At 40.9% G+C, this 144,179-nt stretch overlaps 2 protein-coding genes and 1 pseudogene across 4 annotated transcripts; 1 reads left to right on the top strand and 2 right to left on the bottom strand.

Moving 5' to 3' along the window:
* Positions 1 to 46,385: 46,385 nt before the first annotated feature.
* Positions 46,386 to 54,858, bottom strand: PLEKHO1 (pleckstrin homology domain containing O1). Its single transcript, XM_030325245.1, has 6 exons — positions 54,648 to 54,858; positions 53,930 to 54,076; positions 49,615 to 49,755; positions 48,770 to 48,874; positions 48,297 to 48,398; positions 46,386 to 47,206 (listed from the first exon to the last, which is right to left on the bottom strand). Exons 1-6 carry the CDS (start codon positions 54,672 to 54,674, stop codon positions 46,502 to 46,504), a joined length of 1,227 nt encoding a protein of 408 aa, XP_030181105.1. The 5' UTR covers positions 54,675 to 54,858; the 3' UTR covers positions 46,386 to 46,501.
* Positions 54,859 to 60,018: 5,160 nt separating this feature from the next.
* Positions 60,019 to 127,382, bottom strand: VPS45 (vacuolar protein sorting 45 homolog). 3 transcript variants are annotated; one of them, XM_030324953.1, is made up of 15 exons: positions 127,163 to 127,382; positions 126,392 to 126,526; positions 123,197 to 123,257; positions 120,172 to 120,251; positions 118,816 to 118,884; positions 118,560 to 118,697; positions 118,017 to 118,127; positions 115,618 to 115,752; positions 114,930 to 115,043; positions 114,366 to 114,533; positions 104,909 to 105,067; positions 104,598 to 104,705; positions 103,658 to 103,779; positions 86,254 to 86,385; positions 60,019 to 60,694 (listed from the first exon to the last, which is right to left on the bottom strand). In XM_030324953.1, the coding sequence occupies exons 1-15, from the start codon at positions 127,253 to 127,255 to the stop codon at positions 60,415 to 60,417; spliced, it is 1,905 nt and encodes a 634-aa protein (XP_030180813.1). In that variant the 5' UTR covers positions 127,256 to 127,382; the 3' UTR covers positions 60,019 to 60,414. The 3 variants fall into 3 exon arrangements, with proteins under 3 accessions (XP_030180813.1, XP_030180814.1, XP_030180815.1); XM_030324954.2 differs by having other exon boundaries at positions 60,019 to 60,672; XM_030324955.1 differs by lacking the exon at positions 60,019 to 60,694 and adding an exon at positions 70,717 to 71,633.
* Positions 117,115 to 117,612, top strand: LOC115520515 (annotated as a pseudogene).
* Positions 127,383 to 144,179: the final 16,797 nt, after the last annotated feature.

The raw sequence follows: 144,179 nt of genomic DNA, 5'->3' as shown, positions 1-144,179 counted from the left end.
CAGTTGGCTAAGTGTCCCACTCTTGATTTCAGCTCAGGTCATGATCACATGGTTCGTGAGTTCAAGACCTGCGTTGGGCTCTGTGCTGATGGTGCAGAGCCTGCTTGGGATTCTCTCTCTCTCCCTCTCTCTGCCCCTTTCCCTCTTGTGCACTCTCTCTCTCTCTCAAAATAAATAAACATTAAAAAAAATCTTCTCTAAAAAAATAATTATTAACAGGGGAAGTTGGCAATGAAGTTTTTTTTTTTTTTTTTTTTTTTTTTTTTTTTTTTTACAACCAGTAGAACACTGAGAAACTACTTGCTGAGAAAGAGGTTATAGCCATCTGGTCTATATTAAGAGGCCAAAGCATTACACCGATGTGATGATAAATCTTTTCTTTTTGTGTCCTTTATTTTTCCCTTCCACCACTATTCTGTATCAGCCATGATGTTGCTGTTGGAGTTCAGGGCATATAATGTAGGTCATTGCATAATGATGAAATGTCAATTCTGTGGTCTGTCTGTAAGGCTCTGTCCTTCATAGTAAGATACACTGTGCTGTGATGGTTGTGAAGCTATCACTCCATGTTAGAGATTCATTATTTTTAGTTCACATGCTTGTGATTTACTTTCTTTCAGGTTGTCGTGTTCAATCTTCACAAGTTATTTCCAATTTACCTGGTGAGGAAAAAACCAATGGAGAGGTTATGTCCACATGTTTTTTTAAGGTAAGGAGGTCTAGAGCTATGATCAAAGGCATAAGATGTGGAAAATTGTTCATTTAACAAACGTTTTAAAGATTTTATTTATTGGGGCGCCTGGGTGGCTCAGTCGGTTAAGCGTCCGACTTCAGCTCAGGTCACGATCTCACGGTTCGTGAGTTTGAGCCCTGCGTCGGGCTCTGGGCTGATGGCTCAGAGCCTGGAGCCTGCTTCCGATTCTGTGTCTCCCTCTCTGCCCCTCCCCCGTTCATGCTCTGTCTCTCTCTGTCCCAAAAATAAATAAACGTTAAAAAAAAAATTAAAAAAAAAAAGATTTTATTTATTTATTCATTATTATTTTTTAGAGAGGGAGGGGCAGAGAGAGACTGTGAGAGAGGATCTTAAGCAGCCTTCACACTCAGCCTGACTTGGGGCTTTATCTTAGGACCCTGAGATCATGACCTGAGCTGAAATCAGAGGAGTTGGACGCTTCATGGACTAAGCCAGCCAGATGCCACCTAAAGATTTTATTTTTAAGTAATCTCTACCCCCAACATGGGGCTTGAATTCATAACCCAGAGGTCAAGAGTTGTGTGCTCTACTGACTGAGGCAGCCAGGTGTCCCTAATGAACTTTTTAATACCTTTGTTTAAGGCATTGAAGTGCTAGGAAAACAAAAATGAATAATATACAACCCTATCCCTTGAAGAACACAGTCTTTTTTTTTTAATATAATTTATTGTCAAATTGGCTTCCATACAATACCCAGTGCTCATCCCAACAAGTGCCCTCCTCAATGCCCATCACCCACTTTCCCCTCTCCCTCACCCCCCATCAACCCTCAGTTTGAAGAACACAGACTTAACACAAGATTATGAGCCAAGAGAAAAATGATAGAAGGTAGACAAATAGCAGAGCTGACAACTTGTGCCCAGGAAGTGCGGAGGCTGTCAGAACCTTGTTTTACTCACCTCAGTGAAGATCTGATTTTGGCAATGCAGATGTGAGGGATAGACTCGTGAGGGATAGACCTGTGCCATGAAAGCTCACAGAGACTGATGCCTAAACCTGAGGGTCAACATAATTGGTTTTCAAGGATATTGTACATTTATATTAACTGCAGTATTCTTGTTCAATGCTCTAGATAAGTGTTCTCCAATAAAAATATAATACTATCCACAAATGTGGGCCACAGAAGTGATTTAAAATTTTCTAGTATCCATATTAAAAAAGTAAAAAGAAACAGATAACATTAATTTTAATAATATATTTTATTTAACCCAGTATATCTAAAATGTTATTGTTTTAACATATAATCAATATATACTTATTGCTGAGATATTTTACATTCTTTTTTTCATACTAAGCCTTTGCAAGCTGGGGTGGATTTTACACTTAAGCACAACTCAGTTAGGAGTAGCAACATTTCAAGTACTCCTGTGCCCTGTGGAGATCTAGGATATCCCCTTCCTAGAAAAAGAAAAACTGGGAGGCCAGTTAATTACAGCATGGAATTAGAACTGAAGGTGCTAGATGGTTGGGGGATAAGTTGTTGGTCTGGCAAGCTGGATGAACTTACTTTGATCCCCATTAGAATATACCTTTTTCATTGTTTTAGTATTTATTCAAAAATTTTAAACATTTTATTTATTTTTGAGAGAGTGAGACAGATCAGAGTTGGGGAGGGGGAGAGAGAGGGGAGTACACAGAATACAAAGTAGGCTCCAGGCCCTGAGCTGTCAGCACAGAGGCCGACGCGGGGCTTGAACCCATGGACTGCAAGACCACGACCTGAGCTAAAGTTGGCTGCTTAACCAACTGAGCCACCCAGGCGCCCCCATTGGTTTAGTATTTATTGTATTAAGCATGTCTTGCCTCAGGAGTATGAGACTACTATGGCCAAATTCTTCTGATTTTATGTAAACTGCTTTCTTCTACTAACATACTTTGTATTCAAACAGGTTTTTAAATTTCTTTACCTCTTTTATATTTGGCCATGTTTGAGTACAGAGAAGTTAATCTGATTTATATGTATCTAATCTCTTCACCCACGCAGTTATTTTCTTTCATGGGGGTTAATACCACAGTTGGCTAACTTTATCCATGATGTTTTTTTTTTTTTAATTTTTTTTTCAACGTTTTTATTTATTTTTGGGACAGAGAGAGACAGAGCATGAACGGGGGAGGGGCAGAGAGAGAGGGAGACACAGAATCGGAAACAGGCTCCAGGCTCTGAGCCATCAGCCCAGAGCCCGACGCGGGGCTCGAACCCACGGACCGTGAGATCGTGACCTGGCTGAAGTCGGACGCTTAACCGACTGCGCCACCCAGGCGCCCCTATCCATGATGTATTTTTAAAAATAAATATTTTTAATTAGAAATGTATTTTAAGATTGTAAATTATAATCATATTACTAAAATTTTGGAAAATAGAGAAAAACAAATAAAAGCTACCATAATACAATAATTGTTTATTATAGTGCATATTTTTATTTAGTTGGAATCATAGACTATAAATTCATATTGTTAATTTTATCCCTTAATATAATAAGACATAAAAACTTTCCCCCATATTATTAGAATTTCAAATGAAATGGTTTTTGAAACAAATGGAATTTCAAATGAAATAGAATTTTACTCTGTGCATATGCCTAATTTATCCAATGTTTTTTTTCTATTTCTCTCTGTCTCTCCTCTCTCTTTGTATAAAAAACACTGTAGTGAACAGCTTAATACTGTGATTGCATTCCCATATTTTAGGATAGTTCCTTAGAATGAATTCCAAGAAGTAGAATTTCTAGATTAAAGGGCATTAATATTTTTATGATTCTTAATTGCCTATTTTCCCAAAGGACTTTTTTTTGGGTAATGTTTATTTATATTAGAGAGAGAAAGTGAAGGAGGGGCAGAGAGAGGAGACAGAATCTGAAGCAGGTTCTGAGCTGTCAGTGCAGAGCCCGATGCCAGGCTCCAACTCACGAACCGTGAGATCATGACCTGAGCCAAAGTCAGATGCTCAACCAACTGAGCCACCCAGGCACTGCCTCCCCCCCCCCCAACAAAGGACGTCTAACAAGCTATCATTGATTATGAGAGTAACAGTTTTACTTCACTCATAATGGTTATTATCTGTCGTAAAACATTTACTTATTTAATAGGCTTATACATTCATTTATTCATTAAATATTTATTGAATACTTATTATGCTCCAGGCAATGTCCTCCCAACACAGCAGTGAATAAAACAGACAAAAGTTCCTGCCCTCACAGATCCTCTTGGGAGAAAAAAATCACCTGGATAAATAAATAAAACATATGTGCTAACAGATAAAAATAAAGCATGAAGGACAATTGGGTGTCATCGGGGTGAGCATTTTAGTTAGAGTGGCTTTTAAAGGTCTCATTGAGTAACTGACAAAATTTGAAAATATATTTTAAATCACAGGCCAAAGGAAACTTGCAAGTATAGAAGCAAGAACTTTTTTTTTCCTGAACATTTGAGAATTACTCATGTAATGTTCTACCTCCCCAAATACTTTGATGTGTTTTTACTGCAGAAATATTTCTCCTACACAACCAAAATGTAACCATCAAAATAAGAGTATTAACACTGAGACATTAATACTATCTTATTCTCATACCCCAGTCAGATTTTGCCAATTGTCTCAATAATGCCTTTTATAGAAAAAGGATCCAATTTTGCATCAAATTGTTGCTTTTAGTTATCATGTCTCTTTAATATCTTTCAGGCTGAAACAGTTTCTCAGTGTTTCTTCAACTCTTGTGACCTTGATACTTTTGAAAATTCCAGGCCACTTATTTTGTAGAACATCCCCTAATTTAGATTTGTCTGCTGTTTCCTCGTGATCAGACTTAGGGTTATTCATTTCTGGTGGGACTATGACAGAGACAATGCTATGTTCTTATTGTATCTTATCAGGTGACACATAATATCCGTTTGCTCTATTAGGGATAATGTTTACTTTGATCACTACAATTGTAGTATCAAAGATAGTATCTTGGGGCGCCTGGGTGGCGCAGTCGGTTAAGCGTCCGACTTCAGCCAGGTCACGATCTCACGGTCCGTGGGTTCGAGCCCCGCGTCGGGCTCTGGGCTGATGGCTCAGAGCCTGGAGCCTATTTCCGATTCTGTGTCTCCCTCTCTCTCTGCCCCTCCCCCGTTCATGCTCTATCTCTCTCTGTCCCAAAAATAAATAAACGTTGAAAAAAAAATTTTAAAAGATAGTGTCTTTCAATCTTGTCCACTGTGTTTTATTTTATTTTTTTAACGTTTATTTTTGACAGAGAACGCAAGCGGGGGAGGGGCAGAGAGAGCGGGAGCCCGATGATCCCAGGTGCGCCCTGTGCTGTCAGAATAGAGCCGGATGTGGGGCTTGATCTCATGTACTGTGAGATCAGGACCTGAGCTGAAATCAGAAGTTGGACACTTAAACTGACTGAGCCACCCAGGTGCCCCTCAATCTTGTCCACTGTAAAATTGTTCCTCTTCTCTTTGTAATTAAGTGTTTTGTGGGGAAAAACTTGATCACATTCCTCATCAGACTTTCAGTTTGTTTGTTTCTATGTATGTGAGCTCATAGTTTCCTATTTTAGTCAGTGAGTGAGTGTCATTTCTTCGGTGTTTTGTTTTTAGATTTTCCCATTGGAACCCCTTCAAGCTTAGCTTCTGTGTCCTTTTGACATGCCCCCATCATTCTTTGAGCACTTCCTTGTTTTCAGGCATGCCAGCAAGTTCCAGGCTTATCTTGTACTTTCCTGGCCCAGCCCTGGAATCAGCTGTTTCTCTGAGGAGCCCTTAAGAATGCTGTTTTGAAGCCATTCCCTGGGGACTAGGTGTGCTCATTGCTACAAGGATTGAATGGAGTTGCTCCTCCCAGGCCCTTTTTTTTTTTTTTTTAAGAGAGAGAGAGAGAGCGCGCAAGTGAACCAAGTGAGAGAGAGAGAGAGAGAGAGAGAGAGAAAGGGAGAGAGAGAGGGGGCAGGTGAGTGCAGCTCACCTGAAGTGAGGCACGAGTTTACCCAAAGCGGGACTTGGGCTCACCTGAAGCAGGACTTGAACTCATGAACCGTGAGATCATGACCTGAGCTGAAGTCAGATGCTTAACTGACTGAGCCACCCGGGTGCCCCTCCCAGGCCCTCTTAACGGACAGTGAATATATGTGTATGTGTTTGTCACTTTTGCATATATACACACACAATATATATACATATCTATCTATCTCTGTATATCTATATTGAAAACCATGGTTCACTCCCAATTTCAATCCAACACCTCAGTGTTCACTCTAGTTTTATCCCCTTTGCATCTTTATACCTCTATAATCTAACAGAAATTAGCTCCCCTTATCCTCAATTTATTTACTTACTTGATCAAACCCTCTGTGTATTATCAATCTCTTCCTCTGCTGCCACACCTTTCCCTGACTCAATGCCTTTTTTAAATTTTTTTTATTTTTTATTTTTTATTTATTTTTTTTTTTGAAAAAAAATTTTTTTTTCAACGTTTATTTATTTTTGGGACAGAGAGAGACAGAGCATGAACGGGGGAGGGGCAGAGAGAGAGGGAGACACAGAATCGGAAACAGGCTCCAGGCTCCGAGCCATCAGCCCAGAGCCTGACGCGGGGCTCGAACTCACGGACCGCGAGATCGTGACCTGGCTGAAGTCGGACGCTTAACCGACTGCGCCACGCAGGCGCCCCAATGCCTTTTTTTTTAAAATTTTTTTCAATGTTTATTTTTCAGAGAGACAGACAGACAGAACACGAGGGAGGGAGGGGCAGAGAGAGAGGGAGACACAGAATCCAAAGCAGGCTCCAAGGTCTGAGCTGTCAGCACAGAGCCTGACGTGGGGCTCGAACTGGTGAACTGTGAGATCATGACCTGAGCCAAAGTTGGACACTTAACCAACTGAGCCACCCACGTGCCCCTCCATGCCTTTTCTAACCTCATTCAGCATGCCCCCACCTCGCTCAGGTCTGACATCGCATGCCAGGCCATCCCTCTGCAAGGGTGCCCTCCTTACCCTTCTTGACTCTGACACACCACTGTGGGCTAGTCTGCCTTGTTCTGCCCCATCCTAATGTCTTTAAGACTGAATTGCTTAGGAAAGGAAGGGAATGGGAAGAGGAAAAGTGAAGGAAAATTTTTAGTGAAGACCCAAAGGAAATGGAAAAGCTAACTCTTTGATTCCTTGGTAAGACCACTCCAGATAAGGAATAGCAGGTGTAAAGGCTGGGTAATAGGAGCATGGCTGGTGTGGTGGAGGGATACCAAGGCCATGCGGCTGGAACAGTGTAAACAAGAAGGATGGAAACATTAGATAAGCTTATGGAGATAAGGGGTAGAGAAGGGTAAGAAGGGGATAGATCAGGTAGGGCTCCTAAGGTCTTTGGATTGTACCCTCAATGAGAATGAGAAGTTATGGGAGAGCTGAGCAAAGGAGTGAGGCATCTATCTTAGGTTTTAAGAGGTTCACTCTGGCTATTCTGAAAACAGGAAGAGGGGCAAGGACAGAAGCCAGAACACCAGTTAGGAGGCTATGGCAATAATCCAAGAGAAAGATGATGGTAGCTTGCGTCCTGGTGGTGATGGGGGAGGTCAATTGAATTCTGAATGTGTTTTGGAGATGGAGCTGACAGGAATTGCCGACCGATGAGATGTGGCATATGAAGGAAAAAGTGGAGTCAGGGTGGTACCAAGAATGGAATTGCCATTACTTGAGAAGGGGAAGACTGCAGGAGAAACTGGTTTGGGAGAGAGAGGGGGGCTCAGTAGTTCAGACTGAGATACATTTTCATTAAGTTTGAGTCACTTGTTAAAAATCCGAGTAGAGATGTTAAGTGGGCAGCTGACATTCCAGTCCAAGCTGGAGATATAAATTTGGGGAATCATTGATAAATAGATGCTATTTAAAACCATGAGACCGGATGAGATCATTAGGGAATGAGTAGAGATTGAAAAAAAGAGAAGTCTCAGTACTGAGTTCTGGGAGCACTTCAACACACAGAAGTTGGGGAGACAGGAGCAAACGAGACTAAGAAGAACCTACCAGGAAAGTAGGAGGAAAAGTAGGTAAATAGGTTACCTCATTGTTGCTTTCATTTACATTTCTTTCATGACTGGTTGCAAGTTCCATTGTAGATTGTTTATAACATTTATCAGGTGGGCTTTTACTGTTTGATTTAAAATAAAATTGTATTAATTTGTTCACGTAATAGGGACTTTAATCCTTTGTCATACTACATAAAACTATTTCTTCCATTCTTTTAAAAAAATATTCATTTGAGAGACAGTGAGAGAGCAAGTGCAAGCTGGAGAGGGGCAGAAGAGACGGGATAGCACAGAGCCTGATGCGGGGCTTGAACCCATGAACCCAGAGATTATGACCTGAGCCGAAGTTGGGTGCTCAACTGACTGAGCCGCCCAGGTGCCCCGTCTTTTTATTTTGGTTGTATGAATGTTCAAAATATTTATGTAGTAAGTCAATTAGTATTTTTGTTTGTGATTCATCTTATCCTTATGAAGCCTGGAAATTCATCTCATCTTCCGGAGATTTGATGATCATTTAATTCTACTTTATTCTAACTTTTCCGTACCTTGATTTATTTTGATTGACTTGTTGACTGCCTAGAATTAGTTTTTGTGCATAATGTGAGGTCAGAATTTAAACACATTTCCTCAAGCAGTGGGCTCAGGCAAATACCAGAAAGCATTATTTGGTTCAAGCAGGAATTCAAAAATAGAAAGGTCAGCGGGATTCATGGGGTCCTGTGCTCACTAAGCAGGAGAGTAGTGTGTTTGCTTGAGTGTACCAGGTGTGCAGGGTCAAACATGGGAGTGGCCTTGAGATTGGAGCTGAATTTCGGTGTCAAATGGCCTGAGCTTGGGTGCTAGCTCTTTAGAGAGGAGCTGGGAATGTTAGCTGCCCAGTGCTTGGATATTTTGGGGGAAGGTGAGATCAGGTACCTCCAGATACCAGCCAGCTCATTCTGGATGATTCTTTGGACAATCTTTGTTGTCTCTCCACACCCTCAAATTGTTAGTTATTCCAACACTACTTATTATTGAATGATCTATCCATTTGCCAGTGATTTGTGATACCTTTTTAAGCATATATTAAATCTTATATTTTGTATTTTACTTATGTCTAATTATTTGAAAATGTTAGTACCATTAACATCAGGATATTAACTTCATGAAGTTAAAATTTAAACATATATTAATCTAATCTGTAAAATGTACTATCATTTAATACAGGGTATGTTAGAGTTAAAAAGAAGCATTACTATATGTATTTACTATTCCTATTTCTGAGAAGTCTTAAGTTCTATCTCTAGTATCAGTAGGATTTTCTCTCTACCTTGAATGCTTCAACAGTAGAGAATATTCAAATAAAGACAGTGCTTAAAATAATGGTTTTCTACTTGATTAAAGCAGAAATTTGCAAGTAGGTTTATTTTCATTTCACTTCAAAAAATTTTTTTTAATGTTTACTTATATTGAGAGAGAGAGAGAGACAGAGTGTGAGCAGGGGAGGGGCAGAGAGACAGAATCCGAAGCAGGCTTCAGGCTCTGAGCTGTGAGCTGTGAGCTGACATGGGGCTCGAACCCACAAACAGTGAGATCACGCATGACCTGAGCTAAGTCAGAAGGTCAACTGAATGAGCCCCTAGGTGCCCCTCATTTCACTTTTGAATACGTTTGATTGTTGTTACATTCTTGAAGATGAGGCATTTATTTATTATTCTTTGTAATTATAAGTGGCTACTAATGTTCTGGTTTATCTTTTTTAGTTACCTAAAAGATGCCCTCCTAATCTGAAAATAAAATTATCCATTGGAAAAAAAAAACACAAGTAAGATTAATACTGACTACTGAAAATGAGTCTTACCAACAATATATAGAAAGAATAATTCAATAACTGAGAAATGCTTATCTCAGAAATTTGAGGATGATTCAATAATAAATCTAATCTTAAAACATTAAATATTAAGTTGCGCCTGGGTGGGGGTTCAGTCCATTAAGCATCTGACTTTGGCTCAGGTCGTGATCTTGCGATTCGTGAGTTTGAGCCCCAGATCAGGCTCTGTGCTTACAGTGTGGAGCCTACTTGGGATTCTCTATCTCCTCCTCTCTCTGTCCCTCCCCGCTCATGCACGCTCTCTTTCTCTCTCTCTCTTTCTCTCTCAAGAACAAACAAACAAACATTTTTAAAAAATACAAGATATGGGTCGTTTGGGTGGCTCAGTTGGTTAAGCATTGGATTTCGGATCAGGTCATGATCTCTTGGTTCCTGAGTCTAAACCCCGCACAGAGCTCTCTGCCCTCAGCATGGAGCCCACCTGGGATCCCGTGTCTTCTCTCTCTGTGCCCCTCTCACAGGTTCATGCTCTTTTTCTCTCTCTCAAAAATAAACATTTATATCTATCTATCTATCTATCTATCTATCTAAAATGCTGAAAAGATATCTGATAAAAATGAACATTCTATCTTAAGTAGTTATTACAATGAAATAAAAGGACAACTCAACATGATAAAATCTTTTTCAAAATAAGAATACTATTCTTAGTGGCAAAATAATTAAGAATGTTTCCATTAAAATGAAAGACCTAAATGTAAGACAGGAAGCCATCAAACTCCTCCAGAAGAAAGCAGACAAAAGCCTCTTTGACCCTGGCTGCAGCACTTCTTACTCAACACATCTCCAGAGGCAAGGGAAACAAAAGCAAAAATGAACTATTGGAACCTTATCAAAATAAAAAGCTTCTGCACAGCGAATGAACAATCAGCAAAACTAAAAGGCAACTTACAGAATGGGAGAAGATATTTGCAAATGACATATCAGATAAAGGGTTAGAGTCCAAAATCTATAAAGAACTTATCAAACTCAACACGCAAAAAACAATAATCCAGTGAAGAAATGGGTGAAGAAATAGGTGAATCCAGTGAAGACATGAACAGATACTTCTCCGAAGAAGACATCCAGAATGGCCAACCAACACATGAAAAAATGCTCAGCATCACTCATCATCAGGGAAATACAAATCAAAATCACAATGAGATACCACCACACATCTGTCAGAATGGCTAACATTAACAACTCAGGCAACAACAGATGTTGGCGAGGATGCAGAGAAAGAGATCTGTTTTGCATTGCTGGTGGGAATGCAAACTGGTGCAGCCACTCTGGAAAACAGTATGGAGGTTCCTCAAAAAATTAAAAATAGAACAACCCTGCAATCCAGCAATTGCACTAGTAGGTATTTATCCAAGGGATACAGGTGTGCTGTTTTGAGGGGACACATGCACCCCAATGTTTTAGCAGCACTATTGACAATAGCCAAAGTATGGAAAGAGCCCAAATGTCCATCAATGAATGAATGGATAAAGAAGATGTCGGGGCGCCTGGGTGGCGCAGTCGGTTAAGCGTCCGACTTCAGCCAGGTCACGATCTCGCGGTCCGTGAGTTCGAGCCCCGCGTCGGGCTCTGGGCTGATGGCTCGGAGCCTGGAGCCTGTTTCCGATTCTGTGTCTCCCTCTCTCTCTGCCCCTCCCCCGTTCATGCTCTGTCTCTCTCTGTCCCAAAAATAAATAAACGTTGAAAAAAAAAAAAAAAAGAAGATGTGTATACACACACGCGCGCGCGCACGCACACACACTGGAGTATTACTCGGCAATCAAAAGGAATGAAATCTTGCCATTTGCAACTACGTGGATGGAACTAGAGGGCATTATGCTAAGTGAAATAAGTCAGAGAAAGACAAGTATCATACGATTTCACTCATATGAGGACTTTAAGATACAAAACAGATGAACATAAGGGAAGCAAAAATAATATAAAAACAAAGAGGGGGACAAAACATAAGAGACTCTTAAATGTGGAGAACAAACAGAGGGTTACTGGAGGGGCTGTGGGAGGGGAGATGGGCCAAATGGGTAAGGGGCATTAACGAATCTGCTCCTGAAATCATTGTTGCACTATATCCTAACTAACTTGGATGTAATTTAAAATAATAATAATTAAAAAGAATGTTTCCATTAAAAGGAGCAAAATTAAGGATGCCTGCTGTTGCCTGTGCAAATAAATGAAGACCAACCAAATGAGAAAAACAAAGACTATTCTGAGTTTGATATAGCAAGGAAATCCTACTGTCACTGGAGTTTTGTCAGTTACTCAAAGGCAGGCAGAAGATTGGGGAAGCTTTATAGTGGAGAAAAGGGAAGGTTTCATGTGTGGCCTGCCTGTCTAGAGACTGTTGGCATGGGGAAGTTTGTAGACTGGCTAACTAGAAGTGGGGCATCCTTCTGTGGTTGGTCCCACATGGGGAGTTGGGACCAAAATTAGGGAGGCTGTCAGTTATTAATGAAGTCCTGGCCATTTGGGGCAGATTGTTACAGAAGTGATTGTTCAGCTTCTTGGATTGTCAGTATAGATAGCAACCTGGCTTCCTGTAAGTCTGACTTGTAATAGGCTGGCTTCTTGGGTTGTTTATTGTAGATAAGGGTTTGGTTTCCTGGGCAGGTGGCTGAAGCTTGTGGGCCAAGTTTATATTTTCTATATGGTCTGGCCATTGTCCATTTGTCCATTTAGTCTCTCAGCCACTATTATTAAAAATCGTAATGGGGCTCCTGGGTGGCTCAGTAGGTTCGGTGTCCGACTTCAGCTCAGGTCATGATCTCACGGACTGTGGGTTTGAGCCCCACGTTGGGCTCTGTGCTGACAGCTTGGGCCTGGAGGCTGCCTCGGATTCTGTGTCTCCCTCTCTCTACCGTCCTCCACTCACATTCTGTCTCTCTGTCTCTCAAAAATAAACATTAAAAAAATAATAAAAATGAATACAAATAAAATTGTCTGGAAATTTTTGACTAATGCAAAATATAGTAAACAAGTGTTTTAATCTAGGGGTTGCAGAAAGTAGATGATGGAGTTTTTATGTTAGACTAAATGTTTGAATTAAAAAAGTTGTTCAGGAAAAAGCACTTTACTGTTCTGACAATATTTAGGTAGGGAATGTAATGAAAAATGATTTCATTTACCATATCAAAAAATGCAATTTATAGTTATGCTCTTAATGAAGAGTGTGTTTGATCTATATAATCCAAATTATCAAATTATTACCAGAGAAGAAAACATTGGAAACACCCTCTAATAGAAACACCCTTAATTTTTCAAAATGCTAAGTTTTGGATTCAAAGCCTAAACATTGTAAAGATTTCAGGCTATCTTAAATCAGCTTAAAAATTTAATACAGTTTCCATTTAAATTCTCACTGGAATGTTTTGAGGGGCAACTGAAATTATTTCTAAAGTTGATCTAAAAGAATAAACAAAAAGTAAGACATATTTATTCATTCAATAGGTATTTATTGATTTCTGTGTTCCAAGCTCTAGGGATACATTAGTGAGTAATAAGATGTAAGTAAAATGTGGTATCATCTTTTCTTATGGGTTGTTATCATTAACAAATTTAATTTTATGAGGAAGATGTAGACCTGATGTAAAAAAATTAGTTATAAAATTTGTTTAAACAAATCAAATAAAAATGTGTTACATTTTTTTCTCACTAAATTCTTGTTCTAAGCATCACCAAAGGGAAAACTCCTGGAGGGCAGGTATTTGCATTTTCTACCTTTTGTAGCAGTATCTTGTTTATAATCCTTGTTTATGATGCTAGGTTAAAAATGGCTAGAATTTACTTTTCTTGAAATATTTCCCCATGACCTCACACTGTTCTTATTGTTTAGACATAAAGCATAAAGTTGTCTAGAGACATTTTTCCATATCAAAGGAGAAAAAATAAGTTGTGTAAAGAGAGAAATACAGTTAAATCCCTACAGTACTATACATATTTAATCGATATATTAACAATTCAGGTTAAATTGCTTAGTACAAGGAGCATCTTGATGTTTGCATTGATGCCAGCTGAAAATAAAGAAATGTTTTGTAATGAATTAATTTACTCTGTGGACACTAAGAAGCAATGAACCCATGTTCTAATTGAAAGGCCAGGTGAGGGGCGCCTGGGTGGCGCAGTCGGTTGAGCGTCCGACTTCAGCCAGGTCACGATCTCGCGGTCCATGAGTTCGAGCCCCGCGTCAGGCTCTGGGCTGATGGCTCGGAGCCTGGAGCCTGTTTCCGATTCTGTGTCTCCCTCTCTCTCTGCCCCTCCCCCGTTCATGCTCTGTCTCTCTCTGTCCCAAAAATAAATAAACGTTGGAAAAAAAAAAAAAAAAAAAAAGGCCAGGTGATATTCAAACAGGACAAGAGAAGATGAAGCAAGATAATTTCTGAAGCTTACTTTCTTAAACTGTAAGTGCTAAGCTAAACTAATTTCTTACATTTCAAATCACGGAAGAACACATTTTGGCCAATTTAGGAAACAGCATCTGGATTAAATATTCTTGTTTTTCATAAGTACTTTGGAAAAGATGTGTACAGAATTTTCTTCACAAAGTTTCAAAAGTCAAAATCATAAGCAATAATGAACATTATGTTTGGAGTTGGATCTTTCTAAATTTGTCAGTGGGTGGCAAAGGAAGGAAAGTTTTCTTTAGGGAGTATATGCCATCATTTTAATTATTTGAAGGTAGATTTTAATTATAATTCCATAAAGCGTGTCTGAATAATACCTCTAGTTGAGAAGGAGTGTTGTATGGATGCTTCTCATTGGAAGGACTCTCCGGAGCTGCATCACAATGAGGCTCTGAGGCACCGTGGAGGGAGCCTTCACAATGGCTGCTTTCACCGTGAAAATACCAGTGAAATGAGATGAGAATACATTGACAGCCAGTTCCCTCTGTCCACATGAAGGGGGTAGGCCTATTTTTCACGAGTTATCAAGCTTAATTCTCTCCTACAGTAACCTAACATGTTTCTAACATCTACTGAAAAGGTCAGCTTTCTGCTAAAGGGTCACACCAAAGTAGCATTGTTGACTCTGTCATTTTGTCTTCTGAAGTCAGCTTCTATTTTCTGAATCAAATTTCAACTTTTTTGGCTGTGCTACTGGATTTACTTTATCTCTTGAGATTTCATGGGTAGCTACTGCCACGTGTTTAAATGCACGTGTCATGTCCACTAAATTTGTCTTGCGGTGGTTAGTATGGGTGCTCCTCATTGAATGTGTTTGTCTCCAGGTTTGGCTCTTGGGAATGTTATTTAACTTAAGGTAGATAGCAAGTATATTTTAGTGAAAACATAGTTACTAGCAGCCAGCGAAAGAGAACACACATTTTAAAAACACAAACATGATGAAATGTGATTGTTCAAATGGTGAAATGCCAACTTAATGGGATATTAAAAATACTAAAAGGTTCATGAAATGTTTCTGTATTCGTTTCCTATTGCTGCTATATATAACAAATGACCATAAACTTAGTCATATTATACAAATTAATTTTCTTACAGTCCTGGAGGTCAGAAGTCTGAAATGGGTCTAATGGGGCTAAATCAAGGTGTCAGCAAAGCTGTAGTAGAGAACCCCATCCTTGTCTTTTCCAGCCCCCATTCCTAAGCTCATGTCCCTTTCATCTTCACAGGTGGCCACTGCACTACTCTGACCTCTGCTTCCATGATCATATCTCCTCTGCCTTTCCTGTCCCCTTCTTTCATAAGGACACTTGTGATGATACTCTGGTTTCTCTTCGGATTGAAGACAGAGACTTGTGATTGCCTTGGGCCCAGCCAGATAATCCAGCCTAATGTCCCCGTCTCAAAATCCTTAGCTTAAGCATACCTGCAAAACCTCATTTGCCATGTTAGGTAATACATTCACAGGTTCTGGGAATCAGGACATAGACTTCTGGGGAGCAGTGGGTGATTATCCTGTTCCTTTAAATGAAAACCTAAGGAAATATTTCCTTCACAGGGTTTAGAGTGCTGTGAAATTAGCAATGAATACATAAACTAATTTCTAGAATAATTTGCTTAAAAAATGTTTATTTATTTTGAAAGAGGGGAGCGAGGGGCAGAGAGAGAGAGGGAGAGAGAGAATTTCGAGCAGGCTCCAAGCTGTCAGTGCAGAGCCAGGCGTGGGGTTCAATCTCAAAGTGTAAGATTATGACCTGAGCCAAAATCAAGAGTCCAGGCACCCCTGTGTTATCATTTTAAATACACATTCTAAGCCATTTGGCTGCCCTTTAAAAAGATCAAAGGCTAAAATCTATCTTACCTTGCTTTATTATATGACTAGAAGACTTTCTAGGGGTGCCTGGGTTGAGGCTTTCTAGGGGTGCCTAGGGGAGCCCCGTGTTGGGCTCTGCACTAAGCGTGGAGTCTGCTTGGGATTTTCTCTCTCCCTTACTACCCCTCCTTCACACATATACACTCTCTCTCTCTCTCAAAGAAAAATAAATACATTTTTTTAAAAAGGTGAATTTCTTTTTTGAAAAAAATTTTAATATTTATTTTTGAGATAGAGACAGAGCACAAGTGGGGGAGGGCAGAGACACACACACACACACACAGAATCTGAAGCAGGCTCCAGGTTCTGAGCTGTCAGCACAGAGCCCAACATCAGGCCCAGACCCATGAACCGTGAGATCATGACCCAAAGTCTGATGCTTAACTGACTGAGCCACCCAGGTGCCCCAAAAAGACAAATTTCTAATCGAATTTAATTAGAGAGGATAGAATGAAACCAGTATAAACAGAGTTAGGAAAGCAGTAGCTTCTAAGAGGAGGCTGGGGAGTGATCACATACTACTCTGTGTAGCTAAAATAGATTTCCATTCCAAAGTTCTGCTTATAGAGCTATAATATTTCCAATTTAAGTCATAAATATAATAGTAGATCTGAATACATTAATAAAAAGTGATATATTCTTTTTTTTAATTTTTAAAAAATGTATTTATTTTTGAGACAGAGAGAGAACATGAGCAGGGGAGGGGCAGAGAGAGAGGGAGACACAGAATCCAAAGCAGGCTCCAGGCTCCGAGCTGTCAGCACAGAGCCTGATGTCTGGCTCAAGCTCACAGACTGTAAGATCATGACCTGAGCTGAAGTCAGACATTTAACTGACTGAGACACCCAGGTGTCCCAAAAGTGATATATTCTTTTTTTTTTTTTTTTTAACGTTTATTCATTTTTGAGAGAGAGAGAGCATGAGTGGGGAAGGGGCAGAGAGAGAGGCAGACACAGAATCTGAAGCAGGTTCCAGGCTCTGAGCTGTCAACACAGAGCCTGACGTGAGGCTTGAACTCACGAACTGCGAGATCATGACCTAAACGGAAGTTGGACGCTCAACCAACTGAGCCACCCAGGCGCCCTGTAAAAGTGATATATTCTTAACCAAATAATAATTATTTATTGATTCTTATTTCTTTATTTTCTTTAGTAAAACCAATTTAAGTCAGTGAGAAATCTGATGAAGGGGGTAAGTTACATTCAGGGCCAGTCCAAACTCCTTTTTCTTTTTTTCTTTTTTTTTTCTTTTTTTTTTAATTTTTTTTTTCAACGTTTATTTATTTTTGGGACAGAGAGAGACAGAGCATGAACGGGGGAGGGGCAGAGAGAGAGGGAGACACAGAATCGGAAACAGGCTCCAGGCTCTGAGCCATCAGCCCAGAGCCTGACGCGGGGCTCGAACTCACGGACCGCGAGATCGTGACCTGGCTGAAGTCGGACGCTTAACCGACTGCGCCACCCAGGCGCCCCCAAACTCCTTTTTCATTTTTAAAGTATCTAGTTTGTAGGTTTTAAAATTCATTTGTAGTCATTTGTAGGTTTTAAAATTCACAGAATCAGGATTTATAAGCATAATGTACTTACATGAGGAATAATCATTCACAGCAGGCAGATCTGAATAAACCCTCTTACTGTAACTTTCTAAAATCCAGATTTAAAATTTTGATAATTTATAAGAATTTTCATGTTATGTGTACAATTATTATGTTTCATATTATGTTAGAACACAGAACAGACCATACCTCCCCTACCCTTTTCCCTACCATCTTCCCTACATTCAGCTAGAAGTACAAGCTTTGTTTTCTAAGCACTTTGAAAGGAAGTGAAAAGATCTAAGAAGTAAAACTGGGGTATAAAGTTAAAGGTGTAAAGAATTTCCCACTAGCCAGAACTTAGGGGGGTAGGGAGGGAGACCTGATAACCTTAATTCTCTATTTTTTTTGTTTTTATTTAATGCAGAAATGAAATTCTCCTTTATCTCACTTAGAGTAATTAGAGGAGACCCTTTTCTGCTTATAATTTTCAGGACTAATGTGAACATTTTGGACAACTTTTTAGTATAATACAGTGGTTTTCAACCAGAGGTGATTTTGCTCCCCAGGTGACATTTAGCAAAGTCTGGAGACCTTTTTGTTTGTCACAACTGGGGTTGGGGATGCTGCTGCATCTGGTGGTCAGAGGCCAGGGATGCTGCTAACACCCAGGATACGCCAGGACAAAGACTTATTGACCCAAAATGTCAACAGTGTGAAGTTGAAAAATCCTGGGTTAATAGGATGTTATTTAAGTTTTGACAGACTTTTTTGTGGTATGATGTTAGTGTTTAATTTTATTATACATTTTATTATAAAATTTTATTATAAAAGTATAAGCACTAGAGGGCAGTACGCGCCCAACAGTTGCGGCTAATGTCACTTTACTCTGGAGGGGTGGGTAAAAGTGGAAGGAAAAAAGGAGCTTGTGATTGAGGTAACTTGAAGATAAGGGACTGTAAAAGATCCTTAAAGAACTACTTAAGTCATTCTAGATCAAAAGACAGTTTTAACAATTACTGTTTCTGAAGTCAGTAAAAGCAGAGCAAGAAGGGTTTTTTTCTTCTTTTTATAATACCTTGTGAACTGTTGCCAGAGAAAGGGGAAAATTCACACTAGGTTTTCACACACTGAAACACTAACGTCATTGCCACTTACACTTCTATTTGCTCTCTTGAAGCAGATTGATGCCAAGTCACTATTCCTAGGGCATGTGGATCTGTCATGCTGTTGAAGCTGTGTCTTGGGCAAGGGACTTAGAAAGGCAAAGCTGATTGAACCTATTAGACAACTCAGAGTCTGACTCAACTCTGATTCTGTGAAACAGAAAAATAATTCCCAGTTTGTTGCTGGAAGATTTACATAAGCTATCTATGCGAGAATGCGATACAATTTTCTATTTTTTTCCCTAAGGGTCAGTCTAGTTTTTAAAAATGAAACAACTTTTTTCTTTTTAGTATGAGACATCCAGGCTTAAACCTGAGTTTTCAAGCATTTTAATAAAGATTGACCCCACTTCCCCAAAACAGGGTACACCATTTGGTAAACTCATGTTAAACTCACATTTTTATTTATTATTAAACATTCAAGGTATACAACTTGATATAAAGAATGGACATCCATGAACCAACCATTCAACTTAAAAAAAAAAAGTAATAATCCAACTTAAACCCACTGTGCACCCTTCTCCAGTTATGTCCTTCTCTCCCTGCCTCCTGCCTGCCCTCAGGCCCTGGTAGAGGAGTTTGATGTTTACCATTCCCCTATATTTCTTTGTACTTTTATTCTGCGTGTTAAATATGCACAGTAATACATAGCTTTTGCATATTTAAAACTTGATATACCTGGCGTGTTAAGTGTTCTGTAATTTGTGTTTTTCCTTCAACATTCTGTCCATGTTGATACAAATAGCTCTAGTTATATCAACATTTATTCATCATCTTTACCATTATAGATTTTTTATTGTTTCCAGATATTTGCTACTACAAATAATGACGTTGTGTATGATCTCATATATAGTCGTTTTGGTGCACATACTTCGTGTTTTGCTATCTTATCAATTAAATCTAATGTTGAAAAATGCAAAACCCTATAATCTGTTGCATCAGATTGCATATTTTCTGAAAGTCTTGAACAAATATGAAGAGAATTCTCTGAATCTTATGCTTTCATTTGGTTTAAGTAATGAGTTTAAACACATCTTTGTTGTTGCCTCTGGGGCTAGGGAGAAGGTACTAATTAGTGTAGTGCTATAGAATACTGAATAGATTAATCTTTCTTTTGAGAGGGTGCTAGGAATGGATAAAAGACTAGGAAAATAATGGGCTCATGTAATTTTTGAACTTACTTTTTTTTAAGTAAATTTTTTTAATGTTTATTTATTTTTGAGAGAGACAGACAGCACGAGTGGAGGAGGGGGAGAGAGAGAGGCAGACACAGAATCTGAAGCAGGCTCCAGGCTCTGAGCTATCAGCACAAAGCCAGAGGCTGGGCTCAAACTCATGAACTGTGAGGTCATGACCTGAGCCAAAGTTGGATGCTTACCAACTGAGCCACCCAGGTGCCCTTTATTTTTTTTGTTTTTAATGTTTATTTTTGAGAGAGAGAGAGTGAGAGTGAGGGAGGGGCACAGAGAATGGGAAACACAGAATCCAAAGCAGGCTCCAGGCTCTGAGCCACCCAGGCACCTCTTGAGCTTACTTTTAAGATCTCTTTTAAATATCCAAGAATAGGGGCGCCTGGGTGGCGCAGTCGGTTAAGCGTCCGACTTCAGCCAGGTCACGATCTCGCGGTCTGTGAGTTCGAGCCCCGCGTCAGGCTCTGGGCTGATGGCTCAGAGCCTGGAGCCTGTTTCCGATTCTGTGTCTCCCTCTCTCTCTGCCTCTCCCCCGTTCATGCTCTGTCTCTCTCTGTCCCAAAAATAAATAAACGTTGAAAAAAAAATTAAAAAAAAAAAATAAATAAATATCCAAGAATAAGTCATATTAAAAGATGGAAATAGTTCAGATTGACTTTATTCATCTGGACAGGCTTTATTGCCTTCTACTAGAATATAAACTCCATGAAGACAGCAATTTTTGTGTTTTTGTTTATACTTGTAAAAATGCCTAGCTTGTAGTAAATGTTCAAGGAATATTTAATCATTGAATGAATGAATATATAGAACACAATGAATGAAAGCTTGAAATTCATTGAACCACTTGGATAGTTATAATACAGCATTTAATACTAAGTAACACTGTTTGGAATTATCAAGATATTTCTTGTTTTTCATCTAGGTATTTTACACAGTAAAGACATAGTTGTGACTTTGCTCTCCACGGTGAATAATAATGATAATGAAAATAGCCAACCCTGGTGAGTAAGTGCTAGGCACAGTACATACTCATGTACATGTACATACTCCTGTAACAACTCTATGAGGTAGGTATTATAATTATCATCATCTCTATTTTTATCAGTGAAGAAACTAAACACAAAGCTAGTAAGTGGCAGAGCAGAGATTTGAAATCAAACAGTTTGGAAGAATTTTACTGTTTAAACCTGGGAGTAGGGATCTTTTTTTAAATTAAATTTTATTATTATTGTTATTACTTTTAAAGTTTATTTATTTGCTTTGAGAGAGAGCAAGTGAGCTGGGGAGAGGCAGACAGAATCCCAAGTAGGTTGCCAAGGCAGAGCCTGATGTGGGGCTCAAACTCAGGAACTGCGAGACCATGACCTGAGCCAAAATCCAGAGTTGAATGCTTAACTGACTGAGCCACCCAGGTGTCCCTGGGAGTAGGGATCTTTGAAGTCCTGGAGTCCAATCCTTTTAAGTCAAGCTTTATATAGAAAGATAACACAAGCCACTTATTTTAAATTAACATTTTTCTAGTTAGCACATTAAAAAAAGTAAAAAAAAAATTGGTGAAATTCATGTTTTTTTGGAATCAAAATCTTTATTACCAGTACCCTCCAAGAGCACAGGAATATAACTGCATATAAAAACGTCCTTCTGGGGTGCCTGGGTGACTCAGTCAGTTAAGTGTCCGACTTTGGCTCAGGTCATGATCTCCAGTTCATGAATTCGAGCCCCGCATTGGGCTCTGTGCTGACAGCTCAGAGCCTGGAGCCTGCTTCAGATTCTGTCTGTCTCTCTCTCTCTCTCTCTCTCTCTCTCTGCCCCTCTCCCACTCGTGCATGCACATGCACTCTCTCTTTCTCTCTCTCAAAAATAAATAAATGTTAAAAAAAGTTTTAAAAGTCCTCTGAGCAGTTCATCATTCATCTATGAGGATACAGATTGTAAGAGATTTTTGAAGAACGTTCAACAGAGAAATAAGGCATAAATTTTCCTGTAAATATATCAGTGAATGTATACAAATATGACCTGCTAGTCAAATTATAAAATGAATCCTCTCCCAACTTATAGTCCAGAAAGATACCATTTCACTTGACTTGTACTGTATGCCATGGTCCGCGTATGTTAGTGGACTGCTGATATTGCCAGCAGCTGTTGTTGTTTGGAGATGGTGATGTACGAGCGTTTCTGGGGAAAGATGCCTTATACACATCTGAGAACCATGGCGAAGTTAAATTTTTTTTAAGTTAATTTTATTTTATTTATTTATTTATTTAAAAAAATTTTTTTTAACGTTTATTTATTTTTGAGACAGAGCATGAACAGGGGAGGGGCAGAAAGAGAGGAAGACACAGAATCTGAAACAGGCTCCAGGCTCTGAGCTGTCAGCACAGAGCCCGACGCGGGGCTCAAACTCACGGACCGTGAGATCATGACCTGAGCTGAAGTTGGACGCTCAACCGACTGAGCCACCCAGGTGCCCCAAGTTAATTTTAATAGTATATTTTCTTGGGGCGCCTGGGTGGCTCAGTCAGTTAAGCATTCGACTTCAACTCAGGTCATGATCTCGTGGTTTGTGAGTTAGAGCCCTGTGATCCTGGAGCGAGATCCTGACAGCTCAGATCCTGGAGCCCACTTCAGATTCTGTGTCTCCCTCTCTCTCTACCCCTCTCCCACTCATGCTCTGTCTGTCTCTCAAAAATAAACTTAAAAAATAATGAATTTTATTTAACCTAATATATCAAAATATTATCATTTAAAAATGTAATCAATATAAAAATTATTAAGATGTCTTACATTAGTTTTTATATTAAGTATTTTTATTTTATTAAAAATTTTTTTTTATGTTTATTCATTTATTTTGTGAGAAATAGAGCACAAATGCACGTGTGAATGGGGGAGGGGCAGTGGGCAAGGGAGAGAGAGAATCCCAAGCAGGCTCCCAGCTGTCAGCGCAGGGCCCAATGAGGGGCTCAATCCCACAAACCTGTGAGATCGTGACTTGAACCAAAATCAAGAGTCGGACGCTTAACCAACTGAGCCACCCAGCTGCCCCTATACTAAGTCTTTAAAATGCAGTGTGTATTTGACACTTGCAGCATATCTGAATTTGCAGAAGGCACATTTCCAGGGCTCAAAAGGCACCTGTGGCCGGTAGCTACTGTGACTGAATGGGATAGCTATAAATTATAGGGAAAGCACATAAATTGTCCAAAGTCATGCAATTAGTTGGGTGATTCACAGGTATAGGTAAAAATCTTACCATTTTTAGAGGTGGGGGGAGTGGTGCCAGGTGATGGCAGACGAGGGTTTCTAAAACTCTGAGAGAGACTGGGACCAGGACAGACCCTTGGAAATACAGGAGTAATATGGAGTCCCCTGGAACCACTAGGTAGGTATAAAATGGATTGATTTAAATGGCTACAAACTTGTTCCCATTCTGAATTAAGGTTCATTTAGTTATTGGGCATTTAGCTGCCAAATGCGGCAAGAATAGTTATGTAATTACTACATACAGTAAATACAGGTATCTTTGTCACATATCCCAGGGCATTAAAAGATCCTGGGATCCATTATGTCTGATTATTTCACCAGCCGCTCTACTTAGTGACTTAGCTCTTTATCAATGAGAGAAACAGTCATTGAGAAGTTCTGATTATATGCAGAAGGGATGGGGGATGGGGAAGTAGTTTTACTACAAAAAAAACCCCAAATGATCTTGTTTCTCAGTAAGCTTGAAATCTACTGGGAAAGTTAGTATAGAGATTTAGTATAAACTTTATAATCCTAAAATGTTATGCTGTCAAAGTACTAAATTCGTAGTTCCAGAAATGCAGAAGGAGGGAGAGAGAGTTCATGGATCCCAACTTAAAATGAAATATCTAATTATTTCAGAAACAACTTGTTAATCATAGCTGTCATACTGTCATTTGTACATTATTGAGACAGTAGGTTTTTAATTTAAGTTTAATCTGTTTTTTTCCCATTGTGAAAAGCACCCTTTGAAAATTTGGAAAGTATGAAAAAAAAAATTAATGCATAATGTTCAACACAGCAGTTTCTGTATATTTCCCTCCAAGTCTTTTAAATGTATTTTAAAAATATTTGGGATCATGAAATATAATTGCTTCTTTTGCTTTTTTCTTAAAATTATGAGCATTTTTAAAAAAGATTTTTTATTTTTAAGCAATCTCTACACCCAATGTGGGGCTTGAACTTAAAACCCTGGGCTCAAGAGTCTCATGCTCTATTGACTGAGTCAGCCAGGCAAACCCCAAATTATGAACATTAAAAAAAATGTTCACAAATATAAAATGCCTACAGGCCAATAGTCTAATATATCATAATTTGTTCAGCCTTCCTCCATTGCTAGACATTTATTCTACTTTTCCATACAGGTATCATTTGGAGGTATTGTAGGTTTGATTCCAGATCACCACAATAAAGCAAGTCAAATGAATTTTTTGGTTTGCCAGTGCATATAAATGTTTATAATATACTGTCGTCTAATCCGTATGCAATAGCATTATCTCTAAAAAAACAATGTACGTACCTTAATTAAAAAATACTTTATTGCTCAGAAATGCTAACCATCATCTGAGCTTTTAGTAAGTCAACTTTTTTTTCTGGTGGAGGGTCTTGCTGCAGTGTTGACAGCCACTGACCGACGATCAGGGTGGTGGTTGCTGAAGCCTGGGGTGGCTGAGGCAATTTTTAAAAATAAGACAGCAGGGGCGCCTGGGTGGCTCAGTTGGTTATGCGTCTGACTTCGGCTCAGGTCATGATCTCGTGGTTCGTGAGTTCGAGCCCCACATTGGACTCTCCAATGTCTCTCCTCTCTGTCTCTCCTCATTGGATTCTGTGTCTCCTCTCTGCCCCTCACCTGCTTGTGCTCTATCTCAAAATACATAAAGCGAAGCACAATAAAACGAGGTCTGCCTGGGTTCGATGCTTCAGTGACCATCTTTGTACGCAAACTCTTCTTCATATTCAGCATTAATGTCTTTAGGTCCATTTCCTGGAAATGGAACTGCCATTCTGAAGAATGTAAACATTTGTAAGGTTCCTGATGTATCTTGACAACTTACGTGCTGGAAGGGTTGTCCTGTTTGCACCTCATTGTGGGTGAAAGGGCCCATTTCATGGCAGTCACCAGCGCTGAGGTAGTCTCATTTGCGTTTTAGTTGCTAACTTGGGAGACAAAAAATGTTATTTTGGTGCTTTAATATCAATTGCTTGGTCGCTATTGTTCACTATGAACAGTTCCTTATATTGATGGAGATTTTCTATTTATATTATAATTTACTTTGCCATTTTTCTCAGATTTTTCTTATCAGTTCATTTGAGTTCTTGATGTATTAAGACCTTGTTAGTTTTTTAAGTGAATAGTGTTGATTGTTCTTTTAAGTTAATATTCCTTTAAATAGCAATTTCCAACATGTAGGGTTTTTGCTTTTTAAAATATTATTTGAAGAAAACACTCAGTTTCTGTTCTTTTTAGGTGCTCTTTTGAACTGGTTTCTTATACTGTCAATGGATGTGGCCTCAACTGGTATAATACCTATACTTAAGCCATATTTTAAGAAAAAGAAAATTACAAATTTTCTGTAAAATGTACACAAGGTATATATACTAAAGCGTAGAAGAAAATGCTTTTGGAGAAAAGTGTCTTTGGCAATGTTTACTTTGGATTATCTGCACCAGCTCTTCTATCGTAGTGCCAACAGAATTGGTTGATTGCACACGAAGATCTTTAAAAAACTAATTTATTGAAAGGCAATTCAGCATGAAAAAGTTTTTACATTCAAATTTTGGAAAGCTGTATGGTTTGATTTGGAAAGGATGGATGGGCTCTGCATTTGTTTTGTTTTGTTTTGTTTTTTGGGGTTTTTTTTGCTATTGCAAAACCTGAAGAGTGTCTCCTTGTTGATTCCTGGTGCTCAGGACTGACTTTCTTTTCTTTTCTTTTTTCTTTAATTAGTGCTGGTTTCTATAGGTTGCAAACTTTTCTCCAGGAGCTGAAAGCAGAGACTTCTGGGTACTTTTTTTATTTCTTCTTTCTTTCCAGTTTTAAAAGAGCCCCTTTGCCTGCACTGTTTGTCATTATGTGTACTGAAGTATGGAATAGAAAATGCAAAACAAGACAGCTGTACAGGAGGTTTTTCTTTTTAAAGAAGTTGATAGACAAATGGCACAAGGTTCACTGTTCTCACCAGCTGAGAGCTGAGCTTCCAGAAAGCACTACTTTAGGAGAACAAGTGAAGTAGTGTGGAAGGTCTGAAAGGCTTCATTGACACAACAGCCGGGAGCCTCTTGTACCGCATTGTCTGGTATGCACTGCCTTTCCGAAACCAGATCTTGAGACCGAAGTCTCAACATCCCCCAAAGCTTAAAAAATTGTTTTTGTTTTTGTGTTTTGTGTGTGTGGGTTTTTTTTTTTTTGGTTCCCCCCCGCCTCCCCCATTATACTTCGTTTTCTAAGTGAAATTCCTGAAAAGGTGTTTGTTTTTGTTTATCTTTGACCTTTGGGTGTTAGTCAATGATTCCCATAATCACATGGCTTACCTAAAGGGAACAGTGGGGGTCTAGGCAGTAAGGCTGTGTTGCTGACAAATTAGTGGTCTAGCAGGTGTTTGTTTCCTGAACTAGAATCTAAGTGCTGTAGCAAAAAGGAGTACTGGAATGGGGGAAATAAGGCAAATCTGAAGCTGATGATTTAAACCATTATTGATAGTTTCTCAGTGTTCTTGAAGGTTGATGTGGAGAGACTTAAGTTTATTATAAGGAATAACTCTCCAATGGAAGAAGATATTCAAAGTTACTAGGTTTGTGAGTTGTAGACTCACTTGTAGATGTAGAGCGGAGAGCTCTTCAAGGAAGACACAGTCATCTGTTGGTTTGGTATAGAAGGGTTGGGGCCAGGCAACCTCTTTATCAATGGCTTTCATTCAAGTCTTAATAGAGCTCCCATTATGTGTCTTGAGAAAGGATGTGGCCTGTGCTCCTGAACTTTAAGGAGCTCAGAGTCATAGGCCCGTAGACTGGAGGATCCTTTGAGATCAGTACTCTACCCTTCTTCTGCAGGGGACACTGAGGCCCAGAAAGGTGACTTCCTCAAGATTACACAGAGGGTTAGTGGCAGACTCTTGACTTTCTTGAAGCTAGATCTTTTTACTCCCAGCGGTATTTTTCCATTCCCCTGTTGTTGAAAGTGCTTTGTAGCTGTTAGAGAACAATTCAAGATATTATATAATTAAGTGTAAAAAACCGAATAATCAGTTGCCATTGTATATCGATAGAGTTCACTGTTAACTGGAATTATCCGGATGTGTGACAGATTTTGAGGAATGGGTATGGTGTGGACATTACAAAAGAACCAGAAAAATCTGGTCTCTGTTCTGTGTTGTTGGGGGACATGAATGAAGAAATTTATATCTTTCAGTCCAAGTACAAAGCCTTTAAAGGTGCTATCTGATGGTGCACATAACCCAGGAAATTGCCCTGGTGAGGATCCAAATGAAAACTGGGCTGGATTGGGAGGTCACATTTCAGAGTAAACTTGGAAAGACCATCACACCTTTGAGGATGAACCTAGATTATTAGAACATTGAGTCTATGGCAGCCTTGTGGAAGGCTGGATGTGAAGAACTTGAGTCGTTTCCTCATTAGGTAACTTCTGCCTGGCTGCTAGAAAAGTTATTTCTTGGCTTTAATATTTGCTCTCTTCTTACCTCTATGCCATATAGGTTTCCTTTCCATTTTTGGAGCACTGCTGAAAGCCAAAGTAACAATCTGAACGATCTGCCACTTAAGCAGAGATTTATTGCTTTTAATGGAAATGATACTTGTTCCAACAGGAGAAAGGTATGCATCAGAGAGGAAAGCCTGTGGCAACACACATTTTGGTCACTGCTCTGCAGTCAAGTTGGTAAGGTGCGGGTCCCCAGAGAGCATACAGCAGATGCAGAGTGTTAGAGGCCAGAGAGTGTACACTGCTGGTTCAAGGAACAGGAAGTTCAGCTCTAAACTGGAGTTTAGAGCAGGGTGCAGGCCCCGAGGCATTAGTAAGGGTTTGGGAGGGGGAGACTGAGGCTGAAGAATCCAGATCTGGAGGGCCCAGTAAGCCCCATTAAAGAAGTAGGTTTTCCCTCAAGGACAATGGGGAATCTTCCTGTCATTTAAATTTTAGATGTAGTTCTGATTGCAGTATGCGGATGGCTTCTGGGAGAGAGAGGAAGAGAAACAATGGAATCAGTGAGACTAATTACAAACCTGTTCCACAGTACCGGAGAGGGGGCCTCAACCTGTAGGGGCAGAACCATGAATAGCAATTTTGGTTCTCAGGGCAAACATCCCCAGATTGACCTTCAAGCAACTCTGTCATTCAAGATATGCCTTGCAAATGGGTGTGACTGGTAATGTGCCTTTCAGTAGCTTTCAATTTGACTAAATATTCTGGGTATTTAGTGCTGTTCTGAGAGTGATATTCTTTTAAATAATTATGTAAAAAATATCTACCTCCTGTAGCTTTTTGTCTCCAGGAACAAAGCATAGTCAACCCCTGGCAGTTAGTCTAGAGAAGAGGTGGGTGAGGGAGGGAGGTAATCAGATTTAGGAGATATTTAGGAAGTAGGATGGACAAGGAAAGCTTTTGAGGGATAAAGAATTTGAGTTCATTTTTTAAGTTGTTTTTTAATTGAAAGAGTAATACATGCTATGATAAAATTCAAACAGTACTAAAGACATAACAATGAAGATATGTCTCCTTAACGAAAGTCAACCACTATGAATAGTTCTTGCGTACTCTTCTAGACATTTTTGGTGCCAGTATAAGCTTATACAGGTGTTGCCAGGTGAACTGGGGAGACCCTGGGCCCTGGGGCCTTGACCCAGCCAGAGTAGAAGGAGTGGCTTCTGAAGGTTCTTGGTCTGGTCACAAGAAGGAATTCAAGAACAGACACAAAGCACAGCAGATGAGTAACACCAGCAGAAAGTTTATTAAAATGACAAGTACACTGGAGATATGAGGGCCGCAAGCTTTTAGAGAGAGAGCTATGTACCCTGGGGTCGGGTTTCTGTTGTTTATTGACAGTCGGTTAACTAGGGGATAGAACGCTTACTACTTGGGGCTGTAAGCAGGGCTTCCCAGTTTGTTTGTTTTTTCCTAATTTGGTCAGGGGTTTCCCCATCTTGGCTCCCACCATCTGGGGCCTGTCTGGTTTGATCCGGCTTCTTGTGTGGACTGCCTCCGCCAGGACAGGCCTCTGACCTTGCCAATAGCTGGCCAGCACTTCCTCTTTGCTGACCTCCAGGTGTCCTGTTAGAACCTAACTAACTGCCTGCTCTAACATAGCAGAGATATTGTGGGTTTGGTTATAGATCAATGCAATAGCACTAGTTCAATGAATTTTTGGTTTCCCAGTGCATCTAAAAGTTATGTCTCTACTATACTGTAGCCTATTAGGTGTGTAATAACATTGTGTCAAAAAAAAATTGTACATGCCTATGAAAATCCCTTTGGAAACTTCCACTTGACTTTACCTCCCCCAACTCCCAAGTATATAATCAATCTTTCCTCATGGTCCCAGGGCAGCTCTTCCTGCCCACGGGTCCTGTCCCCATGCTCTAATGAAATCACCTTTTTTGCACCACCCCCTCCAAAAAAATTATGCATGCCTTAATTAAAAAAAAAAATATTGCTAAAAAATACTATCATCTGAGCTTTCAGCAAGTTGTAATCACTGGTCACAGATCACCATAACAAATAATAATGAAAAGTTTGAAATATTGTGAGGATTACCAAAATGTGATAAAGACAGGAAATGAGCAAACACTGTTGGTAAAATGGCACCAACAGACTTGCTTGATGTAGGGTCGCCACAAACCTTTAGTCTACAGACTGAAGGCAATGTTTGTGAAGCATGATGAAATGAGGTTTGCCTATTATTTTTAACATTTTGTGAAAATAATATTTATTTGTATTAAGAGAAATATTAAAATATTTTTCTTTTTATAAAATGGGAACATACTATGCATGCTGCTCTCCCTGTACTAAGTCACTTAAACATTATATTGTGGTCCATTGAGTGCATGTGTTACCATAATTTATTTATATTGGTCTCCAAACTGATGGACTTTGGGGCTGTTTCCAATTTTCGATATTTGAATTAGATTTTATCTATTTATTTTTTTTTTTTTATTTTTAAAAATTTCTTTATTTTGAGAGAATGTGTGCATGAGCAGGGCAGAGGCATGGGGGGGAGAGAGAGAGAGAGAGAGAGAGAGAGAGAGAGAGAATCTCAAGCAGGCTCTGTGCTGTCACCACAGAGCCCTACAAAGAGGCTCAAGGCAGGGCTGGATTCCATGAACCGTGAGATCACAACTTGAGAGCAAACACCAAGAGTTGGATGCTTAACTGATTGAGCCACCCAGGTACCACTAAAATTAGATTTTAAATAAGAACAGCCACATGAATTAACAAAGGAAGAATTCTAGGTGGTGAAAAAAGGTTTATACATAAGTGGGGATCCTAACATTTTTGTGACTGAGGAACTATTCTTGACTTGCCTAAGCCTTAAGGTGCCCTATTTATGAGGGTGGAGGTGGGAGAGCAGAGGGCGTTTATGCAGACCTTCAAGTCTATGTGTAGAATTGGAATGTGACTTAAGAGCTGGGCATTTCTTTTTTAACTTAGTTATTTTTATTTTGGAGAGAGAGTGCAAGTGGGGGAGAGGGGCAGAGGGAGAGAGAGGATCTCAAGCAGGCTCCATGCTGTCAGCACGGAGCCCAATGTGGGGCTTGATCCCATGACTCTGGGATCATGACCTGAGCAGAAACCAAGAGTCGGATGCTCAACTGACTGAGCCACCCAGGTGCCCCAAGAGCTGGGCGTTTCTAACAGGCAGTAGTCATTTCTTCACCAACTAAAGATCTTTCAGGGTAGGAGGTGTGAGCGCTGTGGGAACACTGCCCATACTCCCCTGTGGTTAGAAGTGCGTTCTTACCCATCCATAGCTGTCACCCTATTGCACCCTAAATCTGCCTGCTAGCATAATTGTTTCTCTGGGCACCCCAGCCCTCGTGAGAAACAGGAAGGATTTGTAAAAGAAAATAGGTGTGATAACCTGGATAGAAAGCTGTGTCAGGGAGGAAAGAGAAATGGGCCATTTGTGGAAGGCCGCCTCTTTCATTTAAGCACATTTGACTTCTCCCACTGCTGCTGGAAGGGTTTGTTCCCCAAGCACCTAGTTACCACTTGCGTGATTCTGGGAAAGTGTCAACATCTGCAAGCGTCAGTACCCCCATCAGGAAAGTGGGCATAATAATTCCTGGTTGGCACAAGCATTGGGAAGGTTGAATAAGCCAATGGGTATCAAAGGGCCTATTGTACTTTTTTCCAAAGACTTGACAGAATGGAGTTTGTAAGGCAATATGTGATCCATTCCAAGACAGTGAAGCATAATCTATTCTTTCCTGGGATGTGCCTGCTGGTGGCCAGTGTAAGCCTCTCATACTCTCAGCCTGTGTGTGTGTTTTAAAGTGTATTTATTTATTTTGAGGGAGAGAAGGAAAGAGAGAGAGAGAGAGAGTGTGTGTGTGTGCATGAGTTGGGGATGGGCAAAGAGAGAGGGCAGAGAGAGAGAATCCCATTGGGCTCCATGGTGAGCCCAATGGGCTCGATCTCACAACCATGAGATCATGGCCTGAGCTGAAATCAAGAGTCGGACACTTAACCGACTGAGCCACCCAAGAGTCCTCAGCCTGTGTGTTTCATTTAAACCATGCTTGAAAGTTCATCACCTTAGGAAAATACTACCAGATTTCTTTATATTTGTATATCGCTTTGTGGCTGGCAAAGAGACCTTAGCAACAGTGACCTAATGTGAACCTCCCAGCAAACCATCCGGTGTAAGAAAGGCATGTCTTATTCCCATGTAGCAGGTGGTGTAACTGAGGCTCAGAGAGACTGATATAATGAAACTGAGACTCAGGGAAGACACATAAATAATAAACACTGGAGACCAGGAATAGGTCCCCTCTAGGCTACTTACAGGACTCAGAAGGTGAGAGGTAGCTACCCTGCTCTTTATCAACCTAGGCTTGGAATTCCTGAGTCTGTTTTCCCAATTTTACCCAATCATATTTTATATCCTAGTAAAATGTATGCAACTTTAAAAATAGTTTTTACCCCAAATAGCCAAAACAATCTTAAAAAAAGCAAAGCAAAGCTGGAGGCATCACAATCCCGGACATCAAGTTGTATTACAAAACTGTAGTCATCAAGACAGTATGGCACTGACACAAAAACAGACACATAGATCAATGGAACAGAATAGAAACCCCAGAAATGGTTCCACAACTATATGGTCAACTAATCTTCGACAAAGCAGGAAAGAACATCCAGTGGAAGAAAGACAGCAAATCGTGCTGGGAAAACTGGACAGTGACATGCAGAAGAATGAACCTGGACCACTTTCTTACACCATACACAAAAATAAATTCAAAATGGATGAAGGACCCAAATGTGAGAAGGGAAACCATCAAAATCCTAGAGGAGAACACAGGTAGCAACCTCTTTGACCTCAGCCAGGGCAACTTTGTACTAGATCTGTCTCTAGAGACAAGGGAAACTAAGGCAAAAATGAACTATTGGGACCTCATCAAGATAAAACGCTTCTGCACAGAGAAAAACAATCAAGAAAACTAAAGGGCAACCTACAGAATGGGAGAAGATATTTCCAAATGAAGTGTCTGATAAAGGGTTAGTATCTAAAAATCTATAAAGAATTTATCAAACTCAACACCCAAGAAACAAATAATCCAGTTAAGAAATGGGCAGAAGACATGAACAGACATTTTTCCAAAGATATCCAAATGGCCAACAGACACATAAAAAGATGCTCAACATCACTCATCATCAGGGAGATGCAAATCAAAACCGTGATGAGATACCAATTCACACCTGTCAGAATGGCTAACATTAACAACACAGGAAACAACAGATGTTGGTGAGGATGTGGAAAAAAGGGAACCCTCTTACATTGCTGGTGGGAGTGCAAACTGGTGCAGCCACCCTGGAAAATAGTATGGAGATTCCTCAGAAAGTTTAAAAATAGACTACCCTATGACCCAGCAATTGCACCACTAGATATTTACCCAAAGGATACAAAAATACTGATTTGAAGGAGCACATGCATTCCAATGTTTATAGCAGCGTTATCAACAATAGCCAACTTATGGAAAGAGCCCAACTGTCTATCGACTGATGAGTGGATAAAGAAGATGTATATATACAATGGAATATTACTCAGCCATCAAAAAGAATGAAATCTTGCCATTTGCAATGACATGGATGGAACTAGAGTGTATTATGCTAAGCAAAATAAGTCAGAGAAAGACAAATAACATATGATTTCACTCACATGTGGAATTTAAGAATAAAACAGATGACATAGGGGAAGGAAGAAAAAAAAAAGAGAAAGAGGCAAACCATAAGACACTCTTATGTTTATAGACTCTTAGGTTCTCTGATAGAAAACAAACTGAGGATTGCTGGAGGGGTGGTGATTGGGGGGTGGGCTAATTGGGTGACAGGCATTAAGGAGAACACTTGTTGGGATGAGCACTGGGTGTTATATGTAAGTGATGAATCACTAAATTCTTCTGAAACCAATATTGCACTGTATATTAACTAATTAGAATTTAAATATAAACTTGAAACACAAAAAATACTTTTTCATTGAAAAAAATAAATACCATTGGCAAGATATTTTAGTTTACACCTTAAACACCTTAAAATCCATGGACTCATTTGATTCTTACAGTAACCCTATAGGTAAGCAGAACAAACATGAATAATTCCACTTTGCAGATGAGGAAATAGATTTAGGAATTGAGATCTGTCCAAGGTCAAAAACCCAGTAAGGAGCAGAGCCAGAATGGGAACCTGGGTTTTTGGTCAACAACTTCAATGCCTTTTTATACTTTCATTATTGTTATTAGGCTTTTATTATGCTTTTAAAATCAAATAACCTTGTGTAGACATTCATTACAAAACATTTATTGAGTACCTTTGTAAACTGCTCAGCATCTAGTTGGGAGAAAAGTAAATAAACAAAGAGTTGCAATAAAAGACAAAACAAAGTTTGCAATTTGGAGATTTCACAAATGGTTTTTAATGACAGCATGATGACAGCTTTTACTCAAAAGGTAATAATCACAGCTGACTTTTGTGAAAAGTGGGAGAAAGAAGCCACACACACATACCTGTGTGTAACTACCCAACCCACCCCAACCCCATCAGTGAAAATCCGAATCTTACATTCCAGGAAGTAAGTGGCATTTTCTTGGCATGTTAATCTGTAGGAAATTACAGGCCGAGGTGTTGTGGTGTATCGACAGAGAATGTCGAGTAGATTACTGGGTTATGTTAACTTTGATGTCGCTGCCCAGCATTGTTTTGGTCTTTTCCTTGCTAACAGATACATTTACTAGATGTTAGCTTGACAACATCATGTGAAAAAGGGGAATTTATAATAATTTCCTTTGTAAACAGCTTATTTCTTGCTTGATAATAAAGACTTTGCTTATAGAAGTCCCTTTGCTATTTTTAGGGGTAGCTCAGGTGGTTAAGCGCCGGCTCTTGATTTTGGCTTAGCTCATGTCTCACAGTTTGTGCGTTCAAGACCTGTGTCGTGCTCCGTACTGACAGTGCAGAGCCTGCTTGGGATTCTCTTTCTCTCTCTCTCTGCCCCTTGCCCACTCATGCTCTCTCTCAAAATAAAGAAATAGACTTAAAAGAAGGGGGCACCTGAGTGGCTAGGTCGGTTGAGCGTCTGACTTCGGCTCAGGTCATGATCTCATGGCTTGTGGGTTCGAGCCCTGGATCGGGCTCTGTGCTGATGGCTCAGAGCCTGGAGCCTCTTCACATTCTGTGTCTTTCTCTCTCTCTCTGCCCCGCTCCCGCTCACACTCTCTCTCTGTCTCTCAAAAATAAACAAACATTAAAAAAAAAAAAAAAGGCCTCTTGCTATTTTGGGGCCTCAGTTGCTTGTTGGTCTGCTCACCTTCTTAGTTCTCCAGGGTAAATGTGACCTGGAGCAGATTCTAAGAGAGGAGGGGTGGAGCAAGGCTTTGAGATCAAAGATTAGATAGAATAGTATCTTTGGAATTAAAAAAAAAAAGCAAAACAATCCTGTATAGTGAAGAATTAACTTTTTTAAAATTTATTTGTTTGAGGGAGAGAGAGAGAGAGAGAGAGAGCAAGCAGGAGAGGGGCAGAGAGAGAGGGGGAGAGAGAATCCCAAGCAGGCTCCATGCTGTCAGCGCAGAGCCCAATGCAGAGCTCGAACTCAGGAAGTGTGAAATCATGACTTGAGCTGAAATCAAGAGCCAGATGCTTAACTGACTGAGTCACCCAGGCACCCCAAGAATTGACTTTACCCAAAGAGAGGCATGGCTTTTGCCTTCTGCTACTGGGAGGTGATCTCTAGGCACCTAGAATGTCCTGCTTGATAGGAGTGTCTTTGCCCTGGGGGTGGGGGCTGGCTACTGGGCAGTCTGACAATGTGATTTGTGATGGCTTTGAAACAAGCTGTATCAGTTCCAACCTCCAGAGAAGCTGGAGACTATGGGTCAGCAGTGTAGGTGGTGTCTGATAGAGCCCCGATAAAAACTCTGGACACCAAAGACTTGGGTAAGTGCCCCTGGTTGGCAACACTCAAGTATTGTTGCACACTGTAGGTGAGAGGAGTATATGCCATCCAGGACTCCACAGGAGATGACCAGAAGCATTATGTTTGGGCCCTTCCCAGATTTCACCCCATCTGTCTGTTTTTTTTTTTTTTTTTTGGCTGGTTCTGGTTTGTATCCTTGTAATAAAACTTCAATTGTAAGTACAGTGCTTTCCTGGTTCTGTGAGTAGTTCTAGCAAATTATCAAACTTGAGGAGGTAGTGGGACCCTTGAACTTGTGATGAGTGTCTGAAGTGAGGGCACTATGAATTTTGGCCTACCTGTGGTTGACAGCTGGTGTCAGACATCATTGCATTTCCCAAAACCTGATTTTAGATTCAGATTTTGGCACTTTCTAGTTTGGTTACTTCTGTCAGCTTCAGTTGTGTGTGTGTGTGTGTGTGTGTGTGTGTGTGTGTGTGTGTTTATCCTTAATTTGGGTATCATCTCTGTTCTATTTCCCACACAGGGTTAATTCTTAAGATCAATAAATAAATAAAGTATGTAAAAGAATATGCTATTTATTTTTTTTTTTAATTTTTTTTTCCCAACGTTTATTTATTTTTAAGACAGAGAGAGACAGAGCATGAACGGGGGAGGGGCAGAGAGAGAGGGAGACACAGAATCGGAAACAGGCTCCAGGCTCTGAGCCATCAGCCCAGAGCCTGACGCGGGGCTCGAACTCCCGGACCGCGAGATCGTGACCTGGCTGAAGTCGGACGCTTAACCGACTGCGCCACCCAGGCGCCCCAAGAATATGCTATTTAAAAACTGATGGGCTGTCAAGATATAGCAATATCATTACAATGGAAGTAAATGGTGTGGATGAATGTAGCAGAGGTTTGTGTGGGACTCTAATCATTCATTAGTTGCACAAATGTTGCATTAAATATTGTGTGCAGCGCACTGGGAGAGAACAGTGAACAAGTCAAGATCCTAGGCAAAAGAGGCAAATAATTAGACTGTGGTAATTGTTGAAGGAATTGAAGGGAGCAAATAGTAATGTGACATGGAGCAAGTCATCTGAAGGGGTGCTCCCCCTGGAAGAGACAGAGTGACCAGTAAAGAGCTCTCAGGGGAGCTGACATTTGAATAAAGATTTTAAGGAAGAGAACTAAAATGTTTTCTAAGTAGAAGGAATAGCAGGGGCAAAGGGCCTGAGGTGGGAAGAAGATTGGTGTGTTTGATGAATAGGAAGGAGCTCTGTGCGGCTGGATCAGGATAACATAAGGTGGGAGGTGTGCATGGGTCAGATGACAAAGGGCTTTATTTTCCAGGGAAAGGAGTTTGGATTCTTATTGGATTTTCATTTTAAGAGTGTTGTGAAGCTTGGACGATTTTAAGTAGGCAAATTACAAGAATTGCAGGGGCGCCTGGGTGGCTTAGCCGGTTAAACATCTGACTTTGGCTCAGGTCACGATCTCACAGTTTCGTGAGTTCCAGCCCGGCATTTGGCTCACTGCTGTCAGTGCAGAGTCTGCTTCGGATCCTCTCTCTCCCCCTCTCTCTGTCCCTGCCCTGCTTGTTCTCTCCCTCTCTCAAAAACAAATAAATAAACATTTAAAAATAAGTAAGTAAATAAAAGCCTTCCTTTAAAAAAAAGTTACAAGGGTTGCTTCCCCAGTTTCTGAATGGGGACGAGTCGAAGCAGAGACAGAGGTCATCAGGAGACCATGCAGTTATTTGGACGATGACGGCCTGGCAGGGGAGAGATAGAGAAATGGTCAAATACTAGATATGCTTTTAAGGTAGAGCCAAAAGACTTGCACATAGATTGTTGCACATGTTGCACATGTTGGCGCTGGGGAGGTCAAGAGGAAGAAAGGTATGTTGGTTGGGTCCTCTAGGAAGTAGATGCTGAGGAGTGGGGAGTGTAAGAGCTGTAAGGAGGGGGTGTGCCTATGATAGGAAAGGGGAGAGGAAGCAGGCTTGGGCAGGGAGAGCCTTGGTCTGAAATGCAGATGAAACCTTGGGCAACCCACTGGGAACCCCAGAGCAAAGATTCTCAAGAGAGGAGTTCCCACTGGGCAGAAATGTTCAGGCCCTCACCACCCCTCACTCTGCTGTTAGTCATGGGCAGGGGGCCCCGGGGGGCGGGGGGGGTGCCAGGAGGGGCGTGCCTTGGCTTGAAAACTGAGACCAAGCCTGAAGCTTCCAGCAGCCGAGGGCTGATAGCTGACTGCCCTTCCTGCAGCTGCTCAGCAAGCTCTTTCCTGAAGGCACATCTAAGCAGGGCACCTCCATGGCCACCACAGTCCATCCCTTGTACTGTGTGGACCCACTTTCCAGACACATACGAGGGGTAGTCCTTCATCCTAGTGAGCTCTCTTCCTAAAGGGACCTAGAAAAGGATGGCTTAACCAGAGGCTGTTGCTGTGGCGGGTCTTGGGCTGCAGCTGGTAATTTATTATCTTTCTCCTCCATTATCCACCGTCATCTTGGCTGGTGTTGATGGCTTACCTGGTGGAGTCACCCTAACCCTGATTCTCGAGGCGGTCTGAGCCCCTGATAACCTCACCCTTCGTGGGCTGTGCTGTGCTTGCCATTCACATCACAATTAGACAACAGAGCGCCAAGAGGTGCCCATGTGGATCACCTGAGTTCCATAGGTATTCCCGCCCCAGGTGTTGCAGCATTCCACCTCCTTCTGCTGATCAGTCTCGATATCCCTGTCTCAGTTCCCACTCAAAGCCACAACCTTGTGTGTCACCCAGGATATAGACTGGAGCAGTATTCCTAAGTGTCGAACATGTTGTTTCCAGAACGAAGAGGTCCACCAGGTACCAGGCATGTAAGATGCAGCAGTTTCTTTATAGGGGATGTCCTAGCATGCCTCTGACCACCGGATCCCCCAAAGTACTGATTGGGGAGACCCCTAGAATCCTCACAGAGTTTATACCCCACCCTCTTGAGTGAATGTGTCTTACCAAGGCCTCCAGGTGTTAACCACCTGTTGCCCGTTCTCTACAATCAGCACAATGTTATTGATGCAGTGGATCAATGTGATGTTCTCTAGGATGTCCACGTGGTCCAGATCTTTCCTGAATAGATCATGACATAGATTGGGAAAGTTGTTACAGCCTGGGGGAAAAACTAAATGTTGTTGTTCAGTCTGTGCGAGGGCTGTTTCTGGTCCTCTTTCCTGAGTGAGATGAAGAAGAACGCAGATGTTAAATCTCTGGCCACATGTCTTGTGCTTTGAAGCCATGTTTATATGCTCTAGCAATGAGACCACATCCAGCACAGTGGCTGCAATCAGGGCTTGAATTGAGTTGGCTGTAGTCTACTGTCACTCTCCAGGATCCATTTCTTTTCTGCAGGAGCCAGACTGGCAAATTAACCAGAGGTATGATAAAGACCACTATCCTTTGAGATCCTTAAGGGTGGTGCTGATCTGTCTTTCCTCTCTAACGGGATATATATTTTTTAAATTGAAGTATAGTTGACACACAATGTTATATTAGTTCCAGTGTACGACATGGTGATTTGAATGTATGCTATGCTTACTACAAGTGTAGCTACCATCTGTTACCATACAACACTATTATAATACATACCATTGACTACATTCCCTATGCATACCTTTCATCCTTGTGAGCTATTCATTCATAATTGGAAGCCTGTACCCACCCACCCCCACTCCCCTTCACCCATTTTGCCCATCTCCCCCACTCTCTTCCTCTGTGGTAACCACCAGTTTGTTCTGGGATATTGTTTTTTATTTGCCATCGTGCTTTGAAAGTACGTGAGTTGGGAGAGAGGCACAATTTCAGAAGCTTCCCCACTGTGATAGCTCTTACAGTTTATTTTGAGAGAGAGAGTGTGCATGAGCTGGGGAGGGGCAAGGAGAGAGAGAGAGAATCCCAAGCAGGCTCTGCACTGCCAGCGTGGATCCTGATGCAGGGCTGATGTAGGGCTTGAACCCATGGACTGTGGGATCCTGCTCTGAGCCAGATCATGGCCTGAGCTGAAATCGAGAGTTGGATGCTTAATGGACTGAGCCACCCAGGCCTCCTCCTCATCCCACCCCCCGTGACAGCTCTTACAGAAACCAATGACCCAATAATGTAGGGGCTTTCCTAACAGCCAAATATATCAATTGCAGTTACACATTCAGAAACTGGGGCAATGACCACCAGGTGGGGCCATGGGCCCACGGAGCACCTTGAGATGGATGTCAGCCAGGACTCCATTTTGACTGGGCCCATAGTCCATCACTCTTGTGAGGGTCCACAATGACATTTCAGGTCTCGAAATACCAATATCATTTCAGACCTTATGTTGTACTGGATATTCCCTCTCCCCTAGTTTACAGTCACCGAAGTAAATGCCTGTAAGTCCCTTTGAGAGAAGGACTGGTGGAATTAGCACAATACATACTTGCTGTAGGGTCCTTCCTCCTGGGGCGGGGGCTGTGTGTTCAGCCACTTTTTCATTCAATAGATTTCAGGTCTGAAAACTATTTCAGGTGTAGGAACTGGGCAAGAGATCATGGCATTTTTAAAGTGTCTTTAAAAATTTTTTATATTTAACTGAGGTTAACATATATAATAAATATATAATAAAATTTATCATCTTATCCATTTTTAAGCGTGCAGTTCAGTAGTGTTAAGCATATTCACAATGTTGTGCAACCCAGCTCTAGAACTTTTTCTTCTTGCAATACTGAAACTCTGTCCCCATCAAACAACTCCCCATTTCCCCCTTCCCCCAGCCCCTGGAAACCACCAGTCTACTTTCTGTTTCTATGAATTTGACTACTTTAGATACCTCGTGTAAGGGGAATCATACGGTATTTTTTTTTGTCTGACTTAGCTCATGTAGCATAATGTCCTCGAGGTTCATTCATGTAAGTATATGACAGATTTCCTTCCATTTTAAGGCGGAATACTATTTCATTATATGTATATAGCACATTTTGCTTAGCCATCCATCCTTTGATGGACACTTGAGTTACTTCTATCTCTGACCCATTGTGAATAATGCTACTATAAATGTGGGTGAGCAGATATCTCTTCAATATCTAGCTTCAGTTCTTTTTGATATATATCAGGAGTGGGATTGCTGGATCATGTGATAATTCTTTTTTTTTTTTTTTTTTAAGGAACCGCCATATTGTTTTCTATAGTTGGACACACCATTTTACATTCTTACCAACAGTGCACAAGGGTTTCAATTCCTCCAGTTTCTTCTGGCTGGAGACTGTTCCTGTCTCTTTATGATTTCCCCCTCAAATTTTGCTTGAAAACTGGTTCCTTTGTTAGTTCCTTTCTCTTTCAATACCTTATCATTTACAGCTAAGAAAAGCATATTGGTATTGTCAACATTCTCCTTGGAAATCCCCTTAGCCACCTCCAACAACTTCATTAGGTACATTTTCTATTTTCCAAGTACCACAGATGATGGTTTCATAAATTATTCCACCACTACATAACACAGGTGACCCTTTCTCAGAGCATCCAACAACAATTTCATCCCTGTTCATCCAGCCTCTACTAATAGTCTTTTTGCTGCCTGCCCTTATAGCCTCTGTCTGTTCCCTGGTCCCAATGCCAATGCCATGTGTTTTAGGTTTTAATTATGATGGTATCCCACTTCCGCATACCAATTTCTGTTTCCATATCTACTGCTGAATAACAAACCACTTCCAAACTTAGTGGCTTCAGACAACAATGATTTATCAACTTCTCACAATTCTGTGGATTGACTGGAAGGTTGGCCGTCTGGTTTTGCATCGTGTGCTACATTTAGCCAGTGTTTGTGTGGAGGCTTGGATGTTGGGATGATTCCATGTGGTTTCAGGACCTCTTTCCCCATGTGGTCTCACATCCTTGAGCTAGCCCAAGCTTCTTGCATGCAGCTGAATTTTAAGAAGCCCAGGCTTCTTACATGCAGTGAGGGAACTGCAAGACCTCTTAGGGTCTAAGCTCTGGAACTTACACAATGGTACATTCCATCGGTGAGATCAAGGCAAACCCAGATTCAAATGGCAGTTGGAGAAATCTTGAGCGGAGGATGGTAAACTCACATTGCAAAAGAGCATGGAGGAAGGCTGATTCACCAAGAACCATTGTTTAAAGATCTTCCACATTTATGTTAAGTTTAAGATGCCTGTAGACACTGAAGTAGAGATGTCAGATGGGCACGTGGCTGTAAGTGCCTTTATCTCAGAGGCGGGTTCAGGCCCGGAAGGTAAATCTGAGAGTCCTCCACATATAGACATGCTGCTTCTGTGGGTTGTCCTGCCCACCAAGTACCTGGTTCCTGCGTAAATCTGGACTGTAGATGAGGCGGGGTGTGAGCCGAGTGCAGCCCACTGCAGTCAGAGCTGGGTGGAGGCTGGGGGAAGAGACACCTGTTCTTGAAGTGACTCCAAGTCCCCTTACCACTTGGGCAGAGCCTTGTCCTTCCCTTCCCATCTCAACAGAGCCACAAGTGCCAGGGATGGGGTTGGGACAACTGGCCTGCACGCAGAGGACATAGGACAGGGAACCTTCCTACTGCCCTGTTTTGCCACCTAAAGAAAGGAACCCAGGGAACGAGGGCCACATTGCCCTCCATTTTTTTTCCTGTGGTGCTGAGGTTGCTGCCAGGTCGGAAAACTGCAAAAGCAACCGGATTCTACCACTTCTATTTCTTCTCATTCTTCCTCTAGAAGACAGTAAGTTGGGCATCATCACCATACTTCGTTAACCCAAACCTGATCGCCTTTGTTTTACCCTATTCCGTGTTTCTTGGGAGGAAGGAACTGTTTGCTCTCATTGTTTTCATATCTAGAAGGAGGAGCAAGAGTGAGGTGGAATCTAGCCTTTCTGAAAGAAAGAGGGGATTTCAGAGTTACTGCAAACCAGCAGGAAAGATAGGGGAGACAACCCCAACTTGTCCGAAGTAAAGAGGAAGAGGGATGATGAGTTGGAGATGGGTGCAGGCCCAAGATTCCAGTGCTACCCGCCCTTCTGAGTTCCTGGGCTCCGTACTGTCTTTCAGAGAAAGAAAACTGCCAACTGCCTGCCGTATGGCCCTGCACCAACCTCCACCCTACTGATCACTTAAGAGGAGATGGGAATCTGTATTCTTCCCAACTTCAATGCAGTTTTCTGCACGTTTGTCAACTCTCCAAGATCCTATTTTTAAACTGGTCCTGCTAATCTTTGCCGTCTCCCCTGCCTGCTTCCAAGGCCAGGGTTGAGTTGGGGTGGGGGTGAGGCGCCTACAAGAGTTTCTGGCTCCACCCCTCATTTCCTGGGCTGAGCTGGGTTGCACTAATTGACCTCAAGGGTCTCAGCTGTGCTAAGCTGGGTGTTTGTTATATCTCGTTAGGCTTGTAATTAGTGCAGAAAATCTAGGTCAGAGGCAACTGGTTGGAGTGATGGTCTCAGGGGGGCGTGAATAAAGGCGGGGAATAGCAAACAGGTTCCTCCTTCTGTGTGTGTGGGGGGGGTGGGTGAGCCGGGGACAGGGAGCGGTAGGGCTGGTGTCATCCACACGGAAGAAGGGACACAGGGTCTTGTGCAGAAAGGTGCTCAAACTCTAGGGTGTGTGCGTGTGCTGGTGTGTGTGTGTGTGTGTGTGTGTGTGTGTGTGTTTGCTCCCGCATTTACTTGGGTTTCTTTCCAACCTCTCCTTATATGGTGTGGCTCCAGAGCAGGCTGGAGATTGGCTGTCGCGGTTAGGAGCCTGGGAGCTGGGAAGAAAGGAGGAAGAGAAGCGAGCCGAGGGAATGGAGTGAGAAGGGGAGGAGGCTGGAGCCAAGCTTGGGGGTTACAGACTGGGGCTAGGTCTGCTTGCCTGAGAGGTGTAGAAAAGGGAGAGATCTGGGGTGGGGGGACTGATTTTTAGGGGAGGCTGAGGGGTAACATACTGTTGACACAGGGGCTGGGAGAGAGGGCAAGAGCTGTTTCCCTGGGGTCAGAGCTCCAGGCTGGGCATGGCATGGTTTCCAAAGGCTTGGAGTAGGAGTTAGAGAAACTCATGGGGTGGTCTCTTCTCACCCTAAACATCCTATAGCTATGCGAAAGAGCATGCACAGGAACCCATCAACTCTTCAGGTGGACACCTCAGACGTTTTCCTCCTGTTCCCCAAATCCCTACTTAAGTGAATGGAGAAGAACAGGCAGAGTTGAGGGGAATGTCACCGAAATATGAAATGGCATTTGGTTCTTCGCCTGTCTTTACTCCTTACTCGGCTTTGACTCTGTCCTGGATTTCCTCACCACCCCATCCTAGGACATCCCAAAAGATTCTCCCTTTTCCAGTTCATTTGTGCAAGAAAAGATGTAGCACACTTGATGGAGGAGAGAAGGGGAGGAACAAGAAATACACATCCTGGAGAATGTTGGCGACCGTGTAACGAGCAAGTTGGCTCACATCCCCTACTCCGTCTACCCAGTTACCCCAGAACCCAGCAATTGGGAGGGAATGGGAGCAATTCGGCAGGCAAAGAAGTTGGGATGATGGAATGAATGAGGGGAGAGAGGTCCTAGGAGAGGGGGAGCTAGGGTCCCAGCTGTTGTCCTCCTGTCCTGCCTGTGCTCGCTCTGGGTTAAGAGACCTTGCTAGTGCCCACCTTCAGGGTGTGCTTTAAGCTGGTTTTCTAATGGGAAGGCCAGCTTGATGCCAATCTCTGCAGTTCCTGAAGACAGGAGGTCTAGCTTTCCCCCTCTTATCTCCAGCCTTACACAGTCCCTGGCACTCTCCCCTTGAAGAAAGGGTGTGGGCACCGTGTGTGGACTCAGCTGATTTACTAGAACAAAGTGACAGTGATCCACCCCATGCCCCAGGCCTCGTTCCAACTGTCTTCTAGCCCTCGTGTGCATAGCCCGAGGAGTCGTTTCACTAATAGCAGCAGCTGCAGCCACAGTGGCCATTTGCTCAGGGCCAGTAGCCTTTCATTGGCCTACAGGCATTTTCCACGTAATGTACGGTCTTTGCCTGTCCCACAATAACTCTCCATTTTGCAGATGAGGAAACTGACCCTCAGAAAGTTTAATGCCTTGCCCAGGGCATCATGACTGAAAAGACAGAATTGGAACCCCAGATCTGTCTGGTTCCAAAGCTGGGCTTGATTTTACTACCTTGTGGCCTGGAGACAGCAGGAGCCCAGTGTCTGGCTCTTAGTCTCCTGGGGGCCCTGATCTTTCTTTTCTGCTCTCCTCACCTGTCATTCTCCTCCCAGTGTCCCCCTCTGTGCTCTAGCCCCCCTGGGAGCCACAGGTAATTGGCATGTTGGGATATACATGTCCTTCTCGCTCTTGTCTTTTTCTTCATTATGAGGGAGCAATAAGGAAGAAAAAGAGGAAAAATACTGGTAAGATAAAATACAAAGGTGGGACCTACACAAAGAAAGTAAATTTTCCTGATTTGACAATCGGTAGGTCTGCTGAGTTTAGGAGAGGAAGGCCTGTTTGGAGGAAGGCAGGTCCGCAGACGGATTTCCTCCCATGCTATCCCGGGAGATCTTGGGGACGACATTCAGGTGGTGCTCTGGTGCACTGTCCCTCACTCAAGTAGGATACACGTTCCTCAGGGAAGAGACTGGTTGAGAGATGTACAGGCTAGATCTAGGGAAAATCTTCAGGATCACATGGTGCAGGGCTAGAAGCAAGAACTTCTCTTCCACAGAGACCATTTAACTTGGAGACAGTCCCCCATCATGCTTACTTGGGATACAGGAGGAACAAATCCCAGAGCAGAAGAATGGGAATTGAAGGGTCTGTGTTCCACCCAGAGGATTCTCCTTTTCTCCTTCCTACCCCATTTTCCTGAACGTCCCAACGGGGCAGACTCATCGCCAAGACCGACAGGCAGTCTGTCCCCGTGTTACCCCGTCTTCCTTCTCACCCCCAGAGAGGCTCTAGGTCTTGGAGGCCAGAGGAGATGTAGGGAAGAGGGGCTAGCAAGGGGCACATATACCTCAAAGTGGTTTCTAACCCCTCTACTTGATTCATGAAGCTCTGTCCCCTTCTTGTCAAAAACCACTCTTGCCTTCCCAAGTCTTCTCTGGACCCAGTCACTGTTGCTAACTTGATCTTAGGGACTTCAAAGGAAAGAAGCAAAATACAAGGAGCGTGTGGAATCTATCATTAAGAATGCAGGGGGGCCTGGCCAGGAGGGTGGTGGCATGAGCATAAAGATGTTTTGCCGAAGTTGGGGCTTGATGAGTGTTGGAAGACAGGTTTGAGGAAGGAGAGGGAGAGGCTACAGAAGCCCTAGCTTGGCCAAAAAGAGGAACACGGGCATGCTTTTGGTTTTCCCCTCAATCCTGCCCAGCTCGCATTGCAAATCAGTTTCATTCTTAGTGGGGTTCTTCTGTGGGGTCAGCTGTCCCTAGTTCCCCTGAACTGGGCCCCCCTCACCAAAAGGCCAAACCAATGCCATCTGCCCAGCATTGGATCTTTGAGTCAGTAGTGGGAAGGCTGTGGGAGATTAAAAGGAGAAACCCGGCAAGAGATCCAGACAGCTCAGTGTCATTCAGAGGCTATGAGGCAAGAAGCTGGTGTCTGGCGGGATCCCCCACACCCTGATCAGGGCTGGGGCAGATGTCACTTCTGTGTGCACACACAGGTGGCAATGGCTTCCCTATCCCTAGGGCTAGAGCTGGGTAGCTGACATGCCACCCTCCGATAGAAAACTGGGAATGGGACATAGGAGAAAAACCCTTCCCCCAAACTCAGGAGCTTACACATGTCCTCGGGAGCAGGCATTCCCCTCCATGCCTCAGAGGGGTGGTGTGTGTGGATGGCCAGACTATGCCCGTATCCCCCTCTATCTCTCCTCTAGGTGAAAGCTTTTTAACATTGCTGTAGGGGTCACCTCCTCAAACCTGAGGCAATTTAGGTGTCAGAGAGACAGGGACAGGGAAGGAAAGGAGGGTGGGAAGAGGACTGGGCATCAGCATGCGCAACGAGTTTCTTTTTTTCAACTGAGGTAAATAAAAAAGCTTTATCCTGCAACACTCGGAGATGAGTCTGTGCACCCCCCAAGTCCCAGCCACCGTCCCCCTGCCTTCACATCAGGCTCTTGCGGTACTGACTGTGCTGAGTGGCTGGTGTGAGGTGGGGGCCGGGGGCCTGAAGGTCCATCTGTCTGTACAGGTCCCTCAGCTCCCTGACCTCCTGCAGCACCCTCTTCGCCTGGCTCCAATTGGACGAGGCCTCTCCAAGCAGCCGCTCGGTCTCCAGCAGCCTCTGCTCGGACTCCGAATCGGGAGAGGACCGAGGGGGGTCCTTGGCCTTTCGCTTTCCATCTCCCAGTCCCTGAACCTCTGCCAGCAGCTCCTGAGTCTTCTCCAGTTTCCTGGCTACCAGGTCCTGGATCCGGGACAGCTGCCCCGGATGGGGTGGAATGAAGGCCGGGGGGTCCTCGGCCCGCAGCTGGGGGGTGCGGGCGGGGGCGGCGTCCCGCTGAGACAGGATCTCCTCCAAAGAAGCGCAGCGGCCTTTCTCCGTGGGGGTCAACTTCTTGGGTGCCTGGGGGGTGTAGGTGGCCCCTCTGTCTGGCTTGTCCCAAGCTCGGGGTAGGCCGCTTGCTCGGTCTGAGGAGGGCTGGATACGGTCAGAGTCTGCTCTCCGCCGGCTGCCTGCCAGCGGGGCCACAGACTTGTCCAGGTCAACCCGGAAGCTCTCGGCACAAGAGGTGGGTTCCTCGGGAGAAGGGTCTTCCTCCTGGATCAGGTCCAAGGTCAGCATCCCATCCGAGGTAGAGGTGGAAGCCTGGAGAGGAGAGGGCGGGAATGAAGGGGAAGAATTGCCAGCAGTGGGCCCTTCGGGACTGACTGGGAGAGAGATGCAAACTGGTCACTTCCCTCCTCGACGTGCCTTCCCTGAATGAGAAGCACGCCATCCTCACCAAGCCCTTGGGCTTTTTTACTTTTTCTTACTCCTTTCATGGTGGTTTGAACCTTTCTCTCATTTTTCTGTGATCTAAAGTAGCTTCTGGTTTCCCCTATTCTCCGCTTTACTATGAGTTTCCTGAAGAGTGTCTTTCTCCTCTGTCTAGTGGACTCTAAGCATCGAACTGGGTCTGACACACTCAGGATACTCCACACAGCAAGTTAACTGTCCTCCTCCACCTGTACCCTCAGAGCCACGCACCTCAACTGCTTCTACTCCTGACAACTCTGAGCCCCTTGCCTTAAAACAAAACTTGTTCTATTTCCAGAATACTGTAATAAAAAAACTGACAGGGGTGTTCGGTACCTCACGTGGATTGATACATAAATTGCTTCAATCCTTCCTCACAGCGACCCTTCAAGGGGGGCACGATTACCGTCCCGCTTTACCGGCGGTGACGTGCAGCTTCAGGGAATCACACAGAGAGAGCAAAGCACAAAGCTAGGCCCCAACCCAGTTCTACTGTACCCGGCTGGCTCTCTCCCTAGAGACCGAAGGCTCGGACAGGGAAAGGAACCACACTTTGTGTGTTACAGTGGTTCACGGTGAGCCTTCCTCCTGGAGACGACTGCAGTGCTTAATGCTGTCACCCGCCACAACAGCCAGCTGCTGAGCGGTCGCTTACATTCCCTGGAACAGCATTCACCTCTTCTACTCCTTCACTTTCCTTGTGGGTATATCTCATTTCCCCACAAAGGATGAAATGAGGGCAAGGACTTTTGAACTCACAGTAGGTGCTAAATATTTTTGATATGGAGGAATCAGGCAGGGGGACGGGTAGAGGGACTGCCCCAGCCTTTGACCTTGGTACCACAAATGCCTCTGGTGGGCGGTCTCAGGTACCATCATGTCTGACATAGATGTGGAACCGGCCCTTCCACAACTTTTACTTTCTTACAATCTTACGTACCACGGCCATTAGGTGTCCCCGCGTTGGGGGGCGGCGGGAGTGTTGGATTTTTGCCCTGTCTCGAGTGGGGTGGGCGAGATAGCTGTCTTCCTCGACGGTGACCTGAAGAGATGCACTGTGAGTCATGGGTGCTCTTCACAGACTCTGTCCTGACCCAGCAGCCCCTGAGGCCTGCACCTGCCTGGACTGGGAAATAAACCCACCCCATTAACTGCTTCTGAGAAGATCCAAGGGCAAGGCATTTACCGCAGCACATGCGGGGCCTCTGGGGCTGGCCCCATGCATCACAAAGCAGGGAAAGAGGAGTTGTGGCAGAGGGACTTAGAAGGTAGGAGAATGGGGTTTTTAAAGGGAGCTAAAGAAGTGTAGCTGGTGGGGGGAAACATGTAAGGGGGGGCCGCCCTGTAATCTCCCCCTTTAGTGAGTCACTGCCTCTGTGCTGGTGTTCCTCCCCTCCGGATGAGCCCTCTGACCTCATCCAAGATACGGTTCTTGGCTCGGGTGATAGCGGAGTTGAGGGCATTGATCCACAATTCCTTCTCTTCTGGACTAACTGCCAGGAAGATGAGGCTGGGAGCCTGTGGGGGAGACATTCGTGGTTCAGCCAGGGCTTTGCGGTTGGTGCCTCACTATGACAGCGAAGAAGTTACTGTCTCATTCCCTCAGACCCAGCTCCTAGAAGGAGAGGACTTCTGCTTCTGGAGTCATCCATAACCTAAGGAAACCGGCCTTTCTTCCTAGAAGGGGCCACAGCTTAGAGGTTGCTTTAGAAATGACCAGGGAAGAGTTAAGAAGGGTAATGGATACTAATATGGTGCTGGAGAGAATGAGAGGAGGTTCGGTAAAGCACAGGTACCAAAGTAAAGATCTTTAAAGGTCTGAGTAAACAGAATGTGACAGGAACTTCCCTGAGGTCCCTCAGACAAGAGAAACTAGATTCAGAACTTCAACCACCCATCAGGGTACAGGGAAAAGTGATTTTCTCCCAAGAGATGTATGCGTGTGCGTATGTGCATGCATGCGTGTGTGTGTCTGTGTGAGAGAGAAAGAGAGAGAGAGAGAGAGAGAGAGAGAGAGAGAGAGAATGAGAGGAGAGAGAGATATGATCTTTGTGGTCGGACAGTTTAAAGGCTGGCTTGCCCGGAGGGAAGGAAATGGCTAGGATATTCTGGGGTTAAATAACAAAAGTTGGCAGGAGAGCAAGTCCAGGCCTCTGAACCTGGAGTGGAGAGGGAGAACCCGCAGAGGGAAGGGTTTCTCCCCTGCCCCCTACACACAAGCGGGCTGAGGTTCCCGGGGCGGAACATACGGGACATACCGTGTTGCCGGGCTGCTTGGAGTGGGCAAGAGTAAACTTGCTATGATTTTTCTTGCTCCTGCTCTTGGATTTCCGGAGCTCTTCGCACTTCTCATAGTCACTCAGGTCAAATACCTCTTGAATATTTTTCTCATCTTTTACCTAGGGGAGGGTTAGAGGGGAGGTGCTGAGGAGAAAATTACTTGGTGCCTCCCCAGAGTGTTAGTTTAGCCCTAACTTGGGAAGCAGAAGCCTGAGGAGAAGGGAGGGATGACAGGACAGGGGGGCTGTCCTACCCAAGGCCCGCTCGCAGGCCTTGCCCCGACTCCTCAGGCGGGCTTCCGTTTAAACCCCTTATCGGCACTCTCTTCAGCTAAGCTACTGTTTCCGGAGCCCCACGATGTCTCTCTTCACTCTGACCCTGTTTTGTCCTTCAAGACACGGCTTAGACAGCTAGTAGGTTAATCCTATCATCCTGAAGAAAGCAAGACCTGGATAGACGTGGATGCTGATCATCCAGAGGGGGGAGAGACCAGCAGGGCCGGCATCAGGGCATGTCTGGAGGCAAAGGACACCTCTGGGCGCCCCCATCTTAGTAAACATTTGCACTGCTGCTTTAGTACCTGACCTGACTCCCTCCTCAGATCTTCACTATTTTAGAGTCATCTACCTCATTCCTTTCAGGAGCTTCAGCACCACAGAAACAGCGTTCCCCTGTATTCAGTTTGTTGAGTTTGTTCAGACATGCTGAAAAATACACCTGTAGTTAACCCTCCTTCTTCCCTCCAAGGTACTCTGACAACCCAAACTAGCCCCTGCAGGCCTCAAAAGCCATTTAAATCGTCCACCTCTGGGCACCTGGGTGGCTCAGTCGGTTAAGCGTCTGATTTTGGCTCAGGTCATGATCTCATAGTTGCTGAGCTCGGAGGCTGGGGCCTGCTTCTGATTCTCTGTCTCCCTCTCTCTCTGCCCCTTTCCTCTGCCTATGTGCACACTCTCTCTCTCTCTCAAATTAAGTAAATAAGACATTAAAAAACAATCCTCTACCTCTCTCTAGACAAAGATGCACTTATACTGTCCCTGGAGGACGAAATTTCAGACTTGTATTCTGCTACTTCTTGCCATGGTTCCAATTTGAGAGCCTAAGCCCCTTACTGCCGGGCAGTTCTTGTGTCTAAACGTAGCCTTTCCTGCATGTGGTATCTATCTGGCACCCTGGTTCTACCCTTAGCAGCTGTAGCCAGCATTTGGCTCTGAACTCTCTTGCGGAAGGTCTAATCAGAGACCACAATCCTATCCATATCCTCTGACCCAACTGGCCTTTGCAGAGTGCCACAAATTCCAGTAACATTTCTGCCAAGGTCTGTTTTATTTTTTCATTATTAAAAAAAATGTTTATTTATTTTGAGAGACAGCAAGTGAGCAGGGGAGGGGCAGAGAGAGAGAGGGAGAGAGAGATTTCAATGCAGGCCCTGAGCTGCCAGCACGGGAGCCCGACTTGGGCCTCAAACTTATGAATCGTGAGATCATGGCCTGAGCTAAAATCAAGAGTTGGGACACTTAACTGACTGAACCACCCAGGAGCCCCAAAGTCTGTTTTAAGACTTGCGGCAGGCCAAGCGGCTGACGCAGAGGAGGGGGGCTAATCGCACGGCCTCATTCGGGTCAATGACTGCTCGTATATCTGTCTGTTTGCCCTGGCACAGGGCTGTCCCTTTCCCAGGGCTCCCTGGCTTTGGGCTGGGAAGTGACCAGAGGCCTGGGAGGGTTGTGGATGAAAGTGAAGAAGATGTCAGCAAGGGGATCCGAGAACAATTCCCAGAAACACGGGGCAGGGAGGCAGAGTGATGCATCAGGTCACCTGCCCTCCCTCCTCAGATTGGAGGCTATCAGCAGAGACCAGAAGCCCTGGAGAGGAAAGTGCTGGGTGTGTATATGCAACCAGGGAAGGAGAGTTACTTGTTCTGTTTCCCTTACAGGAAGGGGAGAAGGGAAGGGCAGGAACACGGCTGACAAGGAGCTCCAGGAAGCAAGGGACAGTGACAGGGGTCGAGCCCTGACAAAGCAGGGGTTCCCAGGGAAGATGGGTAACTCCAAGGCCCTTGTTCTCTGCTGTACGGTTTTTCCTCTGTCAAGTTCCCAAAGCCTCATTTATAATTTCCCATCTTCCAGAGTGAACCTTTCTTTTCCCCGGAGCCTGCAGAAAGGGATTTTCCCTTGCCAAAACAGATGCCCTGAACCCAGTCTCCTCTACCATGAGATCTCCTGAAGATCTAGTTCCTGTTACTCTACATCAACCCCATGATCATAAGGTGCCCTTTGACTGAGAATGAGGAAAATGATTAATAACAACAAATACAGAAGGATTTCTTGGTGCAGGCAGTTGTGGGAGATCCTGCCTTTATGATAAGTAACGAAAAAAAAAGACCACTGAAAAATCAAGAGGAGAGGGTTAAGAATATTTTTGCACTAACACATAGGTTACAAACATTATACTTTGCATTTCAAACACAAATCTTGAATCTCTTAGCTCCGGAGCTTATGGGAAGTGGACAGAATAGAGCCTAGAGTCCTGGGTCAGCTTCACCCTCAGCCCAGGCCCGTCGTGGCACGGACGGGCTCCCAAGAAGAGAGGTGACAGTAGGCTGGTTCCCACTTCTCCTGTGCCTTTCTCAGCAGGAGCAGTGGGCCCCATGACCAGTCAGATGCTCCTGACTCACAGGACACCAGGCATGGGAGGCTGAGGTCATTCCATCCTTCCCCCTGTCTCCGTACTCCTTCCTCCACACACAAGAAACAAGTATGCTCTTTTGCCCCCCAGACTCTGTTCTTGGGACGAACATAAACAAGAAAAAAAAATGTCTTCTTTCTTCTACCCCTTTCACTGTTCTCATGGTTCCCCTCTGACGTGTAGGAAGTTCTCTCTGACTGCTCACCAGAGTTTCCTGCCATTATGAAGTTTGAGGAAGACAGGAGATACACTTTGACACTTGCTTCTTAGTATTATTTTTTAAACTGGAAAGCCAGCCAATTGTGGAAAAACCTTCTATAGGATTTGGGATTGGGTAGAAGTGGCCCTTAAAAATAAATCCTGCAATCAAATTCTTCTCTCACCTCCCTCCATCACCAAGTTCCTGGCTTAGTGTAAACAGTAAGGCTGAAACACCCTGAAGGGGATGTCTCTCTCTGGCCCTGACACAGCTTCGTTCTTCCCTACTTGCCTAGGTAGATGTTCTGTTCGGATGAAAACTTTCTCTAGGACTGTGCGTGTGGCTGTTTCAATACCATAAAAGGATTTATTTACCTAAATATAGTCTGCAGAAAGCAGAAGAGGTTAGAACTCAGGGTGGACTCCCAGGAGCCTCCGGGGGTTAGGGAACACGGGATTGGGGGAGGAAGGGCCCATCCTACCAGGGGCGCAGGGGACAGTCTCCCAGGCTATGCTGACACAGTCTCAGAAGGTAGGGGCTGGAATGACTTCTAACTCATGGAGGGGCAATTCAGTTTCTCAAGTGGTACAGGTCTCTCGAATTATAGAGATAAAAAAGAGTCTGGATTCAATGATCTGGTCTCAGGTTCCGAATGTGGACTGTGGGCTTCATTTTAACTCTGCAGAGACTTACAGGAGTTCGTGACTCCATTTGTCTCCTTTCTGATACAAATGGGGGAAGTTGGGAATGGTGGAGAATACGTTCCTTGCCTTTTTTTTCCTTTAAATGGATTAGGAAGCATACTGGCTAGGAACCTTGGCTTCAACAGAAACAACTACACTCACAGATACTCTACCTGAGGTCATGTGAGGATGACCCAGGGCTGTGCATGTTTTCTGTGATTGGGACAGCTGCACTGGTGAGATGACCTGCGTAGACCTTCCTTCTAGAGACAGGAAAAGAGGAGGCTAGCTGGCTTAGGGTTGGGGGGGACAGGAAGGGGTGGAGGAGAAGCTGAATAGAGTTTTTCAGCAGCAGTAGCAGAGAAAAAAAAAATCCCACCTTCAGCCAGCTGCCAGGACGGGGTAGGGGGCAACAGGGGACACGTAGAACTTTTGGGACCTCTTGCGAGGGGGGTTATTGTCATTGCCAGAAAGGTGTTTGCAAAGAAAATTCATTAAATAAGATGCACACTCAACTTCGAATTCCAACCCGGGTCTTCTAGAGAAGGGGTGACCTTTCTCTGCAGATCTGATGGGGGTAGAGACCAACCGAATTGCTGAACTTGCTTTTGGAACAAAATGGGGGTTGAGGGCAGGGGGAGGACGGAGATAGGGAAGTCCCCTGTGGAGGGACAAAACGGGGAATATGAGAAAACGGGGACAGAGGTGGTAAAGGGCACCTACCTCCTTCTCAGAGATGTACAGCTGGTCCCCCTTCAGCACCACATAGCGGTTTTTCCAAATCTCCCTGAAAATCCCTTTCCCGCAGAATTTCCGGACCCAGCCGACCTTCTCCGGAGGTGCGGACGGATGGTTTCCATCCTGAGGCCCCTGCCCCCGGGCAAGAGCAGAACCGTCCGGTTAGGGGGCTATCGCTTTTCCCTCCTCTCGTTCCGTCCCTCGCGACCCCCCTCGGCTCCCCTCGCCCCTTCTTTCCCGCGACCGCCCCCTCCCCCCACCCCCTCCCCAGGCTGGACTCAGGGCGCCCAACGTTCGCTCCCCACTTCTCGGCAGGTCTGCGCTCGGGGCAACTCTCTCCCCCACGGCCGCCCTCCCTCGTCCCCCAGATAAACAACTCCAAGTGCGAGAGCTGGGGGCCAGGGCCCAGCCTGGGCGGAGGGCGGCCTCGGGATCGCCGCCGGGCCCCCCGCCCCCGCCCGCAGCCTCGGGCCCCGCCGCGCGGGGAGAAACGGCGTTTCATTTTCTCTCATTGTCTCCTCGCCGCAGCAGAGCGCACGCAGGCGGCGGCCGGGAGCCCGGGGGAGGGGGCGCCGTGGGGGGGGGGCGGCGGGAGGAAAGTGAGCCAAGTCCGCGCCCCCGAGTCGAGTCCCCGCACGGAAGCCCCCGGGGCGGCGGGGCCGGGGCCCTCGGGGCGGTGGGTGGCGGGCGCGGGCGCACTCACCCTCTTGGCGGAATTGTTCTTCTTCATCGTTCCGGGTGGGCGCGGGCGCGGGGGAAGGGGCGGTTGGCGGAGCTGCCCCCGGCGCCGCCGCTGCTCCGCCCTCCCTCTCCCGGACGCTCCCCTTCTTTGTAGCTCCGGTTACACTAGAGGCCGGCCTCCCTCGCACTCGCACACACACGCACGCCCGCTCCCCGCCCCCCCGGCGCCCTCCATCCCGGCGCCCACGCGGCCCGGGCCCCCGCGCGCCCCCGCCGCCTGCTCCCCGGCCCGGCCCGCGCCCCGCCGTTCCATCCGCCGGCCCGCTGACGTTGCGAGTTCAGAATAAAGGGCGAATCGCGGAGCCGGAGATGGTGCGCTCCCCCACCCCCCCTCCTTTGTTTCTGGCTCGCTGAGGGTGAAGAAGACGGACCCAAACCCAGCCGGAGAGCGGCTCCCCGGGGAGGGGGGGGGCGCGGGACCCACGCTCGCACCTGCGGCCCGAGCGAGAGGTGGGGCCCGGGAGACCCCCACCCGCACCCCCCACCCCGCCGGACCTGCCCGGACAGACCGCGGAGGCAGCCGGAGCGGATAATAGGGAGAGGTTTAGGAAGACCGAGATAACCCAGATCAAGATTGGCTCCCTCCCAAACAGAAAACAAAAACAAGAGCGGGAACTGGCATCTGGAATTCACGCTCCTTAGGTGGCAGAGATAGTGGCCTGGGTAGGTCAGACGTTGGGGAAAAGTTTTACGTTCCGGGAGCATGGGGTATCGATGTGTAGGGGGACGCGTTGGGAGTGGAATTAATATTAATGCACAATTCTGCCCGTTTACAAAGCCTCGGGCCTTCTTTGAGCCTAAGGATGAAGTGGATAAAATGATCTCCATTGCACACAGAGAAAAGTGAGACTCAGGATGGCTCAGGGATGTGCAGACACACATGCTAATTCCTGGCAGGAAGAGATTTCTCTGTCTCCAAAGCCATTGTCCAGAATATCATGTGGCTTTAAATGTAAGCTCCGGGGGAGGCTTAAACTTCCTACGACCCTGGGTATCTCTTCCCGCCGCACTGACATGTAAACATCCCATCAGAGTCCAGTGGAGGGAAGGGCTCAATGCCCAGAAGATGCTCTGATGACTGGGGGAATGGCTGCTGATGCCTCCTACACCAGATCTGCTTCAGAGCTTACAGACCAACATCTTAGTAACTTCATTCCTCCCCACTCGCCCCCCCCCCCATACGTATTTAGGGGGAGGAGGCGAGTCAGGAGACCCAGGTTTGGGCACTAGTTTCATCATCACCACTTTGTGGCCTTAGGTCAAGTGACCGAATTTCTTTAGGCCTCTGTGCCTCCATGTATTAAAAGGTGAGGGATGAACCGCCACTTCCATCAACAAGCAAAGGGGACTATCAGAGGTGACCTGTGAAAGTCCTATGAAAATATGCAAGTGTTGCCCTCTAGGGTCAATTATTGAATAATAGCAAGCAGACACATCTCCTGGCATATGGTAGACATGCAATAACCACTAAATGAATACGAATCCCCGGCACACAGGAGCAGGGAAAAGGAAGAACTCTTTTTCCGGAGATGTCTCCAGATAAAAGGAAGTATAGGCCAATTTTGTGGTTTGAGGAATGGGGTGGGCTCAGCTTTTTCTGGCATCTGTCAAATGAACAGGGGTTTCTCTCTTTTTCTGGCACCCTCCTTTCCTCCTAATCCAACAATATTCCTCTTAACCTCTTTTCATTTACCATACTAATTAATTCCTCTATTTTAGGCTGATAAAGAAATTTATCCTTGCAAAATGCTCTTTGTACATCATTTCTTTAAATCTTTAGTGCCACCTTGTGAGGTATATAGAATAAATATTATTCCCACTTGGAAAATGAGTAAACTGCTCAGCGAATCAATCGGCTTGCCCAAGTTTACCCAGCATGTTACTGGCTAAATGGATTAGAATCCAGGTTTTCTGACTCCAGCCTACCGTTTAGGCTTTGTACACACACACACCACACCATATACACACACAGTCCCTCTCCCCTTCCCACCATCTGTATTTCTCAAGAATAAGAATCCAGGGGTGTCTTCATAATGAGGAAGCAAAATGTCCCAGCGTACTAGCCTGCACGATCTTTTGAGGGCTTGCTGGCCAGATAGATCAGAGCAGTCTGAATTCAGAGTTTAAATAGATTCTGGTGTATGGGAAACATGTAATTCATGACTTGCCCTATCTTCCTTCTTTCCCCTCCTTTTAGTCAACAAATATTTGAGTGTCTTCTCTATGCACGGTAGCGGGGTCCTTGTGTGTGGCATCAGGCAGGTGCTGGAGCCTTGTGGAACATCAGGCAGAGGGACTGCTCGGAAATCAAAACCCTCCAAAGTAATTTTCAGATTCCAGAACAGATGCATGTGGGCTGGAGAACCTTTCTTGCCTATTTGCTCCTTAAGATGTTACATAAATCTCTGGGCTTCTCCCCCCACCACTAACCTGCACTGCTGTACTGCCTCATGTTATCCTGCCCCTGCCTTCCCACAGTTTTGTCTCCCCTGGTCCTATTATGCACGCCTCTTCCCCTGTGCCATACTCTTCTGGGGCCTGTTCTCCAACTGGCTTCTCTCCCACCAGGTGATCCTCATGCCACCTGAATTGGGATCTATGACTTAGGACTGTTTCCAAAGACCAGTTCTTAAGTGAGAAATCTCAGAGTGAGAACTTTTGGGCTCTTTTGCACATTTTCATAGCGCTGTGTCTTCAGTGAGCTTGACACTGCCATACACATAAACCACAAAAATACGTTAATTTCTCTTTTTGGAGATAAGATACTGGGAGGACCTGTGATGGGGTTACCCCACTAACAGCATCACCATGGATAAGATACAACTGCCAGTTTTTATTCTTCAGTTGACTTTTTTTTTAAGTTCATTTATTTTGAGAGAGAGAGAGAGAGAGAGAGAGAGAGAAAGTGTGGGTAGGGGCAGAGAGAGAGAGAGAGAGAGTGTCCCAAGCAAGGTCTGCACTGTCAGCCAGGAACCTAATGTGGGGATCAAACGCATGAACCATTAGATCATGACCTGAGCTGAAGTCGGATGCTTAATGGACTGAGCCACCCAGGCTTTGGTTGACTGTTTTATAAGCCAGTCCACTTGAGGGAGGAATAAAGGAGCTCTCACCAGTGAGGATTTGTGAGTTGCTGCCTGCAAGTTTACTGGGCAAAAACTGTCATCCAAACAGTTGTTCGCCTAAAAGCAAAGCCTTGTCTTTTGTAGAGTAACTGGGACATTTGACTAGGGCATTTCAATCTGTGGAGGAGAGGGCATCAAAAGCACATGAGACTTTAAAATGCTGTTTTTTAAATGGTAAAAATGAAAAGCCACTAATAATGTGATCAGCTCTGTAAATCTTAAATAAAAATTTAAGTCTTTCCTCCTCAATAAATACCAGGGGCGCCTGGGTGGCTCAGTTGGTTAAGCGTCCGACTTCGGCTCAGGTCATGATCTCACGGTTCGTGGGTTCCAGCCCCGCGTCAGGCTCTGTGCTGACAGCTCAGAGCCTGGAGCCTGCTTTGGATTCTGTGTCTCCCTCTCTCTCTGCCCCTTCCCTGCTTGCACTCTCTTTCTCAAAAATAAACATTAAAAAAAAAAGAAGAAATGCCAACTTCTGGCATCAAACATCCTGAAGTTAAGGCTCTGTCTCTTTCTCTCTTTTTTTTAAATTGTTTATTTATTTTTGAGAGAGAGATATCATGACCTGAGCCAAAGGCAGACGGTTAACCAACTGAGCCGCCCAGGAGCCCCTGTAAGGCTCTTTTCTTAGACTTGGCATTGTCAGCTGGGTAGCAGAATGGGAGCGGGCAAATACTCAGGGCAATGGTCTAATAAAAGTCTCCGTCCTTACTCTTCTTATTCCAAAGAGTTATCTCGCTTCGAGGAAGGGAAGCACAGGTCTTCCTGCTTGGAGGGAGGGTTCTGTTTATTTGAAAAGACTGTGTAACTTGTAACATGCTGCATTTAAAATACTGTCTTCCCCAAATGTCATATGACTTCACTCATAGGAGGACTTTAAGACACAGAACAGATGAACACAAGGGAAGGGAAGCAAAAATAATATAAAAACAGGGAGGGGAACAAAACCTAAGACTCTTAAATATGGAGAACAAATAGAGGGTTACTGGAGGGATTGTGGGAGGGGGGATGGGCTAAATGGGTAAGGGGCACTAAGGAATCTATTCTTGAAATCACTGTTGCACTATATGCTAATTTGGATGTAAATTAAAAAAAATAAAAAATAAAAAATAAAATATAAAATAAAATACTGTCTCCCCAAGTGAAGGCTATCTCCCTTTTTTAGGATTATAAAAATTGGAAAAGTAGAAAAAAGTACCTAAAGTGACCCACAAAAAAAAAAAAAAAAAAAAAAAAGGAGAAAAGAAAAGAGAAGTAAGACCTAGCTCTGAGCTATACTACAGCCAAAAGCCTTAGGGCTTCACATGACTGGAAGTTAGAGAAACAATGATGAAAAGGGGGGAGGAGGAATGGGAAAAGGGGGATGGATGGAATGACCTTTATTTTTCCTTTTATTTCTTGAGTTGCTGATTAGTGCAGTGGGAGGGTTGACAGGAATCCAAACTTTTTATGTAGTGATTTTGTAGCCCCAAGTTGGAGATAGGAATCAGTCTTACTGTCCTATTCGTAGTCAAATTTCATTTAGTGTTTACAATGTTCTAAGTGCTTTATATGTATTATCTCATCTAATCCTCACGATCCTATGAGGTAGTTTATCACTTTTACATATATATCATATATATTTATATTTATATTTATATATCATCCCCAAAGTCTGATAATTGTGACAGATTTGAGCCTAGGGTATCTGAGGCTAGAGAATATTTTCGGTTCCACATGAAAGAAAGGTTAAAAAACATATAAAGGGCCTACAGAGAGCCAGAGAGGGATTGTGCTGTGTTTTTGCTATGATCTGAGGATGCTGTAATCTGGCATTAGTGACATCAGCTTACACTGTTTTCAAGAGAACTGAAATTGACACCAGAACTTATCATCTGCCTTGACATTAATTTTTTGAAGTTTATTTATTTAGAGAGAGAAACAGAGCATGCGTGCGGGGGAGGGGCAGAGAGAGAGGGGAGAGAGAATCCCAAGCAGGGTCCGCACTGTCAGCGCAAGAGCCCGATGTGGGGCTTGAACCCACAAACTGTGAGATCATGACCTGAGCCAAAGCTAAGAGCTGGATACTTAATCGCCTGAGCGTTGACATAGTTTAAATATCCTCTGGATAGAAGCGATGCCTTCTCTCTGTTTGGTGTAAAGCCAACTCATGCCTCATCTTGCGAATTCCCATAAACCCCATTAACCCCAAAGAAATAAAAACTTGTATCTTTTCACAAAATGGATTTTTATTGTAGTCATACATGGTTTCTCAGTGCCACAGAAAATTGCAGTGTAGGAACAATTTTTGGATGGCTTTCTACAGAAACATGATGAGTTTTCAAAAATGAGGTGTGCAGGAATGTGGTTAATGAAAAGTAAGAGGGGTCAAGAGAAGGGAGGATGTGTAGCGTGTGCATCAAATGGTTTACTTTTTAAACCCCTCTGAGCTCTGATAACCCTTTTCTCAAGTGAGATCCCAACAAATTCATCAGAAACCAAAGTGATTGTGCTGTCAAATACAAGGAATATATCTGTTTATTTGATAAGGAAACCACGGGAAAGGTGGGTCAGGACCGGCACAGAGTTCTTCTCAACTTGTCCCTGGGATGTGGGTGTCTGTGCCTACAGTTCAGGAGTGAGAAGGCTACCTGGAGGTGGGTTATAAGGACAAGCGTGAAACCCAAGGCTCTCCTCCAACACCTGCGGCCAGTGGGGAAAGCCTGCAGGGAGGTTGAGGGCGAGCTGCGCCGGCCTCCTCGCCCTGCGCCTCCTCTCCCCGCGCCGGTTCAGGTTCACCGTCTGCTTGTGGACCTCGCTGTAACTTGAGAGCTCTCCTTGCTTCTGCTGTGCAGTCCGGAAGCCAGAACTTCCTCTAGGAAACTGACCGGTAGACTTGAGGTTACTCAAAGGGGGAAAAGGAAAAGCATCTCCAAATTAGAAGATCTTGCCCGTGACTTGTGACTGGATGAGATCGTGAAGAGTATGCAAGGATTACTGTCCTGGTGTGCGGGGCACTCAGACATCCGGGCTAGGAGAGCCCTCCCTCGGTGCTCCTCCCCAGGGTTCTCATGGGGTTTTTTAGCACTAAATCTGCAAGATCTGGTAAGGCTAAAACTTCCCGTTTGAAATTTCTAGTTAGGAACCCAGGAGTTTTAAGGGCAAGGCTACTGTATTAACTGAGAACCACGTTCCATTGAGCACCTCTTATCTGTACTCTCGAAATGGCTTCAGAACTTGGACTGTGTCCCTTCAGTCTCCTCCTCAGCCAGTGTCCTCTGCAAAGTGGCACTAGAATTCATTTTCTAAAATACAGACGATATCCTATTGCATATTTTTGCCTCTTCCACTTGAAGACCTTTCTTTTGCTTACAGAATGACGCACAAGTTAAAACTTGAGGCCCTTCACATTGTGTCCTTGTAATAACTCATACTTGTATTTATTGTGTTCTGAGAACTGTTTTAAGCCATACGTGCATGTGTACGTACGTGTGAAATAGACGCTATCATCCTTATTTAAAAGATGACAAAAGCTATGGAGAGGTGAAGTGATTTTCCAAGGTCACCACAGCCAGTAAGTGGCTTAGCTGTGACTCAAACCCAGGCTCTGGAACCTGCGCCCTCGGGCCCCACATATACTGCCACTGGATTGTTCCCTTGCTCGTCTGACTCCACTTCCCACCCTGCGGCCCCGGGAGCGCCCCAACACTTGCTGTCCCCTAAACACCTCATGTGCGTTCCCACCTGTTTGCTCTTAGGTCCTGTGTCCAAAATGCTAGACAGCCCTTCTCTGTCTGATGAAATCCTTTATATATTTTTTTAATGTTTGTTTATTTTTGAGAGAGGGAAAGAGAGAGACAGAGCACTAGTGGGGGAGGGGCAGAGAGAGAGGGAGACACAGAATCCGAAGCAGGCTCCAGGCTCCGGGCTGTCAGCACAGAGCCTGATGCGGGGCTCAAACCCACGAACCATGAGATCATGACCTGAGCTGAAGTCGCACACTCAACTGACTGAGCTACCCAGGTGCCCCTGATGAAATCCTTTAAGGCTAAGGATTAAAAGCCACCTTTTCTGTGAAGCCTTCTCAAACTCCTCCATGCTGGACGGATCCCTCCCACGGCTCTAATCACTTTCTGGTGCTATTTTAGCTCTGTATGATTATTCCGTAGGTACTCCTCGGTTATTTCTGTCACACTAGACTGTGAGGTGCTTAGGGTGGGTCTGAGACTTCTTCGATCTCCAAGGTGGATCTCCAGCGCTCACTCAGCACATATGCTGACTTCTAGCAGGGACCCAATAAAGGTATACTGAATAAGTGAATTCATCTGAATGGCTCCTGTTGGCAAAAGAGCCTTTGCTGTGATATAGGAGCTCTGGGGGCGGTATTTTTAAGTGCCACACTCACGCTCAGGAGACAGACCTGTAGCAGAGGGTTGGAGGGGTGATGGCCAGGTCCCTTATTACCACTGTTTTGCAGTTTTAGACCTGGCAGATTTGGCACTTGGAGGATTTAAATGAAAACTCTTTTGCAAAAGAAAAAAAAAAAAAAGATGAAGTAGAGGGAAAGGAGTAGAAGCTAAATTCATTTATTCTGCTACTGAAATATGGGCACGTCTGTCTGGACTGGTTTTCTGGCCAGTAGGACTGGAGACACGTGGAGGACAGAAAACAAGTGTCAGGAAACGAAGCAGCACTGCTTTCTTGAAAGACAGCACAAGAAGTCTTTGGTCAGTGATGGTTAAGAATGAAACAAACCTGCTGGGAAACCCTACGGGAATTCAGCGGTGACCTTTATTTGCTTCCCTTCAGACTCTGCTACGGTGCAAAGAAAAGAAGTAACTTAACTGAAATTATACTTAATGATCCTCCTCTGCGTATCAATAAGACCCCACATTTTTGACTGCAAAGAGAAAATACTATTTATATTTGCCAAGTCTAATTTTATTTCCTAGGGCCATTGTGACTTTTAAAAAGTATCTATTTGAGGACTTTGATGAGTCACTGCGGAATGCTTAAAAAATTATGGGCGGTGAACATATTGGTATCTATACCCCAAATTTAGACTATGTTTATGAAAAACAACAAAAGAAGGATTTTTCTTTCCTAGCTTTGTTTTAAATCAATTTCGCTTACAAAGCAAACTAAAAAGTCCCCTTCTCCTGTGGTACTATAATCTAATTCAATTCAGCTCAGTTCAATTCAATTTAACAAGTGTTTTACTGAGCATCCGTTATGAGGTAGGTGTTGAGCTGGGTGTACAAAGGATCACTTGTTAGGGTTCTTTTTTTTTTATTATTTTTTTTTTATTTTTGAGACAGAGAGAGACAGAGCATGAACGGGGGAGGGTCAGAGAGAAAGGGAGACACAGAATCTGAAACAGGCTCCAGGCTCTGAGCGGTCAGCACAGAGCCCGACGCGGGGCTCGAACTCACGGACCGCGAGATCATGACCTGAGCCGAAGTTGGCCGCTTAACCGACTGAGCCACCCAGGCGCCCCACTTGTTAGGATTCTTACCTTTAAGGGACTGTCTGAGACAGATACAGTCACAATTCAATGTGAGACAAGATATAAACAAAGAAGGTTCCAGAAGCTAACCCAGGAGGTTAATGCTACTGCTCGTCTTGGTTTGTGCTGTCACGATTCCCAACTCTATGGCAAGAAGCAAGGTGGGCAGTAAAAGGCCCCGATTTTAAAGTCAACCTCAAGAAAGGCTTGCATCGACATTGAGAAAAGAGTTTCTTCACTTTCTAGTCTTTGGTAAGGAACTAGAGACTAACACTTATAGGATTTTAGATTTTCATTACTAAAGTAATTTCGTTGAACAACTGTGTTCTTAAAGCTATATAGCAAGACTGTCTATCACCTACATCTTCCTCTTTTTTCACTATATTCCACAGGTAGAAATTATATGGGATTTTTTTTTCTTTTTCTTTTGAGACAGAGAGAGAGAGCATGAGTAGGGGAGAGGGGCAGCGGGAGAGAGAGAGAGAGAGAGACTCTTAAGCAAGCTTCCACTCTCAGCCTGGAACCTGATGCGGGGGTCGATCCCATGACCTGAGCTGAACTCAAGCTCAAATGACTGAGCCACCAGGGTGCCCCTATATGAGTTTCTTAATATTAAGAAAACCAAAGACACCAAAGGAAGCTAGAATCAAATGTGAAGGGGAATAATGAAACAAAATGAATGGAATTTATGGGAAGCAGGAACCTAGAAAAGGACTTTCTGGAAAATAATGAGAAAAAAACTTGAAATGTTTGCCTTAATGGAGTAATAATCTTCTAATTACAGCCAAACACTAGAGATGCTGGAATATAGGAGAGGGTCAGAGAGAAGGATGTGACGGAGCATTTAATAGCCCAGAACACTGAAAAGTCTTCTCATTTTCCACTGCTTACAGCGCTCAGAGCTGCTCTGATATCTTGTACCTCTTTGCTTTTGCACATTCTATTCCCTCTGCCTGAAGGACTGCCCATCTGTGTCATACTTTATCTGAACTATGCATCTTTTACAACTCAACTCTCATATTATCAATCCTCTAGGAATTCATTTGTCTACATGTCTTTTTTCCACTGAAGTCTATAAGCTTTTTGAGGACACAATACATGAACACATTCTTTTGGTAAAAGTTTTAAATGGTACACATAGAGCTCAGGTCTTCCTGGATTCATCTCTTCCCCATTACTCTTTCCAGAGGACAATTTGATTAGCAAATATTTGTTAAGTGCCTACTATGTGCCAGGCCCTGTTGTGGAAGCTGTGAATATAGCAATAACCAAAGTAAAAAAGTTCTCTCATGGAATTTACATTCCAATAAGGGAAGGGGAAGATAAAGGAAGTTAATAAGTAAAATACAATAATAATAACACAACAAAAATAATCACGGTGAACTCCTAACAGTGTAGGTGAGGTTCTGTTCTGATGAGATAAAAACTATCCCAGCTTACAAAGCAACTGAAGCACAGAGAAGCCTAGGTCCTACATCTTGAGAGTGACAGAGTTGGGATACAAACCTAGGCAATCTGGCTTCAGAGTTTATTCTTGTAAGCAGGATGCAGTGGTCTGGGGTATGTCAGATCAAGAAAGCGCGATGGGGAAAAAATAAAGCGGGTTTGAAAGAGAGGTGGAGGTGGTGTTGGTGGTGTGAGATCTTAAATCCTGTGGTCAAGGAAGGCCTCACTGAGAAACTGACATTTGAGCCATGACCTGAATGAAGCAACAGAGAAGATTATCTGGGGAAAGAGCAAGTGCAAAGGAACCAAGGCCGTGTGTGCTGGGGAACAGAGAGGAGGCCAGTATGGCTGGAAGTCTGGGTAGTGAGAGAGGAGACAGAAGGAGATGGATGGGAGTAGAAGATGAGATCACGTGAGGCCTGGTAGCTTGCTGTAAGGATTTTGATTTTTACTTTGAGTAAGAAAGAAAACATCTGGAAGTTGTTTATTTATTTATTTTGAGGGGGTGCGGGGTGGGGGGAGAGATTCCTAAGGAGGCTCCACGCTGTCAGCGCACAGCCCGATGTGGGGCTCGAACTCATGCATGGTGAGATGGTGACCTGAGCCAAAATCGAGAGTTGGATGCTTAACCAACTGAGTCACTCAGGCACCTCACATCTGGAGGTTTTTGTGCAGAGATGTGACATGCCCTGAATTACGAATTTTCACAGGGTCACTCTAGTGATACAGAGAAGGTGAGGCAGTTGTAACAATCCAGGTAGAAAATGATGGTGGCATGGACCAGGGCAGTAGTAGTAAGAGCGTGTCAGATTCTAGACACACTTGGAAGCAAAGGATTGTAAGATTTACTGATGAATCAGGATGCAGGTGTGAGAGAAAGAGGGGAGTTGAGGAAACACCCAGGTTTTTGGCCTAAGCATACTAGTAGAAGGATGGTATACAATTAACTGAGGTGGGAAGTCTGAGGGAGGATTAGGTTTAGAAAGATATATCAGAAGCGTGGTCTTGATCATGTTACATATGGATAATTAGACACTCAAACCGAAGCGTCAAGTAGACAGCTGAATATACAAATCTGGAGTTTGGGGAAGAAGTTCAGACTAGAAACAGTGGTTCTCAATGGGGAAGGGGGGGCAGAGAGGTGTCATTTTATCCCCAGGGGATATCTGGCAATGTTTGGAAACATTTTTGGTTGTCGTAACTGGTGCGCTCCGGCATCCAGAGGCTAGCGACGTTGCTGAACATCCCACCGTGCACAGGACAGTTCACTATGACAAAGAATTATCTGGTCCCCAACATTGATAGTGCTGAGGCAGAAACTCTGGACTTGACATACACATTTGGGAGTCTGTAGCAGAGAGACTTTAAAGTCATGAGCCTGGAGAAGACTGCCAAGGGAGTGGGTACAGAGGAGAAGACTAAGGACATCTAAGCACTAAGGAAGTCTAAGGACAGTGTTCTAGGGGTTCCAAAAATAGGAAAAATGAACAAAACTGACAGAGCAGGAACGGCCAGCGAGACAGGAAGACCGGGAGACTACAGTTTCTGGAAGCTAAGGGATAAAGGTGTTTCCAAGTGAAGGGACTATTAACTGTGTCAAATGATGTTGACAGGTCAAGTAAAATGAGCGCTAAAAGTTGACTCTGGGTTTAGCCATGTGGAGGTCCCTAGAGACCATAGTGGGAGCAATTCTGGAGAGTGATGGGGGTGAAAAACTGAACAGAGTGAGGTTTAGAAGAATATGTGGGCTCAAGAGAATATGTCAAGAGAGGAATCAGGGACAGTGACTATAAAGAGTTCTTCAAGAATTGTGCTACAAAAGAGAACAGAGAAATGATACGGGACCTGGAAAGAGATAGGAGGCTACTGGAGGGTTTTTAAGGGTGGGGGAAAGTCAGTAAGTTTCTATGAATGATCCACTAGAGTGGGAAAAACTGATTGAGGAGAGAGGAGCCAGTTTGGAGTCATATCCTGGAGCAGGTGAGGGATAAGACCGGGTGCCTATGAGGGGGGCTGAGCTAGGCTAGGAACACTGGTCCCAGGGGACAGGACAGATGGAACTAGCGGGGGAGGGGCAGAGAGAGAGAGAGAGAGAGAGAGAGAGAGAGAGAGAGAATCCGAAGCAGGCTCTGCGGCATGCCCGGTCAGTGTGAGCTTGACAATGCGGGGCTCGATCCCACAACCTGAGCAGAAATCAAGAGTGTGACGCTCAACTGACTGAGCCACCCAGGCGCCCTGGAAGCAGTATTTTCTTTGAAAATTTTACTGTATAGGGGCGCCTGGGTGGCGCAGTCGGTTAAGCGTCCGACTTCAGCCAGGTCACGATCTCGCACTCCGTGAGTTCGAGCCCCGCGTCAGGCTCTGGGCTGATGGTTCGGAGCCTGTTTCTGATTCTGTGTCTCCCTCTCTCTCTCTGCCCCTCCCCCGTTCATGCTCTGTCTCTCTCTGTCCCAAAAATAAAAATTTTACTGTTTATTTATTTTTGAAAGAGACAGAGAGAGAGAGACAGAGAGACAGAGAGACAGAGAGAGAGCATGCAGGAAGAGGTGGAGAGAGAGGGAGACGCAGAATCTGGAGCAGGCTCCAGGCTCCGAGCTGACAGCACAGAGCCCGACACCGGGCTCAAACTCACAAACCATGAGATCATGACCTGAGCTGAAGTTGGACACTTAACCTGTTGAGCCACCCAGGCGCCCAATAAACTAAGTTTATTTTCTAAACTTAGTTGGCTATAGAATCCTTTTTTAGTGGAATACCTATCAATACTAAACAAATGCCAAACACATTTTCTATAGGACAGACCTTGGGAAACACTGAATTAAGACAAAATATTTCCTTGATTATAACCACTTCCACTGAGGAATTGACACTTTCTTACAAACAATGTAACTGCCTATTAAAAAACATAGCTTCTCCTTCCCAGTTCCCACCTTAGCACTAGACACCTGACTTATGGGGAAAAAAAACCAAAACCCTAAAAGCAAAGCAAAAGAAAACAAATAAACAGGAGCCCTTGGCTTTATTTCTCACTGAGAAGAAAGAGGACAAAAGCCACCAGTGGGATTCTGCCTGTAGCCAGCATTGTGCGTATATCATTCACCGGAGGGCTGTGTGAGGAGAAAGGACTACCCTTGGAGTCCACAGGGCAGAAAACAGACTCCTCAGGGACACAACTGCCTGTAATATCAGTTATACAGGGGCCTGAAAGGAGGTTATCAACCGAAAACCAAAAGAGCTAGAGATACACTTTCTCACCACTGGGAACATTCAAGACCACATCAATTTCTCAAAGCAACCACAACTACAGGAGTAGAATGGTGACCACCACAAAAAAATACAAGAAGCAAAGCCCCAAATAACCTGCCTGCAGCGAGCATGGCTGTGGAAGGCTCTGTGCTGGCCTATTAATTACACAGGTGCTGACTCTGGGAGCCTCAAAGGGGACATTTTAAGTGAGCACAAACGGAACCTGAGCTACTAAACATTTTTGTCCTCACAGACCACAACACAAAGGTCATCTGGCAGCTGGGCTACTACCTTCATAGTAAATTTTATCACTGCCCTGGTGTATTCCTACTTGGGATAATAACAGAATTCTGCTCTTGAAGGGTTTCAAAACAAGTGATTGAAGTATGGGTGATGGCAGAGGTGGTTGATGATGAATATCCAGAGTTCCCCAAATAGAAGAGCAGTTAACAGTGGCAGCAGCAGCAAGTAACAGCTATTGACTGCTTCCCCCACGCCAGATTCTCCTGCAAGTATTTCATATATGTTCTATTATCCGTTCATCATCACAGTGATGTGAAAGAGCCATTATGGACCTCCATTTTACAGCTGAAACACTGAGGCACAAAAAGGTTAAATAATTTGCATAAAGTCATATAAATGGACACATGGCAAAACTGGGATTTAAAAAGGTAGTCTTGGCACTGGAGTCCATGCTCTTAACTGCTAGGCGAAACTGCCTTTTTTTTTTTTTTTTTTTTTTTTTTTTAAGAGAGGGAGCATGCCTCAGTGGGGCAGAGGGGCAAAGGGAGAGACAGAATCTTAAGCAGGTTCCATGCTCAACGTGGAGCCCCACGCGGAGTCCAACTGGGATCATGACCTGAGCTGAAATCAAGAGTCTGAGTCACCCAGGAACCCCTGTACTGTCTTTTAAAAGATGAAAGGTACCAAAAAGTGATGTGTAAATCACAGGTCCCATTCAACCCCAGAGGCTCTAATGACAATCCCTGTGAAAGAACAGGTCTCTTGGTGGATACATCACTCAGCTGGGGAAGGTAACAGAGTTTTGGCAGAGGAAAGACAACTCAGGGCTGTGCTGACAATAATCAACTGCTTGAGTATTTAATAATCTCAGTGACATCAAATTGATAACTTTTAAGAATCTGTAGAACATTTCAGTATTTTTTATCATAAAAAACAGAACTGTAGATCATAAGGGTGCCTGGGTGGCTCAGTCGGTTAAGCATCCGACTCTTGATCATGATCAAGGTCGTGATCTCACGGTTCTTGAGATCGAGCCCTACATCAAGATCTGCGCTGACAGCCTGGAGTCTGCCTGGGATTCTCTCTCTCCCTCTCTCTTTCTAAAAATGAATAAATAAACTTAAAAAAAAAGAAATGTAGATAATATATGAAGTAAACAGGTCACTTTTGTGTCACTACACAGAGTTAGAAGTTTTGAACTTTTCCTTCTATTTTTAACTTTCTATTGTTTAACCCAACAAATCCCAAAACAAATATGCAAATACAGATTGGGTCTTACACACTACACAAAAAGGCATATCCTATAAACTTGTAAATGACGAGAACATTTTTCTAAAATGCAACATCCTGACTATAAGAAACAGAAACTATTCAAACAAGCTTATGTAAAAGAAAAAGGTGTATTAGATGGCGTGGGGCTGGGGGTAAGCTGAAGCGATGGGAGGGAGAAGGGGGTCAGGATCTCCCTCTGACTCTCTTGTCTCTATTTGTGTCTCTCTCATTTATTGGTTTCTCAACTTCACAACGTTTATCTGCTTCTTTCTTCTTTCTCTGATTTGAGTTGAAGTTTTTTTTTTTTAACCAACCTCCATACAAATTGATGATTTTTGACAGTTTTTTTTTTTTTTTTTTTTTTTTTTTTTTTTTTTTTTTTAAAGCAGGCTCCTCATCCAACATGGAGCTTGAACTCCCAACCCTGAGATCGAGAGACTGAGCCAGCCAGGCATTCCAAGGATTGAAGATTTTTAAGTTTAGTTTTAAGAATCAAGTGCACCTAACCTCAGTGTTGCATGGACATGATGTGAAGGTTAAACTGGTAATAAAATCTTTGTGGCTGGAAAATTAGTAATTTAGCATCTTAAAAATATTTGGGGTGCCTGGGTGGCTCAGTCCGTTGGTCATCTGTCTTCATCTCAGGTCGTGATCTCATGGCCTGTGAATTTGAGCCCCACGATGGGGTCTGTGCTGACAGCCCAGAGCCTGGAGCCTGCTTCAGATTCTGTGTCTCCCTCTCTCTCTGCCCCTGCCCCTCTCACACTCTGTCTCTCTCTCTCACTCTCAAAAATAAATAAGCGCTAAAAAAATTTTTTTTTAAATATTTATGTTCTGTGACTCTTGATCTCAGGGTTGTGAATTCAAGCCCCATGGTGGGTATACAGCTTACTAAAAAAAAAGTAAAAACAAACAAAAAAAAAGTTTATGCTCTTGGAGGCAGTAATTTCACCTTAACATTGCTAGCAGTGCATGAATCTAGGATCACACAAATTTGAACTTGATTTACAGGTTTGCACTTCCTTGTCGTATGACCTAAGGCAAATTATTTCATTTCTCCATGTTCTTGTTTCTTCATTTTAAAATTGAAATCACAACACTGCCTCTTGGATCACAAAGATTAAATGAGATAATATATGTAATGAAGTCACCAGACTGTCTGGCATCTAGTATATGCTCAATTATTATCCCAAGTGAACGACTGGACAAGTATATAAGGATACATATAAAATAATGTTTATTATAGCATTATTAATATGATTGAAAAATTATAAACAATTAATACCAAACAATTTTATCCATCACTGTAACACAACACTGTAGTCTTAAGATAGCTCCTGGAACACAGTAAGCACTCAATAAGTGCTGAATGAACAAAAAAGGGTTGGTTGAATAAATTGGGGCACAATCAGACAACAGAATGCTATTCAGTCACTCTAAAAATGACATATGTTGGAATTTTCATTGAAAGTACATGTATAGTACAGTCCTTTTGTTTAAAAATATATGTGCGTACATTAATAGAAAAAGGTCCAAAAGGCTATACATACATCAAGATGTTGACATTTCCTATGGTGGGATTGTGGCAGTATGGATATTTTTATTATCTTATTTTTGCTTAGCTGTATTAAATTTTTTTCCTACGAGTATTATGCATTGATTTTGCAGTGAAAAGCTATTTTTAATTTTAAAAATATATGTTCCAAATGCACAAATAAATTGGAACCAAGAGACAGACCTAGATTTGAATCTTGGTTAAATCTAGTTTTTTCAAAAAGCATCTTATTATTCATTTATATGCTTATTTTCCCATTGGACATCGAAATCCTTAAAAATATGGAACATGTCTCCATGTTTGTCTCTTTGTAGCGCCTTTCACAAAACCTTACACGTTATCAGTGCTCAATAAATGCTTGTCAGTGACAGGCAATACACCCCACCACAGCTCTTGCAATGGTGTTTAATGCGTTGGTCACAGCAGCAAAGTAACTCCCTCTAGAATCTCTACGGAGATGGTGATGGTTCCAACACTTTTAAAAAACTGATCCTGAAATGCCCATAAGTGAACAAGAGTGTCCTCTGGATTCCTCTTCCTTTGAAATGCAAATTCTGTTACAGGATCCTAATTTTTCTGTAAATAATTCAGAGATCGAACCAACTTGTGGTTACAGGAGAAGGTCCAAGTTTCTAGTGTTACTTGTTTAGGTAGAAATCTATAAAGTACCTTTTGAAGATATTAATCAGCCCCCTCCCAGCTTCACGTTTATTTACAGAAATCCAAAATGCCAAATGTTTTCTCGGCCCTAAAACGTACTCTCTGCAAAAAAAAGTACTCTCTGCACTGTAACTTACTTACTCTGTCAGGATTATATTATTACCAACCCTTAAATTATCATCTTAGGTAGTGATGAAACTAATAAGAGTTATAACTAGTTAATCAAGTTAACCATTTTTTATTCAAAGAGCAACACTGTCTTAAATCTCATTCTTAATTATTCCTCACTTTCGTACTATTTTTTCCCCTGCTTTGGTTTACAACATATCTTAGTAGGCAGAAAGCTTCACATATTTGTGAATTTGGTAAAAACAAATCCTGCCTACTTTGTAAGTGATATTTATAAGCAAGGGATTAGAAAAATCATAGCTAGATAAATCTTAAAATATTATTTCAGCTGAGTGCTTAGTTGTCCGGACTGGAAACACACCATCTGAGTTCAATTCCAGCTTTGTTGCCTATTAGGTCTATATGACTTTGGATAAGGTTTTCACTTCTCTAAAACCTCAATCCCATCTGGAAAATGAAGTTGATGATAATAAAAATATCTACCTCGTTGGGTCGTTACGAGAATTAAACAAAACTGAATGGATAAAGCAGTACTATCCAACAGAAATGTGAAGCAAGTTACAAATGTGAACTGCTACGGGATTCTAAATGTTCTATGACTATATTAGAAAGGTAAAAAGGAAGGTGAGATTAATTTTAATAGCATATTTGGCTTAACCCATATATCCAAAACATTATCAACATCAAAACATTATTAATGAGATTATTTTACATTTCTTGTTTGGTATTAAGTCTTTGCAATTTGATGTATATTTCATATCGGCAGCACACCTCAAATTAGACCAGCCACATTTCAGGTGCTCAGTAGCTACATGTGACTAGTGGCTATCTTCCTGGATAGCACAGGTATAACGTGCTATCTAGCACATACTATGGCTAAATAAATTTAATTCTTGGTATCATCATAACTCCCTTTTTAGGAATTGCTATGGATTTTTCTCCAAGTATGTGAATCATAACACTAGCTAATATTGGGTGGTTCTGGAACAATGGCGTTAAAAAACACTGAATTACATGGTCAGAAAACTATTCCTTCTAAAATTACTTTTTCATCTTTCTGACCATATCGAGAAAAAAGTGTCAGTTTGATACTACAAAACTTTGTTTTTAAAATTTAAATTTCTTATTGATATATAATTCACAGACACGAAATGTACCAATTTTAAGGGTGTTGTTTAATGATTTTGACAAATGGATACAGTTGTGTAACCACTTCCCTAATCAAGATACAGAACATTTCTATCACCTGGGCCAGGGCTTCTTAAAAGCCAGGAAAACTAGTGCAACCTCAACAACAAGAGCCCTGCAGTCAACCCTGTATCTTTGAATACATACAGATTGCTTTCCGGAAAAGTTCTACCAATGTATATCTCTAAGCAATACTGAAACAGCCTCATTGCACACTTACCTTAAGGAAATAATCAGAGATGGGACAAGGGTTTCTCAATACACAAGATGTTTATTGCCATATTACTTATATCAAATAAAAATTGTAAACAATCTAAATATCTAATAGTAATGGTTAAAGATATGTTCTTAAAACTGAAATTATATAGCCATTAAGATTATTTTAAATAATTTTTAATAACATGGGAAAGTGTTCTCAATATAATTAAAAGAAAACAAGTAGAAAACTGTATAGACAATATGGTCCTAATTATGTCAAAAACAAAACAAAACTCAAAGAACTTTAGGTAAAGAAAAAACCAAAGGGAATATGCCAAAATACTAACAGTGGTTAATTCTAACTGTGGTGTTATGAAAGGTTTTTACTTTAATACTTGAGTTTTTCATTATAATGAGAATGAACTACTTGGTGGAGGGAGCCTATTTTTCTTTATTTGTCTTTACTAGTTAGAAAATAGTTGAAAAATGGGACCATTAATTATTCTGCAGGCGTATAGCTAATGAGGGTTTAACTGAATCCGGTAGCATTACAGAGAACCTACTATGTGTAGTCGTTATTATCAGATTGAAAGGGAATTTGGCTGTAAAGGGATTGTTGATCTGGGGTCACCTTCTAGCAGGATACGTCTTCCTCCTTGTTAAAATTCTTAAGTAGTAAACTGACAGCACTGGAGACTACCGTGCTCTCTTCACCCAAGTTCAAGTGGGGTTCAGGCAAGGGCAGCACTTTGGCTAATACATCTACGTAGCTTCCCCGTTCCCCTCCACTTCTATCCTGAATTCCGAGAAGACAGAGGGATTTCTTCTACTGAGAGAACAATTCCATCCGTATGGATCTGGTTCTTGGCCTCTCAGCTCACACGGCTAACTTAAAGTGTCAATTGCGGCCGGCAGGGACTAGAACTCTTTAATATTGATTGACTTGTGAAGTGATAAGGCAAGCCAGCTCAAATCCCTAACCAAGATGCTCATTTATTTGCAAGGTAGGATCATGTGCATTAGAAACACAAGAACAACAGATCAGTCTATTGTAGGTGAATAAATAATGGGTATGGTTCATTTAAATACACCTAGGAATTTGCATTTTTCTATTAACACGTTTATTTTGAACATTTAAGAGAAATAATACCTCTCTTGAGCATATTAGCTTTTAAGCATATTAGCCAGGGTGATCCTGATAAAATATCAGATATCACGGTTCTGCTTAAAAATCTACAAAACACATAAAAACTTGTACCTAAATGTTTATAGCAGCACTGTTTATAACAGCCAAAAGGTGGAAACAGCTCAAATGTTCATCACTGACAAACGGATAAACAAAATACAGTATAGGCATACAATGTAGTGTATGCAGCATTAAAAAGGAAGGAAGTATCGGTATAGGCTACAACATGGAAAACATTATACTAAGTAAAAGAAGCCACTCGCAAAAGGCAATATATATTATATGGTTCCCTTTACATGAAAAGCTCAGAACAGGGAAATCTACAGAAACAGAAAGTAGATTAGTGGTTGCTTAGGCCTGGGGGGGAGAGGGGTTCTTTCTAAGGTCATGAAAATGTTCTAAAGTTGACTGTGGCTAATGGTTGCACATATCTGTGAATACACCCAAACCATTGAATTGTATACTTTAAAGGGATGAATTGTATGGTTCATACGTTATAGTTCAATAGAACTGTGAAGAAAACCCAAACCCTTCAATGCTAACTTACAGTGCAAACCAGTGCTCGAGACAGTGGACAAGACCTCCCCTGTCAGGTTCCAGATTCCTCTCTGACAGCACATCTCCCTCTCCTTTCCTCAGCCTCTCCTGTCTCCTCAGACACACTGCATGACTGTGCCTTAGGACACTAGCTCTGCTGTGCCCGAAATGTTCTTCCCTCCACCTATTTGGTTCACTCCCTCAACCCCTTCAAGTCTTTCCTCAAATCTCTTAACGTGGCCTTTTCTGACACCATGCTGAGGAGGGTAACTTACCTCCCACAGCCCCCATGCAATACCAATTGCCCTTTACCTTGCTTTGCTTTTTTTCTCCCATAGTATTTGTCACCTGATTTACTATCAAGTTTACTTATTAAGTTTATTGTTTATTTCTGTCTCCCTCTGCATTAAAATGTAACTTTCACGAGGGCTAGGATCTTTATGTTATTCACGGAAGTATCTCCCATGCTCATTTACTGAGCTGAATTTATTTGCTGAATGAGTGAGTGAACTATGAACTTTATGCTGTTCTCATGTGTTCAATATATATTTATTTATGAATTCTAGAACTCTCAACTAGGGCAGTAAGACTTCTGACTGTTCCACACAGATGTTGGTGAAAATCTCGGTTGTGCTATGGAACAACTCATGTCATATACAATTCCTAGAAGTTGAAATTTTGACCCCCACCCACTCCCCGACCAGCAATTGAGGGTATATTAGGTCAGTATGACTAATGAGACAAATGAAGAAGGAAGTTGGTAGTGGTGGTGGTGGGGGGGGGGTGGGTATTAATTCCATAAGAAGGGAAAACACTGAGACAGGAGACCACAGTGTATACACTGCAAACCTGCATGGACCCCAGAGACACAACGGACTAACCATTCAGGGAAAGCACACCTGTATGTGTTCAGATCTCTGCTAAATCCACTACCCAGATCCTTTTTAGGGCAGGTTCTCTGCAAAGAAGCATGAAAATTATGCCTTTAAAGAGGTCCCTGTGACCGGTTAGTATCTTTTTTTTTCTTTGTATTTCATTATGCACAAAAAAGAGAAGGGAAAGTAAATCAAAATTCATATTAAACTTCATATGGCTATGGAGAGGAGATAATATTGACTGCCTCTCTTTATCTGGAGGCAATTTTATTAAGAATGTTGCTAAGGAGATAATTAGCTTCTGCAAAATTCCTTGGTGTCTTAGCAGCAAATACACGCCTTCTATTTTAAATGGTGTTTAAATCAGGGCGCCTGGGTGGCTCAGTCAGTTAAGCAACCAACTCTTGATTTCAGTTCAGGCCATGATCTCACCATTCATGGGATAAAGCCTTGTGTGTTGGGCTCTGCACTGAATGTGAAGCCTGCTTGGGATTCTCTCTCTCCCTTTTTCTCTGCCCCTCCCTGACTCTCACTCTCTCTCTCAAAGTAAATAGATAAACTTAAAAAAAAGTTTGTTTAATCTTTTAAACAAGATTTAAATCTTGTTTAAACCTAGACAAAGATGATCACAATTACACTTAGAGCAGGACCTATAGAAACAAACCCTGTAACTACAGAAGGCTGTGGAACTCTGCTTCACTGTAACCAGTACTTGAATCATCGAAAAATGTTGTCACAAAAGAATTGTTTTAAAGAAAGAAGATGCTTATATACTACATTAACAAAATGAAAGATAAAAAATGATATGATCAGATCACTTCACTAGATACAGAAAAAGCATTTGACAAAATTCAACATCCATTTTAGATAAAAATTCTTAACAAAGTGGGTACAGTGGGAATGTACTTCAACATACATAGTAAAGGTCATCTATGACAAGCCCACACCCAACATCACAGTTAATGGCGAAAAGCTGAAAAGCTTTTCCTCTAAGATCAGGAACAAGACAAGGATGTCCACTTTCACCACTTTTATTCAACATAGTATTGGAAATCCCTGCCAGAACAATTAAGCAAGAAAAAAAAAAAAGGCATTCAAATTGGAAAGTCAGAAGTAAAACTGTCACTTTTTGCAGATGACATGATGTTATATACAGAAAACCTAAAGACTCTACCAAAAAAATATTAGAATAATTCAGTGAAGTTGTAGGTTACAAAATCAATAAAAAGAAATCTATTGCATATCTATTCACTAATAATGAACTATCAGAAAGAGAAATTTAAAAAAACTCCCATTTACAGTTATATCAAAAAGAATAAAATACCTAGGGATAAATTTAAGGAAGGAGGTGAAAAGACCTGTACATTGAAAACTATAAGACATTGATGAGAGAAAATGAAGACATAAATAAACGGAAAGATATTCCATACTAATGGATTAAAAGAATTAATATCGTTAAAATATCTACACTACCCAAAGCAATCTACAGATTTAATGCAATCCCCATCAAAACTCCGATGACATCTTTCATAGAAATAGAATAAAAAAATTTGTAACCACAAAAGACCTTGAATAACCAAAGCAATCTTAGGAAAGAAAAGAGCTGGAGACAATGTGCTCCCCGATTTCAAAATGTATTACAAGGCTATAGTAATCAAAATAGTATGGTAGTAACACAAATGGATCAATGGAACAGACCAGAGAGTCCAGAAATAAACTCTTGCATATATGGCCAATTAATTTATGGCAAAGGAGGCAAGAATATACAACGGGGAAAGGATAGTCTCTTCAGTAAATGCTGTTGGGAAAACTGGACAGCCACATGCAAAAGGATGAAACTAGACCACTATCTTATACCACACACAAAAATAAACTCAAAATGGATTAAAGACATGAATATAAGATCTAAAGCCATGGGGCACCAGGATGGCTCAGTTGGTTAAGTGTCCGACCCTTTTTTTTTTTTTTTAACATTTATTTATTTTTTGAGAGACAGAGAAAGACAGAGCAGGAGCAGGGGAGGGGCAGAGAGAGAGGGAGACACAGAATCCGAAACAGGCTCTAGGCTCTGAACTGTCAGCACAGAGCTCAATGTGGGGCTTGAACTCACGAACTGTGAGATCATGACTTGAGCCAAAGTCGGACACTTAACCTACTGAACCACCCAGGTGCCCCAGTGTCCGACTCTTAACTTTGGCTCAGGTCATGATCTCATGGCCTCAGTCATGAGATGGAGCCCTGCATTTGGCTCTGTCCTGGGTGTGGAGCCTGCTTAAGATTCTCTCTCCTCTCCTTCTGCTCCTCCCCTGCCCACATGCACACAGGCATGTGCACTCTATCTAAAAAAAAAATAAAATAAAAAAATTAAAAAAAAGATCTGAAACCATAAAACTCCTATAAGAAAACATAAGCAGTAAGCTCCCTGACATTGGTCTTGATGATAATTTTTTGGATTTGATACCAAAAGCAAAGGCAAGAAAAAAAAAATAAACAAGTGAGATTGCATCAAACTAAAAAAGCTTCTATACAGCAAAGGAAGTCATCAACAAAATGAAAAACCTACTGAATTGAGAAAATATTTGCAAATCATACATCCAATAAGGGGTTAATATCCAAAATTCATAAAGAACTCATATAACTCAATGAAAAAAACAAACAAACAATTCAATTAGGGGTGCCTGGGTGACTCAGATTGGTTAAGCAATCTGACTGCAGCTCAGGTCATGATCCATGGTTCATGGGTTCAAGCCCATGTTGTGTTCTGTGCTGACAGCCAAGAGCCTTGAGCCTGCTTTGGATTCTGTGCCTCCCTCTCTCTCTGCCCCTATCCCACTCATTCATTCTCTCTCTCAAAACTAAATAAACATTAAAAAAAATAATTTGATTAAAAAATGGGCAGAGGATTTGAATAAACATATTTCCAAAGAAGTCATACTGAAGGCCAACAGGTACATGAAAAGATGTTCAACATCAGTAGTCATCAGGGAAATGCAAATCAAAACCAGGATGAGCCATTACCTCACACCTGTTAGAATGGCTATTATCAAAAAGGCAAAAAATAACCAGTGTTGGCAAGGATGTGGAGAAAAGGGAATTCTTATGTACTGTTGAGGGAATGTAAACTGTTGTAGTCTCTATGGAATAGAATATGGAGGTTCCTCAAAAAATTCAAACTAGAACTACCATATGATCCAGCAATTCCACTTCTGGGTATTTATATAAAGAAAACAAAAACACTAGCTCAAAAAGATATACACACCCCCATGTTCGTTGGAGAATTACTTTCTTTTTAAAAAAAATATTGATTTATTTTGAGAGAGAGAGCATGTGTGCAGGCAGAGACAGAGAGGGAAAGAGAGAATTCCAAGCAGGGTCCATGCTGTCAGCACAGAACCGGGCTTGGGGCTCGATCTCATGAACCATGAGATCATGACCTGAGCCCAAATCAAGAGTCAGATGCTTAACCAACTGAGCCATCTAGGCACCCTGCAGAATTATTTTCAATAGCCAAGATAAGAAAACAACCTAAGGGTCCATCCATAGACGGATGGATAAAGAGAATGTGGTGCATATCTATACAATGAAATAATAGCCATAAAAAAAAAAAGGAAACTTGCCATTTGTGAAAATATAGCTGGATCTTGAGGGCATTATGCTAAGTGAAATAAACCAGACAGAGAAAGACAAATGTTGTATGATCTCACTTATATGTAGACTCTAAACAAAGCAAAACAAAATAAAACAAAACCAAGCTCACAGATACAGAGAAAAGATTGGTAGTTGCCAGAGGCAGTGGGTGGAGGGGTGGGTGAGATGGGTGAAGGGAGTTGAAAGGTGCAAAACTCATTTTATAAAATAAGTAAATCAGGGGGATATAATGTAAAACCTGGAAACTCTAGTTAATAATACTACATTGTATATTTGAAAGTTGCGAAGAGAGTAAACCTTAAATGTTTCCCATCACAAGAAAAAACATTTTTTGTAACTATATATGCTGATGGATGTTAACTAGACTTACTGTGGTGATCATTTTGTAATGTACATGCTGTATACTTGAAGCTAATATAATGTTATATATCAATTATACCTCCATTAAAAAAAAAGGTACTTGAGAAAGTGCAACTTAAATTATAACTTTTTTAAAAAACTTTTGTGTTTCAGGGGCGCCTGGGTGGCGCAGTCGGTTAAGCGTCCGACTTCAGCCAGGTCACGATCTCACGGTCCGTGAGTTCGAGCCCCGCGTCAGGCTCTGGGCTGATGGCTCGGAGCCTGTTTCCGATTCTGTGTCTCCCTCTGTCTCTGCCCCTCCCCCGTTCATGCTCTGTCTCTCTCTGTCCCCAAAATAAATAAAAAACGTTAAAAAAAAAATAAAAAAAAAATTAAAAAAAAAAAAACTTTTGTGTTTCAGAGTTTATTTATTTATTTTGAGAGAGAGAGAGGCAGAGGGAGAGGGAGAGAGAGAGAATCCCAAGCAGACTCTGCAGTGTCAGCACAGAGCCCAATGCGGGGCTTGAACTCATGAACTGTGAGATTATAACCTGGGTCAAAACCAAGGGTTGTACGCTTAACTGACTGAGCCACGGAGGCACCCGTAAATTATAACTTTGAATGGCAAGTTGAATTTCAGATTCAACTAATGTATATCTCCATTTAAAGTCTTGATGTCTTGGGGTGCCTGGGTGGCTCAGTCAGTTAAGCATCTGACTTCAGCTCAGGTCATGATCTCATGGTTTGTGGGTTCAAGCCCCACATCAGGCTCTGTACTGACAGCTCAGAGCTGGAGCCTGCTTCAGATTCTGTGTCTCCCTCTCTATCTGCCCCTTCCCTGCTTGTGCTCTGTCTCTCTCTGTCTCTCAGCAATAAATGTTAAAAAAAAGTTTAAAAAAATATTGATGTCTTTTAGAAATAGAAGGTATCCCAGGATGAAGATTATTAAAATTGCTACATGAGAGATAAGGTTACATGTAATTTTCTAGGATGCAGGAGATCATTTTTGACCTACTTACCATTACATTAAGTATCTTGGCCCAAATCATAAACTAGTAAGTGGTGGTATCTGACTACAGAATAAACCTCTACTGATCTAAGGTTTTACTTAAGAGATCAGGGAAATCAAGTGACCTGTATCCCAGAAATATCCTGCAATACACATTTCCCACTCTAGAGGGATGGTAGTTCCTCTAGCAGCACATCACACTCCCAGCTATGAGACATGATTTCTTTCCTGTTTATTGAGACACCTATTAATCCATAGCCTTGTGGGGTAGCCCATACCACATTTTACATGATTCCAAGTATAAAAGGAGGGCATTCATCACTCACATCTAAAAGTATACTATTTCCTGATCACTACAATCTCTTAAAATAGTACTTCTGTGCCGTTGAACTCTTGGGGTCAATGCTGTGTGTCACTTATTTCTTTGGACTCTTCCTTAAGAAATAACCCCCATATTACATAGGGAATTGCATAATACACCCCTTCATAAAAATTAAACCCCAACAATTTACAGAAACAAATTATTAAACTTACTCTCCCCCAAATGAAGGTTTTATTGCCAGCTCACAGCAGCCCTACTATATCCAGTTATGAAACTGATTTTAAAAAATATTAACCTTTCCACTTACTGAGAGTCCAAGATTTCAAAATATATTAAGAGATGTGGACTTATGCAACATGCTTAGCAATACCCAAGGTAGCCCACGTTCATCATGAAAATGGAGCCTTTCCACTAAAAGATGAAGCTAAGTTGCCTTTGATTATTTAGGCCTTTATGATAATTGATCTCTGATATACAAATTCCACTATCTTTTTTTTTTTTTTTTTTAATTTTTTTTCAACGTTTTTTATTTATTTTTGGGACAGAGAGAGACAGAGCATGAATGGGGGAGGGGCAGAGAGAGAGGGAGACACAGAATCGGAAACAGGCTCCAGGCTCTGAGCCATCAGCCCAGAGCCCGACGTGGGGCTCGAACTCACGGACCGCGAGATGGTGACCTGGCTGAAGTCGGACGCTTAACCGACTGCGCCACCCAGGCGCCCCTCTTTTTACTGATAATGATAAATTTCACGATCTATTAACTAGAGGTTATATATTTATGAAATATATATGATAAAAACCTGATTGATGATTTTATCATTTTATAAATGATAAAAACCTGATTTTGGATCATTTTTGTATTGCAAACATTAATTAATTTTTTTTCCAGGTTGGTAGTTACCATAGTAACTCCCTCCTTCTTAAAAAGTTTCATTGGTTAGGGCCAGCAAACAATCCTGTTCAAGATTTTAATGAACCTTCTATTGCTGAGGCTATTAGCTCAAACATAATTCAGTGTACTGCTTAGCATACTGTTAGGTCAGACGAGGAAATACCAAATCTGGCTAGTTGGAAGACTCTAATCTAAAGCTTTTGCAAAAATGCCCCACTTTCTTATTTTTACATAAAAGATTATTTGCTCAGGAACTAGAAAGTATTTTAGGTTATAGAATTAATGTGATTAAAGAAAAATGAGGAATTTGAAAACATGAGGGAAGAAGAAATTAACAAAATATCAAGAAAATTTGAAAAAGAAGCAAAAAGAACTTATAGACATAAAAATATAACCTTTGAAGTTAAAACCTGAATGGACAAATTAAAATAAACACAGATTAGACACAGATGAAGAGAGAATTATTGAAATGGAATACTGATCTGAAAAATTACACAGATCTGCAGCACAGAGAGATAGGAATTGATAATATAAATGAAAGGTTAAGAGACAAAACATATCTCATAGGAGTTCCAGAAGGATGGAACAGAGGAAACAGAAAAGCAGCAATGTTAAAAGAAATAATGACTAGAAATTTTCCAATGATTTTGCCAAACATGAGTTTTCATGCCAACTACTATAAATATAAATTCACATTTAGATACATAATACTGAAACAAGAACATCAAAGACAATCTTAAAAGAATCAGAGAATATATTGCCTACAACCCAAAAAAATAATTATATTGAAAGGAGACTTAACAGCAACAATTAAAAATAATATTCCATTTCTTCTGACTTTTAAGTGCTGAGAGTAAATTATCAACCTGGATTTCTAAACTTAATAAACTAAGATATTTTTATAAAAAAAATCAAATTGACTAGTAGCTAAAAGAACTACTAAAGGATTTTTAAAAATGTTTTTAATTTTATATTTGAGAGAGAGAGAGAGAGAGAGAGAGAGAGAGAGCATAAGCAGGGGAGACAGACTCTGAAGCAGGCTCCAGGCTCTGAGCTGTCAGCACAGAGTCTGATGTGGGGCTCAAACCCAAGAGCAGTGAGATCATGACCTGAGCCAGAGTCGGATGCTTAACCGACTGAGCCACCCAGGTGCCCCAAGGATGTTTTTAATAAGAAGAAAATTGGATTAGAAAGAAGGAGCAGAGTGAAAAAGCCAGTGTTGGGGGGCAGGGGAAGCAAATACATAATGACAACTGAAAAATAATGATGATTAACCAAATTAATCATAATTATAAAAACAAGATGGAACCAAAATGCTAACTATGATAGCTTGTCAGTTGGGAGGAAGCTAATCAGAGATCCTTCTGATCATTCCAAGATCCTTGTATTATTTGTGAGAAAGGCAGAAATAGATTACTTTTAACCTGTTTCTTCATTCATTCAACAAATATCTTTTAAGGGCAGGTAAAACTAATCTGTGGTGATAGAAGTCAAATAGTGATTATTTTGTGAGAGTTGTGACAAGGAGGGGACGTGAGGCATAAGGGAGACTTCTGGAGATGCTGGTAACATTCTACGACTTGGTTTGGGTAGTAGTGACATAGTTGTATTCACTTTGTCATATTTCATTGAGCTGTCTGCTTATCATTCATACACTTCTCTGTATGTAATGAAGTATGCAAGTATATATTTCTATAAATTATAAAAGGAAACTACCGCACAATTTACTACAAAATAAAATTTTGATGGATTATAAAGCTATAACTTTAAATGCAAGTCCTAAAAATGGAAAAAATAGAGGTTAGCATTTACATAATTTTGGCTGGGAAAGAACTAAGAACGGCACCAAAGGCAGAAATCACTGGTAGTTTTGACTACATAAAAGTAAAAATAAAATATAATAAAAACTTTTATACAAAATACTGTGAATACTATAAAACGGATCATCAAACAAGAAAAAAGATTTGCTAAAATATGTAACAAATGGTCAATATCCTTAATTATACAGATATAATTAATAAAAATCATTGGCAAAAAATAACCAAATTGTAAAATGGGCAAAGAATATGAACTGGGCAAGTAAATAAACTAAAAAAAAAAAAAAAAAAAAAAGTGCCTGGGTGGCTCAGTCAGTTAAGCATCTGACTCCTGGTTTCAGCTTAGGTCATGATCACACAGTTCATGAGTTTGAGCCCCACGTTGGACTCCGCACTGATATCGAGAAGCCAGTTTGGGATTCTCTCTCCTACTCTCTCTGCCTCCCCCCACCCCCCACACCTGTGTGTGCACACTTGTATGTGCTCTCTCTCTCTCAATAAATAAATAAACTTAAAAAAAACAACAACAATATGAACTAGCAATTCAAAAAGAGCTATATAAATGGCCAGTAAGCTCTGGAAAACTGACAAAGCAGTTAAGTAATTTGCCTAAACAGTAAGAGGGAAAGTCAGGATTCAAACTCTGGTAATCTTATCTTTCAATTAATATTTGTTTAATGAATGAATGATTATATACTTAACACTAAAAGATGTATACATCATAGACTACAAAATTCAGGTCATAAAACAGAATGTATAAGATATCCCTTTCTGCTGATACACTCACATAAATCAGGCTCAGAAAAAAAAAGGTCTCACCAGGGTGGCTCAGTTGGTTAAGCATCCGACTCTTGGTTTCAGCTCAGGTTATGATCTCGTGAGTTTAAGCCCTGCATTGGGATTCTTTCCCTCTGCCTGCCCTTCCCCCACTCATGCTTTCTCTCTCTCTCTCTCTCTCTCTCTCTCTCTCTCTCTCTCTCTCTTTCTCTTAGAATAAATAAACTTAGTTCAGAAAAAAAACGTGCTGGAAAGATCAAAGTGTAACAATGGTTAGAGTATGGAAGCTTTTTTTTCTCTTTATATTTTCTGAATGAAAAGAATTTTAGAATAAATACATATTACTTCCATGATAAAGGGGAAAAGTTATGTTAAAAGGCCAAACAGCAATACAAACAAAAAAGAACACAAACACCTCTAAATGACTCCTGATGTATCCATGTGTTCCTGGCTCAGCATGGATAGATCTCTCAGCGCCCCATCATTAAATTCAACTATTGTACCACGGTTCTCCATCTCCTCCTATCTTTCCTACTCTTAGTTTTTTGTTTTTTAAAGTTTATTTATTTAAGAGAGAGAGTGAGAGAGCGTACACGAGAGGGACGAGGGGCAGAGAGACAGTAGAGACAATTCCAAGTAGGCTCTGCCCTGTTAGCATGAGCCCAAGGTAGGGCTTGATTTCAAAACCTGTGAGATCATGACCTGAGCCAAAATCAAGAGTCGGATACTTACTTGACTGAGCCACCCAAGTGCCTCTCCTACCCTTAGTTTCCAAATTAATCTTCCTAAAATACTGTGACTCTCTTGTAATTTCTATTGCTTAAATACTTTCAATGATTCTTCATTTTCATTCTCAGCCTGGAATTCAAGGCCTTTCACAATTATAGCATTCAGTCAACGTTTTCACTTATTGTGCACATTCCAGCTGGTTGACTATTTGCTCTTCTTTTCCTATGCATGTTGCCTACAGCTTCTGTAACTTGTTCATGTGGTTAACTCTGCCTAGAATGTATTCTTCCTCTTCGTGTCCGTTTTCTACCCATGGCTCAGCTTATGCACTATCTTCTCCATGAAATATTTGCTAATTTTTCTTAGTCACACTGAGAAGCCATGGCTCTTTAGTCTGTCTCTCCAGGCACTTACTTTGTTATTTTTTTCATGTTCTATCTTTCCTAACAGACAATGACTTCCTTGAAGTAGGATCTGTATCTTATTTATCTTTGTATTCTTCTTACTACTTATTGAATAAATGTAATTAATAAACAAAATAGAAAAACTCATGGAATTCAATATGATTATGCTTTAGTATTTTCAAAAGTGCCAGTCTGTGGCTATTAGATTTCTCCTTTTTTGAACATAAGAAATATAAAGTGTTAACAGTACAGGCTAGTCCTTATACTCTAGGTCCCTTGAACTAATTAAGTGATTTATGAACCTAATGGGAGTATAGATCCTTCATTTCACACCAAGTCTAAATTGCTAAATTGCTCTATGAACTGTTGCATTTTGGTCTAGAGCAGTTTACTCAACATTGACCTTACCTTTCCTACATAAAAGGAATTTAAGCTTTATTCTCTAGGAAGGGGAACAGAGTTGTAGGATGGAATGTTCTCCCTTACCTTTTTGTGTTATGCACTGTGGTTCCTCCCAGGACAATCCTCACTCCAGGAGTGGTACGGTTCAGGTTATAAACTGTTAGAGCCTCTTCATAGGTGGCTCCTCCAATTATAAACACAACGATATCCTGAGGTCTGCAATAATGAAGAAAAGTCAGTATCATAGGATAAGAGGGGAAAAAGGCAAAGATTTGTTGTCACTATGATATGCACAGTTTTAATTTCTAAATCTTTCATTTTTGGTGGAAGAAGCAGAATTAAAGCAGAATAGAATAAAAGGCTTAAAAAAAGTTTTAATTATCTGAAATTGGCAGGAAACAGAGCAGGAAATGCTGAATAGTGATTTGCTTTCTGTTTATGAGCGGATGTCTTATAATTTCTGTGCTGTGGATTTCAGAATAGCACAATAGTGTTTGCTAGAACCAAATGTAGAAATATTCTTTTATATTCAAGAGGCTTCAGAGTACTTCACTGTGACATGATATCAATATAGCAGTAATTTATGCTTGTACTACACAACTCCTTTTGTATATAAGCCCTTTATCAAATACTTAGTACAGTGTCATTACAATGGCCTCTGTCCAAGGACCTTAAAGTATTTTGGAAAGTACTGGTATATTAGGATGTTCCCATAAGATGGAAACTAGAAACATTTAGTATTTTGAGTGTAAAAAGAGATTGGGACACATAAATAATGACACTTCTAGGAAATCTACCTCTTTGTAAAATCTTTGTTCTTGAATCCTTTGAAAAACCAAGAAAAAAAAAAAAAAAACAACCCTGAAAACAAATGAAAAACTCTTGTGTCTGGTTTTGATACTGGAGATACTGACACATCAACTCAGTCACTTGCCTCACTTATCCACTGTGTGGGTAGCACAGTGCAGTTTTATGTGTTCCAACCTTTATCAGAATGGCTTATAACAAAGTAAGTGGACCTCGGTGGGGAGGGGGGAAAAAAGTAAGGACCTCCTATTGGTCCCTTCTGTAGATACTCACAAGAAGGAGACCATATCATTCCAAAACTGTTAAAGTTTGCCTTGTTTTTTCTCATGCCATCAAAAGAAGATACAATTACTTAATTTTAGTAGGCAAGTAATTTTATTAAATGACTTAACTGCACATTATTTAAAACTACATCAAGCAGAAGCATCCATTTGGAGGTTATAGCACAAAATTAAACAGAAACATCTTTAATCATATGTGCTTATGTATAAATCATGAAAAAGAGGACCTGCATTTCCTTTCTGTTCATCTCTTTCTTTTTTTTCTTTTTTTTTTTTAATTTTTTTTAATGTTTATTTATTTTTGAGACAGAGAGAGACAGAGCATGAACGGGGGAGGGGCAGAGAGAGAGGGAGACACAGAATCGGAAGCAGGCTCCAGGCTCTGAGCCATCAGCCCAGAGCCCGACGTGGGGCTCAAACTCACGAACCGTGAGATCGTGACCTGAGCTGAAGTCGGCCGCTTAACCGACTGAGCCACCCAGGCGCCCCACTGTTCATCTCTTTCTAAAACACCATGAAGGAATTAGCTGAGAGAGTATTTATTCTTATGGCACTTCATGGACACAGAATCAGATATTATGACCATAATTAAAAATGTTCTGAGAATCTGAATTGCAGAGATACCCACTAAGAGGCTCCAGATGATGAAAAGGTAGTTGTTTTGCAACTAATTAGGTAGAGAGTCAATCATGACATTTCTGTGTGAACTTGGAACTTAAAATCATGCCTTTAAATACTAAATTTACTTTTTAAGACAAAATAAACTTCATTTAAGTCTACTTACCTGAAACGATGTACTTAGCACTACAACGCTTTAGGAGTTACTTGCTATTATATATTCTATAATCGTTTTTGTTATTTTAAAATATGCTATTTTAACCTAGATTAATGTTTGCATATGGTATAAAACACAAAAAGGAATACTATAAAAAAAGTGAGTTTCCTCCCTGCCACAGTGCTCTCACACTTCAATTTGTGTAGAGGCAAACACTACTACTTGAATCTTCTGTGTTCTTTCATAGATATTATCTATGGTATATATGCAAATATACACACATATACATATTCACATACATATATACACACACTACATATATATGTATATATATTTATAGCACACACACATAAATAAAAGCATTTTATGTGCACTGTTCTGCTCCTTGCCCTTATCTTGGATCTAGTGTGCATTTTATTTTGTTATTATTATTTATTTATTTATTTATTTATTTATTATTATTTTTTATTATTTTTTTTTTCAACGTTTGTTTATTTTTGGGACAGAGAGAGACAGAGCATGAACGGGGGAGGGGCAGAGAGAGGGAGACACAGAATCGGAAACAGGCTCCAGGCTCTGAGCCATCAGCCCAGAGCCTGACGCGGGGCTCGAACTCCCGGACCGCGAGATCGTGACCTGGCTGAAGTCGGACGCTTAACCGACTGCGCCACCCAGGCACCCCTGTTATTATTTTTTAAAGCTTATTCATTTATTTGGAGAGAGAGCGAGCATGAGCAGGGGAGGGGCAGAGAGGGAGAAGAGAGAGAATCCCAAGCAGGCTCCGTGCTGTCAGTGCAGAGCCCGATGTGGGGCTCAGTCCCACAAACCATGAGATCATGACCCGAGCCCAAATCAAAGAGTCAGACGCTTTGTCAATTGAGCCACCCAGGCGCCCTTTAGTGTGCATTTTAATTTTTTTTTTTTTCAACGTTTATTTATTTTTGGGACAGAGAGAGACAGAGCATGAATGGGGGAGGGGCAGAGAGAGAGGGAGACACAGAATCGGAAACAGGCTCCAGGCTCTGAGCCATCAGGCCAGAGCCCGACGCGGGGCTCGAACTCACGGACTGCGAGATCGTGACCTGGCTGAAGTCGGACGCTTAACCGACTGTGCCACCCAGGCGCCCCTAGTGTGCATTTTAAACTTTGGTAGATGTCACCAAGCTGCTCCACAGATGTCATTCCGCCAGCAACTCAGGAAAGTGTCTATTTCTCCACAACCTTTCAAGTACCGTGTATTATCAAGGCTTTTGATCCTTTATTTTTTTATTTTTTTTTTTATTTTAGAGAGTGTGTGTGAGCAGGGGAAAGGGTCAGAGGGAGAGAGAGAAAGAAAAAGAAAGAGAATCTCAAGCAGGCTCCACACTTAGTGCAAAGCCTGACATGGAGCTTGATCCCACGACCTGGGATCGACCTGAGCTGAAATCAAGAGTTGGACACTTAACCGACTGAGCCACCCAGGCTGCCCAGTCCTTCTAAGTTGACTAAGTTGATCACTTGTTCCTTCTCAATATACTCTCTTCACTTGGTTTCCAGGGCATCACATTCTTGGTTTTCTTCTTACTTCATTAGTTGCTATTTTTCAGTGTTCCTCGATGGCTTCACCTCATCTCCTTGACCTCTTAATGGTGGAATGCCCAGAGCCCAGTCACTAGTCCTCCTTTCTTCTTCATCTACACTTACTCTCCAGATCTACTTTGCCCAGTGTAGTTACCACTAGCCACATATGGCTATTTAAATTAATTAAAATAAAATAAGGGTGCCTGGGTGGATCTGTGGGTTAAGTGTCTGACTCTTTGATTTTGGCTCAGGTCACGATCTCATGGTTTGTGAGATCGAGTTCCATATTGGGCTCTGCACTGACAGCAAGGAACTTGCTTGGGATTCTCTCTCTCCCTCTCTGCCCCTCCCCCACTCACACGTGCTCTCTCAAAATAAATAAACATTTAAAAATTAATTAAAATAAAATAAAATAGTCAGGGAGCACCTGGGTGGCTCAGCTGGTTAAGCATCTGACTCTTGGTTTTGGCTCAGATCATGATCTCACAGTCGTGAAATCAAGCCCTGTGTGGGGCTCTGCGCTGAGCATGGAGCCTTCTTAAGATTCTCTTCTTCCCTCTCCCTCTACTCCTCTCCTGCTTGTTCTCTCTTTCTAAAAAAATAATCGGGGGCACCTGGGAGGCTCAGTTGGCTAAACGTCCGACTTCAGCTCAGGTCGTGATCTCACAGTGTGTGAGTTCGAACCCCACGTTGGGATCTGTGCTGACAGCTCAGAGCCTGGAGCCTGCTTTGGATTCTGTGTTTCCCTCTCTCTCTGCCCCTCCCCTGCTCATGCTCAGTCTCTCTCTCTCTCTCTCTCAAAAATAAATAAAAGCATTAAAAAATCAATCAATCAATCAATTAATATTTAGTTCTTCAACAGAACTAGTCACAATTTCAAGTACTCAACAGTCACATGTGGCTAATGACTACCTTACAGGACAGCACAGAGCACGTTTCCATCACTGTAGAAAGTTCTATTGAGCCTACTGATTATCCCTAGATGATCACACCCAAGTTGTATGGTTTCTAAATACATCTCTCTGCTGATGACTCCCAAATCTCTGTCTCCAGCCCAGACAGACCTCTCTCCTAAATGCCAGCCTTAAATATCTATTTACTTGACACTTCTACTTGGATGTTTAACAAATTTCTCAACTCAAATGTTCAAATTCCTAACCTCCCCCAAGCTTGTTTCACCTATAGCTTTCCCCATCTTAGTTGACGGCCAGTCTATTCTTTCAGTTGCTTAGGACAAAAACTGGATTCATCCTAACTCCCCTGTTATGGCTGGAATGAAGCAGATAAATTAGAGACATAGTGAGAGAAAGAGAGGGAGAAGTAAGCATGGGCCAGACAATGGAAGGCCTTGAGTCTTCTAGGCCATGGGGGAGTCACTGAAGGGTTTTAACAGGTACCTTGATCAAATGTGCTTTTTTGAAGGACAATTTTGGCAGTTGTGTGAGAATGGACTGGGGGATGCAGGTAGGAAAAACTGGGAAACAAAAGGCTATTGTAAGACTTCTAGAAAGACATGGTGAAAAATGGAACTAAAGAAATACCAGGAGTGTAGAGAGGGACTGGATATAGAAGACACAAAAAATGAGGACTCTTCAGAATTTGGTCAATGATTAAATGTGGAGGATGAGGATAAAGGGAGAGGACATTATATGTTTAAGTTTTCTGGTTTTGGTGACTAGGTATAGTGGTTTAGGTGTGAGAAAGCAAGCAAGACTGATTTACCGAAAATAAGACAAAAACATGTATTGGAGATACCTGTGGAGCATCCCAACAGAGACGTCCACTAAACATCTATCTGGACATTTAGGCCTAGTGATTTCCCTGAATACAGGTGGCAGCTGAAGCCATGGGAATAGAGTTCTTTTTTTTCTTTTAACTTTTGAAGAAAGTTTATTTATTTTGAGAGAGAGGGAGAGAAAGAGAGAGAGGGATAGAGCGTGTGAGAGGGGAAGGGCAGAGAGTGAGGGAGATAGACAATCCCAAGCAAGCCCTGCGCTGTCAGCGCAGAGCCAGACATGGGGCTCGATCCCACGAACTGTAAGATCATGACCTGAGCTGTAACAAAGAGCTGGACGCTTAACCGACTGATTCATCCAGGAGTGAGGAGTTCTACCTAAGGAGGTCGTGTAGTATGAGAAAAGAACCCAAAGACAGAGCTTTGGGGAATCTTTAACATCTACAGGCTAAGCAAGATGAATAGCCAGCAAAGGTAACTGAGAAACTATCAGAAAAGTAGGAGGAGAACCAGAAGGGAGTGGCCAATGGACAAGTGACTTTCAAGAAGAACAGAATGGTTAACAGTGTCAAATGCACAGTGGGTAAGTAAGGTGAGGACTGAAAGAGACTGCGGTGCATGCTGCTGTGATGTGCATTTGTAAGAAAAGTCTTAGTGTATTATTTTGGAGTAAGAACCCAGGCTGCATGGATTGAAGAAGTGAAGACAGTGATTTCATTCAAGAAGCCTGGCGGTGAAAGGAAGGAGACAGAGAAGAACGCAGGCTCAAGGGCTTTAGAATTATTGCTTGTTTAATAGGAGAAACCCGAGTATGCTCATAGTCTGTGGGAAAGTAGTTAGACAAGGAGAAGCTGAAAATATAGGAGGGAGGGAAAGAGAAGGAGGGAATCAACACAGGAAGGTCTCAGGAGATGACAGGAGTCTAAGACAAGAGTGTTGACAGAGTGATTAGCTCCAAATAGGAAAAAAGGATGTATTACCGTTAGAGTGGAGGAAGGACATAAAGGTAGGGATATATAAATAAGTTTATAAAAATGGGGGCTAGACACTGAGGGAGTTAATGTCTGACAGATTCAATTTTTTTTCTCTAGGAAACACTGGTGGGCTCTGGGGTGGATTAGGTGATTTGTAGAGAATGGAAAACATTCAAAACTGATGTGGAGAATAAGACAAAGAGAGAGAATCAAGGGTACATAAAAGTTTGAGTATCTTTCATGTTTAAAAGACACTTTTAAAAGTTTGGTTGGCTCAGTTGGCTGAGCGTTTGACTTTGGTTCAGCTCATGATCTCTCGGTTCATGAGTTCAAGCCCCCCATCTGGCTCTGTGCTGACAGATTTGGATTCTGTGTCTCCATCTCGCACTCTACCCCTCCCCTCTCTCTCTCTCAAAATATGAATAAACGTTAAAAGAATTTTTAAAAAAAGTTTGAGTGTCCTGGAAGGCCCAAGTGAGTTTAGAAATAATGAATTTGTAGTGGCACTAAGCTATAATTTGTGTTATTTCCTCTAGTATCACAAAGAAGTAGATACCAGCCTTTAGGCTAAGTTATTAATCCAGTATTAATCTAGTGCTTTAGGCTGTAGGGAAAGAGGTTCTTTGTAAACTTGCAGGAAAGCATTACCTGAATCACTAAAATTCTCTATACCATCAAGGTTTTTTCCGTCAAGTCCTTGCCTCCAGTTACTGGCCAGCTTTTTCTTGTGGAGAAAGGTCATTTGCTTAAGAAATGCTGTATGATTATGACAGTAATATTTTTTCACCAAGTATGATTAGCTTTTAATTATTTGGGGACTGAATATTCAGGCAAAATACAGGTTCTCTTCTTTTTCTCCAACTGACATGGGCTGTTTCAGTTCGGACTAATACTTCTACAGAAGGGGAACATGAACAGCTAAAACTCAAGTTTAGTTGTCAGATCTTTAGGAAAGATTTTTTTCTTTAATTTGTTTTATTATTTTGAGAGAGAGAGAGAGAGCGCGCACGCATGTACATACATGGGGGAGGGACAGAGAGAGAGGGGGAGAGACAATCCCAAGCAGGCTCCATGCTGTCAGCGGAGAGCCCGATGAGGGGCTCAATCTCATGAACAGTGAGATCATGACATGAGCTGAAATCAAGAGTTGGACAAATCGATTTCTTAAGGGGATCAAATAAGCTACAGTTGGCTATAATTTTAAATATGGACAGGAATCTCTGTAACCTTTATCATAGCATTACCCTCATGAATATATGCAATTTCTTTTTAACACCAAACTATGAAGGATATAAGTTTCTAATTCTTCCCACTATATTGATTCAAGAAGTACCAATGAGCTGAGATAATAATGGCTTCCCAAATACAGTCATTACTGGTTTAATATTCATTAAAGGAAGTGAAGAATTAGTTCTGTGGAGGAAAAAAAATCCAGTGTTGGAAGAATGTGCCATCAAGGAGACAGAAGACATTCTGTCAATTGTTTGGTCTATGTTGTAACCATCTGAGGTCAGCCTAGGTAGAAAATGGGGGAAAAAGCAGTTACACTGTTCGGAGAAGTAATAAAATCCTCAAAGCTGAAATGAAATTCAATTCTCAAAAAAATGAGTATTTTTTTACAGTGAGACTCTTTACATTGAGGGACAACTCTAGACCTGTTATGCAGTTTATCTTGAGTAAATACTCATGAATTGCACAGATTATTTCATTAAGAAGAAGGGAAGGAAGTTTCTCTCTTGCAGGGAGAAGAACCAGACAGGAACACTTCTGTTTTGAGCTTCTGATCTGATAAGTCAATTTAAAAAGCAGCTGGGCAGACTAATGAGGATCATCCTGGAAAATATTTGTTGATTTTCTATAGCTTCCTTCTATTTACCTCAAGAGTACATCTGTCTCTTATGGAAAAGAAAGGCGAGAACTGAGAAGGAATAAACTCAAACAGACTCCGAGTAGAGTCTGAGAATTCCACCCTTTAGCCTGACAATTTCAGGGTGCCAGAGTATTTTCGTGTTACTGGAGAGGGAAGAAATGTCACAGACAGTACCTGTGGGTGTAGGTTATATTAACATAAGGACAAAACTTAGATACAGGGATAGACTCTTACAGTCTGACTTAATTGTGTACTTAACAAAGATGACTATGTCACATGTGGTTATGAAAACATTAATAAATGTTTTCCTGAGCCTCCTACTACTTATTCAAACTGGCTTAAGGAGGAACATCAACGGAAAAAAAAAAAAATCCCTGACATTTTTCCTTTTCATTCCTTTCCCTGGTGAATTTTAAAAGTAGATGTTCTGATGGGGCCAACAGTAAAATACATGACAAATCATTTTTATATGATGGTTAGAGCTAAGTGGAATACACAGGTTCAATTCTTTGTACACATCTTGCTGTGCTCTGTAATTCACCATAGCAACCAAAAGCATTAATTAATGCAGGCAACAAACATTAGAATAAACAGCAGTCAGTTCATGCTGTATATAGATATACAAGGATACCTTGAGAACTCAACCAATTTACACCTTATTTTATTAGAAAAATAAACAAAACATTCTCACATATAGTATTTCTGGAAATCATTACTTCCATACATGAATAAGCTGAGTAGAAAAACTTAAACTTTTGGGGCGCCTGGGTGGCTCAGTAGGTTAAGCGTCCGACTTCAGCTCAGGTCACAATCTCACGGTCCGTGAGTTCGAGCCCCGCGTCGGGTTCTGGGCTGATGGCCCAGAGCCTGGAGCCTGCTTCCGATTCTGTGTCTCCCTCTCTCTCTGCCCCTCCCCCGTTCATGCTCTGTCTCTCTCTGTCCCAAAAATAAATAAAAGTTGAAAAAAAAAATTAAAAAAAAAAAAAAAGAAAAACTTAAACTTTTTTTTTTTTTTTAAATGTTTTAACGTTTATTTATTTTTGAGACAGAGAGAGACAGAGCATGAACGGGGGAGGGGCAGAGAGAGAGGGAGACACAGAATCGGAAGCAGGCTCCAGGCTCTGGGCCATCAGCCCAGAACCCGACGCGGGGCTCGAACTCACGGACCGTGAGATTGTGACCTGAGCTGAAGTCGGACGCTTAACCTACTGAGCCACCCAGGCGCCCCAGAAAAACTTAAACTTTTAAGAGGCAATATTTTATCTACGTTGTGGACCACTGTGTTTATGGCTAAAATTTAATTTTTTGAATACACTTACAGATAGTAAAGATCTTATGAGCATTTACTGGAAAAAAGGCCAATGTTAAAGGACTGCTGCCTTTATAGAAACAAAAATAAACTGCTACAACAAGATTCTACTAAATTTGTGTAAACGTGAAAAAGTACTTCCGTTTTGAATTGACTATGGAATGCATGACCAGATAGCTCCATTTTCTCACCAAATGTTTAAGTTGCTTGTTTTTATCAGGGACAAGAAGCAATTCTGGAGTGAGAAGGAAAAATGAGCCTGTTAACTAGGCTATGTGGGAGTCCCATCTGCAGAAGAAAGATCAAAACTCAATTTGTAGATATGGCTATACTGCCAAACAGGTAAACCATGAATTTAATAGCTAAGGGCTAAAACATTTCTACAAGCGTTCCTGGTTTTGCAAAAAAGTTGTATTCTTGCCACATCTCCTTTGATACTTTCTAATAACAACAAAACCAAGGAGCTCTATCCTGATGAGACTTAACTTACATAAAGATGACTAAAATTAATGACTCTTCTCAATGTGATGATCCAAGACAGTGGCTACAACTGAGAATGAGGCCAAGTGGAGGCAAAATACTGTGGACAGTTGATGGCAAACTGTAAAAATCTCAATTTTCTGGGAACATCAACCAATTTTATCCTTTAGTTTAAATTTTCCAACTGTAAATCTTGTCATTTCAACTGTTTTAAATGCCTACATAAGAAATTTGACAACATCTATTGGACACCTATTTGTAAAGCACTGTGTTAAATATTGTGAAAAACCCAATATTAATAAAACATAGTTTTTACTTCAAGATTATGATACCTAATGCAATATCTAATGGGAAAGATAGGTATGTATACATCTAACTACTGTCTCAACATCCAGAGGTAACCACTATTAACATTTTCTTGTTAATTCTTCAAGAAATATTTACTATATACATAAGCATATATATTACATACATATTATGCATGCCTGTAGCCAAGCAGACTTGTTTATGTACACATATGTATATAATCACATTTATGCTTAGATATGTTTTTTTACACAAAAGGGATATTATAGCATCTTGTTTTTCTATCCAATGTATCTTAGAAAGTTTTTGTATTACCCCAAGAAGAGTTACACCATTTTTTAAGAACACATAGCACTGTACTACAATTTAGGTAACAAGTCCTCTACTGATGGATATTTAGCTTGTTTCTGTTTTTCCTTTTTTAAATGTTTATTATTTTTGAGAGAGAGCAAGTGAGTAGGAGAGGGGCAGAGAGAGAGGGGGACAGAAGATCAGAAGCGGGCTCTGTGCTGACAGCAGAGAGCCTGATGCGGGCTCGAACTCACGAACTGTGAGATCAACACCTGAGCTAAATTCCAACACTTAACTGACTTGAGCCATCCAGGCGCCCCTTGTTTTTTTGTTTTTTTTTTTCCCTTAAATTATTACAAATAATGTTTTGGTAACTATCCTTGTTTATAGGTGTTTGTGTACTTGCACAATATATCTACATGGAATTGTTCAGTAGGTCTTTTTTTTTTTAATTTGTTTTTGAGACAATGCAAGAGACAGAGTGCAATCAGTGGAGGGGCAGACAGAGGGAAACACAGAATCTGAAGTAGGCTCCAGGCTCTGAGCTGTCAGCCCAGAGCCTGACACGGGGCTCGAACTCACAAACCGTGAGATCATGACCTGAGCCGAGTCGGATGCTTAGCCGACTGAGCCACTCAGGCGCCCCTTCAGTAGGTCTTTTTAAGGCCTCTGTAGTCTTCCTTCTGTTAAGTGGGGCCAGAAAGTGACATAGGGATCTTCTGCGCCCTCCTCTGTTGTTGTGTAACCAACTTCCCTGCCTTCTTCAATGTTTCCATTGACCTAGAGGCTCATGATACAGTTGCAGTGTTTTCTGCTGACCTCTTTTCTTGGTCACTGTCTTATTCCCTAAAGACTTTAGCTCTGATTTATTGTCCTCCTTTTCACTGTTGTTCCTTTCAGGATTTTCAGTGACTTTCACATCAGTGTGGATTACTCATCTTCTATCCTGGTCTCCTCATCCAGGATGATCTGTTCTTCCATCCCACATTACCAACATCCATGATTATACACTTGATCTTAACCAAAAGGCCGAGAAGTGATCCAACATCCATGATTATAACACAAACTTTTTCACTACAAGTATGTGCACTGTGAAATCTTGAATCCAAGATCTGTTTCTCCAATAATTACCTCCTTAACTTCTAATTCACTTATACTAATACTTCAACTATAATAATTCTTTGATGTCATCAAGACCTCCAATCCACTCAACAATACTTTATTCACCATCCAATAACCTCCTTCTGTTTTCAGTTCCCCAAATCCTGGTTGGGCCCAGCTATCACCCTTATCCTCATTTATTTATTTAAACTTTATTTTTTAAATTTACATCCAAATTAGTTAGCATATAGTGCAACAATGATTTCAGGAGTAGATTCCCTAATGCCCCCTACCCATTTAGCCCATTCCCCCTCCCACAACCCCTCCAGTAACCCTCTGTTTGTTCTCCATATTTATGAGTCTCTTCTGTTTTGTCCCCCTCCCTGTTTTTATACTGTTTTTGCTCCCCTTCCCTTATGTTCATCTGTTGTGTCTTAAAGTCCTCATATGAGTGAAGTCATATGATATTTGTCTTTGTCTGACTAATTTCGATTAGCATAATACCCTCTAGTTCCATCCACGTAGTTGCAAATGGCAAGATTTCATTCTTTTTGATTGCTGAGTAATACTCCATTGTGTGTGTGTGTGTGTGTGTGTGTGTGTGTGTATCACATCTTTTTTTTTTTTTTTTTTTAAATTTTTTTTTTCAACGTTTATTTATTTTTGGGACAGAGAGAGACAGAGCATGAACGGGGGAGGGGCAGAGAGAGAGGGAGACACAGAATCGGAAACAGGCTCCAGGCTCTGAGCCATCAGCCCAGAGCCCGACGCGGGGCTCGAACTCCCGGACCGCGAGATCGTGACCTGGCTGAAGTCGGACGCTTAACCGACTGCACCACCCAGGTGCCCCACATCTTCTTTATCCATGCATCCATCGATGGACATTTGGGCACTTTCCATACTTTGGCTATTGTTGATAGTGCTGCTATAAACATGGGGGTGCATGTGTCCCTTTGAAACAGCACACCTGTATCCCTTGGATAAATACCTATAGTGCAATTGCTGGGTCATAGGGTGGTTCTATTTTTAATTTTTTGAGGAATCTCCATACTGTTTTCTAGAGTGGCTGCACCAGCTTACATTTCTACTAGCAATGCAAAAGAGATCCTCTTTCTCTGCATCCTCACCAACATCTGTTGTTGCCTGAGTTGTTAACATTAGCCATTCTGACACGTGTGAGGTGGTATGTCATTGTGGTTTTGATTTGTATTTCCCTGATGATGACTGATGTTGAGCATTTTTTCATGGTTTTCTTTGGAGAAGTGTCTATTCATGTCTTTTTTTTTTTTTTTTTTTCCTATTCATGTCTTTTACCCATTTCTTCATTGGATTATTTGGTTTTTGGGTGTTGAGTTTGAGAAGTTCTTTATAGATTTTGGATATTAACCCTTTATCCAATATGTCATTTGCAAATATCTTCTCCCATTCTGTAAGTTGCCTTTTAGTTTTGCTGATTGTTCCATTGCTGTTCAGAAGCTTTTTATTTTGATGAGGTTCCAATAGTTCATTTTTGCTTTTGTTTCCCTTTCCTCTGGAGATGTGTTGAGTAAGAAGTTGCTGCTGCCAAGATCAAAGAGGTTTTTGCCTGTTTTCTCCTCAAGGATTTTGATGGCTTCCTGTCTTACACTTAGGTCTTTCATCCATTTTGAATTTATTTTTGTGTATGGTGTAAGAAAGTGGTCTAGGTTCATTCTTCTGCATGTCGCTGTCCAGTTTTCCCAGCACCACTTGCTGAAGAGACTGTCTTTATTCCACTAGATATTCCTTCCTGCTTTGTCAAAGATTAGTTGGCCATGTTTCTGGGTAGCCTTATCCTCATTTAATCTAGTATAGCCAAAAGTTGCTGGAGAAAACCACTGGGCTCATGGGCTCTATTTTATTTTATTAAAAAAAATTTTTTTTAATGCTTATTTATTTTTGGGAGAGACAGAGCATGAGCAGGGCAGGGGGAGGGGCAGAGAGAGAGACACACACAGAATCCGAAGCAGGCTCCAGGCTCTGAGCTGTCAGCACAGAGCCGGACGTGGGGCTCAAACTCACAAACCGTGAGATCATGACCTGAGCCGAAGTTGGATGCTTAACTCACTGAGCCACCCAGGCACCCCTCATGGACTCTATTTTAAATTAATGACCACAAAACTCTAATGGGCACTCAATTTGGCTAGAAGTCCTACTTACATTTCCCTAGTAAATTTTATTCCTATCCTGCAAGTTGAGTTTCACAGTATTTTCTTTTTACCCACTACCTCAGCTGATCACCTGACATGTTTTCCTGAGAAAATACAAGCAATCAGATAAGCTGGCCCCATATTCTCACCATCAAAACTGCTTAGAAGAAAAAAAGTACCTCTGCTTCCAAAGGCTCCTCTGCTTATGCTCTGGATTCCCTATAGGCTTCATTTCAGCTCTTCCTCTTTCTCTTCTGTATTTTCTACTTTGCTTAGGATAATTCTTTTTTTTTTTTTTTTAATGTTTATTTATTTTCGACAGAGAGAGAGACGGAGTGCGAGCAGGGAAGGGGCAGAGAGAGAGGGAGACACAAAGAATCCGAAGCATCTCCAGGCTCTGAGCTGTCAGCACAGAGCCTGACGCGGGGCTCAAACTCACGGACCATGAGATCATGACCTGAACCAAAGTCAGCAGCTTCACTGACTGAGCCACCCAGGCGTGCCTCTTTAGAATAATTCTTATCAGATTCTAATCTCATTAGGAATGCTCTAGCTCTCTTACCCTTGAGCCCACACTCTCTCCTAGCTACCATCTATATTTCTCTGACACCTTCATGAAAAAAATTTTTAAAAGTGTTATATACATTTGTTATCTCTATTTTACCTTATATCCCGTAACCCTAATTAGGTTTCCAAGCTCACTGAAACTGGGGAATAGGTCCCCAAAGACTTTCTTCATGTTGCCAAATCTGATGGATTCTTCACTGTTTTCAGCTTTACCTCTTCAGAAGACTAGACTTGGGTTACCACTTACTTTTTGATCTTTATGACACCATGCTCTCCTGGTTTTCCTTCTACCTTTCTGTCTCCTCCTCAGTGTCTATTTCTGGCTCCACGTCTTCCACTCAATGCTCAGTCCTGGACTCTCTTCTTTTCTCTTTCTATGTTCTCTCCCTAAGTGATCTTATATATATTATATCCTGTAGCTTTAAATATTACCAAAACCCTGTTGACTCCTAATTTGGTATCTAACATTTCATCTTGGTTATCTAATTGGCATCTGCAACTTAACTTGATTCCCCCCAAAACCTGAGAGTTATTCTTGACTTCTCTTTTACCTTGTCCCATCAATCTACTCCATTAAGTAAGTCCATTGAGTCTCTCTCCCAGCCTCCTATCCAAACCTCTTTCACTCCTTACATGGACTATTAAAACTGCCTCCTAAGTAGTCTCCCTGCTTCCATTTTTGCCTTCAAAAATCTGTTCTCAAAAAAAAAAAAAAAAAAAAAATCCATTCTCATACAAGGTGATCTTTAATAAGTAATTCAGTTCATGTCACTTACATGCTAAGCTCTTCAACAGTTCCCTATGACACTTAAAATTTAAAACCCCTCTTAACCAGGGCCTATAAGACCCTATGTCATGTAGCCCCCATTTATTTTTTCCACTTTTTTCCCCCTTCCTCGCTTTGCTCCAACCATACTGGGCTTCATTCTGTTCCATCAACTTGCCAAGTTCTCTCTTCGAGGCCTTTGCTCTGACATTCCCTCTGCTTGGGATGCTTTTTCTCCTAATCATTTTGTGATTAGCTCTGTCTTATAATTCAAAGTTAATCTTAAATATCATTGCCTCAGAGAGGTTCTCTCCATCTAAAGCAGCCCTCCTCACCTCTACAAAGTTACTTTGTAGTTTATTACGCTATTCATTTCCATAGCAGTTGTCTCATTCAAATTATATTCTTTATTTGTTTACTGTCTCTGGCATGTAAGTTCCTTAAGGGCAGGTAACTTGTCTTTCCTGTCACTTCTATTTCCCCAGCATTTACAACAGTTTTTGACATATTGAAGGCACTCAATAAATATTTGTTACATAAAAGGATGAAGCAATTGAATTATTAACTGTATTTGTATTTAGGTAATAGTGACAAATGCTAACAGAGGCTGACAACTCAGAAATGTGCATTTTGTTGGCAGAACATCATTCTGAGCTTTGTTTGGAAGTGAATCACCCAAATTAGAAAGGTTTGCTGTTATGAACTAATCATACACAATATACTGTTCTGGTGGTATATGGTGTCCCTTTAACAATAAGTAGCTAATTGCTTGTTTGATAATTCTTTTTCTTTTTTAATTTTTTAAAACATTTATTTACTTTTGAGAGAAAGAGAGAGAGACAGAGCCTGAGCAGGGGAGGGGCAGAGAGAGAGGGAGACAGAGAATCTGAAGCAAGTTCCAGGCTCTGAGCTGTCAGCACAGAGACCGATGCAGGGCTCAGACTCATGAACCATGAGATCATGGCCTGAGCCGAGGTCAGAGGCCTTACTGACTGAGCACCCAGGCGCTCCTGTTTGATAATTCTTATATGAAATTCATTAAAAAAGTAGTATTTTTACTTTTATCATATTAATTAGAAAGCTATTTAATAGAGTTATACTGTTTTTCTTTTTTGAGAGAGTGAGAGTGCACATGAGTGGGGGAAGGGAGAGGGAGAGTGAGAATCTTAAATTCTATTTTTAATTTAATTTTATATAAAAAATGTTTATTTATTTTGAGAAAGAGACAGAGCAAGAGCGAGCATGCATGCATGGGAGGGAGGGGCAGACAGAATCTCAAGCAGGCTCTGCACTGTCAGCATAGAGCCCAACAAAGGGCTCGATCCCAGGAACCACGAAATCATGGCCCAAGCCGAAGTCTAGGGTCAGATGCTTAACCAACTGAGCCATCCAGGCACCAGAGTTATACTGTTTTTCAGAAAGCCTCTAAGATAGGTGAATAGCTTTAGGCTGGTTTTCATTCTTTCCACTTAGCTGACAGTTCTACATCTTGATGTCAAGGTCCTTAAACACTTTATCTGAATGAATGTACTGTTTGAATTTAGGCCCAGATATTCTGCCTCTCAACCTTGGATTTTTTTAAAAAGATTTTTTTTCTGTTGTTACCAAATTACTGTTTTTATTTTAAAGGAACAAAATGGAAAAAGAATACGTTTTATCATATAAAAGAGTTATCTATGTACCTAAAAACATTCTTCTCCTTTCAGAAGTTTATTGTATTTATAAAACACTATTCTTCCAAGACTCTTAGATTATGATTAGCTAAAATAACAGAAGAATTCTATCAATAGTAACAATTCTCACATCAATCTATCCAATAGGGTTCCATTACATATATCAGGCTCTTTATAACATGAAGTTCCAATAGAAAAAATATACAAGAATATAATTTCTAACAACGTAGACTTTGTGTATATTTCAAATTTCAGGTTGGTCTAAGTAAGTTGTTCTGGAGTTTTGTTTTTATTAAAACTAACAAACCACTGGATTAAAACTGCTTCCTTCAGTTAATACCCCCAAAGCAAGCCATCCTTTTCTTCTATGTAACAAATGGCCTTTGCTAATTAGATCTGTTTGTATGCTGGCCACATGTGGCAAAGTCCAGTCCTCCCCCAAAATAGTAACAACCTGCTCTGGATGGCAATCAAGTCACAAATCTATTTTTGGCTTTAATGTTTGAAAGTCCAAATGTGAAATGCCATGGAACTGAACCTTAAATGGCATAAGTGAAGTCATCTGATATGAAAGGACAGAATACAAGTATTTGGGGTACTCTAAAACACCTGTTTCTTTGTTCCGAAAGAAATAATGTTTCAGGCCTAGCAAGTGAATTTATAGCTAACTTGGACACACATAAAACCAAAATGAATCTCAGAACTGAAACAACAAGGGAGGAGGAGTGGCACAATATAATCTTAATTGTAGTCTCTTACATCACTCTACATTTCCTATTTTCTTAGTGTTTATGGTCTTTATTATGAATATCTTGGTTGTCTTACCTGTCTCTGAGTGTGTTGGGGCCTAGATAAGGGTACAGGTTTTCCTTAAGCTTTCCTTTGATGAGATGGTCCAGGGTCTCATGTAGGAAAGGTTGATGTTGAGTATACACATTTTCTACTCCCTAAGACAGGGAAAGATGGTTCTTATATCATTTTTGGGAAATGTGTAATATAAGAGTTAATAATACTCATCAGAAAAGGACATGCATTCAATAGGTTTTTCATGGGATAGATTCAAATAGGAATTTTAGAAGAATGCTATGGTTAAATCATTAAAAAATTTCTTTTCATCAATCAGAAATGTTCCAATCTCATAAAAATACTGTAATTTAAACCTAGCTATTAAAGAAGAATTTAAAAAATGGAATGGCTTAAATCCTTTATCATCTCTTCAGTGATTCTCATCCTTTTGTGAAAATGTTATATGACAGGTAGAGCAAATAAAAGGAAAACACGTTTTCCTTTCTAGAAACACTCAGGAAAACGGAAACATTTCAGGAAACCTAAGAAAGGCTTGCAGATTAAAACTAATTTGTTACCATCTTAAGAAAATGGTTTAGTATTTTTAAAAGATCTACAATTGTTTCCTTTATCTTTAACTTCGTTCAAAGAAAAGATACCAAACAAACCTTGAATTATAAACAAATGGAGTAAAATGGCCATGACTAACAGAACTGTCTGTCTTTTTACTCTTGGGTATTTCCTAGAAATATTTCGTTATTCCCTATTTGGCTGTTTGGTCCAATGCTGATGCTGCTCCAATATAGAAAGTATTTGAAGAAAAGGCTTTCAGGAGGATGTCTGCTTTAATTTCATTAAATTGACACAGTACTAAGTCAGCAACAATCCTGAAGTTGCTTTGAAGATTGTATTTATTCGCTCTCAGCTGTAGGGGCTTCAACGGTTTCTCCTTTAGGAAAGCCCAGAGGACATGCCATACCTTCAATCCTTTGAGGAACTGTTTGGTAATAGCCACAGCGTCTTTGGGGCTGAAGAGGTCACTTCCTCTAACCCGTTTACCGCCATATTCAACTATTGCAGACACAAGCTATAAGGAGAAAAAAGAGAAACTATCTCTTACTGCTTGGGGATGAGGAGACCCATTTCATAAGAAAATACCTTTATTAAGGAAATGAGGACATGAGAGGACAGAATTATACATTTTTGTTAAGTAAAACAGTATAATTCTCCTCTGTCAGAGCTAAGAATGTTATTACCTATTTGGTGGGATTAACATACAGATTTGGTTACCTTTCGATACTTCTCAGAAACACCTTTATTCCTGAGGTCCATCATTAGTCCTGGCAGGCTGTTGCTGCTGTGTCGCTCATAATGTAGAGCATAAAGCATCACTAGGCGGGCAGCGTCAAACTCTGTCACTTTGGGGTTCTGCAGGAGCCTCTTTACATTCTGAAAAAAGAGAGAGCTGACATTTATCTCCCCTTCACTTGAGTCAGGTGTAATATCTTAGATCTAATAACTATTGAATGGCAGTGATGCATCTGAGTTTATGACTAAGATTACCACTATGGCAATGTACAGGTCTAGGTTCAGCCATTGTTTCAACTACAGAAAATTAAATGCCTTTGCCTAAGATATGAAGCAAATAAGAAAAAAAATCCCACTGTAATTGCTTTAGGACAATAGTGAATTGAACAATGGATGGTTCTTCCTTTCTTTCCTTTGATGAGTTGATCTGTGGTCTCAGGTAGGAAGGGTTGCAGTTTCCTTGCTGAACAAGGAACACACATTACTTGTACCATTTCAGTCAATACAGCTCACAAAGGAACTGACCCGGTGACTTGAACAAGTATGGCCTAGTGTTAGTGATTGACCAGTGACATGAAGATGAGTAGGGGGACTGGGCTTAATCTCCAAGAAGCATCAGATGAACGCTATGTCTCAATATGGCTTTCAGATATACAAGTATGTAGAGCACGGGATCTTTAAACGGAACACTTAGGATTTTAAGAGGGCAGGTACTGACAGCAAAGGGAGCTCAACAAAGTCATTTAGGTTTTGCTGATGCTCACATTAAGGGACTTCCCTATAGTATCTATTTATATTTATTATGCAGCAGAATAAGTTAATCCAGGCCGATAAATACTTTGTGATCTCCCTCTAAGCATAAGGCACTATGCCAGGCACTGGAGGGGATACAGAGATGAGCTAGACCCAGTTTCTGTCCTCAGTGAGTTCAGACAAGGAGGTGGAGGGGAATGAAACACTTATAGCCTATTCTGCTACGGAGCATTTTCTTGAAAGCACCTTAACTCTATGAGATCATTAAAATATGGGAATAGTGTCAGTTTTAACACAGAAGGCATATTGCTTTATGGGTAGTTTTTTGAGTGTTTTAATATTAAGAAAGGAATAGGGACAAGTTTCCTCTTTAAAGACACTATGTTAAGAAAAGGATGTAAATCCTACACAAGTGTTTTCTGCAAGAAGTAGCTGGTTTGTAGCTTTAAGACTGCTGTACATTCCACTGTATTAAGCTATCTGGGGAAAGGGCAAGCGCAAATGAAAAGGATGCAAAGATATTTCTCTGAGTTAAAAAGCAAACAAAACAACAGCCCCAAACTGACAGATATCCTCATATTATATTTTTAATTTTGGTTCAACTAGTTTGTATGAGAAACAAAAGTTTTTGTAACCTTACATCGTGAAGACTAAATCATGAACCCCAGGAATAAGGAAAGCTACAAAGGATGGGCTGAGTGTATTTATAGGTGCAAATGCCTGTGGAGATTTAATTGTGCTAATATTTTTATTAGGATTGTTATTGTTTTTATTAGGGCTTTGATTACAAAGTTATATAGATTTTTTTAGTTATGCAGATTTTAAGTGACCTGCTTATAACCCTATTTTCCCAGAACACTTGGTTATTTTTATTTTTTTAAGTTTATTTTTGAGAGAGAGAGAGAGAGAGAGAGAGAGAGAGAGAAAGTGTGAGTAGGGGAGGGACAGAGTGAGAGGAGAGAGGGAATCCGAAGCAGGTTCTGTGCTGGCAGTGCAGAGCCTGATGTGGGGCTTGATCCCATGAACTGTGAGATCATGATCTGAACCAAAATCAAGTGTTGGACACTTAACTGACTGAGCCGCTCAGGTGCCCCAACTGGTTTATTTTTAGTACATGATTTTGCACAGTGGGAGGTTTTTCTGTTATAATACAGAAACAGATATAAAAAGCAAAACAAGAAACAGAAACTGAGAATCAGCGCAATGGGGGGGGGGGGGAAGGGGACACAAAGTGACGAAAAGTACATCTGCTTGCTGAGAAATCAAGAAAGACTTCATGAAGGAGATGACATTTGCCAAAGGCCTTAAACAATCAGTAAGTGTTGGAATTAGTCTGAGAGACTAAAAGAGGAGATGCTCTTAATGGGAATAAGGAAATCAGAGAAAGAAATGGGTTGGGTTGAAAATCTGGCAAAAGCCTTGATGGGCACTGGGTTCTGAGGACATAGCAACATCCAAATGGAACTTTACAACTTATGAGATGCTTTCACATACCTTATCTTTTTAATACTTCACAACAACCAGGTCTAATGTTTAAGAACTCTTCTGTTCACACCAAAGAGGGACTGTGATGACACGGGGGATCTCCCAGGTGTCTCCCAAGTAGAATGTTCTCTGGGGAGGATCCCTATTGTTGCTTTTCTGTGTGAAGATTTCACTAGCCTCATCTTCAAGGGATCAAAAGGGAAGAAATTTCTCTTCTGTAGACTTAAACCCTGCAGCCATAAGAATTTCCTTGGTTTTTTTTTTTTCTTTTGTGGTACCCTTTCCAGAGCTGTCACAGAATACAGACTACTTAGAATATCTGTTCAAATTTGCCACTAGTTTCTACCATACTACGAAGACATTTCAGAGTACAAATTACCATCAAGTAAGAATAGCCAATTTCATATGTATCTCAATCAACTTAGCATAAGCTTAAAACATCCATCTGCGATCTCTGTTGTCACTTTTCTCATAGGCCAATGTTTCACTCTGTGCCCTTGCAGTCACTGTCTTTTTATCTTAAATCTTCTTAATTTATATACCCTTCAGCAAATCTGAGACACTCAAGTAACTATAAAACCACAGAACTGGTACGGGACAGAGACTGCAGCAATCAGCCTGTACCCTTCCCACTTGCTCCCTTTCTAATTACTTTCACTTGCATCCTGACTCTTGGCTCTTTCCCATTAAAGAATCCACTTCTCTTCCCTGAGATCTGGTGCTGGTATTTAGAGTTCCTGGCTTGACTCTTAGTTCTCCCTTGAGGACATGGACCAGAATCTGATGCAGGATGACTTGAGTAGACTACTTTGTTTACTTTTGAGCCCTTAGGATGCAACCCATGACTCAGGTCAGTGTTCCAGCTAGACTTATCTATTTCCTCATGAGAAGAAACCTGTAGGTACAAGCTCTTTCCTCCCTTTCAGCTGTGTAAGTCCTTGAAGAAGCAGGGCCTTTTTGTCTGCCTGGATCCCAGGTTACCCTTTGACTTAATTTTGAACTATTTCACTCATGGCTACTTGACTCATCAACTTGACTGACAGTGGCATACACTATACTGAGATTCCAGGGTACTAACCAGAGAAGAGGAGAAAACATTCTGAGAGACTTCTAATTACATAGAAGGTTATCTGCTACATGGTGGTATTTATATGCTGGAAATACAAGTGAATTACATAATGAACTTCTGGTTTCTCTTTTCTTATTAAATTTTCCATAAGTCTTGAGACTTTCAAGAGAGAAAAGTATACATCACATAATAACAATGGCTGAGTAACGAGAGAAACAGAAAACTATTGTCCCCTTAAGAAGACAGGATTCAAACATAAAATTCACTGAATTCTAACATTCATACAGGTTTAATGAAGGAATAGGAAAAGAAAAGCAAAAGCACTATCTCTGAAGGTCAAGTTTCAAAAAGTAGCTAATGTTCACTCAAAAAAAATCAATTAAAAAACAATTCTTCTTTTCTGATATTTAAAGATCCTTCCCATTGTTTGGGGCTACTTTTCCATTTTCTTCCACCAAAACTAGGATGACATAACACAACGAGAAAAGTTTTTTATAATGACATAGCTACATGTTAAACCACTGTACAAATCACAGATGAAGTCAACAACTAAAAATAGTCCTTAATTTCTGCTTCAATTTAACCGAAAGAGTAAGAACGCTACCTTGTTATCTCTTTTTTCATCTTAAATCTACTCAATTTCTATACTTTTCAGCAAATCTGAGATACTCAAGTAACTATAAAACTACAAAACTGTAGTAAAATTGTCAATGAATACCATTATAAGCCAGCAGATTAGAATGGCAAGATGAAATTGGCAGAAGCCTTCAACATGCTGATATGATAAAAAAAAAAAAAATGAGTCTAATCTGTTTGAGAGAACAGTGTTGTGGGACTATAAAGAACTTATCCAGGAAAAATGATAGAAAGTAGGCAGGACCCAATTCCAGTGATTGGTAATACATCTGAGTCAGTATTCTTTTTCTTAATACCTAGTCAATATAAAAATTAGCTTTTGCTGTTCCACACTGTTTCTGAAACACTAGTTAAATGTTGGTTTATACAGAAAAAGATCATTTTATTCTTAATTGGTGAAAGTAAAATTGTCACCTCAAGGTGTCCCAAACAATTTTCTTATGATTTTAATGAGAAGCAGAAAAACCCTTCTGCAATCAGGGAGAGATCTGAGGTGATGAGTAGACTAGAAAACATGTCCTGGATACCACAAAGAAAATAGAATGTGTCATCAGATAATAATACTGATAATCATGACAGTTACTACTTACTAAATGTTGTAAGTACCAGGTACAATATTAAGTGCTTTATATGTACTAGCTCACTGAACCCTCAGAAAAATCTTTAAGGTAAGCACTGTGATTTTTTCCTCAGTTTACAGACAAAAAGACTAAGCCTTAGAGTGGTTATCATTTTCAAACCCAAGCCATCAAAGTCCTAAGCTCTTAGCCACTACTCTATACTGCTTCAAACAGAACTGTCCTCTTCATATTTCTAACAAGCATTTATTGAGTCTTTATACCAGTAATAGGATGATTTGAGATCTCTTACCCAAGGTCAGGAAAGAAGGATATAAAATAGTTCCTCCTTCTTTTTTTTTTTTTTTTAATTTTTTTAACGTTTATTTATTATGGAGAGATAGAGAGACACAGAGCACAAGCAGGGGAGGGGTAGAGAGAGGGGGAGACATAGAATTCGAAGTAGGTACCAGGCTCTGAGCTGTCAGCACAGAGCCCGATGTGGGTCTTGATCTCACAAACTGCAAGATCATGACCCAAGCCAAAGTTGGTCGCCCAACCAATTGAGCCATCCAGGTGCCCTGACTAGTTCCTCCTTCTAAATGAAAGCTATGATATGAGACATGGAGTTGGAGGACTGCTTACTTTCTGAAGATGTTTCTCTTCATGGCATGAAAATAAATCTTCCTCACTAATCAAATGAGTCTTTACTGAGGCTATGGATATGTTTCAATGATGTACATTACAGTTTGGTTCCAGTGAAAATTCTTCTAAATCAAATTTTTGTTAGCCTGTAGGATAACTGGTTAGAAGTGAAAGCAATTTATAGATTAATTTTTAGCAATATATGAACTTTTTTCCTTCACTATGATATAGTTACTATTCAATAAAGAAAACCCCATTCTACTCAAAAACCTCAATTCATTGCTTCATGATGTATTATCGTCCAAGGTCAAGCCAAGGAATGCTATAACCCATCTAGGGGTCAGGCCCCTGGCATCTACTCATTACCAAACAAAAGCTCCCTTCATAGACTATTTAAATCATGTTGCCAAAGAAATCTTTTATGGTGGAGGAGTCCAAATCAATTGCTCACTGTAAAACCCTAACAACATGGGCAAGAAAACCTTCAAAGGATAACTTTTTAAGATATAAAGTGGACCACAAATGGAATTCATATTTTAAAGTATCTATTTTTATCTCTTAAAGTGAACAAGAAATAAGATTTCAGGCAAGGAATTATAGTAACCCTGTCCAACTGCTTTCCATATGGTAGAGAGATACAAATAAAGATACTAAAACTGGCTAGTGATTAAGTTTGGTTCTATTGTTTCAAAGAGAAAAATAAAATGATAAAGAAACAGAAGGAAATTTATTTATTAATTTTTTTTTTAATTTGAGAGAGAGCATGCATGAGTGGGGGGAGGGGCAGAGGGGAAGGGGGGGAGAGAGAGAGAGAAAGAAAGAGAGAGAAAGAGAGAAAGAGAGAAAGAGAGAGAGAGAGAGAGAGAGAAAGAGAGAGAATGTTAAGCAGGCTCCATGCTCAGCATGGAATCCAACACTGGGCTCAATCCCATGACCCTAGCTGAAGTCAAGATCATGAAGTCAAGATCATGACCTGAGCTGAAGTCAAGAGTTGGACACTCAACCAATTGAGCTACTCAGGTGCCCCAAGAAACAGAAGGAAATTTAAATTTAATTACAGGACAAAATTTTGTTTTTATTTAATGAGAGAAGAAAATTCATTTTATTGAGAAAAATAAAAAGTTTTCATAGGAATACTCCTATTAGACCCACAAAACAACTGTGAAGTATTATTAGTAGTATTGCTTAAAGTAAAGAAGTTGGTCAAGTTAAATAGATTGTGATACATCTTTATGAAGGAATACTGTTCAGTGATTAAAAAGAGAATGAGGGGAGCCTGGGTGGCTCAGTCGGTTGGGCGGCCGACTTTGGCTCAGGTCATGATCTAGCGGTCCGTGGGTTTGAGCCCCGTATTGGGCTCTGTGCTGACAGCTCAGAGCCTGGAACCTGTTTCGGATTCTGTGTCTCCCTCTCTCTGACCCTCCCCCGTTCATGCTCTGTCTCTCTCTGTCTCAAAAATAAATAAACGTTAAAAAAAAATTTTTTTTAAATAAATAAATAAAAAGAGAATGAGTCTCCGAGATATGTGGCTAAGTGAAAAAATAAAATGCAAAACTATGTGTACAGTATGATATCATTTGAATTTAACAAAGAGAGAGATACACTCACTCATGCAGACTTGCATCCACAGAACAACTGTAAGGGTGTATGTGAGGCTGGTAACTGACTCAGTTTTTACTATACTCCTTTTGGTGAACCAAGTACTTATATTATCTATTTAAGAATTAGAATTTAATACAATTTAAAAAATAATAAAGCCAGCCTAAAAGTTCTTTGAAAAGATTTAAGGGATAAAATTCAAAGTGATGACGGAAGTAGTTTTCATAAATATAAAGCAAATAGCATCATTATGATTTTCAAAATGATGGTGTTTTCAGAGGAAATCTTAATAAACACTAAAAAGTGACAACTATAAATCCCAGTAAAGACTTTGCTATAACTAAAGCAACCACAGGTGGATGGATTTCTTTGTTCTGGTTGTACAATATGTTTAAAACATGCTTAGAGAAGAAGAAACAACATTTACAAAGCACCTATCATATGTGAAGGATTTTGCATATCTCACTGAATCCTGGTACAAATCTAAAAGTTTCAAATCTTTATCCCTGAGGCTTGGGAAAAATAAGTAATTTCCTCAAAAAAAAAAACCTCTGGTATGTAGAGACAGAATAAAAGCCAGGATGGTCTGGCTCCAAAGCCTGTGTTGTTTCCATTATACCACACTGGCTTTATTTTATAAAGTTGAATTGCAGCCGGGAAAGAGAGAGACTAAGTTATAGAATACAGGGCCCTATAAATAAGGAAATGTACTTCTTATGGGGAGTGCCTTAGAAATGGCCATCTCCCGGGGCGCCTGGGTGGCTCAGTCGGTTAAGCGTCCGACTTCAGCTCAGGTCACGATCTCGCGGTTCGCGAGTTCAAGCCCCGCATCGGGCTCTGGGCTGATGGCTCAGAGCCTGGAGCCTGCTTCCGATTCTGGGTCTCCCTCTCTCTCTGCCCCTCCCCCATTCATGCTCTGTCTCTCTCTGTCTCAAAAATAAATAAACGTTAAAAAAAAAATTAAAAAAAAAAAAAAAAAAAAAAAGAAATGGCCATCTCCCTAAGGACTCTCATTCCCAAGTGACTTATTGCCAGTGATACCACATTGTCATTTCTCAGGAGCCTTGGAATTATTGGATTAGTTCTGTCTTGTTATCCTTATATCCAATCTGTCGCTAAATTGTTGTTTTGTCCCTTTGAATTGTCTCTCAGATTTGCCCTTACTGTACATTTTTAGTACTATCACTATGAGTCTACCAGCCTAACTTCAGTTGTTTTTTGTTTTTTTTTTTTTTACCTCCAAAGCACCCTTACTAGATTAAATTTCCTAAAATACTGCTTTCATCATATCGACTTTCTACAAATGGCCCCACAATGGATGTCTTTGCTTATCTCAGCAAGTGCAAATTCCTCTTACAGGCTTCTTCATAAACTGGTTCCTGTGTACCAATCCAATTTTATCTCCTATTTCTCTTCCACACCCACTCTCACACTGCTTATTACTTTTTTGCATACTTCTGCATCTTTGCTTTTCTGTTAACCCTGAATGAAATCCTCCTCCAGATTCTGTTCATTCTTGATGGTCCATCTTAATATCATCTTCTCTAAGGAACTGTTCTCAATAACCTCAATCTTATTATAGTCAGCATCACAATTTTGACTTAATTAAATATTACCTTAAAACACTAAGCGTTTCTTGTGTTTTATTTTTGTCCCTTCAACAATGCTGCAAATTTCTTAAGGCCAGGGTCTGATTATGTCCCTTTTTTTCTAAAATCCTCTGGTAACTCTCAACATTTTAAGATTAAAGCCCCATCTCCTTTCAGTGGCCATAATTGGGCCCCAGTCTTTCTGGCTTATCTAAGACCACTCCTCATCTTGTACCTTGCACTAGCTACATTGAATTATTCTCTGTTCCCTTAACCCACCCCCCCCTCGCCCCCCGCCATCTCCATGCCTGCATTATCTCTGCTAAGAATTTCCCCTCTTGTCTCTGGTTGGTACACTTCTACTCTGTTTGGTGCACTCCTACTTATTTGTCCAGACCCAATCTAATGTCATCTTCTTTAAGAAGCCTCATCCTTAGGGAAAACAGTTGTCCTTCCTCTGTATTTCCATATCCTTTTGTAAATACCTCTAGTATAACAGCACTTATCATATGGTAATTTCTGGTTTAAATTTCCTTCTCCCCTACTATCATGTGAGCTCTTTGAGGAAAAGTATGGTATCTTTTTCCTCTTCGTACCTCTGGATCCTTATAGCACTATGTACACGCAGCAGGCATTCACATGTTTATGGACTGAAGAGCAAGTGTTCAATAATAAAAAACTTAGATAATACATTTTAATATATATTGCATCTTTAAATCTTCCTTACAACATTGTGAGATAAATATCATTTACAGATGAGGAAACTGGCTCAGAAAATAAGCCAACGGCTCCAGGTCACAAAGCCAGTAAGTGGCAAATGGCCAAAATCCAGATCTTCTGATTTTGGTCTAGAATTCTTTCTAGTAGCCTAGGATGCCCTCCTAAATACTCCTTAACTGCCTGAACCCTCTGCTACTGCACATTATTCTTCTCCTGTGGCTCTTGTATCTAAAATCAAACTAATCTGTGTTCTTGTCTCAACTCCTTGTTAGACAATAAATTCCACGTTAGTGAAGAAGGATTACTTTTGCCTTTGTATCTCTTGTTCTGCCTGGCACAGTGCCTTACACACAGTAGGTGCTCATCAAATTGGACTGAATAGATACCTGGAGAGCACTAGAATGGTCATTCTGACAGGCCAGTTCTTGCTCAACTTCTGAAACCTCCAGCAGATTCCGCTCACTGACCAACCGAGACAGCTCTCCAACCACTGTCACATGCTTTGATACCGTCCCAGACATCTTCTTAAACTGTGGGTAATTCTCAACAAAGGCCTGCCATGGGAAAGACATCAATTGAGGGTTCTGTTATTTGACTGAGGATAGACATGTATGAAGAAGGGAAAAAATAAGCAGGAATTGTTCTGCCCAGACTAAGGCATCTACCAATCACATGGTATTTTGTTTATGCTTAAGAAGATAAGAACTGGTATATGTCAATACACTGACTCTTTAAATAGTCCAAATGTGACTGAAGAATGGAAAAAAGTACATGGCTTGTTATGAAGTTTTCACTATACTGTTTCCTAGAGAGAAATAGTACAGAAAATTATTTCAAACCAAACAAATGAATGTAGGCAGAAATCAGACTGAGAATATTCTAGAAATATTGCTTACATGAATAGTTCCAAAGTCTTGCATGTTAGTCATCCATGAACATGTTCAATTTACCTTCATGTCTGCTATTGATTCTAGTTTTTGCTGTTCTTTTGGTTTCTTCTTCTGAAAGTCTTCCATGAGATTCTTTATATTGCTACCAATCTCAGCAAAGTTCAGGTACATATTCTGTGAAAAGGAAGTTGGAAACAGTTCCAGCAATGAGTCTGACTTCCAGATCATTTAAAAGAAGTGAGAAATGGAAACCAATTTGACAATAAATTTCATATATTGAAAAATAAATAAATAAATAAATAAAATAAAAGAAGTGAGAAAGAATCCCAAAGACAGAATTGAAAGGCAAGAAAATTCCATTATAATGACCAAATCTGGACACTGGCCAGGACACGGGTGATGAATGCCATTACTATTCTCACAAAGGGCTACAGAAGGGAAGGAAGTAAATAAATCGGGTTCTAATTCTGAGAGTATAAAACTAAATATGTGATTTCTATGGGAAAAAAACTGTTAAAGGGTCAGAATCCAAATCTTCTGCCTTCTCTTGAGATGCAGTTTATCTACAGGATGCCTCAACAACCTTCCCCATGAAATCCCATACCTGTTTTCATTCGAACAAGTCAACACCAGCCTTCTTACATAAAAATAATGAAAAACAACGAAAAAAAATTTTAACCTACATTAGTCAACACCGGCCTTCTTACAGAAAAATAATGAAAAACAATGAAAAAAAATTTTAACCTACATTAGCATAGAATTCATCGTTTTCAGCAGATAGGACCACCTCTCTTAAGTCTTTACTGATCCCCGGCACTCTGGAAAGATCAATCCGATTGTTGTTTATGCCCAGTAGTTCATGGACCATGGCCTGATATGTCCACTAAATGAAGAAGTAGGACAGAAAAATTGGTAACTGGTAAAACATGGAAATAGCAAATGTTCAGGAAAACAAATAAAAACTGGTAACATTCTTAGCAACTAGTCTTCTTTACACAGAGGCTCTTTATTTAGTTCAAGTTTTATTAATACTTTGTGTTATACTAAGCATTAAGACTTACTGTAGTTGGTTAAACTAAAAGTCAAAATACTTTTAGAGTTTACACTTTTGGAAGAGGGGCAGCGAGATTAACATTCCTTATAGAAAGAAAACAAATTAGATCTATCATTAGCTCTACTTTTTGCCCGTGAATTAAGAGTATATTTTTGGCTTCACAGATAGGGCTATATTGGTACTGCAGTTACAAGCTGTACCATTTCCTGTACGCTTCTGTGGTTTTCTGCAGCATGAGAAGTGTGTTCTTGCAGATCTGAGTGGTGCTATATTTATCTTGGGAACACTAATATTATCAGAAAAAAACCTTGTAAGTTGATCAAAACACACATATTCAGAAGCTTGCCTCTGTATCCATTTTATTTCCTATTTTTCCTTAACATGAATTGTGAAGAAGGATTGGTTTCCATTCTTACAAAATGTGAACTTATTTGGCAAAAATGGAAAGGAGAAACTCCAAATTTTGCCTTCTCACCATTTATGGAGAATGGGTTACTTTTAGTCCTAGGTCCTTTAGACAAAACTAAGTATTTTCCAGCCAATTACTCTCTAACTCTAGAATCTAAATGCTAGAAAGATTTATACATTTCATCTTAAGCAATATAGATCTATTAAGAAAGAACTTAAGAGGTTATAAAAGAAGGTGCTTAATTTCCGAAAATATTTGCCAAATGAATCCTTAAAAAAGCAAGTTTCATTGGGGTATGTAAATTCAGTACAACAAAATGTTTATGCTTCCATAGGCAGCATCCTGTGCATGCGTCTACCATTAGCACTTACTCTATAATTAAAATTATCAGTTGGAGCACCTGGGTGGCTCAGTCGGTTAAGTGTCCTGAGCTGTAGGTTAAAGTTGGGCCTATATTGTCAAGGCTCTTAGACGCCAAGTTCAGGAGTCTGTATTTAAGCCAGTAGGCAAATGGGAAGCAATGAAGATTTTTGAGTCAAGAGTAAAAAAGATCAGAACTGTGCTTTAGGAAAATAATTTAAGGGACGCCTGGGTGGCTCAGTTGGTTAAGCATCCAATTCTTGATTTCGGCTCAGGTCATGATCTTACTGTTTTGTTGGTTCAAGCCCTGCATTGGACTCCGTGCTGGCAGTGTGGAGCCTGCTTGGGATTCTCTCCCTTCCTCTGCCCCTTCCCCACTTGTGCTTGCTAGCGCACATGCTCTCTCTCTACATATAAATAAATAAATAAAGTAATTTAATAACACTGTGGAATATATTAGAGTGGGAAGAAATTAAAAGTGGAGAATCAAGCCCCTTCTGTTTCAGCAATCTTGGAGCCTGTGAAGGCCTGCTGGGAACAGGATTCCTAAAATGACAAATATGCCTGGAAGGCTATGGTCCAATGCCATTTTTGCTGACCATAAGCAGGGTCTCCAGAACCAGAGGGAGCATACAGCTCTTCTTAAAACTGAAGGTGTTTATGCTCAGAATGAAACTGAATTCTATCTAGGCAAGAGATGTACTTATGTGTACCAAGAAAAGAACAACACAGTGACTCCTGGTGGCGAAACGAAGAAAACCAGAGTAATCTAGGAAAAGGTAGCTCCTATTCAAGGAAACAGCAGCATGGTTCATGTCAATTCCAAAGCAACCTACCTGCTAAGGCCATTGGACACAGAATCCATGTGATTCTATATCCTCAAGGACTTAAACTTACTGAAAAGTAAATAAATAAAAGTGTATATCTGTTTTCTTATAAAAAAGGAAAATAAGAAATAAGAGTGAGGAATCAAGTAGATGACTATTTCAGTAATCTTATAAAAGATTAAGGGTTTATGACAAGGTGACAGCAGTATGAATGGGAAATCGCAGACAGACACTGGAAAAGTAGAATCTACAGAACCTAGAAGTTGCCTTGATTAGAGGTGAAGGTGGTGGTAGAAAGGGACAGAAAGGATAAAGCAGAAGAAAGAATCGAAGATGACCGTGGTTGATACCAAAATAATAGGAAATACAAGGCAAAAAAAAGAAAAGCTGAAAATAAGGAGGAGAATACATGGATGACATTGTTCATTTCCACATTGGCATTTTGATGAATACCACATGAAATTGTACTTGTATTATGCTAATAAAGGGTTCTGCACCTGGTTTAGCAATGGGGTGATGGCATCATCGCAACGATCTAAAATAAGCAGCAACGGAGGAACCTCAGTCCGCCGGAATTCAAACAGTTCATATTCTTTAGTTATTACTTGCTGTGGATGAGACAGAAAGATGATTTGGTCAACCAATTAGTTACAGACAGAGATGATATAAACATAAAATTAATACATAAAATACACATTTAACAACAGTTCTTTGCATCTTCATAGGCTTTCCAGAAAAGTATTCAAAAGCTTGACAACGTCTGGTAGCATCCTGTTTTAAGAGGTTAGTATTTAAAACTCTATTTTACCAATGGCTTAACTGGATCAAAATAGGTTAAATAGCTAGCAAATTTTTTTTGAGTTAAGCCTAAGAATCTCAGCTCTAATTTGTTGCTTTTGGTTTCTTATTACAAATATCTACCTCTTTGCCAGTAAACCTAACATATCACCTCATTGGTTATAGATAAACTATTCCTATAGTTTCTGAAATATGATAAGGAAATGAATGGTCTTTGGAACTGGGGATAGAAAAAGCCATACCTTAACACATTCTGCAAGTCTCTTTGCTGACTCTGATGAAAGCTGATAACGAATCATGGGACACTTCTTCAGAGATAGAAGGAGAGCCGTCAGTCCTTGAGTTGTTCTGGATAGCTGGGCTGGATCCCAATTTCGACCCTTTTTGTTAAAAATATATTATCAGAGAAAATATTTGAATTTTTTCTTACAAGTCCAATTACTTGCTGAATTAACTCCCACCTGATAAACTTATTTTTTTAATCCTTTCATTCCATACCTGGCAGCAACCCAAAATATTCAGGGAAAACAAATGTGGATTCACAGCAATGTAATCACCATAAAATTCCTGCAGACGAAGCACAAGATCAGTCATTCGTTTCATAAATTCCAACTGATGATAAAGTAACATTTTCATATGTAATATAATACTATGTGATATAATCAAATTTGAGCAAATGCAGGGGGAGCAATGTGGGGGAATAAAATAATTATAAAATAGTAGCAATAATAATAAATCTTTTAAAAAACAAAAAACAAAGTTGTAGAAGTATAAATATTACATTTCTGGAGACTTCTGTGCACATTTATCAATTAGTAAAATTAAGACACTGCTATAGGATATACAATGTCACACACAGATGAAAAAGAAATTTGCTGTTCAGTGTATTCTTTTTTTTTTTTTTTTTAATCCAGTGTATTCTCATGAGGCAGAACATGATTTAAAATAGGTCATTCTTGGGGCTGAGTCGGTTGAGTGTCCGACTTTGGCTCACGTTATGATCTCACGGCTCGTGGGTTCAAGACCCGCGTTGGGCTCTGTGCTGGCAGCTTGGAGCCTGGAGCTTGCTTCGGATTCTTTGTCTCCCTCTCTGTCTGCCCCTAACCCACTCGCATCCTGTTTCTCTCTCTCTCAAAGATAAACAAACATTAAAAAAAAATTTTTTTTAATAAAAAAATAAAAATAAAATAGGTCATTCTTTTTCATTCCTTTACCACCTAGCACATCCTTCTGAAAATCCAAAACTCATTTATTTGCTGCCCTATTCTTCGCTTAGGTGATAAATGTATTCAAACATTTGTGATAAATGTATCCAAGAACACTAAAGCGTTTAAGTAAAAGGTAACATGGTATGTTCTAATGCCACGTATTCTATACCATGCAGAATAAATATTTAGAAGTTACCAAGTTTTAACCTAATGACAAAAGTATGCTTTTTACCTCCCAGACAGAGCAAGATAATCACAAACAGAACTTTAACAAACCTCACTCACATCCTTTACTTTCTATTCTTTTCCAATCAGACATAGCCCTGTAGATGAACATTCTTATAATGTGGTTCATAAAACTAGAAGATATACCTGACCCTGTCCCCAACCCTATGAAACCCTCCTTATCCATGCAATAGGATCCAATACCAGTGCAATCTCCTTATTTGCACTGATTCCTCTAATTTTGTTTTCCTTCAATTTGATACCTCTTACAAACTTTCTAAATATGAGAATAGTTTGATGCAATGCACATTTATTGTGTCTGATCAACAGCCTCCCTTGAGACAGCACTTTTCTTATTTTAGATGCAAATCTTTAAAAAGGGCCAATAACAAGAGATGTGTTAGAGGACCAATACGTTTACCTGAACCTCAGCCACGACTTCCTGTTCATCAGCTTCAGCTAATGACTTCACATCACTCTTGCTGATCACATTACTGAAATCTGAAACAGACATATGAGTTGTGGCTGATTCAAAGGAGATCACCTCTGCTGCAATTAGACGTAAATGGGCTTGACAGTTAAAGCCTAATGACTAAGTGAAGTTTGGTGTACATTGTGGTATATGTCAAAGTCAAACACCTTCAAATTGAAATGAATAGCACAAATATGTTTAAATCCATAAGTCCATAATAATACTTAAAAAAAAAAAAGACCACTATGTAGGCATTGGAGGATAGCAGGAAGCAAGTCCTTAATATTGAAAATAACAAATAACGGAAAGAAGTGCGTTTTCTTCCCTCAAATACAAACTGTACCACCAGAGAGAAGACGAGGGGAAATTCCTCTTTATGGAAATATTCCAACTAAAAAAACAAAGAAAAAATGATAATGATAGAATTAAAACATCATCATTTTTATCAACCACTAATGAATCAATGATGGACCTGGGCACTGAGCACCAACTGCCGCTGATATCACAGTAAGAGATAATCATTGAAAGCACACAACACTGACTATCAAATATTCTTGCCAAAAAGAAATCAAATCTAAACCTAATTAAGCCTCTATATCCAGGTACCAATTTACAAAACTAGAGGATAGAGAAATATTTTAAACTGCAAAGAATTTGTTAAACCACCCATGGGGATACAATCGCCAAGATGCAGGCTGTCAGAAACTTTAACAGAACAATGTAGTTTCTTCAATAATAAATTGCCCGGGGTGGGGTGGGGTGGGTGGGAAGAGGCGGGGAGAGAGACAGAGAGAGACAGAGAGAGAGAGAGAGAGAGAGAGAGAGAGAGAGAAAGAGGAAGAGAGAGAACATCTAAAGAAGATTAAAGAAACTGAAACAACATATCAACCAATAGATATGTGTGGATCTTACTATGATCCTAATTCAAATACAAAAACAGTGGGGGAAAAATAAGAGAGTTTGAAATTTGAACAATGAATGAGTATTTGAAAACAGGAATCATTTGTCATTATTGGGAATAATAATGGTATCTTTAAAAATGAGTCCTTATCTTTTAGAGATGCACACTGAAATATTTAGGGATGACATATGTCTTAGATCTCCTTCAAAATACCATTGGTGTGGAAGTAGGTGGCAGCACCATAGCTAAAACAAGACAGGCTGTGGCAAAGCAATGTTTGAAACTGGGGGATGGGTTTATTATATTATTGTCTACTTCTGTATATAGTTGAAAACTTCCATAATAGAAATAGTTTTTATTTAAATAGAGGAAGGGAGGAGCCTATCATACAAGATGTTTAGTAGACATAAAAATGCAAAAATGAAATTATAAAAAAATGAGATGAGGGGTGGCTGGGTGGCTCCATCAGTTAAGCATCCGACTCTTGCGTTTCAGCTCAGGTCATGATCTCATAGTTTGTGAGTTCAAGCCCTGCATCGGGTTCTGTGCTGACAGCAAGGAGACTGCTTGGGATTCCCTCTCTGCCTCTCTCTGCCCCTCCCTCACTCATGTTCTTTCTCTCAAAATAAAAAAAGAACGAGGAGACTAGGCAGTAGATTTATTATTGGTTATTAGTCTTAACTGCTGTATCAAAGAACTCTTTAGAGGAAAAGGGAGCCTTTCATCTTGTGACCTACTCAATTTTTAACTGAGAGACAGCACAAGAGTGACTCCATTAGATGTCTACTTAAATTCAGCAATACAGGGAATCTCTCTCATATACATATATATGTCATTGAGTACAAGTTTCTACACTTTCCTAAGTATCTGGCTTATAGTCACTCTAGAAAACATTTAGCAGTTTCTCTTTTTTTGATTTCTTTTTAATTTTTATTTTTAAATTTCTTTTTTATTTTACTTATTTATTTTTAGTGTTTATTTATTGTTGAGACAGAGAGAGACAGACCATGAGCCAGGAAGGGGCAGAGAGAGAGGGAGACACAGAATCTGAAGCAGGCTCCAGGCTCTGAGCTGTCAGCACAGAGCCTGATGCAGGGCTCAAACCCATGAACCCATGAGATCGTGACCTGAGCCAAAGTCAGATGCTTAACCGACTGACCTACCCAGGTGCCCCACAAATATTAATTTTTGGTACCATTATTTATTGTTGCATATTGTTGCATATCGTTACATAAAAAGTATGTATATCTTAGAGTATAATCTAAACCCTAAAAAGTCTTCAAGCAAGCTTTAAAATTTCTCAAATGTCCTACATACTGAGAATTAAGTTTTGTCTTTGTTTTGGAAATGGCACCAGATAAACTATACCTACTAATCCTATAAGGATCAATAATGACATCTAGAGGAGAATGGATGTAACTTTCTAAAGCAGAATGTATTACATAAAAAAATAAAAAATCATATAAAATGTATAGTAACTGCAAACCTAATTTATTTCCATGACTGTACCCTCCCCAAACTCCCCCCCACAAATTATGTACATAAGAGGTATCTACTGAATAACTTGTTCTTTCAACCATTACATAAAGTAGCAAGAAGTGTTATGTTTTCATCTGGTATGTAAAATAAATCTTTGCTTTTCCAACACACTCAAGTATATCCTCCCTCCAAGTAATTCAGCTTCTGTGCCTCAGTTCATGAAAGTACAAAATAGGGAATAAGTGTACCCTTTCTTCTTCTTCTTCTTCTTCTTCTTCTTCTTCTTCTTCTTCTTCTTTTTCAGAGGTGGGATGTGAAATTTGGCTACTTACAACTTTTGCCTTGCAAAGAATCTTGAAAGGCAAAGGAAAACTTAAAAAATAATTTTACCTAATCAATGATGAAAAAAGTCACGCTCAGCTTTCTAAAATAGAATGTTAGCCATAAGACTTTTAATACTTTGAAAGGACATTAAAAAAATCAGACTTATATAGAGATGGATTCACTTAACTTATTGATGATATGAAGCACCTAACAGGAAAAAACTATCTAGGATACAGTTACATGATTGAATAGGTGAAATAATATACTTACAAATAAAATATATACTGTATTTTGGTCTCCGGAGCTCTTGAATCAGATAATCCACATTCTCCTAGAAAGGAAAAAATAAATAAACAAATAATATATGAGGAGAACTCATATTTAAGTAAAAAATTAATAAATATCATCCATTGATTTATTTCAGTATCTAGTGAGAATCTACTGTGTGCTGAGGTCTAGATTAAGTGTTTGTATATCGCAGGGGTGAGGGCTGGCAGTGAAAAAGAGATACGTTAAGTATTCAGGAATCAACTATAACATTAACTAGCTGTATTACCTTGGCCAAATTAAGATTTAAAAATATTAAAAACACAGGGATGCCTGGGTAGCTTAGTCGGTTAAGCATCCAACTTCATCTCAGGTCATGATCTCACAGTTTGTGAGTTTGAACCTTGCATCAGGCTCTCTGCCCTTAGCACAAAGCCCGCTTTGGATCCTCTGTCTCCCTCTCTCTCTACCCCTCCCCTGCTAGCGTTCTGTCTCCCAAAAATAAATAAAACATTAAAAAAATATTAAAAACACAAATGTGGAACGACAACATAAAATTGATAGTAATTCTGCAAATTTGCCTCAGGCTGCTGGCCTGTAAATTATTCATCCAATCAAAATTCTTAAAAAAAATTTTTTTTAATGTTTATTTTTTAGAGACAGAGACAGAGACAGAGCATGAGCAGGGGAGGGGTAGACAGAGAGAGAGGGAGACACAGAATCTAAAAGCAGACTCCAGGCTCTGAGCTGTCAGCACAAAGCCCGACGCGGGGCTCAAACCCACAAGCTGTGAGGTCATGACCCGAGCTGAAGTCAGGACGTTCAACTGACTAAGCCACCAGGCGCCCCCTAATCAAAATTCTTATATAGACTATCAAAATGTAGCTAATTCTTTAAAAACCAACATTCAAGAGAAAATATACTTAATTGTATTTACTTTGGCTTTTAACTTATTGGGACCTAAGATTGTACAACTGTAATGTTTGTGAAGTATTTGCACACAGTAGGCTAAGACTACTATTTAAAAATAAATACGAAATCTAGAAGTAAACATAAGAATTCCAATTACTGGGGCGCCTGGGTGGCGCAGTCGGTTAAGCGTCCGACTTCATCCAGGTCACCATCTCGCGGTCCGGGAGTTCGAGCCCCACGTCGGGCTCTGGGCTGATGGCTCAGAGCCTGGAGCCTGTTTCCGATTCTGTGTCTCCCTCTCTCTCTGCCCCTCCCCCATTCATGCTCTGTCTCTCTCTGTCCCAAAAATAAATAAACGTTGAAGAATTCCAATTACTTAAGATCATAATGCAGGTTTTTAATCTATTGTCGATAGAAATTTAACTATTAACAAGTTAAATTTCAATATGAATTTAGTCCCCAATCTAGACATGATATAAAATAGTATTGAATGTTTAAAAAATCACACATTTCTTTAAAGAATTAAAAATAACGTAAGCAATGCACATTACTTGTTAAATGGGAAAAAGGTTTTTAAAATTGTCGTTTAGATTAAAAAATACATTGAAAGTTAACTTTATAATTTTAAGGATAAATCATTTTTAGTTTGAGAGAGTATATATATACAGCTGTGAAAGAGGTTTTCTCACGAAAAATCTTAGGAAATGGACTAGATGATCTCTAAGATCCCTCTCAGCACCAAAATTTCAAAAGACCTACAAATGTGAAACAACTAGAAATGACTATAATACAGTATTAAAGCATTCATTCATTCAGGAACTGTTTATTGAGGTCCACTATGTAGCAGGCACTGGAGACACAGCAGTGTGAAAAAACAGATACCACCTCTGTTCTCATGGAGCTTACTGCTGGTAGGTAAGACGGATATTAATCACACAAACCATATGAAACTTAGACTATGACAAGCAATAGGGAGAAGATGGTGCTGTAAGTGCTTGTAAGAGGGGGGTTTGGCTTGGTCAGCAAAACCAGGGAAGACTTTCTGGAAGAAGTGAGTAAGATCCAGGTTGAAAGAAGAGTCTGTTCAAAAGTCCTGTGGCATGACAGAATAAAGTGAACTGAAAGATTAATGTATCTAAGAGCAAAAGGGGGAGTGGTTTGAAATGAGGCTGTACAAATGACAGGAACTAGACCATACAGAACCACAATTAAGGAGTTTTGTGTTTAGCATAAAAACAATGAAAAGTCATTCAAGGATTTCAAGTGGGGATGACATGAGCAGATTTGTATTTCAGAAAGTACATAATATACAAGCATGGTAAAACAGCTCATTGGAGTTGGCGAACATGAATATAAAGAAAATATACAGGGGCGCCTGGATGGCTCAGTCAGTGAAGTGTTTGACTTCAGCTCAGGTCATGATCTCACAGTTCGTGAGTTCAAGCCCCGCGTCAGACTCTGTGCTGACAGCTCGGAGCCTGGAGCCTCCTTCAGATTCTATGTCTCCCTCTCTCTCTGCCCTTCCCCTGCTCACACTCTCTCTCTCTGACTCTCTCTCTCTGAAAAATAAATATTGAAAAAAAAAAAAAGGGAAATATACAAAATAAGCCTGGAATAGTACAGGATTTTTACAGGAGGACTCAAGCTAGATTTATATGATGATGGATGAAGATGGACAGAAGGCTAAAGAACAAATGGAGAATTAGGGGAGGGGAACAAATAGAGAACAGGAATGAGCATGTAGAGGGATGATAAAAAGGCCTAGTTGGCCGTAGTGGAGGAGCAGAGATTGGACACAGGAGGCTGTATACATAAGGGCAGACCAAACCAGCTAAAGGAGGATTTCAAGGACGGAGCTACTAGATATTGATTTAATCATGGAAGTAAAAGTGAGCCATTATATGTTCCTGTGCATAGAGGCAAATAAAATGATACAGACTCAAGATACTGGTGTAGGTATATAAGCGTGCAAGATTAAGTGGCAATGGTGTTCAGTGTAATAGGTATGGAGGTTAATCCAGGAATTAATCCAGGAAGTGATGTGCGTCTCTGGCAGGATAGTGGCTCTGGAAGTGGCTGAGAACCTAAAAGGCATCTTGGAGGAAAAACGGGCTATAAGGAGTGAACTGAGATGTGGAAAGGAGAAAAGTCAAGGTTATAACTCTGATGAAGCCGGTTAAATATGATGCCACAAATGACGATAATACAAATTTATTTTGCCTTCTTAATGCTTTCAGATCATAGTGTTCTGTATTTAGGCAGATGACAGCTCAGTTTATGTAGTACCTTCGTAGGTCGAAGAAAACAAATTGCTTTCAGATGTTTCATGATCTCTCGATTTTGAGAATCAATGCGTTCAAAAAGGTACACTTCTTTCTGAAGAATCTCTGATTGTGTGTATACCATACTCACAATGCCAGTCTGTGAAGAAAAAGAATCAACTAATATTATGCTAGTTAGAAATAATATAAACAAGCAACAATACTTAAGACTTAAAAAATTATTTTTCATTAATACTTAGCTGGATAACTTAAACACTAACATATGTAATAACACTTACTGAGCATCCAAAACATATAGGTAAGGTACCAGGATGAACAACATATTCTCTATGAACACAATCCATACATTTCCAAAACAAAAAATTTTCCCCATCACCTTAGAGTTTTTTAGAAAAATAATTCTGTGACCAACAAATAATAACGTGTCATCTCAGCTTGAGCACTAATAGCTTTATTTTAAAAACACAACGCTGAGTGGAAATAAAAGTCTTCCAAGTGCTCTGTCTCACATATTATTTCTTGCCAGAGACATTTAGAAAAGGATTCCTGACTCCAATAAATTGTTCCGGGTTACAAGAAGAAATCTCTGGTAGTAGATGGTAGAGCCATTTAGACCGAAAACCTACTAGACAAGCTTTATACCACCTTTCAGTTCCATCCAGAACTGACCCTCGTTTCAAAACCTTTCATAAATACTAAATCCTACAGCGGAGTGGGAGTAGCTATCGTAAGGGAGGGAGGGTTCCCTCACAAATACTGAGCAAAGCAAACTCACCGTCTCTTTATCCATGAGAAGTACTTTCATACCCGGACCGCTGTCCTCTATCATTTTGGAAACGTACTGCTTCACAGCAAAAACCACGTTCATGGTAGCGAATTGACAGGTTAGCCCCACAGCCCTTCCCGCCCCCTTTTTTCTGGCTAAATTAACCCCCGGCCTTTTGGCCGGGTCTCGGTGGCTTCCTCCCCGCCCGGCTTCGGCTTCCGGAAGTCCGGGCAACGGCGGTGCTGGGAGTTGTAGTTCCGCTGCGCGGCGCGGGCGATCCAGCCTCCCGGCGGAACGGAAAAATCCCGCTGAGACCCCTGGGCTGCGACGCTCGGCAGTGATTCGCCGCCACCCATCGCCAGCCTAGAGGTGTGTGAGGCCTGGACTCGGACCTGCCGGCCGTGGTTCCGGGGTGCCCCGGCTGCGGCCGCAAGCCTCTCTTGCTGGCTTGGGGAGAGGGTAGCCCCTCGCGTGGTGGAGGAACTTGGCGTAAGGCTGACTTGGAGGCAAGAACAGCAGAGTGTGGCCGTGGTCGCTGTTTGCCACGAATATTTTCCTGGGGGCAGTGAAGGATTAAGGGAAGAGAGATGGCGTAATGCGCCCGGCCGATCGGGAAGGTATTTGCTAAGTAATGGCCGAAGTTCGTCCTCCCCGGCTTCACCGTATCTTTAACAAGACGAGGACAGTACTCTTGCAAAGTGAGGCCCGACTTGGTTTTCCGAAGAGTGAGGAGCACGTGAAATTGAATATTTGTTGAATGAAAGAACAAAAGGAATGCCCTTGAGGGATGTTTTAGGACAGGCCTCAGATCCTCCCGGAGGGCCTGGAGCTGAGTCGGCCGCGGGGACTGGCAGCACGGGCGAGCGACCCCAGGTTCGGCACCCTGGGGGATTGGACTCTGCGGGCTCCTGCTCGAGCGGGGAGCGAGGGACCTGTGACGCTGACACTGCGGGCAGGAGCCTAGTTAACAGTCAGAAATGGGTAGGGGGTACGTATGCACTAGGGCTACAGCAAAGTGGCGTGGGGATTGTAAGGGAAAACACATTTTGATTTAAGAAACAAAAACTTAGCAGCAAAATGAATCTTAAAGCCATCAACTTCTAAACGTCTGCAATTGTGTTTATACTCCAAAGGTCTTCTCTTTATCATGCCATTTCTCGAAAAGGAGGGAAAATGTTAGTTCCCCCCCCCCCCCGCACCTTTACGTTGGGGAATTGAAAAATCAGGAAGATAATAAGAAACAACAAGAATCTACAACTATAATTGTTTGTCAATATTTCCATTAAAATAATGACCATTGTTGGGGTCTGTTTAATCAATAGTTTCAACATTACCAAATCAATCATTCTTTCGTTATATTTTAAGAAGGATTCAATTACAACTAGACCCAGAGCACGTTAACATTAATCTGGCTATTAAGATTACTTTATAAAACTTTATATCGGATAATCAAATCCTTTCAGGGAGATGGGAAGCCACTTGAAATATCCTAGATGTTTGTCACTTCTGAAATTGTGAAGAATGTGTCTTATTTTCTTTTCAACTTTTCTACCGTGTAAATAAAACTTCCCATTGGGCTTTTATCCATTTTTGAGTTATGTTTTGAAAGAAAAGTTAAAATGAAAATGTGAACTTTAAAGGGATACAAATGAGAAAAATCTAACATATGAAAATTCTATTTATTAATTTAAAATATTACTTAAAAACTTAAATACATTAAATATTTAAAATACATTACAATTTAAAATATAGAAAACAGTGAACCAGTGAAACACCTGCAAATCTTGTAAGTTAATCAATGTTTGAAAATTCACCACTTTCCTGTGTCCCTTGGTTTTTATTTTTTCTTACCTATAATTTAGACTTCAGTATAAGATTGTTTTCCATTTTATACATTTTTTTTAGAAGAAACAAGGAAAGTCTTGTCTATGAAATTTGTGCTTTATTAGGCAGTAGTCAATCTGGAGGCAATACATGGCAAGAAACTGCATTCTTTATTTATAGTTGGACAATTCTAACATTTTTAAGGAGATGGAAAATGCCTATTTTGACAAGGCTTAGCGATTCATTCCATTGCCCAGGAAGTTCCATGATATCAGTGGCACTGTTATTTTGTACATTGATAAGATATGGAATGTAAACATTTTGTACCAAAGTTGTGATGTAATTAAAGGGTGCTATGATAGTCCTAAAGTTTGAGAGCCTATTCCCTTTCTGAAGAAAACTACAAAAGCCATTTTAAATGTCTCCAGATTAAGAACTTTGTATCTCTCTCTAAAATTAGGACTGGCACCAATGATAAAGTCCAAACTCTTGCTTTGAGACTCATCCAGGATATACCCAGAGTAATTTGTTTGGTTGTAGGCAAGACACAGCAAATTCAGAAGCCAATATGAAGTGCCTTACTTATTTCTTTGTTTAAATTTACAGTGTAAGTAAACTGTAATAACAAATATTTTCAATAATAAAGGCTTCTCAATTAAAAAATCATGACATTCTTCAATTATGATTGCATTAATTATAAAAGTTTCTAATGTGATTACTTGAAAGTTACTTTTGCTTAGGTCCAAGAAATCAATGCTTTAAGGGTACAAAACAGGAAGTTAAAAAATACTGTATTTACATTTGTACATTTTGTGTAGACTTGTAAATATGTGTGTAAGTGAAATAAACAGGAATGATTACCTGAATAATTACATGTGCTCCAACTTTCTACAAAGTGTAATGTAATGTAATAATAAAATAATATAGAGGTTTAACTACCCATTTGATATTTAATTAAAATCACGTTTTTCCTGCAGAACTCAAAGTTTGATATAAAACAAAGGATATGTAAATAAGCTTCAGTATAATTATAATTAATTGTATGGCTAACTCTTAGTTATCTTAGATTGTTAATTATCTACTATTGTTCTTTGTTGCTGGGTGTTAACATTTCCCCCACAAGCCCTGGATAGGAGAGAAGTAAAGATGAAATTCAGTGAGACTTAGGTATTAGATTTCCTACTTGTTAGCAATTGAAAAAGTATTTGGAGAAAGAATGACAGTATTGCCCAGTGTCAGACAACTAGTCCCTGTGCAGTGTTCTTTAACCTCTAACCATTTTCTCATCTAATAAATGGTAATGATTTACTTTAGGAAATTGTGAGAACTTAATGAAATAATGTGCAGAAAAAAAGTGTCTGGTACATACTAAATGCTCAGTAAGTATCAGCTTTAATTATTTGAAATCAAAAGGTAAACATACCTTTTAGCTTATTTTTTTACATAAGATGTATTTTATTTCCCTTTGACAAGAAAATTTTTAAATGTGGTCAATTTCAGAATTTGTAAATGACAGCTTCCAAATATAATTTCCATAATAAGTTTATCTTGCATTATCATACAGTAATAGAAGTGTTGGTGGGAAGAATTGGGCTGCTCTTTCATAATTTGTAAACCATACAATTTTCACAGAGAGAAAACTTAGGAAAAATATGCTTCAAGTTACTTAGTGATTACCCCACTTCAAATCAAACAGCATTTGTTAAGTTTTTGTCACAGTTGGTAGTTTAGTACTGAACTTTATGGCAGCAAAAACATTGAATTGCTTTAAATCATTAAGTAAAAATTATGTGCACAGAGAGTCCTGTCTGCACATTGAGTCCTGTCTGCACATTGAGTAGTTTGCATGGTTTCACCTTTCTGATGGTGATGTTAACTTTGATCACTTGGTTAGTGGTCTCTGCTGGGTTTCTCCACTGTAAAATTATTTTTCTCCTTGTAATTAATAAATATGTGGAAATAGATAAAGGGAATTAAGAGGTAAAAACTTCCAGTTATAAATAAGTCATGGAGGGGCGCCTGGGTGGCGCAGTCGGTTAAGCGTCCGACTTCAGCCAGGTCACGATCTCGCGGTCCGTGAGTTCGAGCCCCGTGTTGGGCTCTGGGCTGATGGCTCAGAGCCTGGAGCCTGTTTCCGATTCTGTGTCTCCCTCTCTCTCTGCCCCTCCCCCGTTCATGCTCTGTCTCTCTCTGTCCCAAAAATAAATAAACGTTGAAAAAAAAATTAAAAAAAAAATAAGTCATGGAGATGAAAAGTACAGCATAAAGAATATAGTTCATAATAACGTAATCGTGTACGGTGACAGATGGTGACGACACATCGTTATGAGCATTAGTAATGTAGAGAATTGTCGAATCAATATGTTGTACACCTGAAACTAATATAACATTGTATGTCAGTTATGCTTCGATTAAAAAAATCTAGGGGTGCCTGAGTGGCTCAGTCAATTAAGCGTCCAACTTTGGCTCAGGTCATGATCTGTCTCAGCTGGTGAGATCGAGCCCCGAGCCCCGAGTCAGGCTCCTGCTCTCAGCGCTCTCAGCGCAAAGCCTGCTTCAAATCCCCCACTCTCTCTGCCCCTCCCCTGCTTGCTCTCTCTCAAAGATAAATAAATAAATAAATATAAGTAAATAAATAAATACCTGCGGTTTTAAGCAGACTTCTTAGAAATTCAAATTCAAAATAAAGTCTTTTCATTATCTTTTTATGTTATTTTTTAAACTTTATGTTTTTATTTTATAAAATATGTAAACCTTACATTTCCCCCCAAACTCCTCTTCCTGCCTTCCAAATGTTCTGTCTTCAGGCAAAAAATAAAGTCTTTTTAAAAACATCTATACTTGAAGCAAAAATAAACAAAAATATATGGAGAGATGCCATGATGTGTTGCAAGTGTCCCATTTCTCCTCATACTTGTCATACCTGCTAATTTTAACTGGAATCCATGGACAGTTCTTGCCTGCAAACATTGGTGTTTACCTGATGGTAATTACTTTCCTCATTTCTTCTACGGTTATTGTTTGGAATTCTGTAAAAAAGAGCTATACTCCCCCCCTCCATTTATTTATTCAATCACTTATTTATGTCAGACTCATGGATATTTAAGAAAATGACTTTTTTTTAAATTTACATCCGAGTTAGCATATAGTGAAACAATGATTTCAGGAGTAGATTGCTTAATGTCCCTTACCCATTTGGCTCATCCCCTCTCCCACAACCCCTCCAGTAACCCTCTGTTCTCCATATTTAAGATTCTCTTATGTTTTGTACCCCTCCCTGTTATTTGTTTTTGTTTTTTAATGTTTATTTATTTTTGAGACAGAGAGAGAGCATGAACGGGGGAGGGTCAGAGAGAAAGGGAGACACAGAATCCGAAACAGGCTCCAGGCTCTGAGCTGTCAGCACAGAGCTCAACGTGGGGCTTGAACTCACCGACCGACCGAGAGATCATGACCTGAGCCGACCTCGGATGCTTAACAGACTAAGCCACCCAGGCGCCCCTCCCCCTCCCTGTTTTTATATTATTTTTGCTTCCCTTCCCTTGTGTTCATCTGCTCTGCATCTTAAAGTCCTCATATGAATGAAATCATATGATATTTGTCTTTCTCTGACTAATTTCGCTTAGCATAATACCCTCTAGTTCCATCCACATAGTTGCAAATGGAGAAAATTACTTTTAAGTAATAGGAAGGATATATAGAACTTGAGAGTGCAGGCTCTGGAATTGGGCAACCTGGACTCGATTCTGCTGAACACTAGTTGCAGGACTCTGGCAAGTTACATAGCCCCTCCAGGACTCAGTTTCTTCATTTGTAGACAGGAGAAGGTAATACCTACCTTAGGTTGGAGTGAGCATGAAGTGAGTTAATACATGCAGTTGTTAGCCTAACTTTAGTTACTTTTTCCTAGCAAATATTTTGCACTGTGTTTACTGTTTATAAATTTCCCCACCTACAAACTGAATATAAAAATACTTGACACACAGGTGGTAACCATGCTTGTGGTGAGCATAGTGTAAGGTACAGACTTGTTGAATCACTGTGTCGTATACCTGAGACTAACGTAATGTATGTCAACGATGCTTCAATTTAAAAAAAAGGGAGAACACCAGAGAAGGAAGAAATGAAGGTGAAATAGCAATAAACAAACAAATACATTGTCATGTGCTTGCTCTCCTGAGATATTATTAAAATTCACAAAACGAATTTAAAAGTGTACTGTTAAGAAGGTGCATAATAAGTTCTTATTTAAAAAAATGATTGAGCCAGAATATTGTAGGGTCTCTTTTATAATCATGATTCTGTTCTTGGATTACACTGGTTAGAAATGTAAATGACCAGGGGTGCTTGGGTGGCTCAGTCAGTTAAGCAGCCTGACTTCGGCTCAGGTCATGATCTCACACTCTGTGAGTTTGAGCCCCGCACCAGGCTCTGTGCTGACAACACAGAGCCTGGAGTCTGCTTTGGATTCTGTGTCTTCCTCTCTCTCTGCCCCTCTCGCACTCATGCTCTACCTCTCTTGCTCTCAAAAATAAATAAACATAAAAAATTAAAAAAAAAAGTAAATGACCATGAAATGTGATGAAATTATTAAAAAAAAATTTTTTTTAACATTTATTCATTTTTGAGAGACAGAGCTTGAGCAGGGGAGGGGCAGAGAGAGAGGGAGACACAGGATCAGAAGCAGGCTCCAGGCTCTTAGTTGTCAGCCTAGAGCCCGGCGTGAGGCTCAAACCCATGAACTGGGGGATGATGACTTGAGCCAAAGTCAGCCGCTTAACCAACTGAGCCACCCAGATGCCCCGAAATCATTTTCAACATTTTAGATGTTTCAAGACAATAAGCAAGCCATGTGAAGTAAATACCAGAAAATGCATGTTCTTATAAATCCTTAAATTTCATTAGTGGTAAAGGAATTTTAATTATATTTTTTATATTGAAATAATTCCTTTAGAGATGGCTCATTATTGACTTGATCAAGCATTTGATTAGGATTACTTGTTTTTCTTCACTAGAAAGAATATTTGATATTGAAAAAATAAGATAAAAAATATTTTGTTTGCACATCTTTCTATTAGAAACAAATGAAATTTAATGTAGGAGGTTGTTCAAGATTTATTTTTTTTAATGTTTATTTTTTAGAGAGAGAGAGACAGACAGACAGAGCTTGAGTGGGGGAGGGGGAGAGACACACACACACACACACACACACACACACACACACAGAATCTGAAGCAGGCTCCAGGCTCTGAGCTGTCTGCACGGATCCAGGCTTGGGTCTCGAACTCAGGAACTGCGAGATCATGACCTGAGCTGAAGTTGTACACTTAACTGACTGAGCCACCAAGGTGCCCCAAGATGTCTCTTAATAATATTAATAAATAAAAGCAAACATCTTTAACGGTGCTTTTACTATGTGCTGAGACCTTTACAAATATCTCAGTCAATTTTTGCAACTTTCCTTTGAGGTATTGTCTAGATATTACAGATAAACTGAGGTTCAGAGAAGTTAAGTAACTTTTCTAAGGTGACACAGCAGCAAATTGAAAGAAATATTTCTTTTTCTGTGGGTATTTTACCATATTTCTTTGTACATGTCCTTTCCGCACATCCTTTTTAGGAAGTGGATTGTCATTTCTTCGAGGAGAGAGGTTGTTTTTTTCCCATCCTTTTCACCTAGTGCAGTCCTGTGCACAGAAATTACCCAATAAATATTTCATGTTGGTGATACTCATCACTGGACTAACTTCGACAATGGCATGTTAAATAAAGTGTAGAGTTTTACATGGACAGTCCAAACAAAGAGATCAAGATACTTATCCAGATGATTTATGCCAATAATTTTATTGAATGATACGGAATAAATTCTGGGAAAGATATCATGGGTTTTCTTTTTAAATTCCCAAGTACATTACAAGGATGTAGACTTAACCGTTCTGGCACTCTAATCACAAATGACATGAATTTTGTTTTTTTCTAGCTGCTAGCTGTGATTAAAGAGAATGAACTTCATAAAATTGTTGATCAAGTACTTGAGAAAGCATCAGTTTTCAAAAAGTGTTTAATTTAGCTTTGAATTTTTTCAGTACTCAGACAGAGGGCGCCCTTGGACCACCAAGAAGGTATCAAGAACTAAAGCAGATTTTCGACATTGCATGATGGCTCACTAAGTAATGGTTACGTGATTGAAGGAAAATATATTGTTTTGGTCAAAATAGATTACAAAGTGCTTTGGTATTGAGTTTCATCTGGTTTTGGCTTTATATCGTATTGAAAGATTTGCAAACATTTACCGCTTTCCAATTTTTTCATTTCTTAAGGAACTAGACAAAAGTAATTGCTATAGGGTTCAAATCAACAAGCATTCAATTTGGGAGATTTGTTTAATAAATATAAAGTCATATCTAAATTTGAAGGCTGGAAAAGTGATTACAACTTCTCTTCATGTCTGATTGCAACTGACAGTAAATCTGTCAATATGAATATGTATGTGTTAGGCTATGTGCTGAGTACTTTCTGTGCATTATTCTGATAACAACTCAATGACGTAAGTAGTGCTGTTACCCTCTTTTTGAAAATGAGAAAATTGAAGCCTAGAGAGGTTAAGAAGATTTCCATCAAGAAGTGACAAAACTGGAATTTGAACCTGGAGGTTCACCAGCATCCATACTTACAGCCAGAATACTATATTGCAAACGACAGTTTCCCCTATTCATGGCACAAAATATACAACTAATGGTGAAATTGTTTTTTTTTCCTTTAATTTCCAGTAATTATTGAAAGAATACAGCAACATCGAGACTCACCATGGTTTAATTTAGGAATAATTTTGGGAAATCAGACTCTTTATTTCCTGGTGATATAGTCATTTAAATTCAGATGCTATAGACTGACTCAATTCCTGGGAACACTCAAGTTTGCCATGATAGAATGCAAAGAACACTGAATTGAGAGCCAGGTAATCTGATGTATAGTATATTTTACTACTAATATCTGGGTGAGCTTCAGAAATTATTTTAGGGGTGCCTGGGTGGCTCAGTCAGTTAAGCATCTGACTTACGCTCTGGTCATGATCTCACGGTTTGTGGGTTCAAGCCCTGCATCTGGCTCTGTGCTGACAGTGCAGAGCCTGGAGCCTGCTTCGGATTCTGTGTCTCCCTCTCTCTCTTTGCCCCTCCCCTGCTTGCACTCTGTCTCTCAAAATTGAATAGATGTTAAAAAGAAAAAAAAAAGAAATGATTTTAGCTCATTAGACCTCTGTCTTTCAAATGAGGGGAATCGGCTAGAAAACCTCAGTTCATAAATCTCTGAGTTTTAGATTTTAATGTGGAAATCATCTTCTTTGTTTTATATCTGCATATGGTATTTATCTTGTTCAATTTCTGGGAGCAGTATATTCATATAAATCTAATAATGCTATGCATCTGCCTTAGCACTGGTATGGAGCCACCTACCCCCACCCCCCACGGTGTAAGGCATCTATGGAGGCACTTAGTTCTCAGCACTGGTTACTAGAGGTTTTGTGGAGGGTATTCATTCTTTCAACCAGCACTTATTGAACACCTACTGTGTGCTAGCTATGGAAATATAGCATTGAGCAAAACAGACAAATTTCCTTATTTTATGAAGTTTACAATCTTAGGACAATCAGACAAAGAAAATACATAAAATTTATGGTAATTAGATGATGATTCTATAGAGGAAAACAAAATGGCTTTATCCAGATGATAACCTTTTTAAAAAAGAGATGGGGAGTATAGGCATGTGTAAGGTTTGTAGTTATACACAGGATGGTCAGAGAATCATTGACTGAAAAGTAGACATCGAGCAAAACCCTGAAGGGGGTGAGAGGAATAACCTAGGTGGTATCTAAGTGAAGAACCTTCCAAATAAAAGGAGGAGCGGTTGCAAAACCCCTGAGGTGGGAATGGCCTGTTGGTCAAAGCGCTAAGTGGACAGTGTAGCTGGAGCTGAGGCGTGGGGGGCAAAGTAGATAATGGGGAACAGTGTGTGCAGGACCCTACTGGGAGGGCACTGATTTTTATTTTGAATGAGCTGTAAGTCACTGGAGAGCTTCACGGAGAGGATTGCTGTGGCTGTTGGGTTGGGAATAAACTGCAGAGGGCAAAGGTAAAAAGGGAGACTAGTTAGGAGTATTTACATTAACCCAGGTGAGAGATGGGAGGCCTTAGCCAGGCAGATGGAGAAGGTGGGGGAGGGATTCTAGAGATTGAGGCAGCATTAGCTGAGAGTTTGGATGAAGGATATGTGGCAGGGGAGTCCCAGCAAGATGCCAGGTTTTTAGCCTGAACAACCGGCAGGATGAAGCTGCCGTTAACTGAGGAAAAGCAGCCTTTACCCCTTCCAATCCCGCTGTTACTGCATGACACATATGCCACACACCTAAAATGCTACAATAGCCAAGGTTTAGCTTCTTCCTTTCCCCATCCATCCTGCGCGCTGTAGGAACTAAGAATAGGTTGTTTGGACTGGGGAAAAGCGAAGGCTACATCAATATTCAAAGGTTAAACATACTTTGCATGTATTGTATTTCTGTAATAGGGATGTGCCTTTGTATTTGATTGGTTTTGAAGTTGTTTTTTAAAGTGTATTTATTTATTTATTTAGAGAGCTAGAGGGCAAGCAGGGGAGCAGCAGAGAGGGAGACAGAATGCCAGGCAGGCTCTGCGATGTCAGCACAGAGCCAGATGCAGGGTTTGAACTCTCCAACTGTAAGATCATGACCTGAGCCAAAGTCAAGAGTCAGATGCTCAACCGACTGAGCCACCCAGGTGCCCCTGAAGTTGTTTTCAATGGTTCGATACACTCGGAATAGAACTACAGACATTATTTCCTCTGCTTTATTAAAAATGCTTGTAATGTTAATTATATTACCTTATATTTCTTTGTAATTGATGTTTATATATCCTACCTTCTGTAGGATAAATATAAAGCCTTTTTGTTCACATTTATATATTCTTGAGGACTTGCTGTAGGATTGCAGGAAGTTTAAAAATTGGCAGTGGAGTGGATTTGTATTATTACTCTGATCTTAATATTGTAACATACTGATTATGCAAGATATATAATTAGTTTGTTTTTGTTATTTAACATGCAGGACGTAACAACACAAACTGGGGATGATATAGGGTACAAGAAGGAAACAAGTAAATCACTATCTGATTAAAACATTTAATTCTAATATTGGCAAAATTCTCTATAAAATTCCCAATGCCTTTTTTTCTCCGTTGCCAAAAATTTCCCTCAACCTTGGTATGTGTCTGCTGAATAGTATTTCTAATTTTAAGAGTTTAGTCTAAAAACAAAGTGTAGGGTGTCTGAGTGGCTCACTCGGTTGATTGAGTGTCCAACTCTTGACTGCAGCTCAGGTCATGATTCCAGGGTTGTGGGATTGAGCTCTGTGTTGGTCTCTGTGCTGAGTATGAAGCCTGCTTAAGAGTCTCTCTCTCCCTCTGCCCCTCTCCCCAGCTTGTGCTCTCTCTTTCTCTAAAATAAAAACAAATAAAGTGTTACCTTTTTTTTTCAATGAGAATTTGAAATCTGAATCTAAAAATCCTTATTATCACTGATCCCCTTGGCACTACTAGGTAATTTTTCTGTTAAGGATATTGGCTACAGGGGCGCCTGGGTGGCTAGTCGGTTAAGCTTCTGACTTCAGCTCAGGTCGTGATCTCGAGGTCTGAGAGTTCAAGCCCCGCGTCGGGCTCTGTGCTGATAGCTCAGAGCCTGGAGCCTGCTTCAGATTCTGTGTCTCCCTCTCTGACCCTCCCCTGTTCATGCTCCATCTCTCTCTGTCTCAAAAATAAATAAACATTAAAAAAATTTTTTTAAAGGATATTGGCTACAAAAATACTACATACATATAGTGATATATAATTTATCTATTTTAATACTGAGTTTCCTCCCCCACCAATTTAAAGGCACACAACTGAAGAACCATTTCACAGGTTAATACATCTTGTCTCTCCTTCACATTTTAAACTCTCATTTTTTCACCTTTATGAAGATGGAAAGAGTAGAGGAGTGATTTTATAGACATTGCAATATTGGGTTGTTATAAATAGTTTTCTTTGTCGCATTTCCTTGACTTTCATGTAAGCAATGAATGAGTTTGGTCACTGCACACCTGATTTTGATAAGTTTTGTGTTTTTAACTCTTAGAATGGGTTAGCCATCACATACATGTGCAAAAATATGATCTAACTAAACCTTTAACAACTCTCAAATTTGAAAAAATATAATTGTGTGAGATTTAATTTCTTCAGACCAATTTTTTGTATTTAAAAAAAATTTTTTTAACATTTATTTATTGTTGAGAGACAGAGAAATACAGAGAGTGAGCAGGGCAGGGGCAGAGAGAGCTGGAGACACAGAATCCGAAGCAGCTCCAGGCTCTGAGCTGTCAGCACAGAGCCCGACTCGGGGCTCGTACCCACAGACCGTGAGATCATGACCTGAGCTGAAGTCAGTCGCCCAACCAACTGAACCACCCAGGCGCCCCTCTTCAGACCAATTTTTGTATACATTGTTTTAAATCACCAAATGCACCTGGATCCTTCACTATGAAGAAATGGGTTTCTGGTATCATCTGGAAATGTTATAATGATTATAACTCTCATTGAGCTCATGAACCTAAAATTAGAGAACCTTAAGAATCCTGTAAGTCGGAAGGGAATGTAGAAATTACCTGGTCTGATGTAAAAGTCTCTCTTCATCTCTGGCACAACATCATTCATTATTTGCTTAGATATGTGCAAATAGGAGTGATGTCACTAATTTATAAGAAAGCTATTCCATTTTTGAAGAGTTCAAATTGCTAAAAATCTATTCCTTATATTAGAGCTAAAATCTATCTCTGTCTACTTTTTACCCTTTGCCCTTGTCCTTTAAAAACTACATGAAATAGGGGCGCCTGGGTGGCTCAGTCGGTTAAGCATCCAGCTCTTGATTTTGGCTCAGATCATGATCTCACTGTTCATGGAATGGAGCCCCACATAAGGCTCTGAGCTGACAGTGTGGAACCTGCTTAGGGTTCTCTCTCTCCCCCTCTCTCTGCCCCTCCTCTACTCGTGCACACAGCTCTCTCTCTCAAAGTAAATAAATAAACTTTAAAAAATTATAAAAGCTATAGGAAATAAATTAAAAAAAATTTTTAGGTGTGCCTGGGTGGCTCAGTTGGTTAAGCATCCGACTTCAGCTCAGGTCATGATCTCACGGTTTGTGGGTTAGAGCCCTGCGTCGGGCTCTGTGCTGACAGCTCAGAGCCTGGAGCCTGCTTCTAATTCTGTGTCTCCTCTCTCTGTCCCTCCCCTGATCATGCTCTGTCTCTCTCTGTCTCTCAAAAATAAGTAAATGTAAAAAAAAAATTTTTTTTTTAATTAAAAAAAATTTTAGTGCAAGCAGGGGAGGGGCAGAGAGAGAGGGAGACACAGAATCCAAAGCAGGCTCCAGGCCCTGAGCTGTCAGCATAGAGCCTGATGAGGGGCTCGAACCCACGAATCATGAGATCATGACCTGAGCCAAAGCCACATGCTTAACTGACTGAGCCACCCAGGCGCCCCATAGGAAGTAAATTTTAAGCATCTTTCATATCAGTAGCAACTTTCGGGTTCTTCCCACCAACTATTTTTTTCTCTAGCTTTGAACACCTTAGGTTTGTTCAATATTCTTTTTTTTTTTTTTAACGTTTATTTTTGAGACAGAGAGAGACAGAGCATGAACGGGGGAGGGTCAGAGAGAGGGAGACACAGAATCTGAAACAGGCTCCAGGCTCTGAGCTGTCAGCACAGAGCCCGACGCGGGGCTCGGACTCACGGACCTCGAGATCGTGACCTGAGCCGAAGTCGGCCGCCTAACCGACTGAGCCACCCAGGCGCCCCTGTTCAATATTCTTTATATGACATGGTTCTTAAGGCCTTCCTACCTAGCTGACATCCTCTGAACTTACTGAAGTTTACCAGGGTATCATGTCAAGCAGTAGTTGTTAAATTTCAGTGTGCTACAATAGATTCACTTGGGATGCTTGTTAAAAATGGAGATTCTGACTCAATAGATCTGAGGTGGGGCTCTGGAAGCTATACTTTTAATTAGCACCCCATGGTCATTCTGATGCAAAAGGCCTCCGAACTTCCCTTTGAGAAATATTATTTCAAAATGTAATACTAACATCTCTGAATTCCTTCCCAAAAGGCCTCAGCTGGTGGGAAAGACAAATGTATAAAATGACCCTTACAAGGCAGAGCAGGGTGAAATGAAAGTGAGGTCCACTGGCTGTGGAGGGCATGCTGATCTTTAGGCCAACAGGTGGGGCAGGTCTTGGCAGAAGTTGGCCCTGAAGTGGAGGAATGGTTCTCTGAGTGGAAATGAGTGTGAGGGGAGGGGTAGGAGGAAATATATATATATGTTTATAATATATATGTGTGTGTGTATGTATATATATATATATATATTATTAATTTTTTTTTGCCAAAAGGTAGCTAAAAAAAAAAAACCTACAAAACTATCTGCTTGTAAGGTAAACAGAACTCTTAGAAATAACTTTGGGGTTGAAATGAAAGAAAATAAAAATTGAAATTAAAGACAACACTAAGAATGTTACACAGCAAAGCCTACAGCATACAGAAAATAGTACTGAGAAGAAAACATACAGTGTTAGAAATGCACTTAGAAAACACGAGATGTTGATGTTAATTAATGAACCAAATGTTGATCTCAATAAGTTAGACAAAGAACCTCAATAGCAAACCTGAAAAAACAGAGCGATGGAATGAAAAGAGAAAATGAAGTCGAAAACAATCAAACGTCTACTGACTAGTGTATCCAAAACTGATTCTTGGAAAGACCAGCAAAATAGACAAGCCTTGGGCAAGTCTGATCAAAAAAGAAGAAACGATGGAGAAGGAGAGAAAATACCAAAAAAACGATGTTAATGATGAAAGGGGGACATAATCGTGGAAATAGTGAAGACATAAAAAGCATAAGAATGGATTGTGTAATGCTTTGGAGCAAAACATATAAAATCTAAATGGAAGAGAGGAATTTCTAGGGACATAAAACCCAAAGAAATAGAGAATCTAATAGGCCAATAACCATAGAAGCAATTAGGAAGTAAAAGGAATGTATTTTTTTTTTAATTTTTTTAACATTTATTCATTTTTTTTGAGAGACAGAGAGACAGCACAAGCAGGGGAGGGGCAGAGAGAGGGGGAGACACAGAATCCGAAGCAGGTTCCAGGCTCCGAGCTGTCAGCACAGAGCCCGATGTGGGGCTTGAACTCATGAAATGCGAGATCATGACCTGAGCCGAAGTTGGACGCTCAACCGACTGAGCCACCCAGGCGCCCCAAAAAGAATGTATTTAAAACAGTAATAGTAAAAGGAATAGTAAAATAATGTATTTAAAATAGGAATAGTAAAGGAAATGTATTTAAAAGGAAAAGAGCTGGCACAAAAACAGACACATAGACCAATGGAATAGAATAGAAACCCCAGAACTAGACCCACAAACGTATGGCCAACTAATCTTTGACAAAGCAGGAAAGAACATCCAATGGAAAAAAGACAGTCTCTTTAACAAATGGTGCTGGGAGAACTGGACAGCAACATGTAGAAGGTTGAAACTAGACCGCTTTCTTACACCATTCACAAAAATAAACTCCGAATGGATAAAGGACCTGAATGTGAGACAGGAACCCTCGAGGAGAAAGCAGGAAAAGACCTCTCTGACCTCAGCCGTAGCAATCTCTTACTCGACACATCCCCAAAGGCAAGGGAATTAAAAGCAAAAATGAATTATTGGGACCTCATGAAGATAAAAAGCTTCTGCACAGCAAAGGAAACAACCAACAAAACTAAAAGGCAACCAACGGAATGGGAAAAGATATTTGCAAATGACATATCGGACAAAGGACTAGTATCCAAAATCTATAAAGAGCTCACCAAACTCCACACCCAAAAAACAAATAACCCAGTGAAGAAATGGGCAGAAAACATGAATAGACACTTCTCTAAAGAAGACATCCGGATGGCCAACAGGTACATGAAAAGATGCTCAACGTCACTCCTTATCAGGGAAATACAAATCAAAACCACACTCAGATATCACCTCACGCCAGTCAGAGTGGCCAAAATGAACAAATCAGGAGACTATAGATGCTGGCGAGGATGTGGAGAAATGGGAACCCTCTTGCACTGTTGGTGGGAATGCAAATTGGTGCAGGCACTCTGGAAAACAGTGTGGAGGTTCCTCAGAAAATTAAAAATAGACCTACCCTATGACCCAGCAATAGCACTGCTAGGAGTTTACCCAAGGGATACAGGAGTACTGATGCATAGGGGCACTTGTACCCCAATGTTTATAGCAGCACTCTCAACAATAGCCAAATTATGGAAAGAGCCCAAATGTCTATCAACTGATGAATGGATAAAGAAATTGTGGTTTATATACACAATGGAGTACTACATGGCAATGAGAAAGAACGAAATATGGCCCTTTGTAGCAACGTGGATGGAACTGGAGAGTGTGATGCTAAGTGAAATAAGCCATACAGAGAAAGACAGATACCATATGTTTTCACTCTTATGTGGATCCTGAGAAACTGAATGGAAACCCATGGGGGAGGGGAAGGAAAAAAAAAAAAAAGAGGTTAGAGTGGGAGAGAGCCAAAGCATAAGAGACTCTTAAAAACTGAGAACAAACTGAGGGTTGATGGGGGGTGGGAGGGAGGGGAGGGTGGGTGATGGGTATTGAGGAGGGCACCTTTTGGGATGAGCACTGGGTGTTGTATGGAAACCAATTTGACAATAAATTTCATATATTGAAAAAAAAATAAAAGGAAAAGAGCACAATGAGTTGTACACTTAAAGATGGTTGAGATGGTAAGTTTTACTTACATATTTTTTTACTGCAATTGAAAAAAAATGTTTAAGGGAGAAGAAAAGACCTTAGGTCTTAAGGGTTTTATGCGCAAGTTATAGAAAACCTTTAAGAAAGAGACAAATTCATTTTCTTACACGTCCTTATAACATGGAAGATAATGAAATACTTGCAATATATTTCTTAGGTTAACCTAACCAAGACAAGGAAAGGAAAAAGTACAACACAAAAAAGAAAAACTCATGTCAATCTCACTTATAAATACCAAAATAAAAATTCTAAAGCAAATATAAGCAAGTTAAGTTC

The sequence above is a fragment of the Lynx canadensis genome, chromosome C1 (genome assembly GCF_007474595.2).
Source record: "Lynx canadensis isolate LIC74 chromosome C1, mLynCan4.pri.v2, whole genome shotgun sequence".
Classification (NCBI taxonomy): domain Eukaryota; kingdom Metazoa; phylum Chordata; class Mammalia; order Carnivora; family Felidae; genus Lynx; species Lynx canadensis.
This window is presented reverse-complemented; position numbering and strand designations above follow the sequence as displayed.

Coding starts and splice junctions, on each gene's coding strand:
- PLEKHO1 (XM_030325245.1), bottom strand. CDS start 54,674: ATGAAGAAGAACAATTCCGCCAAGAGG. Junction 49,756..53,929: donor TGTACATCTCTGAGAAGGAG/GTAGGTGCCCTT, acceptor ACCCTCCCCTAG/GTAAAAGATGAGAAAAATAT. Junction 48,399..48,769: donor AGAACCGTATCTTGGATGAG/GTCAGAGGGCTC, acceptor GCATCTCTTCAG/GTCACCGTCGAGGAAGACAG.
- VPS45 (XM_030324953.1), bottom strand. CDS start 127,255: ATGAACGTGGTTTTTGCTGTGAAGCAGTACGTTTCCAAAATGATAGAG. Junction 118,698..118,815: donor ATATTTTGGGTTGCTGCCAG/GTATGGAATGAA, acceptor TTTAACAAAAAG/GGTCGAAATTGGGATCCAGC. Junction 118,128..118,559: donor GACTTGCAGAATGTGTTAAG/GTATGGCTTTTT, acceptor TCTCATCCACAG/CAAGTAATAACTAAAGAATA.